The 144,179-nt window shown below is 29.9% G+C and overlaps 9 protein-coding genes across 9 annotated transcripts in view; 4 read left to right on the top strand and 5 right to left on the bottom strand.

Annotated features, from left to right (window-relative positions):
• LOC123293233 (beta-mannosidase-like) overlaps positions 1-7,512 on the bottom strand; it is an 8,208-nt gene extending 696 nt beyond the window's left edge. The window contains exons 1-12 of the mRNA XM_044873983.1: positions 7,292-7,512; positions 5,764-5,910; positions 5,550-5,698; positions 5,141-5,355; positions 4,552-4,822; positions 4,332-4,473; positions 3,885-4,185; positions 3,381-3,679; positions 2,803-3,071; positions 2,498-2,645; positions 1,438-1,643; positions 804-980 (exon numbers count right to left, since the gene is read on the bottom strand). Coding sequence (XP_044729918.1) covers positions 804-980; positions 1,438-1,643; positions 2,498-2,645; positions 2,803-3,071; positions 3,381-3,679; positions 3,885-4,185; positions 4,332-4,473; positions 4,552-4,822; positions 5,141-5,355; positions 5,550-5,698; positions 5,764-5,910; positions 7,292-7,457 — 2,490 coding nt within the window. The 5' untranslated portion in view covers positions 7,458-7,512. The remainder of the gene's footprint in view (positions 1-803; positions 981-1,437; positions 1,644-2,497; positions 2,646-2,802; positions 3,072-3,380; positions 3,680-3,884; positions 4,186-4,331; positions 4,474-4,551; positions 4,823-5,140; positions 5,356-5,549; positions 5,699-5,763; positions 5,911-7,291) is intronic.
• Positions 7,513-15,658: 8,146 nt separating this feature from the next.
• Positions 15,659-25,639, bottom strand: LOC123292900 (chaoptin-like). Its single transcript, XM_044873613.1, has 8 exons — positions 25,465-25,639; positions 23,717-23,861; positions 23,151-23,261; positions 20,094-20,587; positions 19,237-19,772; positions 18,091-18,789; positions 16,240-16,699; positions 15,659-16,002 (listed from the first exon to the last, which is right to left on the bottom strand). The coding sequence occupies exons 1-8, from the start codon at positions 25,595-25,597 to the stop codon at positions 15,659-15,661; spliced, it is 2,922 nt and encodes a 973-aa protein (XP_044729548.1). The 5' UTR covers positions 25,598-25,639.
• A 38,194-nt stretch (positions 25,640-63,833) lies between these two features.
• LOC123292898 lies at positions 63,834-66,043 on the top strand. The gene is made up of 2 exons (XM_044873612.1): positions 63,834-64,117; positions 64,343-66,043. The coding sequence occupies exon 2, from the start codon at positions 64,349-64,351 to the stop codon at positions 66,041-66,043; it is 1,695 nt and encodes a 564-aa protein (XP_044729547.1). The 5' UTR covers positions 63,834-64,117; positions 64,343-64,348.
• A 24-nt stretch (positions 66,044-66,067) lies between these two features.
• Positions 66,068-68,418, top strand: LOC123292897. Its single transcript, XM_044873611.1, has 2 exons — positions 66,068-68,239; positions 68,392-68,418. Exons 1-2 carry the CDS (start codon positions 66,068-66,070, stop codon positions 68,416-68,418), a joined length of 2,199 nt encoding a protein of 732 aa, XP_044729546.1.
• Positions 68,419-76,846: 8,428 nt separating this feature from the next.
• On the top strand, positions 76,847-85,385 carry LOC123293383. Its single transcript, XM_044874187.1, has 6 exons — positions 76,847-76,941; positions 80,530-80,666; positions 82,967-83,075; positions 83,462-83,548; positions 84,760-84,861; positions 85,079-85,385. Exons 1-6 carry the CDS (start codon positions 76,876-76,878, stop codon positions 85,379-85,381), a joined length of 804 nt encoding a protein of 267 aa, XP_044730122.1. The 5' UTR covers positions 76,847-76,875; the 3' UTR covers positions 85,382-85,385.
• A 2,435-nt stretch (positions 85,386-87,820) lies between these two features.
• Positions 87,821-89,481, bottom strand: LOC123292626 (density-regulated protein homolog). Its single transcript, XM_044873339.1, has 5 exons — positions 89,344-89,481; positions 89,137-89,262; positions 88,804-89,059; positions 88,395-88,534; positions 87,821-88,019 (listed from the first exon to the last, which is right to left on the bottom strand). Exons 2-5 carry the CDS (start codon positions 89,227-89,229, stop codon positions 87,975-87,977), a joined length of 534 nt encoding a protein of 177 aa, XP_044729274.1. The 5' UTR covers positions 89,230-89,262; positions 89,344-89,481; the 3' UTR covers positions 87,821-87,974.
• A 6,619-nt stretch (positions 89,482-96,100) lies between these two features.
• Positions 96,101-105,517, bottom strand: LOC123292163 (phosphofurin acidic cluster sorting protein 1). The gene is made up of 11 exons (XM_044872721.1): positions 105,174-105,517; positions 101,082-101,385; positions 100,323-100,482; positions 100,118-100,227; positions 99,678-100,052; positions 98,854-98,988; positions 98,572-98,789; positions 98,148-98,302; positions 97,863-98,086; positions 97,135-97,624; positions 96,101-96,754 (listed from the first exon to the last, which is right to left on the bottom strand). The coding sequence occupies exons 1-11, from the start codon at positions 105,305-105,307 to the stop codon at positions 96,615-96,617; spliced, it is 2,445 nt and encodes an 814-aa protein (XP_044728656.1). The 5' UTR covers positions 105,308-105,517; the 3' UTR covers positions 96,101-96,614.
• A 3,312-nt stretch (positions 105,518-108,829) lies between these two features.
• LOC123292247 (protein YIF1B) lies at positions 108,830-111,978 on the bottom strand. The gene is made up of 6 exons (XM_044872823.1): positions 111,831-111,978; positions 111,623-111,769; positions 111,413-111,570; positions 111,207-111,347; positions 110,743-110,866; positions 108,830-109,382 (listed from the first exon to the last, which is right to left on the bottom strand). Exons 1-6 carry the CDS (start codon positions 111,862-111,864, stop codon positions 108,922-108,924), a joined length of 1,065 nt encoding a protein of 354 aa, XP_044728758.1. The 5' UTR covers positions 111,865-111,978; the 3' UTR covers positions 108,830-108,921.
• Positions 111,979-125,781: 13,803 nt separating this feature from the next.
• On the top strand, positions 125,782-139,761 carry LOC123292896 (ankycorbin-like). The gene is made up of 10 exons (XM_044873610.1): positions 125,782-126,012; positions 129,854-130,112; positions 134,275-134,457; positions 134,698-134,970; positions 135,142-135,287; positions 135,357-135,572; positions 135,687-136,035; positions 136,408-138,484; positions 138,626-138,972; positions 139,469-139,761. Exons 1-10 carry the CDS (start codon positions 125,782-125,784, stop codon positions 139,759-139,761), a joined length of 4,374 nt encoding a protein of 1,457 aa, XP_044729545.1.
• Positions 139,762-144,179: the final 4,418 nt, after the last annotated feature.

Genomic DNA, 144,179 nt, shown 5'->3' with positions numbered 1-144,179 from the left:
TAAGAGATAACAAAAACGCAACTAAAAAACGTACGCATGGCAAACGACACAAGAGAAACAGGAACCAATGAGAGTAAATCAGTGAGATGTGAAAAAAAATTGAAATCTGATTTTTGGTATATATCAGAAAAGATAAAGATATGCCATAGACACCTCTTCAATCTCTTTAGATGTTTAATCTGTTAAAATGTCTTTGTTAAAAAAGGTTATTATTAATGTTAGACTTTTAAAATTCCTTGCAATTTTTCTTACTAAAAAATCTCTTTTCAACCCTCCTATTGGATCCGATTTTTGCTCAAACTGGCTGTGAACCTTTGCTGGGCAACATCCCCACTTTCACTCCTCCTTCCATATGCAGATTTGATACACCACTTGGGTATATTTGAAAATATTGGATTATTCATCCCCATTTTCTTGCCCCACCCCCGAAGGTTAAAAATAGATGAAAACAATCCTTGAAGTTGGTTGTATATCTTGTCAATTTTTGAGCTTAATCGATGCACAATTTTTTAAGTTTTTGAAGGACATCCCTTTCAACCCCTTACTATATAATATGCATTTATTAACATAAAAACCTTCCTCTTGAATCTCTCTATCTATTAGAAAAAATCGCATCAAAATCCGTTGCGTAGTTTTAAAGATCTAAGCATACATAGGGATTAGGGACAAACAGACGAAGCGACTTTGTTTTATACCACGTATTGAAGAGGAGGTAACACGACTAGATGTATTACAGCAATCCCAAATTAAAAAATTGAACAAATTAATCTTTGTACTTCAAATAACGAAGTAAAAAAACTAACCGTTGTATGTGGTACATTTGTAACTTTTTTAAGGTCACCAGTAAGAACAAAATTTTCCAGATTATGCTGCTGTGACTCAATGTTCAGCTTCAATATTATAATTGTATCGGATAAATCATTGTCTCCTAATAAAGTTTTTACTTCATTCTGATAATAAATTGATGAGTTTTGTGGAGTCTACAAAAAATTAAATTAAATTAATACCATTGCGTGATTTTTTTAGAGGAATCCCAGAAGTCAACGACAATACAAAAAAGATGTACTGTGTTTGAGATTTGAAGATAAAAATTTCTTTAATATTTTTCAATCCTAACTAAATAATATAAAATGTTAATTATAAGGATTATCAGGCAGTTTAAAAAACGATAAAGTCCTCAACACCATTTTTATGCTGTCCATGACTTTTGGGTGACCTTGTATATTATCTGGTTTCGCCTGAAAGCTTCTTAAAAAGATCTCACATAATGAATTTTGGATAACCTGAATAACCTTTTATTAATAAGTTCAAGAAACTTCAGTTCTTATGTGTTCCTAAATCAACCTTTGGTCTATAATATGTCAATAAAGTTGACTTTGTACTCGATTTTAATTAATGTGAGACCTTTTCGTGAGTATTTCAGCCAAAATTTCTTACAATAGAAACGTTTTTAGAAATTGTGTTGATATCTTTAAATAATTGATAATTATGGATAATAATGCTCATCGAAGCTTCAATTGTATTACGAACTTCAGACGTAATGAACACCGTTAATAAATCATCGATAACATTTCCTGATATCAAAATTGGTGCAAAAAAGTTTTTCGCATAATAATGTAACATTTTCCAACGACCAGCAAAATCTAAAATAAGAAGTAGTAGGATGAGTAATCATATTACAGGTTCTAGTTATCATGGCGTGAATAATGAAAAATTTACAAAACAATTATACCCTGCGTAAAAAAGCTAGATTAATATCGGAAAAACCACTATCGATATTAGATTGTTTTTTATGCCAAAAAGGTGTTTTTATTGACTATACATATAGATATCTAAAAAATGTACATGTATCAGACACTTTTCGGCATACACGAAGAGTGCTAGCGTGTAATGTCAGAGCCTGCAGGTTCGATTGCCGTTAAGATTTGCTTTATTTTCGAAATATTTTCTTTATGAATTAGTCTTTTTTTATTTTTTATTTCACGAAAAAAATTTTATTAAAAAAAAAAAATACTATTTGCGTTATGTATTTTGCATTTTTCGAAGTAATTTAAGTAATTTCGAAGTAAATTCAAATTTACTTCGAAAACAGTCGACATCACGGCTTCGCATGCAATTATTTTTTTTTTTTTTTTGCAAGTTGTAAGCAGTTTGAGTAAGACAATATATCAAGTAGCCTGCGTCGTTCTGTTAAAATGTACCTATAAAACATTAATAGCGGTTGCCATGGCGTGACGAAATACATTTTGATTGGTGTTTGTCGACACGTGGCTGAATGCCAAATTTTACTAATTTTATTTTCTAAAAATAATAATAATCCTTATTTTTTATTAAAAACAATTTTGTGTTTTCTTATCTATATATCATGATTAATCATTAGAAACCCCTATCCATACGATTTATTCTTAGTGGACAAAAGTCTGTGAGTCTATGGGTTGAGCATGAGATAATGGTATTGAAAATCTCTCTCAATACTCTTATTGTAATAATATCTTACCTATACCAGACCATGACGGAGCTTGCCAAACGTCATTTAATTGCCAATATAATGCTCCCATGGTCAATCCTGCACTGTCTTCGCGAATCGTATTTTGAAATTGTCGGAACTTTTCTGTTCCTACTTTCATGGATACAGCTTGTATAATCTAAAATATAATAACAAAAAACTATTGAAAATATCAAAATAAAACATTGGTGTTAAAATGCATTTTTTATCAATAATTTTTTTTTTAAATCTTAAAACTATGGCTAGATTTTACGTTAAATTGGAAATAAAAATATTTGAGAATCAATATAACTTACTTGACTTCTAAAAATGTAATTTTTAAAATCAATTTTTTCATCAGAAAATTGGGTGGATAATTGGAAATCCAAAGACCCATAGTTGTCTGGGTGATGTTGTCTTTTCTCCATAAAATCACTACCATATTGTAAATCAGTTGATGGATTATCAGTTGCTTCTTCTAAAGTTTGATAGTTTGGCAATGATTGTAGTCCATACTCGGAAATGAATCTTGGAATTGGAAACGAGGATGGTAACCAACCGTTATTCCAGAAAGGGTAATCATGAACTGAAAAATATTTATATTGTATACCGACGACAAAAGTCGTGTTTTTTTGTATTAAATTGTAATCTAAAATGACTGATTTAAGTTTAAGCATATTACTACTATCATTAACTTTTTGAAAACATGGCACTTATTTTTCCTTGTCTCCTCGGATAATTTCCCGGGGGCCAGTTTTATGAGAAGAAGCTTAGAACAGAATGATATTCTAATTTTAAGTTTGAGCCAAAATTTTCCTACTTCGATTGTGGTAAATAGATTATAACCTGATTAACGGGACCATTAAATAATAAATATCGTTTAATTAAAAATTACCATCGCCATATTTTGAACTGCCAGGATCCTCGGCTATATAGCCTTGTTCATCACTTAGTTTCCCATTTCCAGGACTTGAAAGTACAAAAGGTCTTGTTTTATCTATTTTTTCAATATTAGTTTTAATAACATCTGCATATAATTTGATATAATCATCTTTGAAAAGATCATAATGGTCTGCGGTCCCAAACTGATTATGTTTGAGATTTCCTTCATTTTCATTATTACCAGCCCAAAGTGCAATACTTGGATGATATTGAAGTCTGGTAACTTGTTGCACAATTTCTTCTTCCACATTGCTAAAAATAAATTGATTAACATAGGCGACTTACAAGTTTACAGAAGCAAGAGAAAAATTAACTCTGTGATTAGGAGGAATCCAGACAACGGAATATTTTATGTTTAAGTCGTCAGGAAGACATAGTATTATGGGTACCGTGTACTACTGTCATGTTTGGAAAAGGCCTGTGTCACTAAGGCATAGTCGGAGTTTATAAAATTTACCTTAAAAATGATTCGCTAGCAGGATACATTGAACTTGCGAACATAAAATCTTGCCAAATTAGAATTCCCAATTCATCAGCTACAGAATAGAAGAAATCTGACTCATATATTCCACCACCCCAAACTCTTAACATATTCATATTGGCAATATTTGCATCCGTTAACAATTTCCTTATTCTTTTTTCTCCAGCCTCTGAGGTTGTTGCTTCAGGTAATATATTCGATGGAATCCAATTTGATCCCTTCATAAACATTGGTAGATCGTTTATTTTAAAATAAAATGTTGCTCCTTCATGATTCTCTGTAAAGTGATTTAAAACGATGTTAAATTTTTAGAAATATTGTTTATAAAAACAACTTACCAATAGGATCTTCAACTAATTGTATTGTTCGAAATCCAACTTTTATGTTAAATTTTTAGAAATATTGTTTATAAATACAACTTACCAATAGCATCTTCAACTAATTGTATTGTTCGAAATCCAACTTTTATGGATTTGGAAACATGCTCAGAACTGTTAAAAGATACATTTAAATCATAGAGGATTTGTTGTCCATAGCCATTAGGCCACCACAAATCCACAAAATCCTAAATAGCAAAAGAAATAAAATTTCCATTACTTTTGTTTAAAATCTAGTATACTTACATTTTGCTTTATAAACTTACATCAGGTACAATTAAATTTTGTGTAATCGCAATTCTTCCACTATTTGGTATTTTATAATTTTCAATATTTGTTTCATTTACAATGAAACTAGTTTTATTTTTATAATGAGACAATTTGGATATTAATGAACCAGAAATCGTATTATTTGGGAAACTTTCCAGGTGTGCAATTAATTTTACGTCCCACCGTTTATTCTCGGATTGTCTAGTAATGTGAACTTCAATGTCTCCAATCATCACCACATCGTAAGTTTCAAGAACGGGCAATTTCCTTTAAGAGAAAATTTATTTTTTTTAACAAGAAAAAAAAGATGGAAATTGGATATTAGATAGATAAAGGATGGATGATTTCAAACGTAACCCTTCTGAGCAGAATCAGCTTAATAAGGAGAGAGAATTGGAGTGGATATGGAGACAGAAGCTACTTTCCATAGTCTCATTCGATCGTTTTTAAAACAAAAGTACCACATTCTTTAAGTAAAATTTTCGGGATTTGCTAAAGGATGCTTGAATATTCCTTATTTTGGAGACATTTGCTGTTTTGTTTGATTATTAAAATAAACATTGAAAATTAAAAAGAACGAGCTACCATATTCCAGAACTTGGAAACGAAGGACCCCAATCCCAGCTGAACGATGCTTGTTGTTTTCGAATATGATTCACATGACATTCACCATTATATTTATCTGGTAGGCATATAGGAAGTACAGGAATTCCATCGTGACGTTTTGTTTCTATTTCATATTCCTTAATTGATACTTCAATCGGTGAGTGAATATAAACTGAAATATTGTTATTTCCAATCTGAAACAATAAAATTTGAGCGAACCAATCAATATACCTTTCATTTTTAATAAACTGGGAACTAAAGAGTGTGTAAAAGTTAAATTTGTCATGCAATATTATGTTTCTATTGTTTTCAAGTTTAAAATTTAGTACTTCCTCTCAAGTAAGTTAAAATTTACTGAGTGCCTAGTTGATCAATATTGTTTTCTTACCCGTAGAAAATCTTTTACACTGTAACGATATCGACGAAACATATTTTCGGTATATCCAACTTCTTTGCCGTTTAAGGTAATCGTGGCAAATGTATCTATGCCATTGAACACTAAAAAGACTGCTTTTTTTTCAAGAATTTCCTTAGAAACTTAAAAATAACCAAAATGATTAAAAGATTCAAGAATGATTTAATTATTGTATTTATTGTATTACCAGAAAAATTTGTAAAATAATTCCAATTTTCCCTGGGTATCCATCGTAATTCAAGATCATTGAAATTCTTATATATATCACCAATAATACCAGCATCCATTAAATCAGAATATATTCCGCCGGGAACATTACAAAAAATATTGATAGCTTAAAAATAAAAGTTACAAATATATTGAATGGGGCAATATATGGGTTTTGGTATAAAAGCGTTATTTCGGCTATAATGAACACATCATCAGTATGAATTAGGTAATAAACCGTAATTAATCTTCAGAGATATATTTAGCGAAGGTTACATTTATGTAAATATCAAAAAGGCAATTTATAAAAATATTAGGCCTGTACAATAAGAAGGGTCCAGGGGTATGGGAAAAGAAAATCGTATTGTTAGGTAAAATATATGTACCTATATTAGACAGCGTACGGAGGGTAAAAACTAATCTCGAACTTCGAAATTTGCTTAAAAATTTAGGCATTGTTACTGAAATTTGAAAAAGTATTTTATACGAGAAACTGAAAAGATTTATTCCAACCCAAAAGAATCAAGACAAGTAAGAAGACGAAGGTAATTTTAAAGCCAAAGCCCAAGATAGAAAGACCTGAAAGACTATTACCTTACCTCAATTCTAATCATTCGGAAAGTACAGATTTTATTGTGAAAATTTTTTCTGCCATCAAGCTTTTTTATATCACCTCAAAAACGGCTAGAAATCAATATTTCAAGAATCGTTCCCCCTATGTAAAATACGCCTGCGTCTGAATTTTTCTTTAGTAATTATATACACGAATTTTACGAACTATTGAGTAGCAAAATGTTTTAACATCCTCCTAACAAGAGATGGGAAGAACTGGGACACTTTTCAATCAAGCAACATGAGTCTCAATTACACGAATCAGTCCGTATCTTATTCCTGATATTTTGAATATTGCCTAAAAAGCTCCCAAACTTGCTCTAGAAAACAATTATTTACAAGCAAGCTTAACAATAGACCTTTTCATTTTAAAATGTGATTACCTTTTGTTTCGAACAGGTTAAAAAAAAGCTAATGTGATAAAATGAATAACAAATATATTGAATCTTTGTCCAATTTATTATTGTCTGTTCAAAACAATAATGAATCCTAATTAAAATGAAAATGTCTATTGAAAACCCTATTTACATCAATGTCACGTTAATTGCCTATACTACGAAAATAGCTAATGACGACTTATACTATCTTGGCTTGATTAAGCAAAATATAGGTTTTTTACTTGAAATTAGAATTCAGTGAAAAATAATAGAAATTTATTTTTTCAAGAAGTTGAGATAATTCCGTCTTAGATTCTAGGTTTTATTTTACTTGAACATTTTTAATTATCTAACTTACTCTCCGATCAAACGAGATCTAATTCTATAAGTATACCAAAATGTGATCTTTTTTCGTTAAAAAAATAGGATTTCACCGAATTTATTTAACAGACAGGCAGGCGGAGTTAGAGACGAAAATGATCTTATAATAATTCCTTTTAAAGTTAAAAATAAACTTACAATGATTATCGTTTGTTACATTCCAAATTCCTTCTAATGATTGAACTAATGATTCCCGTTCCTGCTCATGATTATCGATTAATGAAACGGTTTTTATTTTACCCGCTTCACCAATAAATGGTTTATTTAACAACAGTAATAACAATAATGGAATAAACCAATACATCACAGTTAAATTAAATTTAATTCTTCGAAATTCAATAATTGAGATAAAAACACACACCCTTGGGTGTAATGTTCTAAATATGTTGAAAGTTCATATATTTATGTCTTTTTCTTTTTAAAAATCTTTATCAATTGATATTTATATTGATAAAATGTGTTAGAAATTTAAATACTACTTAACTTTGAGTGCTGCTCACGATATGTCCATTCACCGGCGTTTATTTCCAATAATTAGTCAAAATGATATTAATTTCACGTTGCAATATTATCGTTGTTAAATTATTTTAATCAAGTATCAAAGAAACAATTTACTGCAATTAAGCAAGCTGTCAACAATAGGGGATCGGACTAAATTTTTGTTATCACTTCAAATGAATAATTCTCCTCAGATCCTCTTTTCTTCAGATGGAAAAAAGTTTTTAAAAATCTTTACTAGTATGCAAGATATGAACGTTTAAAGCTCCTAATTAAACAAAGAGGAAGATGCTCACTTGTGACATCATACGTGGGTATCGCCATAGAGATTATATATAGAGCTTTGTTTTGCTTAAAGGAGATGATACCTTTGATTGCTTATAACTTCTTCGTTTTTAATCAATTTTAATTTCACTTTCAAATTTTGTCATGGCCGTATCAAGTCTAGTTTTATATTTTTATGGGTAATATGACCAATTCGACATCAGGATTTACCTACATCCTATATTACGATTTCATGTTGAGTACAATTAAATTAAATATCTATAGGGAAAATTTTTTCAAATTTGGCACAGTGGTTAATTAGGTTGTAACAAGTTTGTACTAAAAATCGACTATGCAGGGGGGGGGGGCTTAAATCCTTTTTTTGGCAGTTTTTTTTTTACAAATTATGAAAAAAATAATGAATCAAATAAAAAAAATTCAATTAAAAGTAAAATTGTATCTGAAGTAATCGTGCACTTCCTAACTCCAAAATTGACAGAAATTCTTTTATATAAATTTTCTCCAGTCAACTTTATTTTAAAAATAGTAGGTATAACTTAACGGTGCTATTTTTATACCATGCATATATGAAATATACATAGTATATTAAGTTTAGTCCCAAGTTTGTAACGCTTAAAAATAATGATGCTAGGAAAAAAATTTTGTCATAGCTGTTCATAAAATCACCTAATTAATCCATTTCCGGTTGTCCGTCCGTCTGTGGACACGATAACTCAAAAACGAAAAAAGATATCGAGCTGAAATTCTTACAGAGTACTCAGGACGTAAAAAGTGAGGTCAAATTCGTAAATGAGCATCATAGGTCAGTTGGGTCTTGGGTCCGTAGGACCCATCTTGTAAACCGTTAGAGATAGAACAAAAGTTTAAATATAAAAAATGTTGCTTATAAAAAAATAAAAAACTTTTGTTTGAAACATTTTTTTGTAAACATCACTGTTTACCCACGAGGGCGTTAATTAGGTGCAAATTTTATTGTATGTATTAATATAAGAATATCAGTTATGTGTGTGTCTATTTAAAAGTGAATATCTTTTGTTATTTACGTGACGTCAAAAAAACAAACGATTGCGCAATCAACACTGTCTGTACATTTTTGTATGTGTTATGTGATAAAGAAATCAACACTGACTATGCATGGTATTTCAACAATTAACTCAGTCAATTGTTTCTTTTCATCTAGTTAAGATTTAGGGAAATATATTCTAATCGAAAATATTTGTGAATATAAAAGTTTACTTTTCTAGGAAAAATATTTGTCTTTATATAAATTATTTATAACATTTACAACACTTTTTAGCTTGCCCTACAGTTATGTATAAATTTTTCAATTCACTTTTGGCATTTATTTAAATTTAAATTCTTGCCGATTCGACATTTTTTTAAATTTTTAATGTCAATGCTTAACACACCTTATTTATCTTGATCAATACTTTCTTTTATAAACAATAATTATAAAAGTGGAAAAAACAATATAATGCCAATGATAATGATAATCGATTGTTTTCAATTACACAACTTTTTTAACAATACCTACTTTTCTTAAACAATCAATTGTCAATTTTTTTTAATTGTTAAAATGCTAGCAAAAAACAATGCAGCAGAAACAGATAACAAATCAATTAATTAAAAGATAATTTTGATAAATTTTTACTTACCTTTCAAAATTCCTGATAAATAGATCGATTATATTAATTTGTAAACACTATTAAAATCCCATTACCTAATCTACTCTATTTTTTTTTTGGATCCACAAATAAGGTCATATAATGGTAAAAATTAGATCAGGTTGCCTTATTCTCGTTTCTTCGTGGTCGCCATGAGAGTTTAAAGTAAATGCAATTTTCGAGTTAACTGTATGAATAAAACATCGAAAAATTATTGATCTATTTTTTACAAACTAAGTTCTATGATGAATGAATTTTCAATCGGAAAACAAATTGCACAGAAATTGTGATTGGCAAAAGCTTTTTGTAAGGAAAAGTACCAATTATCTAGAAGAAGATACATATATGTAAGCCTTCGATTATAAGGCTTCATGAAACTTTGATGTAATTAGACTTTCAGCCATATCCAATAAGATAGAAGTTTTAGCTACTACTGATTCTAAAAAAAAATTTAAGTATTTTCCATAGGTTATTCATTACGGATATTTTGAGTTTTTTTTAGGCAAAAACTATTTCGTAAATTCGATGTTTAATAAGTGAATAAAATCGAATTGAATTGCCTAAGAAAGCCAATGAACCAGAAACACAGAATAATATTAATAACTCTTATGAAGGATTATACCACTTCTGTGTGGGAATTGAACTACTATCCCTTGGTCATCAGATATATATGTATAGTCATTTCTCCCTAAAACTCCGTAAGCCAAAACACGAATGAGAAATGAGCCTGCCTATCAAATTTTTACTTTATAAGCTATAAATAAATATGTAAAGAAGAATTTCGAATAATTTTTAAAATGATGTGAATTAAAAAATTAAAATTAAGTAGGTGTTCTACCTCGGCGTCATGTTGAGAATAAAACATAAACTATTAGATATTATCGCCTTTCTTCGACATTTTTGAATTAAAAATAAAAATTCAACTTGCTCTGTTTATTATTATTATATGAGGACTTTAATCAATCAGCTAGCAGTGCTTCATTCTGATCAGCAAAACGGGATTACTTTCGGGACACACTTCATAATATGTGTGGTTCTATTACGTCATCATTGAAATTAAATTTTGTTTTTCTTTCCAAATAAAGCGCTTTGCGCAAATTTTCTTCACAGGCTTATTCCTTCTTCCAAAGTTGAAATTATAATAACGAGGGGTAATGAAATAAATAATAATTTATAATTTATAATAAATATTTTTTGTAATAAAACGTTTTTATTTGTTTTACATATAAATAGGAGAGGATCTTCTAGACATAGAATTTTCATTCTAACAGTCGAATAAGATACAATAAAGTACTTACAGGTTTTTTTGAATAAAACATTAGGCTCAAATACTTCTTTTTTTTTTGTTCATTTTTAAAATGAATATAAAAATACAAAACTCATTAATATTTTATAAAATATTAATATATCTATATAATGTTTATGTTTTTTTTTTTTATTGATATATCATTACTTATATTTTTATTATTATTTTGAATAATTCTCAAAAAAAAAAAATTAAAACGATTCTGTGTCTTTAAGCACATTCGTAATGTGCTAGATGCCTCCCGGTAGTAACACAGTGAGTTCCCTAATACTTTTCGAAATCTCTAACATTGACCTGATGACACATTGTAAATATAAATATCGGGATCGATAGTTGCCTTGCTACTGGCATAAAGCACACCGAATTTGCTAGTAATCATCGATCAGTCATTAGAGCCAAAAATAGACAATATCTACGGCGCAATTTCATACTGGGATGTTATAGTAAAAAGTACTTTTCTTTATATCAGCTGTAGAAAATAAAATCCCTTTCTGGGAACGCGTTTTGCGAAAAAGGTGTTTTCATTGTTATTGAAAAGTTAACTCGGTTCATAACTGATTAAATAACTTGTTAAATTAAAAGCTTTTACTGGAAAATGATAGATTTGTTAACTTTTCTATTCGACTACTGTGAAATCAAGCTGGATTTCCAAAAGTTGTTCATAACAAAAATCATTGTGTCTGTTCAACTGGATGCGGGGACGGCTTAAATTTACAATTCGGTCCACTACAAAATTTCTTTGAGGGTTCCGCACAAAAAAATTCATAAAATCGCCTGTGTTTGTAATAGAACTCCTTCTAAACGGGTGGACCGATTTTGATGAAATTGTTTGTGTGTGTTCAAGTGGATGCGAGGATGGTTTAGATTCATAATTCCGACCACTACAAAATGTTTTTAATAGTTCCGTACCAAAAAATTAAAGTCCTTGAAATAAATGGTGGAAGCGCATATAAATAATATATTACATTACATTAGAATTGTGAGCTATTTGAATGGTATTTAGGTATTATTTATTATTATTCAGGTATTGTGAATACCTACCAACTCTCACATCTGCAAATCATTTACATCTCAGTATCTAATAGCGTCAAATAAATATTTCCAATGACTAATCGAATTTATCATTATTACATAATAGTTTTAATAATAAAAATTCTCACTTTCCTGTTTCTTTTGTTTTAGAGACTAATACAATTTTTTGTTTGTTTGTGCATTTTGCTAAACACTAAATTTTGTGTGATTTTGGATGCATTGATTTATTTTTATTTATTTTTTTTATTATTATTTTTAAATTACTATTATTCAGTTAAATAATTATTTTTTCTATAGTTTATGTTATGTATGTGACTATTAAACAACAAAGCTGAAGTTCGAAAAACGCATCTCGTACGATCACCCCTAATTGCTCAGCAAATTTACTATTTTCGGATTATCTTTCTTTAAAATTCAACAAAGCTTTTTTTGTCAAATTTAAATACGATCGCCGCGGTAGATGACATGGGGCTAAGTTTTAAAATGTATTATAAAAAGCATTTCTGACGTCATACTTTACATTAAAAAAAACTCATAAATGAACAAAAAGTTTTAGAAAACTTAAAATTAACAACAAAAAGTTTTTTTAAAAAGTGTGTTACTTCAAAACTGTTTAGGTTAAAATTTTCTTTGAACACTTCAAGGCGATCTTGCGTGGTGCATCTGTAGAACTCCAGCCAATAAACTACTAATTATATGAATTATTTTTCGCTACTTGTGTTAAAATTTTTCTAAATTGATTAATAAAATATATAATTCACATTTTTGGTTGATTTGGTGTGAAAAACTAATCTGTATAGTGATTTAGTCCTAGATGAACCAAAACCAACGTATATAAACACGAAATGATTTCAAAAAGTTTATTGCTGAATATATTAATTATCAATTTGAATTAAAAGAATTCATCTTAGGAATATTTTATCTACATAAAATTCAAGTAAAAAATATTTATTATAGGTAGGTAATACTAGTTAGAATCCATTCTTTTATTGTTTATTCTATAGTAATTTGACGGAAACATAAAATATTGTAAAGCTATTTCTTCAATACAATCATTTTCTCTACATAGAAACTTCTTAAAAATTTTATGGACTGTGTATGTGCAAGCGTGTTTCTTTCAAAAATTTCCTTTTTTTTAATGCTTAGGTAAGAATTTAGTTTCCCCAAAGTGGCTAAATTTCATTACAACCTACATTTGAAACATTTTTTTAAACATTTTTGGGTAAGTAATAATATTTAAGTGTCTAAAAATATCTACTAATATTTATTAAGCCACTACAAAAATATAAATAAAATCCGGTTCGAAGGACCAAATTATTTTTGTTTTTTACAGTATAATTGTTATTAGAAATTAAATTTAGGGAAAATAAATAGGCCATTTAAAATTTGATACCTTTGGATAAGCAACAATTTTCTTATAGAATTTATGGATTGATCTGAATGGTTTTTTGAATTCCGTTCTTGAAATATTAAAGCAAAGCCTGAATTTTTTTATAAATCTACCCGTCTATTCATTCGTTTGTCGGTTAGAGGCATGTAGTTTCTAAATCAAACGATGAAAAAACTACATAGGATGTGGTTCTTTCATCTATATTAAAGAAAATCGTATAAAAAATTGTATTACAATCAAATAATATTTTGATTACTTATAATAAAATTTTGTTAATATAACAATTATTTCGTATGTATGAGCATTTGACATTGGCAGGGATAACAATTCACGGAAGAACTTGGAGTCCAAAGCGGATAATGCAATCTCTTCAGACATAGATAATATATGTTTTTACCTACCAAAGACATATACTCGTACATTCAGTATAAAGCGAATTTCTTGAAGAAAAATTCGCTGAGCAAATGATATTACTAATATCATTTATATTTTATGATAAAATTCGAATATCTGGTTCGGTTTGATAAATTTCCTCTATATACTTCAAAGAAGTATTCATTTTTAAAATTTCCTACTTAAAAAGTCTACATTTTAAGTCCTACTATGTGTATTAAGTTGTAATTAGGTGATTATCGAGATTAAACTTTTTGGTAATTTGCTATTAATAAAATTTTATTTAGTGAGGCATAATCCTAACAAGAATTGACTCATGTGTTTTATTACCACATTTGTCTAATTGATCATTTATAAAAGTATAAAAAACGTGGAAATTATCTAATTAAAGCGGCCAATAGGCCAACGATGATTTTGTTTCTATTCATTGTTTTAATTATTTAATGACTAAAATTTAATAAACTAATCGAATTCGGTTAAATTATTATCTAAGATGAGTTTAAGTAAGTTCTTACGAGGTAATTGATCTCATTACTCTCTGCTCTGTAATAAAAAATTATTAAAGGGTTTTCCACTAGAGGTTTCATATTGATATTTAAAAAACGCAATTATTTTTTAAGAGAAATCAATGGTTGTTTATTTCATTGTAAAGAGGAAGGTATGCCATTAATAATGGAAAACGATATTAGCAAAATGGCCGCTACGCTTGTAGCACCGTATCCTTTTCATGAAATTTTCCATGACCAATTCAAATATTTCCAGCTATATGTCCTCGATAACTTTACGATTCTATCTTTAAGATCTTGAATCGATTGTGGAGCATTGGCCTAGTCCTTATCTTTCACGTAGCCCCAAAGAAAAAAGTCTAAAAGTGATAAAAGTGTTCAAAGTGTCACAAGATCTCGGTTGCCAATTGTGATCACCTCTTCGAAAAATAACACAGTCAGGAAACTTTTCTTGCAAAATTGCGATGGTTTTGTGTTGCTTGTGTGGCACATAGCGCCGTCTTGTTGGAAATAAACATCGTGCACATCAATATCCTAAAAATTCTGTAGTGATTTTTGTAGTGAATTTTAACAATTTTAGTGCGTTGTTGAAGCGTGAATCGGTCCATTTTCAGTAATGGCGTAGTTTTTACTTGTCAAATGTCGTAAGATGACAGCTTCAAAAGTGACAATGATCCGAATAACGGGCTATTCAAAATGAAACCTCTTACTGGAAAACCCGTTATCTTTTAAACCAGCTTTTTTTCAGCTAATAATATAATTTACCAAAGCTCATTACTTTCTTGATGTTTATTTGCACTACCTTTTTCAATCAAAGAAAATATAAGCGCGTCAATTCTCCAGCACCGAGCATCAGTATATCGGCTAATCTATCGTCTTCTAGCCATCACATTACCAATAAAAAACAAGCCATGAAAAGGGTCTGGTGCGACCCTTGAGGTCTACACGAATAACTTCCCAGTAAAGAGTTATAAAAAAATAAAATAAAAACCTACTCGAAACGACTCGACCGAATGTTAAGAAATCCTTTTCGAATCATATTGCTGTTAATACGCTTCGATCGACACGTCAATGATGTCGACATTATTTTTGTTCGCGCGGTATCGAACAAGAAAAATATTACTACGAATGTACGTACGTACGTACACACTCACATTCACACATACTTCTTTTCCAAATTGGTACTATTGTCTTTTCCAGACCATGAAAGATAAATATATGTTGAAAATTTCGATTTCGAAAATCGTACCCATTACAATAACTTCCTATACTGGGAAGTTAAAAATAAGCAGACATATGTTTTCTTTATTTGTTGTTTTAATATTTTTTTAGAAAAATAAAAATGATCAAAATAATTCTTGTTTATAGAATAAATCGTGAATAGGAACAAAAAAAAAATTGGAAGACTATTAGGCCGCTTTAGGAATTAACTTATATGTAAATATCGACCACACAATTGAGTGTAATTAAAATTACAAATGATGTAATTAATGTTTTAAGATAGTGAATGGAATGTGATGTAAGCTGTGTTGTTCTGCTTAAAGCACTCGCTTCACAGGACATGTGCTCTGGACGGAGATCAACTATTGGTGTTCTTGTACCAGTATCCAAATGTGTACAATATGCACGCCGAATTTGATCACGTGCATTTTGGGCATTATCTGGATTCATAGAATGAACTTGTAAACTTTCAACAAGCCATCGACGTAGCCAATGACCTAACCATATTAAACGACAATCACACGCCCAAGGATTATCACTTAGCAATATTCCACCTGAAAAAAAAGCGAACGTTATTTGGAAAAGATACAATAAGGCGTATATCAGTTTTTTTTTTGATAATCTGGTCACTTCAAGCTCTTTTGTACTTGTAGTCAGATACAAAATATTTAACAGTATGTTGTCATAAGCCGGCATAAGCCGTTTTCTGTCAGAACTACTTTTGCCTCCAAATCCCGAAATACTCCCTGGAAGAGTACAAGAAATGTTCAGTACATAATTATTTTTCTTACCTGATATTAATTTTGTTCCAAGATTTTCCCACGTAGTCATGTTCATATAAAATATATCTGGTGTTATTGATTGCATTTGATTATGCCTAAAATCAAGACGTAAATGTGGTACTCGATAAAAGCTTGAAATTATACCACTAGATAGCTCCTCAATTTGAGTGTGACGTATTTTTAATAGAAGTTCGGCATTATTTTCTAAATCATTAAATGCGCCTTCACTTATTGATTTCAATTCTGCACCCCAAATTTCCAAATTTTTTATACGTGTCGTTAATATCCCATGTAAATGTTCCTTTGTAAGGTGTGGCTCTGTGACTTCTAAAGACAATGTTTGCAAGGATGTGATGTTAGATAAAATTTTCTTCAATGATAATTTACTTGTAAGACGTATGGTTAATTCACTCAAATGCTTCAAATGAGTAAGTGCTTCAGGATCAAAATATGATAAATAATCTAAATTATCCAATTGTAAATTTTGTAAATCATTTAAACCATAAAAACACTTTGAAGTTATTTCCTGTTAACATAAAAACAACCATTAGATAAATTTCAGTTGTCAAGCATTTCATTAACTTTGTTCACGGACGTAGCGTCTTGCTCGCAAGTGGATCGAGAGAAATGAGAAAATTTTTATATAATATTAACTTTTACGGATCTCCATATTCACGGTAAGAAATTTTTGCCGATATCATGTAAGTAGAGGCGCGAACGCAATACTGTATGGTTTCGTTGATTTTAGTGATATCGACTGGTGGTATCCACAATACTTCTGGCGAATAGTACTATTAAACACTGTAAACTCACTGAAGCTACTAATGGCATACCAGAGCAATATTTATTAAAATGACAAAATAGTTTAAGAATAATAGAGTGGCGACCAGTATGACAACAAGCAAAGCGCTTACACCTATACTGAATAGGGTCGTAGTTCAATAATGCGTATTAATAAACGCGCCAAAAATCATAGCGGGAAAAGCAAGTAGTAATGCGATATCTGCAATGTAGTATGGGACTTAAGACCATACTGTTGAGTTGAACTTACTATTTACTAGGCGCCTAGTGTTTCACCGAGGCGAGGCGAGGTACAAAATTTATTTATCGTTACGAGAAAACCGTGGTGAGGCGAAGCGAATTGTCCTAAAAACCTCGTCTCGGCCGAAGCGACTACTCCCCCCTCCCCAAATTTCATTAAATAAGTTAGAAAAAATATTTATTTATTAAAATTATGAAAATACTAAATAAATTGTAAATGATATTAATATGAATAAATACCCAAGAGAAAATTTTTTCAAATCTCATCATCATATTAATAATTTTTTGTTATTTGCAGATATAGAAATTTGAATTGTTGTTTTTTTCATACAAAAGATAATATCATTTTAGTATTGAGATTTTATAATAAGAGATAGAGAAACAGAGACGCCTCTTATATAGTTCTTAAAACATCACGGGATTTCAACTTTTCATAATATTTTTAAGAAATTTATTTTCTAACAAGTTTTTCTTTTACCATATGATGTACATTCGTGCAAAATAAGTCAAAGTTAGTAAAAATTTTCCTCGGCCGAGGCGAGGCGAAGCAAGGGTAGTGAATATTGTACCTCGACCGAGAACGAAGCGAGGCGAGGTGATACCAAAACCTCGCCTCGCCTAGTATCCCGTGAAACACTAGTGGCGCCAAAGTTTTTATACCATATTATTATACCATAAATAATATTGTAATAAACGCCATGCATTTCTTTCCGTGTAGAAGTGCTAATTTGAAATAAATATGTGAATAAAAATCTTTGCTTTTGTATCAGGTTATGGGCCCAGGACACTTTTTCTAGAAGATATAAAACTGATTCTTACCTTGATAGGATTGTGTGACAATTCCAATTTTTTTAATTCGTGTAAATAGGTCCATGCATGTGAAGGTACAGTCTTTAACATATTATTTTTTAAATTTAATATTCGTAATTTTACTAAACTTTTAAATGCATACTTAGGTATATCGTCTATCAAATTTGCTGATATGTTTAAATATATTAAATTTGGTAAAGGTAATGCTGGTATAACACGCATACCAACATTAGCTAAATTTAAATGTTTTAATGATTGTGCATAATGGAATAATTCTTTATAATTGGCACGTAATGGATTTGAACTTAAATCCAATTTTTGCAAATGACTTAAACTAGTAAATACATTATCAGGTATTAAGTTCAATCGATTTTTACTTAAATCTAAATTTAATAAATTTGATATTGATAAAAACATTGTACTATCAATATGTTCAATATTATTATCAGATAATTGTAAATCACGTAGCGTGAATCCAATATCATAAATAGCATTAGGAACGGTTATAAATTCATTGGAATTTAATAACAATCGTTCTAATTTGGTATTACGAAACAAATCCTTTGGTAAAAATCGTAAATGGTTATGTTCTAAATTTAATATACGTAATTCTTTAAGATTAGAAAATTGTCCAATATGAAGTTGTTCAATACTATTGTTTGACAAGTCTAATATTTGTAGTGATTCTAATCCAAAAAATGTATGTTTCTTAATATTTTTTATATTATTTGATTTTAATGTTAAAATTTCTAATTTATTTAACAGTCCAAAAGCTTCGATATCTAAGGATTCAATAAGATTGTAACTTAAATACAGCGATCTTAAGGAATCTACCACTTTTTCAAGCATCGATTTTGGAGGTATTTGTAGATGATTATGATTAAAATCAATTGATTGTATATAAATTGTATCTTTCGATGGGAATATTTCAAATAATTCATTATTACTTAAATTTAATTGCATTGCATACACTTGACTTGAACAATTGATCATTGTATCAAAGGAAAATGAAAATAAGTGATTATTTTGAAAATCTAATTTTTGTAATTTTGGTAAATTTATAAAAGCCGCGTGATCAATATGTTTTAATAAATTATTAGATAAAACTAATTTCACTAAATTTGTCAAATTTTGGAATGCATGCGTTTTAATTACTTTTAAAATATTTCCATCTAATGCAATACTTTGTAAAGATTCTAATGATTGAAATGTGTGTGAATTAATCGCTTCGAGACGATTATTTGATAATCGTAAATCTGTTAATTGTGTATGAATATCTGATTTAAAAGTGTTTGTTTCTAAATTGATAAGTTTATTTGATTCAAATGTTAAATATTGTAGATTTTGCATTGAATCAAAAGCATACTTTGGTAATACTTCGATATTGTTGTTATCAATAGAAAGCCATAGAAGATTTACTAAAGGCTTTAGTATCTCGTAAGGATACAGTTCATCGGACAACGCAAATGATAACTCTAAAGTTTCTAAAGTCTTGCCAATACTTTTGAATAAGTTTGGATGTAAATAATTCAATGGATTAAAGCTCAAACTTAACTCACGTAAATCTTGAGTAAAATTAAATGTATTTTCATCTAAATATGTAATACGATTGCTCCGTAAAACTAATGTTTTTAAATTTTTAGACCAATCATTTAAATCACTTTCATTCATTTCAATAACCTGATTGTATCCTAGATTTAAATAAGATAGATTTGTACAATTTTGTAAAACTTTTCCGGGTATATGTGTTAATTGATTTCCACTTAAACTAAGAACTCTTAATGTATTTGAGAAAGATTCGAATAAATTTTCATGTAAATTTTCAATAAAATTGGAAGATAAATATAAATACTTCAGAACATTGAGCCTTTGGAATGCTAATATTGGTACCGTTCGAAGTTTATTATGTTCTAAGTCTAAGTATTCTAATGAATTTTCTATACCCGCAAAAGCTTTGGAATGTATTGTTTGTATATGATTGTAACTCAGTATTAACCGTCCACAATTCATACCAAAAAATGTTTCGTTGTGTATTTCGACAATGGAATTAAAATCTAATATAAAATCATGTATTTGGATTGTGTGATTAAACAAATGTTTTTCGAGATGGTGAATATTATTTTCGCCTAGATCAAATTTTTCCATTTGTTTAAATGGTTGAAATGTATGCATGGGTATCTGCCCAATTTGATTCATACGTAAATCTAACCATTGTAATCGGGGTAATGATTCTAGTAACTTTATTGGGAAGTCTTTTATTAAATTATTGCTTAATCCTAATGTTTGTAAAGTTTTTGGTAAAGAAAATTCATCGACGTTAATTAATTTATTGCCGTCTAAGTTTAGAGTTGTTAGGACGCGAAGATTTTTTATGGACATTGTGTTTGAATCTTGTTCATCGGTTTCAATTCTAGGTAATTTTGTGATATCATTTTCGCTAACTAACAGTGATGTTAATGTGTTTTGCATAAACGACCAATCGCCTTCCACCGAACGAATTTGATTTCTGAAAATTAAAAATTAATTTCAAAAATTTTGCATATATTAAGACCATTTTAGGTTGCACGAGCACCAAGACAATTTTAAATAAAAAGCTTGGGGGCTGCGATTATTTTAATAAATAAATGACTTAAAAGTAGGCATATTTAACATTGGTCTTATGCGAAAATGGTAGATGGATGATATTTTTTATAGATTTCTCCAAAGCTAGTAGGTGGAAATTAACAAAAAACTATATCTCTTTAAATTAAAGTTAAAACCTTAATAAATTATTGAAAAAAAAAATTATTGTGCCCAACTAATGAAGGATGTATGAGCATGATAGTGGGGACACAAGTTTTAAAAAAAATATATATATTTTTTCATTTTTGATGGTGAGTAAGAATAAAATTTTTCGATATCTGTAGTAATTTTCAAAATATTGAAAATTGAAAATTTTGGGTAATTATTTAGCATTCGATATTTGAGAACCAAGGCAGATATCCAAAAATTTTATTATTATTTTTGTCTACATTCATGAAGTTATAACAAAATTCATCATCAAACTTGAAAATAAGGTACAAATAATTTCAACCCTAAATCTAGAATTGCTTTGTTGATCGTACTGCCTTAAGATATATTCATTTTGCAGAATAAATTAATTGATGAGAATACTTTAAGCTCTTCGACACATTTTTTCAGGACCAAATACATTTTATCACACAAACAACCAAATTTATCAAAAATAGAATTGTTTTAGAATTTTAGATGATAGCCTTCTATTACTAACAACAAGCTTTCTTCGGGATGTGATTATAGAATGCACCTTTCGCACTTTTCACTATTTTCCTCGAATAAAGTAGGATGTGCAAAGGAGAAATAATACAATTTCATTGGATACCCTCTTTTTAAATTTTCCATTGGAGAAATTTTTATTTTATAGCCACCATATTACATTTGATATCATCTCATATAACCTATAGCCTGCGGAGTTTTTAATATGAATCGAACAATACATCATTTGTCAAAATACGATAAGGTGTTAGAAAATATGAAAGAATATGTGAAAATAAAAGAATGAATATATGAAATATGAAAGAATATTATAAAAAAATTAACAACTTTTATTTGAATCATTCTTTCGTAAACATCACTGTTTACACGTAAGGACGCAACTTAGGAAAAGACTTTGGTGTCCATTTTCTATAAAACTATAAAAAAAAAAAAGCAAAATAAAATTACAGAAGAATTAAAACACTGAAATTACAGAAGTATTTTCTAGAATTTTTTGATCATTCAATCAAATGAAAAAAAAAACCATCTTGTAAACCGTTAGAGATAGAACAAAAGTTTAAATGTAAAAGTTAATCCTTATAAAAAATAAACTTTGAAATTTTTTTTCTAAACATCCCTTTTTACCCGTGAGGGTGTCTCGCAAATACGTTCAAAAATTACGAAAATTTCAAAATTTTTGCAAGTTTTATTATTATTATTACTTATTTATTTATTTATTTAAAGTCGCTTTTTCAGGGCGCGGTCATTAACGACTACTATTTACAAAACATTAATTTGCTAAATTTTATCTAATAAATTCACACTTTTAAGAAGGGAGATGGCTCGAATACATTGTTCTTGATTATTCAATATTAATTTGATATTGTTTGACAGACATTCCACCATTATATGTGGAACGGTCAATATTGCTCCACAATTTTAGCATGCCTCTGGGTTTGTCTTCGTTTTCAGGTACGTGTGGGTGAGTTTTGTATGTCCAATTCTCATTCTGGTGATCAGAACCTGGTTTCGTCTGTTAAATTTAAGAATCGAATCGAACACACTTTCATGTACCTATCTCGTGCAGCTTGGTTTCGCCTAAGTTGTGTCACTGTTGGTCCCAAAGTGAATTCATTGGGACCTGCAAGTTCTGCAACTGATGAGTTTCTTAGCATCTCAAGTATTTTGCAAGGATTCTCTGTTTTTTTTTTCTAGATTGTTTCACAAAACCACTAGTTGAAATCAACCTGACAAAAATCAACACACTTTTTTTAATAGTTTTGGAGAAAATGGACGCCAAAGATTTTTCCTAAAGGTTTTTTATTACGAAGTGTTTGAAACTTAATAAACAACTGGGGAAAATTTCAAATATGTATTAATTTTTTTGCTTTTTTGTTATTTAGTATCATTGTACTAATATTATTGTTAAAAAAATAACTATCGTTCCGGTCGGATGAAAATTTAATATTGTGTAATTATATAACATATTTTCTAAAATGTTTAAAACAAACAAATATTTGTTGTGTATTCTCCATGAATACGGAAAGAAAACCAAAAGGAAGTTAACAAATATTGCTAATAAACGAAAAGAATATTAACGGATGTAAAAGAATAAAATACATTAAAAAAAAAAAAAAACGAAATAAAACAATTTCATTTAAGTATATTGGAAGATTAAAAACCGTATATTCCCAGGATACGCAAACGGTTTATTGATATTATTGATAAATATAAATTATTTACACTAAAATGTATGTCACGTCTATAAGGGTTGATTCTCACTATTATAGTACTGATCTCAATTCATTCAAACTTACCCGATTAAATTCAGCCATTGTAAATTTTGTAACTCATGTAATGCGTTAAATGGTATTGAATCGAAATTATTATATGCCAAATCCAGCGATGATAAACTTTGCACCATTGAACTGAAATTATTGAATTGAAAATATTTTTATAACGTTAAAATTATTTAAGTTCAGATTGTCTACTCAAATTTACTTATAAAAACTAAATTTTTTTAAGTTATATTTTCTATGGCCAGATTCGAATTCAACGGCCCCAGAAGCCCTCAGATTGTTTTAAAATACGTTTCGATCGATATTTTAAATACTTTAATTTATTATTTTTAATACGTTTCTGGAACTGTGGGGCATAAATTTCGAATTTTCGAAAAAAGGGAGAGGAAGTCTCAAACTAATTTAATGAGCTTTTTCTAAATGCAACTGCGAACCAAACGAGATGTTAAATATCAAAATCGGTTAATGGTAAAAAAACTTAGTTAGTCGGCCCTAATTTTCTATTCATTAATTACACTACTATGAACAATGCAAGCAATTAACTCTATTCATAATTTAAGAAAAAAATTAAAATATTTATTTACCTGAACGCCTTATCTTCAATACGCCGAATATTATTATTCATCAACCTAAGGGATTCAATTGTCGATGAAGACAATGATTCAGCGTGAATAGCACCTAATCCTGAATCGGCAACATCCATTTGTACAATACGCCCCTGTGGTAAAGCTGAAATAAATTCAAAAAAAAACATATAATAAAAAAGAGTGAATGTTCCGGAATTTATATTAAAATGTCAGAGATGGCTGAATTTCAATTTATAAATTTTTAATTCTCCAATCCATTTTTTTTATAATAATCGAGTTTAACCTCCGTTTCTCAAACCACGTCTATAACAGAGGCCACCCACATCATTATTTTTAATTTTTATTTATTTCTTAAACTACATTCGAATATACAATTAATTTTATGATGTGAGTGGAATCTGTTACTTCGTTCTTATCCAAGGGACGACAGTGTGATCAATTTACCGCCCCATTAACTTTTTTGTTCAAACTGCCCAAAAAATTGCTGCCTGGATTCGAGCCTGCAATCTTCCAGCCAGTAGTCAAAGCAAGTTAAGACGCCTTAACAAGTTCTCCTACTAGATCGATTTTTTGTGTTGGATGTTTATCAATTAACTGACGGTATTGAAAAATAGGTAATCCCTTTACCACAATTGGGATACAAAATAGCTACAATGTTGCCATCAAACGGGGATATGGAATTTTATAAAAGTGTACGAGAAAAAGAGGAGATCTATGAATCTGAATAATGACCGAGCGTGATAAATAATTCAATTTTCTAAAGTTTTAAATAATTATATTAAAAAATAATTTGAACTTCACTAACTGACATGTTGCGCACAAATTTTAATTAACATGAACTGTCAAAACAATTCATTATTTCTTGAACAATAATAATTTAATTAAGAAAGAAAAGTTACAAAAGAAGATTTTTAAAAAGCAATTACAACTAAAAAATGTTGCATTTAATTTCTTTCCTCTATTATATTTCTGATAAAATTAACGACCAATACGCGCAGTAGCGTATATTATATTATTAGTGTATTTTCTTGGTCTAATTTAATAACAGAAGAATAGAATATAAACGTCTACGAAAACCTCACGGAATGTTTTTAGTCGTAAACATTAAAATGAAAATATGTGTTTGTAGAATTTAACCAAAGCTTTTACCTCCATACAGAACATACATACATACAGATTTATTAAGGAGGTTTTGTGTTCAAATATTCACAATCGTTTTCACTGACTTTGAGATAAATTTTTACGTTTTCCCCAAAAATAAAAATATATCCTTGTAATAAATAATTATCCCCAATATTTATCCCGATACAATGTGCGTTCTCGTCACGCAAGGTGGAAATAAATTCAGAATATTTTGAAATAACACAGAAGATATTTTTGGCTTTATCCCGTGGCAATACTAAAAGTTCGTCACTCTACGATACGATTGCCAAATTAGGAGTTGAATGCATGTATTTCAGATTTCTTCGAAGGAAAATTATTTCATAAGGAGAGATCATTTTCAGTTACAAAATCGGATCTAACCATACGAAAACCCACAAGAAAAGGTATGTAATCTGATTCAATATTCGCGATTTGGTCAGCAGATTGAGCATTTGCTATTTCTTCAATGAAAATTTACTGTCCTATACTAATTAACGCGACTGACATAATTCATTTTTTAACATGCTACCAAAGTATCGGATACAAGATCAGCTTCTTCGAAACAAATCCGGGATTTATCTAATAAGGAAATAATAACTTACTTGGTAACTTAGTCAATGGCACTCCAAGACATGCAACACTTTGTAAATTATTTATATCCATTCCTTCAATTTCTTCACCATATTGTAGAGTAATGGCCTCATCATTAGGTAAACTCCATTGACAGGTACACATTGTATTGAAAGGACAATTTGCATTATCCCGATGGTATTGCTGTTGTTGATTTGAAAGGCTTACGCTTACTACTAAGAAAAGAATACCAATTAAAAAAGGAAAAACCATTGTTCACGTTTAAGCCTTTCTAGCAAGCCAAACTTTATTTATCGTTGAATATTTAACTGCGTTCTATGAACTTGGAAGTGTAATAGTTGTTAGCGGTTATTTGTGGATTTGGCAAAATAAATCTGTAACAAATAAAAATTATAAATTAATCAACGACTCTGCTTCAACAAAGATTTGCAAACTGCAAAAAGCTAGTCAAATGCATTGGTTTAAAAAAAATTAGTACCCCAAATTTATTTTAGGTAAATAATATTTTTTCGAACTTTCATGAAATATACCTTTTGGCCAGCATTTATAAACTTTGTAAAATACTTTTTGAACATTTTGAAACAGATGTTTCCTTGAACGTATATTTATTTCTGTCGAATAGCTTCTCCATTCCTGAACTACTCCAGTCTCTTTTTCGTTGCAAAGCTTTCTCAGAACGTGAAATAAAATCGTACGAGATTCACCTCGCTTCTTATTCTCTCATTGTCTACAAAAGTCTTTATAATCAATAAGAAGTTAGGTTCGTGAAAAATATTCGACCATAAACCGTGTAATTTGAAGGCATACTATCCGATCAAAAATTTTAGAATTGACGAAAAGAACATCTCGGGCATCTGAAAAACTTTAGCAGCGCGTTCTGGTTAGCTTATGCCTTTTCAACAAAGTCGATGTATTTGAATTATTTTATGATCACTTTTAGTAGAAACAATTCTGAACAAACTGCAATTGATGAAACGAGCTTTTGTTTGTATCGTTTACCTTTGTCAACCGATTCATACTAAAGCAGACACAATAATTGACAAAAATAAAATGAGACTGGAGAACATTCGTAGGAGATAAGATTTTTGAATATTGATTAAAAATCTAGTTACGGAAGTTTGGAAATCAAAAAATGTAAGAATATTTTCCAACTGCGCGTTTCGTATTGGATATACCGCCACCGGTAAGTACTGAGGATAACTCAGACAAGATCATAAGTGTTGTCCCAATGCGATTTCGAAATAAGACATGAAAAAAATAACGAGATGTGGCAGATGATACAAAAAGACATTTTCATTATGCTTAGTTTCGCGAAACTTTTTTTTAATCGAAATAAACTTATTTATATATACTTAAAACATACATAAAATAATACATAAGATAATACATACTTAAAACTTCGTGAGTGGATCCCTTTTAAAGAGTCTACCAAACTTTCCTCTACGAGTTTTTTCGAAAGTGCTTCTTTTACATCGCGTCTGAAAAATCGCGGCAGGGAATTTGTCGTACACTATGACTACTTGATAACATTAATAATTATTAAGCGATAAAATATTTTTCCCGAGAAAGTTTGGTAGACCCGTCAAAACTCATTAAAAAACCGTGCTGTCCCACGGTCTAATGTATATGTATAAGATATTACCAAAAATTTTGTAAATATCTATAAATTGCAAAAATAACTTTTGTGAATACAATTCAGCAACAATTTCTATGTGATACTGAAGAAAATTCAAACAATTAATAAGAATTTCATGAGTTGTAAAAATTATACAAGTATTTTACACAAGTATAACATATAAAATCAAGTACATACAATATACCAGGATATAAATTATACATGTTAGACGGAGTTTACTTATGTTACAGGATAATTTAACTATATATAAGCATTTATATAGTGGTTGGTTGTTGGTGCTTGGTGGTGTGGTTAAGGGTTTTAGGGCACATTTCATTCATACAAGTAAAATACACAAGAATGTTGTAATATACTTAACATATAACTATACACATCCTTCGTTTGAGAGTCTACAAAAACTTGTAAAATGATAATTGTATAGGACTATAACTGTAAACCTCTTTTTATATTTCCCAACAACTACCTACTGCTACTACATACTTCCCATTCGTGGTGTTTCTTTGTATGTTACACTTCTTCTTGTGTGTGCCTTTGAAATAGTCACACTTAACCTCAATTACAAAAAATATTGTGGGAGGTTTTTTTTTTCTTTTTTGACCGTAAGATAATTTTAGGTAGCCCCAGATCTATTTTTGTTTGTCAGGGTAGTTTGAAATTGTTTTAATAAAAAACCACAAATATAATTATGAATGGCATTTTTTATGGGGAAATTAAAACCCTTTATTAAATTAGCTCTTTATTAGCAATTAATTTTAATTTGTGTAACATAAAATTAAACATAGTAAACAAATACCTACCAGGAAATACAATTTCATTGTTCTTGATTGTCCAGTTTACTGACTTGTGTAATCTTGCTACAGCTATACACCGGGGGCATTCCTTGCAAAAGAATCTAGTAGCTCATTAAAGTTCGCCTCAAAGGTAGTTTTATATTAAAAGGGTAAGAAATAATTCTTGCACAGATGTTGTAACCGGTCAAACGTACTTGATTTTTCAATTATTTCAGTTACTACTAGTGACCGACCGAAGCTTCAGTTTCAGCTTCGGCCATCTTTGGCCAATAAAACCACGTTCCTTGAACCCCCCCCAGCTTCTGAAGTAGGGTCAAGTCAAGTTACCCTCTCTAGATCAACATCTAGAGATGATTTATATTACTTACCTTTCTATATTATAAAATCAATAAATTTTCAATATTAAAGTTTTTAAAATCATTTATATTATTAATTGTAGCTTGTAACCAATCTCGAACAAAATTTTCTGCAGCTTGTGTTGGCAATAGTTCTTGGCAAAAATCGACTTCAATCAAGTCTTTTGTTCATAAATCAATTAGGATTGTCTTCGAAAACTAAGTGTTTTAAAATTTTTGTTTCAAACATACTATTTTTATGTTTCCTGAGACAAATTTCCCAGTTTTGCCTCACCTCAGATCCGAGGCTTATTTAAGGTCATAGTGTCCCATTTTGTCTTTTCATCTTCGACTGGAGGCTGAAAAATACACTAATTTTGACCAGACTTAGTTTTCGCTTGGCTGACAACATTTTTAATTTTCTAAGTAATCTTATTTTTTCCAATTCTGCCTTTACTCAATGAATTATACAATATATTCATCGGAAAAAGGCACATAGAAGAGTTACTATTAAGTGACAAAAATAAGGACATAATTTTGCGAAGAAACATTGTAATCACCCGGATTTTTTTGCCAATTGAAAGAAGAAAAATGAATATCATGAGGGCCACTACAAAATATTGGCATAAAATCTGCCAAGTGATTTTAATATTTCGAAAAATGGATAAAATTCCTCTCTCTCCACCGCAGATGCGTGAAAATAATAAAGCAAATAAATGTGTTATTATCTTACGGTCTACAAGAACTATTACTATATTGTAATTAATGTTTTCTTTCAACTTTTTTTTATTCGTAATAACTTTTCGTCGACAAAGTATCGTCAGGTAAGTAACAACATGTAACAAATAGGCTTATAGTCGTATCTAATTATTTTTATGAAAAAATAAAGAAAAGAACCGACTACAAAAAACGACTGTGGGTGTAAAGAAATGATTTTAGCATTAAAAACCCTTCTCAACAACTTCTTCATAAGAAAATCTGAACAATTCTAAATGAATCGTCGTAATTCTTCATAAAGAAATTGTTAAATTCAATAATGTAGACTTTTAAAGACCAAAATCGTAAGCGTATTTGTTAAGTAGTCCTCCAAAACAATCAAGAGGATCAAAAGCATTTTTCAGGAAACAGTACTTGTAGTGTTTCATCTGCTTCTTAGTTGTACTGATTTATATAATGGAGCTAATTGCAACAGTTTGTTAAATATTAATTCTTTTTCTAACGGTGCAACATGGTTCACTAAATTCTTTTTAGTTATTTTAATGGTGTGCTAAGGAAAAAAACTTTCAACTTATTGTGTAATTCCAGAAAATGTACGCTGATCTTAAACTTCTAGTCATTGGTCTTTCAAATCTTTAGAATAAAATGAAATATTGCGCAGGTACATTGTTGAATAGCATCTTGAGAAAGCACGAAGTATGTTCAAATAATCCAATTTCTTAAAATGAAAAGATAGGTGTAGTACATAGTCTGCCTTATAGAAATATATAAATAAGTAAGAATTCAAGCCCACACTAAAAATTTAGCTCCGGGTTATTCGGTGGCAGCTTTGAGGATAATATAATGAAATTGAAGGCAAATTTAATCCAGTTTTTTTTTGTGTTTTTATAAACAGTAAAAATTTATTTATTTAAAAATTTTCAATTCGGTGTAAGCTAACTTGCTCACTTAGGTAAATGACACATACAAGCTTATCTTAAAACACCAACAGGATAAAAAAAACACGAATGAAGCCGCAGGCACAATCATATTATACAAATATTTTTCAATAGAAATAAATCATCTGTAAAATATATGAATATAAATGAAATTTTTTTTTTGTTATATATTTCTGTATATTTTTAACCCTCGACAAAAAAGAATTGTGTTATAAATTTGAATCGTTTGTCTGTCTATCCGTGTATCTGTCGGTAACATCGTAGCTCCCATCGTAACTCCCGAAATTGATGGACTGATTATAATTCGGTTTTTTATTTGAAGGCTGGTTTAAGAACTGTATACATAAAAGATACGATTTGATCTTGTATACGGTGGTAAAATACTATTAAGCTTTTAGATTTTTGTGGTTTATATTTGTGTTTTTAGGCTTACAAATCTAAAATGCAAAAAAAACTAACAAATATCAAATGTCAGACGAATGTATTTGCATAAAATACAGATCAAAAATTGAGGCTAAGGAAAAAAATTTTGATACAAAAGTTGCATTTTTGTCCCAAACAAAAAGAAGCTGCTTCTAAAAATTGGTAGCTGTATTTAAATAGTGTCCCTGTACAATAGAACTAGCAGATACCCAACCTTTTTGCTGGACAATTTCAACTTTTAAAACAAGGGCTACTATGTTATAGCCCTCACTCTTCTTGACCTCACTCACCCTCTCTTTTCATCACAATTTTATGGATTTTAATTTTTTGGAGCTGAATCATAATTTTTTGAAAATAAAATTTAGCCTATGATACTCGCTGACAATGAAACTTTCTACAGGTGATAATTTTTAAAATCGGTTTAAATTTTTTTTAAATGATGAATATCAACTTCGATGCAAATCCGTCCCAAAATTACTTTCTACCCCTATTTAATCCCGTTAGGCGAGAAGTTTCAATAAAATACGAAACTCATCGTCCATCAATTTTGTCAAAGGAGATTTATGAAAAATTTAAAGTAGATTGGAAGGAATCACATTGTCCCATACAAACTTTGCCCCCATTTTTCACTCCCTTTAGGATAGAATTTGGAAAATTTTTCTTACCGCATGCCTATGCCATACAAAGAACACACCCTCTAAGTTTCAGGTTTCTACGATCAGCGGTTTAGGCTGAGCGTTGATCCGTCAGTCAGTTAATCAATCAGTCATTCAGGACAAAGCATTTTATATGCATATATTATCGAGCAAGGTTCAAAGGGAATAACAATATTTTAAACTTTAAAGTGAGTTTTCATTAAAGGATATTGAAAAAAATACAGGCATACCAGGAGTCGAGCCCCGGCCTCTTGAATTCATGCCAAGTACCTTAACCAACTGGACCATACTTACTCCAAATACAAAATAAAATTTTTTCACCTCAATGAATTTTTATTTGTTTTGTTTATTGACATTAACTTATTTATTGATTACTTATGTTAGTTTACAAAATTTTGTACACAATTTTGAAACGTCAAAGTCTTTCGATGATAATTTAAGTTATTCTCCGAGTTTAACGTATGAACAATATAAAATTTAAACAAAAATACCTACTTATTCATATAAGTCAAAAATGTTATTCGCATTTTAAATCGAAATAGAACTTTTAGCCCATCCTGTATGAAAGAAATATTAATGATACATATTGACATCTTTAATCGTTTCCAATTTATTTTGACACGCTCATGCTAAATACTTTAAATTACCATATCAATGATAAATACCGTGAGCCCATATTGAAATGGAATTCCTATAACTCTTTTTGCCTGTTTTATTTTTGATGATTAAATTAAGTTTTGTATTTAAAAAAATTGAGATTTTATCGAGGCTCGAGTTTTATGATGTATCTAGGTATTTTCACGATTTTTTTGTCTACCGTGTATATGTAATTCCAGTTTTTTTCCCCCTAGTATGTGGACAATGGCTTTCTTTTACGATATACGGCAGACAAATAAAATTACAAAAACACAAAGCTTAATTACAAAAAACCAAATGGCAGATAAAAGAATTATAAAAGGAAGTTTTGTTGCCAATGAGAAGGTTTTTGGTCCTAAAAATGAAAAAAATTAAGTTGGTCGTGCATAGGGAAATTTTTGTATTTATTTTAGAATAAACATATTTTCGTCTACAAACAAGTTTTCGTCTATTTTTTAACATGATTACAGTAAAGACTCAAATTATGTATAAAGGTAAAAGTTCCTCAATTGCGTTCATAGTAAAAAATAAGTTATAATAACTGCCCATATTATCCATATGCTTGACTCAAGAAAACCATTAATTCATATTTTATTTTGAACGAATTTTAAGCTAAGATCATATTTTGGGCATTTTTGCCATATTTTACGCCATATTCCATAGCAATTAATTCGTATGATTTTTTATTTCTTGGTCTTTACTTACTTAATTCATATATTACAAATGAAAACAAGCAATTGACTGAGTTAATTGTTGAAATACCATGTACACACAGTGTGGATTACGCAATTGTTTGTTTTTTACGTCATGTAAGTTAAGATAGATAGTCACTCTTAGATAGCCATAGTCGTGTATATATAACACGATTGTGGTATCACTCACACATAACTGATATTTCCATATAAAACATACTATATAAACAGTGATGCTTACGAAAAAATGTTTCAAAAAGGTTGTTTCTTTCTTTTTAAGGAACATTTTTTACATTTAAACTTTTGCTCTATCTCTAACGGTTTACAAAATGAGTCCTATGTTGCCCAAGCCTCAATTGATCTATGTTTCTTATTTACAAAATGAACCTCACTTTACGCCCTGAGTACGCAATACAAATTTCAGCTTGATATCTCTTTTTGTTTTGGAGTTAGGATAGACGGACAACCGGAAATGGACTAACTGGGTGATTTTATGAACACCTATACCAAAATTTTGTTCGTAACATAAATATTTTCAAGCGTTACCAACTTGGGACTAAACTTAGTAGAGGTACCTTAATATATTTCATATACATGGTATAAAAATGGGTACTTGGAATTCCTAAGGGCCAAATTTATCTCTTTTGACACCTATCCTTTTGCTTTATTATGAACGCACGGTCTAATACAGAAGAGGTCAATTTAATAGCTTAGAATTCTAAATAACATACGTATTTATTTATGTATCTTGATAAAAGTGTCACCATAATGTATAATAATTGACTTTTTTATAAAAGCGTTCAACATTCATAAAGTATATGGTATTATCTTTCAATCTGTTATTTATACGTAGTGGGTAATAGGTATTACAACTTTACAGCAACGTCTTGTAATACAAACCCGACCCTCATATTATTAAGAGTAAATTACTATTCATGAACAGAATTGTAATTTAATCTATTACCTAATAATTATCACTTTAAACGTTAAATTGTTTTGTTTGATAATTTGAGTAGAACAATTCCGATATATATCGCATTTACATTTACTACTCTTGTAAGTACTAATTCCAATCTTATATATCCTAAATCAAATGAGGCGTTTTGATGGTATGAGGGTTGATCGTAATAGGCCCTCCATGAAAACATTAAAGATCAATTTTCAACCTTCGAAAAAAGGTGTTATAAGTTTGATCTAATTTTTGTCTACGAAAGTCAGTATTTCGTAGTGTAGCTCACAAATCGTTGACTTTTAAATGCTTTTAAAGTGGTTTTTTAATTTTAAGACTCTTTTTTTTTTTCTTCTTTTAGTTTCTTTACTTTAATTGAAAGAATCTTTTTATTACTGTATGATGAAAATTTCTTCAAACGTGTTTTATTTCAGAAAATTAGCGGTTATTTCTCGCTATTGGTGGGAGATTCGTTTATTTTGAAACAAAATCCAATGTACCAAGTGCTTCCACAGGAATTTTAAATTTGAATTGTTTCAGCAGAAGAAAATTTATGATCACATTTGATATTAATTTCTTAAATATTTTTAAGGTAGTATAATAGTATCGATTTTGGAGGGGTTAAGAAAAAAATCATTTTATTTTAGAAAAGCGTGGGGTGCTAGTTTTAAATTATTATATTTTATTGGTAGATATTGTTATTATAAAATAAAAAGCACCCCACGGTTTTTTACGATAAAATGATTTTTTCTTAATAACTCTACACTTTGTTCTTAAGAAATTATTTTCTACTTTTTAGTTCAGTTAATTACAAAAGCGCGTTTTTAGTTTTTTTAAATTATTAATTTATTTTCTACTTATTAGTTCAACTAGCAACTAATTGATATTATGGAATGTTATCTGCGCTTCCACCATCAACGATTTTGTAGTTAATCGTTAATCCTGAAGATCCTGATAATAGGTCAAACTTATTAAACTATTGTAGTGTCATCGGCCCTAGATAAGTATGCGAAGTTTCAACTCAACTCAACTCAACTCAAACGAATGAAAATCACTTTCAAAAATTTCGTTACGTAGGCACATTGATACATCGGACACAGACAAAGTTAATTAATTTGAATACGTGCTAAAAATTATGAGGATTCTTTACAGACATTTTAGGAGATACAGCAATCAAAAATCCAAAATGTCAATTTAGCTTTGGCATTTAATAAATCGGACATAAAAGCTGATTCGATAACGCTCAATAATTTTTGCATTCGTTGAGTGTAATAACCAAAACAACCACATAAAACCTAATTTATGGAAAGTCGATTATAGCTTACTCTAATGTTACAGAGAAATATTTGTCTTATCTTTAACATAAGTTTTCAAAGTTTCTAATCCTAAGAAAATAACCGTTTGTTATATGATAAACCTTTCGTTTTAAAATAGGTCGGTATAATAAAATTGGTATATAAAAAACAAAAATTTCAAAAACTAGAACCCCGTGGAAAACAAAATCAATCAATCAACTATTAGAGATAAAACAAGAGTTTAAATATAAAAAATGTTCCTTATCACAAGTAAATATCTTAAGTTTGAAACATTTTTTCACTGTTTTCCCGCGAAGGTGCAAATTAGGACAATACTTTGGTGTCCATATTCTTCAAAACTTTAAAAGATAAGGCGTTGAAATTTGCAGCTTCAAAAAGTGGTATTATTAAAGGTTTAGGAAATATCTATATAATTTCAACGACTAAAAAACATCTATTTTTTAAGCTTTTAAATATTGAAAATAAGTTTTAATTTAAAGGCTACGAAACTACTTCACGACAAGTAGTAGTAATCTTTTTTCGGAGCTTTGAAACTAAAAACTTGTACCACTTTGAATAAAATGTAAGATTTGTGTTTAAAAAAAAAAAAATTTAACGAATTCAGGGGGGATTTACTATATGACTCAGTCCATAAGATAAAAATAAGTTTAATTTTATTTAGTATTACTCCTAAAGAAACATAAAAATTATGTGTATATTTTCAATCAATAAAATATTAAAATGTATTGAGATTTTTCAAAATTCTTTTCTTTTTTTTTACATACTTAAATAATAAGGAAGAACAAAAATTTCTCCCTGGAGATTGTATATAGTTGAATAGTACTGTAATAACACTGTTTGTGTAAAATATTGTTGGACAAAGATAAAATATGTACGACGAACTTTCTACATCGATATTTCTATTTAATATGACTCTTGTGAGACAATAATATTTCCCATTAATATCTTACCACAAAATTTTATAATTTAGGGTTAGCACCGATATATAATTTTTCTGTGTTCAAGTTTTTTTAATATTAATATTTTTTGCTGCCCGGAATTGAAAATAGGAAATTCTTAGTGGTTTTTGTCCGATAATTTCACCTTAGCTCTTTTAATGTCTCTAAAAGCTTAATATTTATTACTTATATTTAAAAATGGTATTCTTGTATTTGTCTGATTTTCGTGATTTACAATTTATTTATAATGTTAATCGCACGGTCTGGGTGGCTATTGTTTTAGTAGGTATAGCTGTACAAGATTCTTACAAAGCTTGAGAAACTTTAAGATCGATATTTAATCTAGAAAATAAATTGGAACTTTGTTCCGAGTACTTCTTACATCAATTAATATTGTTGGATAATTCCTTCAAGAACAATTTCGATCAACTCCGAAACTTTGCATGCATAATTACTTCAAAATATGAAGATTTGATTTTTTTTAGATTTATTCACTATTTATAACAATGCACAACTAAAAGCCTTTGACAGATTGCATATGTAATTTCACACATTGCCTTGAATTTGAAACTATTATATTAAGTCGGGAAGTCGGGAATCTCATTTACATAGAACTTTGAAATTCATCAATTTTGATTTAGTTTTGTATTTAATTTATTCGATAAGATCCAAGTAGCAAAAAAATTGTTTCATCGTCAGTTTTTAAAGGGACACAATCTAAACGACAGTTATCGCAGACGTGCCTAGAATTTATGTTTCAATGAATCCCTACACTTTATATTATAAATAACGTCCAGACTATAGCCCTGACTTATTTTTCGAACTTAAGACCGATTTATGTAATTGTTGCCTTTCAATTACCATCAGGCTTAAAAATTTTTTGTTTAAGAAGTGAGTTATGGACCTACTAAAAGCCATTAAGTAAATTACCGCAACTAAAACCAAAAAAAATGAATTTTCCTACCCGTTCATTGAATTTTGCACATTTTTAGCATGAATTCACTTGTCGACAGATTTGAAAATAATCAACTGCAAAGTACGCAATTTTCCAAAGTAAAACTCACTGTTCTCCCAAAAATTTAGTTATTAATTTTCGTTCTCGAGATATTAATTTTGACATAAATTGGTCAAAATTAGGAACGTAGGCATAATTATGTCGTTTTTTAAAAAGTCAAAATTTCTTTAACTTTTAACTTTAGGATTTAAAATACTAATCCCTATTAAGCTAAATTTAATTTCTCGTTAAAATCTATTGAAAATTTTTTCCATGGGTTTAGCATAGAAACTGCAAATACCATGCAGGAAATACCTTAAAGGACTTGGTCAATATATACTCCCTACGCATCCTCACTCAGGTAATTAATTAATTATTTTTGTATATCTGAAGTATAAGTAATAAATCTATGTTTAATATTTTTGACTTTAAATATTAAATCATTAAAAAATTTCCGTTTCCAAATTGTAATAAATTAAGTACTTCCTAACTTTTTCATACTTTGTATATGATTTATGCGTTTATTTTTTTATTCGTTTTTATTATATAAATGTTTTGTGTAAAATATATATATAAATGTATAAATGTTTATAAATCTTGTATTTTAAATATAAAACAGAATACGAGAATACAAGTTTATTTGATACATAGGTATGAATGTTATTGGTCCGGAGCCAGGCGAAGTGGTTTAGAGTATTGAACCAGTCAAATATATCTTCATACCTAACGTTTTGCTCTAAATCTCGAACTCATAAATTCAGCTCGGGGAGAAATATTCAAAATTGAAATTATTCCGAGGAACGAAACATGGATACAGTGGTGGGCCAATCTGTTACTTTGGGTTGGGCCCAATTTTGTCCACCTACCTTCATGAATTCTATTATAATTGATAAACTTTGGGGGCATGTATCTCCACTCTAAACGAAGGTTTGTTAACGAATTGTTTTTCTTTTTGGTAAATAGTTCCATCTATCCATATTTCGCAATGCAGCTTCGTCAAAAAGCCTCCTTGGAAATATTACATTTTTAAGCATTTTCAAATCATTTTCTGTGCGTCTTCCGGATGATGGAGAAAATTGATATTGATGTGGTGTTAACAATTAACCCAACACATACATACAGTACTATCTTAAATACAAATGTAATCTAGACAATTCCAAAAAGAAATAAACCATATCTTTTTATATCGCATAAACAAAGATAGAAAACATATACAATATATGCAATAGAACATACGTGACAGTTCTAGAATTTGCTAAACGATACGATAACAATGGATTGTAACTATATAAACAGCAGTGTGCGATACCGTCAGCAGAGATTACAATACAGACTCTTCAAGTTAACTACAGATCGAGTAAAGTGAAGAACTCATCTATCAGAAATTAAAATAGAAGTGTTGTGAATTATATTATATTTGTATGTAGTAAAAACTTAACAATAAAAATTCGTATAATTATTTGAGTAAAGACAGTTCACACACAAATTTAATTACGTTAAGAACGTTACATTTCCACCTAACTACCAAAAACTGCGAATGGCCCTAGTTCTATTAATTTATGCTGCAGTAGTATACACATTCAAATTAAAATTGAAATCATAAAATGAGATTTAATATTAATATAAATATAAAGGGTGCGAGTTGAGAAGAATTCATCAAATTCAAACAGAATGTTGCCTATACACGCATAAAAAGTAATCTAAATAAAAAAACACAAATGGTGTAATCTGATTTTAATTTGTATTGAATAATATATACAAAATTTGAATAATTTGAATTGCATTTCACTCAATCAAAAATACATTACCAGCTCAATTTTTATTTTTAATTTTTTTAATTCTAGAGAAACCGCGAAAATTATGTTAATGCATCAGTGGTTGTTTGAATTAACTTTGATTTTCAAAAAGTTTTATCAAGTAAATTAGAAGCGAGTACGCGTGAAGAAATAATTAAATAGTTTAGCATGCTACATTTTAGAAAGCGCATTTTAATCGTTTCTCATTTCACTCTCTTCTATACAGGCTTGGCGTAATATTCTTCTTTTAGTTTTGAAAAAAAAAATTTTTCTTACTTCCGTGCAGCAAGTGTCAACTTTCTACCCACTGTGCATAACGAAGTGCACAGTGGGTAGAAAAAGTAAAGAATCTCTCATGGTTGTCCATTTGGCTTTGCCTCGGGTGACAATGAACATGAGAGCTAAGACAGTCTTTACTTTTTAGATTATAATTTCTTGCACTTTTAACTTTATTCCCACTCTAAGAATATTTTTGTCTGCTTTTTATTTTCTTGGTTCAAGAAAAATTTGTTACGTCTAGAAATCGTTTTTTCTGCATATGATCTCAATTTTTTTTAACGCTTAAAGTTACATTTGGTTCATATTCTAACTATTTCCAAAGCCAATAAAATTAATTTTCCGCCCTCAACAAAAAAGAGGATGGATGTCACGAAATTGATGCGATTATGCTTCCTATGAGCATTTTAAAGAGTATCAGCATTTCCCTAGTAGGTGTTGTGATATTGATAATGGCAGAACTTGTCTACACAAGTATTATAAAACGTATATGTTGTAAGAATCCGTTTCGAAACATTATAATTTGAAAGACTTATTGAATATGATTAAAATGATGATATTAAGCTATGAAAATTTATATTTCAGGTGGTGAAAATCTAAAAAATTGGAAAATTAATGACATTAATTGATTGGATACGAAAAATTACTGATTACTTAAATAGCAATTCGCATTCTTAGCCAAAACTAAATTTGTAAATAATTCACGTCTTCAAGAAAAATACATGGAAAAAGCATTCTGTAGTGATGGACTCTAGTGAAAAAATTGTACATATTTGTAAACATTTACAATTCTACATCGTAAATTTATTTTATAAGAAACCTTCTTAAAATAGTACATAGAACTATCTCGGGAGAGGAGACTCGAACGTGCGTTCTCTTGGAATATATGTCTACTGTTCTAACCACTATTCTACCATCCCTGGTTAATATTAATCACTTTTTAAGTAATTATATTATACACGGTACGAAATTCATAACGTTTATTACAATGTTGGTATGATATATGGCGTTAATTACAAAACACTATGGCGGTATTTACAATACTAAAGCAATACTTACAATACACTCTTGGGGTTATTTACAATACTATGGCGTTATTTACTACACAGTATTGTAAACTACGCTATAATGTATTGTAAATAACGCCAATGTTTTATATAATTTCTTTCCCAACTCTCGTCAGCTCTGTCACGCCAGCAACGCAAAGTATGAAATCACATTCAAAAAATACAAAAATTAGGTACTTTTTAGGTTCTAATTAGGTACCAAAGTCAGAGAATAAGTGCTCTGTCAGTTAATGCCATGCAATCAAAACAATAATGAAATAATGAATATTAAGGAAACACAAATAGGTGCTTTTTTAAGTGCTAAACGGTCAGGATCGTAAAATTGTGTAGTCCCTAAAACTAGAACGAATGCTTAATTAGGTATAAATTAAACATGGTAGTTGAGTGCTAATTAGATGTTTGTAAGAAATTACCGCATACCACTAGTCTGTGGTCTTTTTTAGATGAAAATCGGGAAATGAGTTATACTACACAGCACTAAGCAGTTGGTTAAAAAAATGGAATACAGGATTTTACGTTTTCTAAATTTGTGTAGCCATTTTTAATATATAGGTATAAAAAGGTGGAGCACATAATTCTAGACACGCTATATAGTAGACAAGGTATATGTTAGATACCTATAATCAATGGTTGAAAATACTCAAATTTGTACACGTATTTGCAAACATATCCCCTGAGGATGATGCAGGACATTGAATAATTTATTAACACAGTTGTATCACTTAAGTTCTATAACTATTCTAGACTGTATGATGTTGTGGATGATTTCGAGGTAATTCATTCAGTGTCACTAATCATTAGTTCAGATTTAACATCGTAGAAAATTTGAATAAGAAGTAAATCTTTAAGGACCTTTTTATAGTATGATCTGTTTGATACATCTGTTTCTTTCAAAGTAGATTTGTCCAACTCTATACTGAATACTTCTAGGAATTCTGTTTCAAAATATACAAAAATATTTTTGAGTCTTTTCGTGTGTAATTGATTTTTGTTGATACTTATTGAATCCAGTTAAGTGCATCCGTTGAACAACGTTCTGGCCATCATTTCTGAAGAATTGGTATAACAAAACGGCCATGGTGCTTCTTGGTATAACAAATCGGCCATGGAACTTATTTCAAATTTACATTGCAAGTCTGAAATGAAGCCTGGCTACGAGGTAAATCACAAACTTTCGACAAAACAGTGTGTTCGTCACCTTACACCCCTAAAATTGTAATTTTAAGATGTTGTATAACAGATATCTGTTTTGCAAGACATGCGCTCTGACCATCACACTGACCAGCTTAGGTTACTATATGGTAACATGACTTTATTAACCGATCAGCAGACAGAATTTCTGTGCTGGTCAACATACTGGATTGATTATAGAATACATTCCGGAGGTATCATATGTTTTTAATTTACCTTCATTCTTCTTACTTTCTTTCTGAATAGCGCTATTACTAGTCAAGGATTTCGTACATACAAATTTAGGACTTTGACATTAAGTCAAAAGGTGTACGCTGGCTTTATGCCTCGACGGTTATCCGATTAAGTTGTCATTGCATGAAAAATAACGAAGTAGCCGGCTAAAGAAGTTTTCCTTCACCAACTTCAGATGAATGTCGGCATGAATCCTTTCAAAAGCACCACCTATCACATAAAATTTGCTTTTTCCATCCCCACGTGAAGACAGAACTAAACATTCATTTTAAAATTGTGGTGAATTTTACTCTTTTTTAAGTCGATTAAAAATTAAATTAATAATATTTCGTATACGGAAGTTTTCCTTCCGTGGATTGAGTTGAATAAATCCTTCAATTTTGGACAGGCTTCTATTTTCAAATTATAGTCCTTATCATCATATAATTTTATAAAAACTCTTATTCCCCCTCCCCTTAATATATTTTATTTTGAAATGGGTTTCTTGCTACATAAAAATTCAAATTATTTTTCTCTTTAATTTTCTGGGAAACCAATTGGAGTGCCAATTAACGTGGAAAAGTATACCAAAATGATTTATTAAATTACCACTAAAATGTCCATAACTTGGTACACAAAAATTTGATGCTCCTCATAAACAAATACTTGTAAATATACTATCAAAAGTTTTGATAAATACTTTTAAAGCTTCATTGATTCAACTCGAAAATCCACTTTCCCAAGTGTAAACAAAATTATTATTTTAACATTTTCCAGTAGAAATAAAATAAAATTTTTTATAATCCCCAGGTGAATACAAACGGTTTTTAGAAAAGTCAATGAATATACCTGTATTCCTTAACACATACGCCTTTTTTTGAATATATAACATATAAATTGTGAGAGAATTTGTTGTACTTTTAATAAAATCAAATTGTTGATTTTTATTTTGTAAATAAATATCTTACCATAATGTCTGAAGACCTGATTTCCACAAAAATTTACGTTCGAATGTATACATGTTGATGGTAACCCATTAATACACATTCAACAATTTCGCAAAACTATGTAGACGTTATACACTATCGCACTAATTGTTTATTTGAAAAAAGAAAATTTGGAAAATCAACTCATAACGAATGGCTCTCGGCTATTCCCAATTAAATTTCCCAAAATGATTACACCATAAATCATTCACTAATTATTTTGAATAATTTAATACGGTTTCACTCTACGACTATACTATATGATTAATTAAACAGTTGATTAACGATAAAATATAATTTTCCATATAGCACATTGAAATGGCTAATGTAAATCCATTTTCCACAACAAGTCGTTGTCTACTGATTGTCGTCGTGTATTGACGATACGAAACAACTTCACCGCCATGCCGTCGATAGGCGCCAGTTATTAACGCTTGCGCTTGATTGCTACCTTCAATTGCTACGGTGTACACAGAGTTAGGTCATGACATTAAGGTCTGTCTCGTAGAATATGTATTTGTATAAAAATTCTATACATTTGATGTACATGACTATGTTGAGATAGATCAAAAAAAAATCAAGATCCATTTATTTTTAATTATAACTTTCCAATTTTTTTTTGTTAAATTAAAAAAAAAAATAAAAATCTGACCGAATATTATGAAATTCTTTTCGGATCATATTTTTGTTAATCCGTTTCGGTTGACACCTGATCGAAGTCGATATAATTTTTTGTTCGCGCGATATCGATGACGAAAAAAAGACCACGAACGTACGTATCAGGATTGTTCTAGCCTGGAAACAAAAATATATGTTGAAAATTTCGATTTCGAAAATCGGACAAATTAGAATAGCTTCCCGGGAAGTAAAATATAATAAATTGCACTAAATTATTTCTTCATTCAAAATTATCTCATAAGATGATATTTAGCCGCGAAAATGTGTCTCTTTCAAAGAGACAACAAGACTTCCAAAAAGTTGTTGTCTCAATGTATTTATTTTTATAAAATTACTATTTTTCAAGTGAAATTTCTGCTTTTTTTCTCATAAACAATCGCCATTTTTAACAACGCGAAGTTCTAAAAATTATGCGTTCCTAACCATAAATTCCGTTACCATGGAATTTTTTTAACTTATGAAGCTCCATTTGTTCGTAATTTTTTGCATTAAGATAATAGATGAAAATATTTTTAAATTTCAACATAATTAACTAATCGAAAATAGTCGAAAACTCGATTGCCAGATGTTCCTCTTACAATCGAACACAAAGTTAAGTTTCCACAAAAGTTTCTAATTTATTTCAATACAGTTTATGATATACTAATATTCTAGGAGACAGAATAGAATATAACGACCTCTTGTTCTACTAGTAAAATAAAATATGTTTAAATTTTAAGACATAGGAAAAGCATAATGTTTTGAAAACACAATGTAATGACCTTTCTAATTATTTTCTAACAATAATTCCGATCTGATAATCTAATTTAAATTTGTTATAATGCTTTAGTAAACATTGATATCAAGAACAACCAGCATAAGTATTATATTGTTAATATTTATTGTAGGCAGCATTTCTCAACCTTTGGATCACGACCCAATTTAAGAGAGTTAAAGAACCACGGTACAAGACTTATGGAAATTTGAAAAACTATCCTTGTCCTTCAAATCTCGGAGGAATAAAATATAGTTAGTCAACTTTTGCCTTTGATTTATCACACTGACGAATAACGATACATGTATCTATAAGCGATATATGTAGAATAATTTAACATGTAAAAGTTGTGGACTAAAAAGCGAAATATTTTCAACAACGAGCAAAGAATTTTTCATTGGCCCAGAGAACGGATTTCAAGGAAATCAATGACTACATTCAAGCTTCTTAGTCTCAAAATTGCCCTTAACATATTTTTGCTTTCATGATAGCTATAATCTCGATTCATACACAAAATAAACAACGAGTAACATACACTAGAAGGGTATTACGATTATATAATTCATACTGATAACGACGACATGAAGGCTGAAATGCGTATTTACATAACACAAAAATTGGTCCAGTAAATTGGGAAAAAACTAAAATTTCATTCGAAATACCCTATCGAGTTCTCAATTATTATCTTTGATAATATTTATATAAAATCTTGTTTTGGACGTAATTAGCGAAGCCGAATTCTCAATAGAATCGTACGGTATATTTTATAAGCGACTAAGCTTTAAATTATGAAAAAAAAAATTTTGATAAAGTTTTGTAAAATTTTTGTGTACTAAAAAGTAACAAATAAATAATCCTCTTGAGTAACATATATGTGACAATCCAAAAAAGCTTGGAGTGCTCGGAATCCTGAAAGTACATATCCAGTGTATCTTTCTTTCCAATGAAATTCAATTGGGGATCGGACTAAATATTTTTTATCACTTCAGATGAAGAATCCTCACTTTATGAATAGAAAAGTGAAGTTGGTTTTTTAAAATCTTTACTAGTATGCAAGATATGAACGTTTAAAATGCCTAATTAAACAGAGAGTAAGATACCCACCCCAAAAATTTATTTTGCCAAAAGTAGATGGACACTTTTGAATGTAATCTCTAATTTCTTATAACTTCTTCGCTTTTTAACCCCTTCAAATATTGTCATGGAATCAAGTCTAGTTTTACATTTTTATGGGTAATATGACCAATTCGGCGTCACGATTATCCTCTATTTCACATATGTCCTGCGATTGTCACATCGGAAAGCCATTCTATAAAAACATTGTAAAATAAAAATAAAACAGAAAAAACTATTTAAGAAAATTAATGTTCGAAATGAATAAATTAATGAATGGAATTAATTGAATATAATAATGAAAACACTTCGACAAATTTCGATTGAATAATAAAAGGTTAAATTTTAAGTATATAAGAATTGGGTCGCAATATCTATTTCAAAATAAATATTGGATCGCGTGTCAAAAAAGGTTTAGAATCGCGGCTCTATAGTAACTGAAGTTTGTTATGACGTACGAAATCAATGAAGGTAGCCCCCATTAACACCTTGAGAGGTGTAGGTTTAGGTATGGTATCAAAAGCATGTTGTATATGTATATACAAGGTGGAAAAACTAATTTTGTTACAAATAGGTGCTGTGTTGTATTACAAAACAGATTGTATACTGTACAGATCTCGGGCCAGGTACAGTATTTGACAATCGTTTTAGAACGGCTACAAATTCGAGAAGCTGTATTTAAAATCAGGCCTAACAAATTTTTCTTCTACAGAAATTTCCTAGTTTTGGATTTGTCTATCAAAGGACATGTATGTATTTTTTTTTGTCCCGCTTGAAGCTTATTTAATATCCATTGATAGGAGGATGTTCAAATAAGGAACCATTCATTTATTTCGTCAGACACATTTAAAGAATTTTTGATCCCCTCCACGTCCTTGTCATATGTGATCACATATGTAAAACCCGTTCCGTCCATTCAAAATAATTTTTAATAAAATGACGCGTGCGGTGGCACTTAATAAACGTTACACAGATAAGAACTGTAAGACAGCGAGCATGAATACGCCTTAAACCTACAAAAACCTCATAAATATAGTTCGAGCTAGGAGTATTTCTAAATTTTGACGCCACAAAACTTTGACAAAAAGAGTTTGTTGAGAGTAATGCGAGAATAATCGGATGACCATGTATTTTTATGAAAGCATTTTTACCAACGCTTCCACCATAATTAATATATATTCCTTTTTAGTTTATAATTAAAAATATTAAAAAAAACTTTTTAAAGCTTTAATTATTATTTCTATCACTCATACATGACTTAAAAATTTAAGTCAAGCTTTTATTATTAATAAAAGCTTGATATTTTAAGTTGAGTATCTCCAGCTTTAAAATTTTTTTTATTCAATTGCCTTTACCATTAATTTGTTCATCAATTTGACCAGTGTTGTCTTAAAAACAAAAATTTACCAGGCATCTCAAAAGAAAACCCTTGGCTATGAAAATTAGCTTACAGGAAAACTTTATTATATACTACTTCTAAATTGTTCTGAATTGGCTGTCAAATACTACACCAAGCTCTAGGCCTATTTTTACTACAGGAAACTCACAATCACACACTACTGTCCGCCTGTCACGTCCGTCTGTCAGGAGCTTGTTTATTTATCAATAAAACTCTTTAACTTATAGGCAACAAAAAAACATGCATGTTTGTGTTGTGTGAGCGTGTATTCAGGATGAATATGGTTAAATATTTTAAAGAGACCGGTAGTATAAGTTAAAAAGTAATTTGACAAACGTCTTGTAACAGGAAGGCACTCAAACTAAGTAAAAAAAATGTACATATTTAAAGATAATTATTTATTAAAAGAACTTATTATATAGAAATCAATTAAAAACGTCTAAAAGAAATTTAAAAAAAAAAATTTAATTATAAAAATTTACATTATTACCAAAAATGTTAATTGGCCAATTAAATTAAAATTTTCGAAGAATTAATTTCCAGCAGGCATCTTTTGGTCCTAAATGCGTGCAATCCGAATTTACGCAATTCCAGAAGGTGTTTGTAACTTTTGGGAGCCAAATAACTTTTGCTCGTTGAGAATACCTTCATTTTTTTTTTTTTTTTCTAATGCAAATTATTATTAATATAGAAAGTATAAAGTAATATAGAAATAAAGGGTGATCCAATAATAAGGTTCATTAATGCAAACTTTAATTTAAAAAAAATTTATAATATCTTTGTTATACTTTATTAATCGAATATTAAATATAATTCATTATTCTGGCTCTTCCGCTGCACTATTACTCACAAAAGTAATGTTCCAGGATGAAAGCACGCTATGATACACACGACTTAACCTACCTCCAATGCTTCCAGTTAACACGATTTTTCTACAATATTGCCAACTGTTCGCTCAGTAGACGATTAAAATTAGATTGACCATAATCTTCTCTTAAAAGTCTATACCTACACTGTTCTTATATAGTTGATATTTCGTTAGAATAACTGAACTATTTTTAAACGCTGAGCGTTAGTTAAACGATTCATTTTGAATCGATAATTTTCACAGCTTTCTAATTTACAAAGTTGCAAAATTATGAAAATAGAATTGGATCACCTTTTATAAACCACTGACCGGCGCCCAAAACACTTTTTGCTTATTGCAACTTTGTGAATGTGTTCTTTATGTTCTGTTGAACGACTTATTACAAAAGAAAATTTTTGGTTGCTCTTTCACAATGCTCCGAAAATGTTTGATTAAACCCACAGTAAAAAATTTAGTAATAATCCGTCTCTGTTATAATAAAAAAATAAATGGATCTCCATCAGTTTCAAGCTTGTGGATGCAGTAAAAAATACTATACGCTGTACAACAAGGCATAAAGAACACATGTAAGTAAAAACTTCCAACTTTGAAATCTTCACAAAATTTTTTCGTACGTGGATTTTTGATCTTATACATAACTAATAATACTTATTTTTGACGCTTCCAACTAATTATCAGATTCATTGGAAAAAGACATGCGAAAACCTATCGTAGGCTTATTAAATTTCCATGGGGCTATCAACTTTTAGAGTAATTAGTATATTGTGCTGCGGGTGCAAAAAGTATCAGTTGCACACAAGAACGGTGTTAGAATTTATTTAGCTAGTCTAAAACCCACTCTCCCTTTTACTACCCGCCTTAACCAATCCCTATATTTCATAAGTACTCTTAAAATGACGTGTCTGAAAGCTGTTGTTATCAAGGAGAAGCATTCGACTGTAACCGAATGCTGATTATGATCATTTTTTGACATAATATAGACGACGATAGGTTAAAAATACACAAAATTACCTAATTTTTACCGTATATCATCATCTACTCGATTTTCAAATAAAATCTTTTTTAGTAAAATATTCTAAATTAATTTTTTTTTGTTCACATTAACTTTATTTATTATTTTTTGCTAGTTTATTAAATTTTGCAATTGAAGCGAATTGAAAAAAAATACACAAATATCAGGAATCGATCCCGGGTCTCTTGGATTTATGTCAATCGCCATAAACCAACTGAGTCATGTTAAGCATATTGTACAATTTTTGAAACTGAACGAATTTTTATTTTATTTGTCCACGTTAACTTTTTTTAACACGCTCTTATTAGCTTTATACGTAGTATATGGGTATGTTAGAATGTTAGAATGTTAGTTAACAACGGAAACTTTGAACATGATTTTGACCAACTTCAAAACATCGGATTAACTCGAAATTAGGCCTATTTATCAAGGATCGATGATAATACAATAATTTAATAAGTTCATTTGGTTATCCTGATCAGGAAAAACGATTTCCATATCTGAAAATATATACATTTATTTGCGCTTCCACCATATTTTTACTGAATTTTTGATAAATAAATAATAGTCTAAAAAACACAAAATAAATATTAGTTTATTTTTTAGTTTTTTAACAAAAAACTCAAAAACACGCAATATTTGTACTAGCTGAATTAAGACGTAGAAAATAATTTCTTTAAATTCAAAAGAATCATTTTAACGTAAAAAAGCGTGACGTGCTTTAAAAGATGTTTTATATTGACTTAAAGTTACCAATATCTATTTATAAAATATTTACAATAATTGAAATTTAGCAACTCACGCTTTTTTATGATTAAATGATTCTTTTGAATTAAAAAAAATTATTTTCTACCTTTTAGTTCAGCTAGTTACAAATGTGTTTTTAAGTTTTTTTAAACTATTATTAGTTTTTTTTAAACTATTATAATATTTAATAGTTTACTGTTTTAAACTATTAACTATTATTTATTACTTATTATTTTTGAACTATTATTAGTGTTTTTCGACCATTATCAATGTATATGAAAAAATAGCTAAACTATAATGACGAATAATCTGTCAAGTTAATCTTAATTTAAGAGGTCATTTGCATATCATATTATAAAATTTTCATATTTTCTCAAAATAACTTAATTTCAACCTAATTTTTAATTTTATAATCCAAACCTAAACAATTTTTGTATGAAAACTCGTTCAACAAAATTAAGAATCATTATTGACATCAATGCATAACATGCCAGAAGTAGATAACAGAGATTTTATTATTATACTTTTAATTCAAGTTAGAAAAGTATTTCTTCTTCTTTCTCATATTATAAAAATGATGATATGAATGAAAATATAACATGCTTATAACTCATTAAATTACAATTTAGGAACAAACTTCGAACTTTGAATAAGCTGTAAGCTCATTTGATTGAATTATCTATAGAACGAACAGTTTTATATATCTATCTGAAAAAAGATTATTTAATCATTTAATTTCTATCTATTTTTCAACTCCCTATAATGTTTCTATATATAAGTATATAAGTAGTATAACGATAGAGGGGGTGCTAAATGGTTATGAGGATGTAAGCCGTGTGCTGAGATTGTGATATTAAAGATATCGTTAACATTTAATCGCATATACTCTGTATTAGCATCCGTTTTAATCAGTGGACAAAGGAGCATTTTCCCACTCCCCCTCCCCATGCGATCCAAAAAATGTTAATATATACTTGGTATAAAAGCGAATGTAGCGTACGATCAGTGCGCTACATTGATATACATATAATTTTTTTCTACGCATTAATTTTTTCAAACTTACCTATTACCTATTACCCCTAGAGAGATTTGGCTCATTGGGCCTTTTTTCTAAGTTATAAATAAAATTTTTGGTCTAAAATCATATTTGCGTCAAATATTCCTAATCCATCATCAAAAACGTATCTTCAATCAAATTCAAAAATGCACTATCCTAGTTTCTATATCACAAGGGCAAAATTTAGCGAATAGGGCAAAAGGGCAAAATTTAACACAAAAATAGGACCCATAGTTAATGGATTTCACAAAAAAAAATTTCTTAGACCGGATTTGATTCAGTAAGAATATAAAAAAAGTAGTTTTTTGAACTCTATGACGTCATCAAAATCCAAAATTTGATGACTCAAATTTTATCCAATTTTAATAATCCAAATATGAAATCCCACTCAATTTGGGTCCTATTTTTCAAACCTATGGTTCAAATTAAACATCTTTAATCAATTTCAAAAATGCACTATCATGGTTTCCATATTTCACACAAGAATTAATTTTAATTAATAACTTATACGAAAAATAAAGTATGATACAAAATTAGTTGGTTAAATAAAAATCCATCAGATCAGATCAAAATATAAAAAATATAATTTTGAAGCAGTATTTACACCCCCACCACCATAATCTAAGACAACAACGAGATGAACATGATTTCGGAAAACTTACGATATCTATAAAATTTTTCTGAAAATTTCAAGTTGATCCGATAAACAATCACGAAGATAAACGCATCAACAACAAAATTTTTGGAATGAGTGTAAATGTCTTTTAAAACTTTATTCGCGTTATTATCGAAAGAGCATTTTCAAAGTATTAATCGCCCCAGGTATTAATCGAAGGGTTAAGATTTCTGAAAATTATTTCGATATTTTAGACCTTTTTAAAGTTGGAAATTTTTTGAAGAATTTTGAATTTATTTATTTATTTATTTTTTTTTGGAAGCCGCCATTTTGTCAAAAATCGTACTATTGACTATTCCTCGATTAATAACTGTATTCATATATCGACTAAAGAAATTTTCTGAATTTTTTCATTTTGAATAATCTGAACCAGAGATATGGTGCTCGCCACCAGACATCTTTTTTTGGTGGACCTCGAGAAAGTCCCCCTACAAGAGCGGTACACCATACCAAATTTTTTAAATCGGACAACGGGATCTTAAAATTAAATACATGTCCCATTTGTATACGGTTTTTTATATTTATGTAAAATAAATGGTCCCAAAAAAACTCGCTTTTTTGTGCTCGCAACTGGATATAACTCCTTAAAACACTCTAAAAGAATAAGGCTTCTACATACTTATAGCCGGTTACAATTCATTCTATTATATATATAATTGAATTGTATGTACAGTTAAAATATAACAACTTGGAGCCAATTAGTAGCAATTTGTAACCATTTTAGAGATGGGATTAATAAAGAAACTTTTTCTATATAATAAATTTTATTCTCCTTCTTGTTGCTCAATCTACCTCCTATACTCCTACGCTCCTATGCTACATATGTTTCTACTTTCTAGTGTTTTGATTGTGGTTTGATAATTTATGACTAATAAATACGTATAGCTATCGATTGCTATACATCTTTGTTTCTAAATACATATGGTCCGAGGAAATTAGCAATTTGTTACTCGTGTATTTTCTTTAAGGGATAATATTCAGCTAGAATTTTCGAAGAATCATTGTTTTGTTTGTTTTTTTTCCATTTCCGAAATGTACATATATTTAAGTATATTCTCAGCAAATTTCAAGTATATCCGAGAAATATTCTCGAAGATGCGACTTAAAAATATGTCTTTATTGCATTCAATCGAGGGAAAACATTCTTACTATGGAAAAATGCTTTTAGCCAAAATTTTCAAGGGATCCAAATCACCGAGAACATTCACCGGTGTCCATGATTAACTTTAAGCGTATTTGCTATCGATTAAGGTAGTACCAGCATGAAATCACTTTTCGACAGATTTGGCCGAATTTTTTTTCTCGGGTTTATAATAGCTTTATTTATGAATTCCTAAAATTTCATAATTTTTGACCGTTTAGATCGCGAGATATTTAAAGACAAAGTTCGCGATTTTGAGGGTCATGTCCCATTTAAAGCATGTAAAATGTCCGGTCTCTCCAACTATTTTTTATGATATTATTATATATTGAAGAAAAAGTAGAAAAAAATGTTTATACAATAAAATTCTAAAAAAAAAATTTAGAAATTAATTTTCACTTTCGAGATATTAATTTTGACGTAAATTGATCGAAATTGGGACGTTGGCATAATTATTTCCCATTTTAAACGGTCAAAATTTCTGAAACTTTGGGAATTAATAGTAAGCATTATTAAATTCTTAAATTTAATTTTTCGTTAAATTCTGTCGAAAAAAAAATTGTACCATTGCTTTAACATAGAAACTGCAAATACCATGCTGGAAATACCTTAAATGCAATAATGACATATTTTTTGTCGTATTTCCTCCGAAAGATAACGTTAAAATTGTTAATTTTTTAATGAGGATCAACTTTATAATTTAAAGTGTTATTTTACCTCTTACCGTTTACAATCTCAATATGGCTATTAAAGCATTCCGAAAAACTAGGTCCAATCTGATGTCAGAACATGATGCCCCCCATCAAACTCAAACAAAATTTTTGTTTCGATTATTTCTTTATTGGCTAATTAAAAAACGACCTATTAGCCAGTGTAGATTAAAATGACTCATCCTGTATACTTCCGTAGGTTCTGCGAGAATACGGGTTCCGAAAACCTAGAACTTTACGTTGAACTACTCGTTTCAGGTTTCAGAATTTAGGTAACGAAAATTCTAATTTGCTTGGACTAATAGGTGGTACGACAACACTCCTCTAACATTCTAACTTAGAACATAGATTACAACAAGTGTAACTTTTGGAAAATTAATCTCATAATAAAATAAAATGAATGATTCTTTTTAGACTTCAACAAATTTATGACTAAAAACGCATTTAATTTTTGTTAAAATTAATGCTTTCTAGATCATCAAACTTAATGGAAGTTTCTTTTTTCATGTATATATTCTTTAAGCAATTTCTATTTCGCAATTTCTAATTCCATATTGTGCCAAATGAGTAATTTTGTACTGTCGACAAATTCATAAAATAAGCTATTATTAAAATTATAAATATGCTTAAAAGTTAGAAATAAGTTTCGCCAATTTGAATTATTGTGGATTAATTATTTTTAAACGTTTTTACTTTTAGTCCAGGAAAACTATTCGCCTATTTTTTTTTTTTTTTTTAAGTTCTTTATCTGATATTATAGGTATATTATTTATATAATGGTGAAAGTTTGGATGGTTGGATGGATAGATGCGGATTTGCCTGAAATCTATGTTAGAGATAGATTATAGTATGGAAAAGCACTTAGACTACTTTAATCCAAGTAAAATGCATGGTTTCCGTGGGATAAATTTGTTGTAATTTTTCATAGAGCAAAAGACCAACATGAATTTTTGCATAGGCAGTGGTAGTTTAGGGTTCAGAAAATGACATTGGCTAACTTTTATCCCGACATGTACGGTTTCTATAGGATAGCATACAGGAACCGTGTTTTTTAAAGGGTTTTGTAAAAGTTCGTGAAATACATTTTTAAATCGCATTTTGCTCAAGAGTGCTTGATTAATTTACACAGTAACGATAAAAACTCTCAAAATCACAGGTTATACAGCGGAGCGCAGCTAGTGGTTCTATAAATCGTATTTTCCGGGTAATGTTGTACTACTTACCTATTCTTCCTGGAATAGGCAAAGATATGGTAATGATTTCCTCGCTTGCTTCCTAATATACTGATGGATACGTAAAATTAATGTTAATAAAGGATAGTTTGAAAATCCGGCGGATGAAAATCATGTCAAAAATTTCGTAAAGCTGACATGACGACGGTGCAATTAAAAATTTGCCGTGCCTCTGTTCAATATTGTCCCACTACTGAAGGACGAAGTTCACACTAATTTTTGACTGGTTACAAATACATTCAAAAAGCGTACGCTAGCTATATACCTATTTACTATTTAATACATTTGGAAGTAAAACATCTTGTTGAATTACTTCTTTATACAATTTCTTTGTACATACACACAGAGTTAAGTTTCAATTCTTTTTATATTATATTCTAGGCTACCATCTCTATTTTAGTAATGCAATACACACATGTTGATGATACAATAGAGATACAGAATGGATATGTACAACGTCTTTCCATTTAAATCTCATTTAGATTATTAAATGAACATCAATAAAAAAGATCAAAAGTGGATACAGATAACGTATAGGTAGGTATAGCATTTAAAAAGGAAACAGTGGAGCTTTATCATAAAGCACGTACACACATAGCGATACAGAGCACTCGTTTGTATTTACAAAAGTTTTATCTGTTTACTTTTAGGGATTCCGTATCAGAATGAAACCAAAGAAATTCCTTAAAGAGAAAAGTTATGATGTGTCTATCCTTGCTACATGATGTAACAGTGGATTAACCTACATATCAGTGTAAGCAAAGGTGTTGACAACTAAAAATTCCACAAGGAAAGAACCGATTTCAACACGCTTTCATTAGCTTGGTATGTATCTATGTATCTTGTATCGGAATTTTTGATTTTCATCTATTTCAAAACGCCAGATTGAATTGTACACTTATCAAAGACCGATGAGAATACAATAGTGTCATAATTTTTTCTGATTATCTCGATAACGATCTTCAGGATTTACTAAAAAAATGATGGTGGAAACGTAGATATCATTCCAGAGTAAACAGTGTGTCGCATTTAAAATGAAGACATCCACATATTTTCATAATTTATAGGAATATCGATTTGAAATCTTGCAGTCATGCAGGGGGACGGGTCCAATTTTTTAAGAAACTTAAAACTTTAAACTCAAATAAGGCCGATTCTTAATATTTGGCCTTGCGTCAGAGGTGCTTAGAATTCTTTCAAAAATTTCTTCAAGCAATCTAACATATCGAAATAAATAAAATCTTATTCCTTCGATTAATACCTTGGGAAATTCGTTTTGGAGAAATATTGGTATACCGACGTTTACACTTACTTAACTTTTTTTACTTGCATTGAGTCGTCTATTTCTGGGTCATAAGATTGAAATTTTCATAGAATATACTTAAATATATGTATATACATTCCGGAAATGCAAAAAAGGTGGATTTTTTGAAAATTCTAACTAGGTATAGCCCCTTCAATAACTAATGTGCTATGGAATATAAAAACTGGACAAATTGATCATCTAAGAGTGTTATGTATTCAAATATTTCAATAAACTTGAAATAATCTTGTGTGTAGACCATAATAATGAAAAAATTAAAAATGAGAATTTTGTCATGAAAATCAGTATATGGGTATAAAAAAATATTCTAAGCAACTTTTTCTAAAACAATTTTTTTCTTGATATCTCTAGCCATCTCTGACGCTAGGGAAAATATCAAGAATCGGTCCTATTTGTCATTTTGTAGTAGGCTGAGTGTAAAGTTCAAGTATTTAAAAAAATGTGATCACCCGTATGACTGTGCAAAATAATATATGTATATGTCCCGATTGGGATCCAAGTACGTCTCTGCGATACATGCCCATTTAGGATCCCAATTTGGCAAAGATTCCATTTGGATTTCATCATTGGAACACAAGAGAAATTGCCCAATTAAGGCCGAGCAGGGCTTTGCGTGACAACCCTATGAGTCGGTCCCTGTGGGGCAACCTAATAAGGCCCCATCGGGACACAAGTGGTATAACTGACTCAAAAAGACTTATTTTCAGGGTTAAATTAAAACTGTAAATAAAAAAGTTGATTTCCAGAAGTGGGAGCTTCTTATTGGAAATTTCCTTCTCATCAACGAATTTTTTTTTAATTTTTTAAATATTAATATTTTATGAAATATTGGCGAAAATCGAAATAACTTTTTTTTCATCTTTAATTATTTTTAGCAGTTTTTCCCCTCACCAATTTGAACTTGACGTCTGAAGATTTTGACTCGGACAACCCAATAGTAAGTTCGATTAACATCTAAGTGTATAGTTTTTCTTATAAACAAACAATAATGCCAAGAATGTTAGAAAAAGCTAAATTGGGTCTCATAAAATTCAAATATAAAATGAATAGACGTTTATACTATTTTCTCTATTTACATAGAATTTTCTCTATTTACATAGAAGTTTTCCGGCATAGAATTTATGAAATTTAAATACTGATTCTATCCCTTGTTATTGATTTAATTGGTAAAAGGTAAAACTAAATGTTTTATTTATAAGTGTTTAATTACCATTTATTAATTATACCTACTCTTCACAGGTAGAAATCACTCGCTCATTGACTGTTATCATAAAATTCTAATTAGAGTGTGGACTTCTCTGCTATTTTATCTATTAACAGGAAATCTATATAAATTTTTCTTTGTCTGCTGAAAATTGATAAATAACACTTCAGATTCACAGTTTTTGATGTGGGTATTGTACATTATTTGGAATTATTGGTAAGAAACGAAAATTTTTCTAATCATAGCCATTTCTTAGGTGTAGTCCAATAAATCAAGGATTTCAAAATTTATCATCTATCCTAGAATTTATTGCTAACCAATTTTTCAGTAAGAATAATGTTTTCTTAGAGAATATTTATTATGGATCCGTTCTAGATACAGAATTAGGAATATTATGGTACCTTTTTGGTACAATGGTAAAATAGAAAAATTTATCATAAGCAAACAATAAAAAATAATAATGTCCCTAAATTGTATCTCTTTTACTCTGTTTTAAAAATTTCAAAACAAAAAATATAAGTAGGTAATAAGTTTTTAAAATTTTTTTTTCAATCCATAGGCATGACCTGGTCATCCGCCCATTTCAATTTTCACTTCCTAGATGACTTAAATTATATTGGAAAAAAGGCGGTCAAATTATATATCACGAGCAGATTTTCACTTTCACCCTCGCATCCTCCACCCCCGCATCAGAAGTTTTATCCGCCCTTTCCGAATAAGGTTCCCCCCACAACCCCTTTACATAATGGCAACTACATTGGAAGGACTACAGATCACGAGCAGAACTCAGCTCAATCTCTTGGACCATAAACTATATTGCAATAATTTATATTAATCAAAAAGTTGCTGAAATTTCACTCGACGTCATATCTATCAATGCTTCTTGTTATATATTTTAACATTACAAGAAAGGAAAAATTTTTCTCAATGAACTAATATGTGTTATCGAAAATGAGAAATTTATTTATAATGATTTGCTAGGTAATTTGCCGTTCTTAGCAAGATACATAACAAGAAATTTCGTAAAACATAGTGTCCCTTCTTTTTATGGTCGTTAAAAAAGTTGCATATTTTACTTCAAAGACTTTTAATCATAATTTTATTAAATTGGTTAGGATTCCTTCCATAATACGAGCAGTCTTACGTAATCCTGTAGCGTCTAGCTGTACTAAAAGAGATATGAGCGAAAAAGTGACCGTAGTGGGGGCAAGTGACGCGCCAAAACATTTATTTTGAATAACTTTTGACCTAGTAGATCTTTTGGAAAAATTCAATATGTCTGGTTTGTAATTGAAATATCTATGAATATTTTAATTTTAATACAAGACCGCTAACAAAACCGAAAATATCCAAAAAATGCATTTGTTTGTAAAAATTTGTTATAAATAATAGATGCTTTTGGACCTTCCGCATTCAAAATTTGGGAGAAATTGATCAAACTATTAAATAACAGCTTAGGCAGAAATCCGCCTTTTCACCTTTTATTTTAACTTTTGGATTCATTTTTTAATCCTTTTTGTTAAATAAAAGGATTTTTTAAATAATGAGACTAACAACTAAATGAGTTTTCGACAATTTTTTCAACAAAGTAAAATCGTTAAAACAAATCACTAAATTTCGATCGATTTCAAAACAATAGTTATTTACGATAAAGTTATTTAAATTTTTCGGGTTTTGGATATATAAAGAACAATCTTCGTTCAATTCTCATCTTCTTCATTAAATTGCCTTTTTCCTTAAAGAATTTTGAAGATCGTCGCCAAATTTTTGTTTTTTCGGGGACCGAACTCTAAATTCGCTTGAAACATAGCTAAGAACAATCTTCGTTAAATTACCTTTCAAAGGAAACCAAAAAAATTAAAATCGGTTCACCCATTTAGACGCTACGATGCCACAGGCAGACACACACACTTAGCGATCAAACTTATAACACCCCTTTTTTCAGTTCGGGGGTTAAAAATATGGCCATTTAATTATTATTTAAAATTTGTCATGGCTTATTGAGAAAAATAGAAAATTAAAAAAGTTACTATAGTAACTGAATTCATTACCGCCCTAGTGCGCTAGCCGCTAGTGTTATCACACTAGGGCGGTATTTTTCCCACGCATACTGAGTGAGAAATGTACTTCTTTCTCACGAGCGTAGATAAATAAATTTTTCTCCGTGCCTTGTTTCATATAATTTTGATATTTTGTATCGATTTTAATTATAATATACATACAGCTTCACAACGGCTGTTGCCTAGTTCTATGTATATCTATTTTACTTTATTTGTTCAGTTATGTTTTATTAGCATAGTAATAAGAAAGCAGCAGTAAACTGAAATAATACTAAACCTCGAAACCTCGAATCACACCTAACATTATATGCATATTGTTATTATACATATATTTTTTCTACATTGATTAATTAATAAATTCAATGAATAACAACATTTCTCATTTGTTTTTTATTCAATAAACTAAAGAAAATAAAAATATGATAGAAAACAAACAGTGCACAAACAGTTTACATAGGTAACTTGGAAAATTAATTCAAAATAAATATTTAATCCATATTTGTATCGTGTATATATATCGTTCTTTTTAGTTTGGTGCAACACAACGAGTGTAGATAGAAAAGAATAGTCTTATTACACTTAGATTTTTAGTGACAGAAATTTGAGAGGGCTAGGCTGGAAATTTGACAGGTAGTTATCATAACATTTTCTTTCACAAAAATTTTCAAAACTATTTTTTGAGGTCTTTTTATTGTGAACGATATTCAAATAAGAATATAATTGAATAAAAAATGAACAAGTGAAAACAACGAGTGTAGATAGAAAAGGATAGTGCTATTACACTTAAGTTTAGTGTCGGAAATTTGAGAGGTAGTTATAATAAAGTTTCTTCCACGAAAATTTTCCAAACTTTTTTTCGGTGTCTTTTATTTGTAAACGACAATTAAATAAGAATATAATTGAATTAAAAATGAACAAGTGTTGATTACACATTCGTTTGATTTTTTACGTAATGTAAGTAAAGAATGATAGCCATTCTTACACACAAATTAATAAGAGTACTTTTCCTCTCAGTTTCTCAGTGGATATGGTAATAAACAAACACATGAATCATATATGTAACGTATAAATTTAAAATATACACAATACTTGTATATAATACATACTATGTATATAATATTTTTCACCTAATTTGTGCCCTCACGGGTAAACAGTAATGTTTACGAAAAAATGTTTGAAGTAAAAGTTGTTTATTTTTTTATAAAGAACATTTTTTATATTTTAATTTTTGTTCTATCAGTAACGGTTTACAAAATAGATCCTACGGACCCAAAATCCAAGTGATCATGTTGTTCATTTGCGAACTCGACCTTTATTTTTACGTCCTAAGCATGATATAATAATTTTAGCTTGATATCTCTTTTTGTTTTTGAGTTATCGTGGTAACAGACAAGCAGACAGACAGGTAGGCAAACGGGCGGACAGACGAACAGACAATCGAAAGTGGATTTTATGAACACTTATACCAAAATTTTGTTAATTTCATCGATATTTTTAAGTGTGACAAACTTGAGACTAAACTTAGTATATCTTGATATATTTCATCCATACATGGCCGCTTAAATTTCCTGCCGTTTTGAAATGACTGACAAATACTTCGTGTAGCTCTGGACTTAAATATAAAGAGACCTTTTTCTACTAGCACTCAGTGTAGCGCCCCGACCTTAAAAGAACAAACATTATATCGTATACGTACATATTGCAAAGTTGTATTGTATTAGCTTGGCGCATCCTCAACGCGCGCGTCGCCCTCGTTACATTGCGGTACTTCTATAGCTGTCTTCTTCTTTCATAAATGTTTGTAACCAGTGTGGATAGAATGGAGAATGTAATGGATCGATGTGTATGGATAGAAAATGAATGGTTACCTTCGTGTACAAGATGCAAAAATATTCGAAATTATATGTTTGTTTTTTTAGTGTTCCGTACTCAAAAAACGGAACACTTAAATATACTTCGGTGTATGTCTCTCTGTCTCTGTTTATCATATGCGTTTGTCTCAGACACTGTTTCATGCAGATTATTAAAACTTGGGTAGTTACAGTTATCCAAACAAAAGCTCACAACAATTAAATATACAAAATCGTTAAAAATCTAATTCTCAACTAAAAGATTTAATTTCGAAGTTGATAAGGTAAGTGTAATTGGACGTATAGCTGCCTGTTTTAAACCATATCTCCGACTAGCAGCCCTTCCGAATTGTGTACTCTACTTTTTTTGTGAGGAACCTGGTCAAAAAATAATTTAGCCTAGATTATGCTGTTGGAAATATTGAAATAACCCATTCAACTACGATAAAAAACTATAGACGTAGACTATAGTGTAAACTATAGGTAGAGTGTATAAATATAAATCTAAGCTTTGAACATATGAAATGCACAAAGCAACCGGAAAATATAGATTTTAGAAAGAAAATAATTCATGTTTTTTAACCCCCGAACCAAAAAAAGGGGTGTTATAAGTGTGTGTGTATAAGGGGTGTTATAGGGGGTGTTAATAAATTTGTGAGAGTGTCTGAATGTCTGCCTATCTATGGCATCGTAGCGCCTAAACGGATGAAACGATTTTGAATTTTTGGTTTCGTTTGAAAGGGAATTAATTGTAGAGTGTTCTTAGCTATGTTTCAAGTGCGAGTTTAGGATTCCGTACCCGGAACAACTAAAAAATAGGCGATGATCCTTAAATTCGGCTAAGTTTCAAGAAGGCTTTAAGGAAAAAAGGTAATTTAATGGAGAGTGTTCTTAGACACGTTTCAAGTGAGAGTTAACGGTTCCATATCCGAAAAGTTTGTCGGAGGTTTTTTTAATTTTTGTTAATTTCACTTGTTGAATTTAGATTTTTCGTTTAGTGAATATTTTCAAAGCCGAGTAATTGTGAGAATGATTTTATTTTTTGATTTCGTTATAGTTAATTTTACTCTTTAGATTTAAATCCAAGTTGCATTTTAGAACATCACCACTCTACCTCTAATGTTAGATATGTTTCAAGTGCGAGTTAACGGTTCCATATCCGAAAAGTTTGTCGGAGGTTTTTTTAATTTTTGTTAATTTCACTTGTTGAATTTAGATTTTTCGTTTAGTGAATATTTTCAAAGCCGAGTAATTGTGAGAATGATTTTATTTTTTGATTTCGTTATAGTTAATTTTACTCTTTAGATTTAAATCCAAGTTGCATTTTAGAACATCACCACTCTACCTCTAATGTTAGATATGTTTCAAGTGCGAGTTAACGGTTCCATATCCGAAAAGTTTGTCGGAGGTTTTTTTAATTTTTGTTAATTTCACTTGTTGAATTTAGATTTTTCGTTTAGTGAATATTTTCAAGGCGAGTAATTGTGAGAATGATTTTATTTTTTGATTTCGTTATAGTTAATTTTACTCTTTAGATTTAAATCCAAGTTGCATTTTAGAACATCACCACTCTACCTCTAATGTTTGAATATGTTTTGTACAACTATTTCAAAAGAAGATCAAATTCTAGATTTCTAAAGTTTTATTTTTAACTTTGTGCTTTCGTATTTCATTGGAAAGAAGAAATGATGTTTTTCTCCATATCTAGGTACTAGTTACTTAAAATTATTGACATAAGTTGCACTGGTTTTGAATTGTAAGTATATAATTTTCTGAAAAAGATAACGCATAACCTTAAGGTAGTTCTTTCGTGAAATGAATTTTCTTAGAAATTCAATAAAATTGAAAATAAAATATAAGATTAATCAAAGAATTCTGTTTTTAGTTAATAATAAAAAAAAGAAATTTGTTCACCGTCAGTCGAATGAGTTTTTAGCAATCAAAATGTGCAAGCTCGATGTATAAGGAGTAAAAAAATAGACACTTTTCTATATATCTCGAAAACGGTTCTTACTTACAAATTTTTTCCAAAACAGCGTATTGAAACATTGTTTTATTTATTTTTTAACAAAATGAAAACGGTTCTTTCCCAATTTGTGATCACGTTTGTGTATAGGCTTTTTAATCATGTTAGAAGCGCAAATACAGAGCTTATTTTTCCGGACTGCCGGCAATAAGGTAGACTAAGATAGAAGATATTTAATATTCATTTTTTTACATTTGGTTAGGTTAGGTTGGAGTGGCTGTCCTGGGGTGGGACACACTTAGACCATAGGGTCCGTTGTGATACCGAAAAAGGATTGACCCATCCCCGGCCGCTACTCCATGAACCATTTGGAGCTGTTTAAGAACAGCAGGAGTGCTTTGACGTCGACAGACTTTAGGTCGGAGCTGTCGTCAAAGAGAGGTTGGCTCAAGTAAGTCCATCTTCTCATGGCAAGAGCTGGGCAGTGACAAAGAAGATGAGATATTGTCTCCTCCTCCTCACGACTGTGACAGCTGCTGCAGTAGTCGTGATACACTGTCAGGCCCAGGCGTTCAGCATGCCTACCGCCCAACCAGTGTCATGTAATAACCGCAACAACTTTGCTAATAGAGGCCCTTGGAATTAATTTAAAATATTCGGAGCGCCTACGATTGTACTCAGACCATATCTGTCTTGTAGTACCACAAGTACGTTCCTCCCTCCATCTAAGATTAGCCTTTTTTAAGATATCCTCTTTGATTAGCAATTTGCAGTTTGCAAATGGAACTCCCGGATATTTATTGATGCTTGTGTCCGGCAGCATTGTGCCATTTCTAGCAAGTTCTACCCATACCAGGTTTACATTCATTTGTTCCGCCAGCTCATTTAAGGACGTACGGCAGTCCTGTGCTACCTTTGAAGTTAGATAGACTGAGCTGAAGGATTTAAGGGCTGCTTGGCTGTCGGTGAAGATTGTAATGTCCCTGCACCTAAGGGTCTTATACATTCACATACCTCATAAATAGCCATCACTTCCGCTTGATACACTTTATCATATTGGTTATATAAATCATTTAGTCCGAAACAAAAGTGAATCGTAATTTTAAAATGAACAGCTCTATTAATTATTATTACATATATGATTAGATATAATATCATAGTAAATAAAGCCAGAATTTAAGAGCATGTTTTTATTGACTTGACTATAATGAGTTGAACTACCTTAAGCGTGAATTTTATTTAACGTTAACCTAACCCCCGTTTTACGACGATATTTCTGTATTAAAACACGAAATTTGGAGCATATGTTCCATACTTTCCATATAATTATATAGAATATTGCATTATCAAGTTAATAACTTTGTTCTTTTTGCAACGGTGTATGAAAATAGAAAAGGATAGTGCTGTTACAGTGCTATAACACTATTCTTTTCTACGTACACTCACTGTAAATAGATTATACAGTAAGAGTACAAAAAGAACATAGTAATAAAATGAATGTTGTTTGTTGATTTCAAGTTGACACATAGTAGTTATTCAAATAACAACTTTGAAGTTGATAATGAGAAAATTTTCAGATATATATTACATACAAATCAGTATATTACTATTTCTCGTTATTATATACGTACGATAGTTATTACATTGAAGAAATGCTATATACACCTGGGAAAAGGCATCCTATAATATGTATACCATAATCATACTTTGGGAAAAGTTATTTAGTATTTTATACCTTAAAGGTATTATCTATATATATAATAAAACTAAGTCGATAAAATGTGCGGGCCGATAAAACTTAAAAAGGAGTCCCGACACGATAAAGGGACTTATGTGGTGTGATAGCCCTTTATCCCTCCTCGAACAAGAAAGTTCCCGTTTTAATCTAAAGGGCATGTTTTTAAAGATATAAGGGACTTTCCGACCCTTCAACTTGGAAATGCATTGGCGCCATCTGTTATCGAATATTTGAACTTCGTTCAAGACATCCAATAGTCATAGTGTATAGTCTCCATAGTGGCGCCATCTGTTATCGAATATTTGAACTTCATTAGAATACTCTAGAAGGTGTGAGAGAGAAATTTCTCGAATATTCTAGAGCCTAGCTCTCTGAATATATAAGAGCCCGGTGTCGCTCACCAGAGTTAGTTTAATTTGAACAGCGAAACGAGCGATTTCAAAACGAAAAGAAGAGAAGTTATCTGTGAGCCTTTATTTAGAAGTATCACGTGTGAGTATTTTTAATAGTGTGTTTAATTAACTCTCGATTTTGAAACGAAATAGAAAAAAGTTATTTGTGGGTTTTTATCGTGAAATTTCAAATGTGAGTATTTTTAATAGTGTTTAATTAATTCTAATGGTTTTTTTTCTTTAAATTGTAATTTTCTTAACCTTCAAAAAGTCGCGCGGCGTCGAATTGATGCCTTCTATATACTTTTGGCCGTAAACAAAATATCGCTCGACCGCTTGAAGGTTAAATATATTTTTTTTTGTCTCAACGTACCCCAAGTTTCCGTTACAAAATGTTTATTTAATTTATATTTTATAGAATACAATGCCCAGACGTAAGAGAGGAGGAGATTTGGCCAGTTCTGCAGCGAAACGGCGAAAAAAAAAAGAATCTCGAAGAAATGAAACGGAAGAAGAGCACGAAGCACGTTTACAGAATCAACGGACCAGAATGAGTAACCTGAGAAGCACAAGAAGCGAAGAAAGAACAGCAAATAAAAGTACTGAAGAGTCGAGAATTTTAAAAGATAATCTAACAAAGGAAGCATTCCACTACGAACCGACGAAAAAATATTACAATCATAAATACGTTGTTATTGGAAAAATGAATAACGTTTGCCAGTTTTGCCATGCAAAAAAATTCAGTAAAGAAACACCAGGTCTCTGTTGCATGAATGGAAAAATTCGATTACCACCAATTGAAGCACCTCCGCAGGAATTTCTGCATTACATGCTCGGGGAAACACTAGAATCAAAACACTTTCTCCAAAATATAAGATCATATAACTCCTGCTTTCAAATGACTTCTTTCGGTGCTACTTCGACTAACACTAATAGAAATGAATTTGAATATGTATTTTCAATTCAAGGGCAAATTTATCACAAAATAGGATCGTTACTGCCAATGTCTAACGAAGACCATAAATTTCTACAAGTATATTTCATCGGAAATGAAGAACAAGAAATTGATCAACGATGCACAAATTTTAATGGACTGAGACGCGAAATAATCCAAGATGTACAGAGGATCTTACACAAGTATAATCAACTGATTTATATATTCAAAACAACATTAGACCGCATGATTTCTGATGACTATAAAATTGTAATTCGAGCCGATAAAAGACCACGTGGAGAACACGAACGCAGATTTAATGCACCTCAGGTAGATGAAGTCGCCATTGTAGTTGTGGATAATGAAAATACAAGCCGTGACATAATTGTACATCGAAGAAGAAAAGGACTACAACGCATTGCAGAGACACACCGTTCATATGATGCTCTTCAATATCCGTTAATATTTCTGCACGGAGAGGACGGATACCATTTCAATATAAAACAAATTCATCCTGAAACAGGCATAGAAACAAACAAAAAAGTCACTTCTAAGGAGTTCTATGCTTACCGCTTAATGATCAGAGACAATGAAACATATAATCACATACTCAACACTCGCCGTTTATTCCAACAATTTCTGGTAGATATGTACGCAAAAATAGAAGCAGAACGGATGCTTTACATAAGATTGAATCAGAAAAAACTACGCACAGAAGAATACATCCACCTTCGAGACGCGATCATGAATGACGGCAATATTGACGATATTGGAACAATGGTAATCTTACCCTCATCATACATAGGAAGTCCAAGACATATGCACGAATATACACAAGATGCCATGACCTACGTAAGAAAATATGGACGACCTGATCTCTTTATAACATTTACATGCAATTCATCATGGCCAGAGATCAAAGAACAACTAAAATACGGACAAACCTCCATAGATCGACACGATATAATAGCCCGAGTTTTTCGACAAAAACAAATACGATTTATTGAAGTCATCACAAAATATCACATCTTTGGAACTGTTATTTCATGGATGTATACAATTGAGTGGCAAAAACGAGGATTACCTCACTCACACAATCTCATATGGCTACACGATAAAATTTATCCCACGGATATCGACAAAATCATCCGAGCTGAATTTCCTGATCCACAAAAAGATCCGTAGCTTTACAACATAGTAGTGAAAAACATGATTCACGGACCATGTGGATCATTAAATTTCAATGCGCCATGCATGAGTGATGGAAAATGTACGAAAAAATATCCAAAACCGTACTTGGACGATACCAAAACTGAAGATGACGGCTATCCCAAATATAGAAGACGATCACCGAAAAACGGTGGCTTCACAGCAAAAATACGAATACAAGGCAGAGACGAACTGGAAATAGATAATCAATGGGTAGTACCGTATAATCCACTACTTTCCAAAATGTTCCAAGCACATATAAACGTTGAATACTGCAATTCAGTAAAATCTATTAAATATATATGTAAGTACGTAAACAAAGGTAGTGATATGGCAGTATTTCAAATAGTCCAAAATAGCGAACAAAATAACAGAAATGATGAGATCCTCATGTACCAAATGGGAAGATACATCAACAGTAACGAAGCAGCGTGGAGGATTTTTAGTTTTCCCATACATGAACGCGAACCAGCTGTGCAACATCTAGCAGTACATTTGGAGAATGGACAGAGAGTTTACTTCACAAAAGACTCGGCTAGAAAAATTGCAAGCGAACCACCTCAGAACACAACATTAACAGCTTTCTTCCAACTGTGTCAAACAGATCCATTCGCCAGAAAGTTATTGTATGTCGACGTCCCTATTTATTATACGTGGGACAAAACAAGGAAAATTTTTCAACGTCGGAAACAAGGAATGCCAGAGGAGGGTCATCCAGAAATCATAAAAACTAACGCAATAGGTCGAGTATTCACTGTACATCCAAACAATGCCGAATGTTTTTATCTCCGGATGTTGTTACACGAAATACGGGGACCAACAAGTTTTACAGATCTCAGGACCGTTAATGGCTACCTATGCCAGACTTACAGAGAAGCATGTCAACGCTTAGGATTATTGGAAAACGACAACCACTGGGAATTAACACTACAAGAAGCCACACTCACAGCTTCAGCTGAACAAATTCGAGAGTTATTCGCTATAATATTAACAACATGTAACCCATCAAACCCAAAACAGCTATGGGACTCTTTCAAAAGGAGTATGAGTGATGATATATTGTACCAAGTCCAACAAGCTAATCCTGAACTGACTATAGAATTCAATGACGAGATCTTCAATGAAACACTCATTCGCTTAGAAGATAAATGTTTAGCAATAAATAATCAGGCCTTAGTAGAACTTGGAATGCCAGCACCACAAAGAAATGCTTTTAGTGTGCTAAACTACGAAATTATGAAGGAAAAAAGTTACAACATCAATGAACTACTTGAATACATTGCTCACAACAAACCACTTCTCAATGACAATCAAAAAAAAGTTTACGACGTTATAATGAGCCGGATAAATAACAATATTGGTGGAATTATTTACTTGGACGCACCAGGAGGCACTGGTAAAACGTTTCTCATAAATCTAATACTGGCGGAAATACGTGCTAAAAAACTCATCGCACTGGCACTAGCATCATCTGGCATTGCAGCCACACTTATGGAAGGAGGACGAACTGCCCATTCTGCCTTACAACTACCATTGAATATAGCCGAACAACAATTCCCGGTATGTAAAATTTCAGGAAAATCTGGACGTGGTCAAATTTTAAAACAAGCTAAAATTATCATCTGGGATGAATGCACCATGGCCCATAAAAAATTTATAGAAGGCATGGACAGAACATTACAAGAATTGCGAAAAAACTCTGAAATAATGGGAGGAGCTCTACTCATACTCTCAGGAGATTTTCGACAAACACTTCCAGTTATTCCCAAGTCAACATCAGCAGACGAGATCAATGCATGCTTGAAAAAATCACATCTCTGGCCACAAGTACAAATACTGCAATTAACAAAAAACATGAGAGTTGAATTATCAAGAGATGAAACAACAGCACAATTTGCTAAAATACTTTTACAAATCGGCGAAGGTACATATCCTACTGACCAAACGACCGGCCTCATTGAACTTAATAGTGATTTCTGTAATATAGCCACTACTGAAGACGAACTAATCGACAAAATTTATCCAAATATTATTCAGAATTATACTAATGCAGAGTGGTTATTTCAAAGAGCAATTTTGGCCACTAAAAATAATATTGTTGACGATATCAATTTTAATATTCTAAAGAAAATACCTGGTGAAGAGAAAATATATAAATCGATCGACACGATGGTATCCATTGAAGAAAGTGTCAACTTCCCCACTGAATTTCTAAACTCTTTACAAGTACCAGGAATGCCATTACACTGCCTTCGTCTGAAAATTGGAACTCCAATCATACTACTCAGAAATCTCAACTCCCCAAAATTATGTAATGGAACTAGAATGATCGTAAAACAGCTATCGAATAATATCATTGAAGCTGAACTTATTTCTGGAAAGACCAAAGGACAGACAGTATTTATACCTAGAATACCTCTGATCTCTTCGGAATTGCCATTTCAATTTAAAAGACTGCAGTTTCCAATAAAATTAGCCTTTAGTTTTACAATTAACAAAGCGCAAGGACAAACTTTAAAATATTGTGGCATTAACCTCAAAGAATCCTGCTTCTCTCACGGTCAGCTATATGTAGCTTGCTCAAGAGTAGGAAATCCAAAAAATTTATGTATATATACTCCGGACAATAAAATGAAAAATGTTGTTTATAAACAAGTATTGTAAATAATGAGAAAACGTTTTCAATAAACTTTTTTTTTACTTTTTACGTCATAGTTTAATTTTTTATTTCGACTCTACCACGTCATCTCATATCAACTCCCGGGCGAAGCCGGGTTTTTAAGCTAGTATATATATATAATTATGAGGTATTATGAATACCTGTTTCCCAAATATTTTGATGTATGGAGCTTTCAATAGAGTAATGTGTAGTAATCTGGATCAATTGAACCTTGAAACATCCTTAGTTTCTTTAAAGATATTGGTATCTTTAAGACAGAAACTACATGAAAGTAAGCCGTGGATAGAGTCTGATGCGACCCGCCACACAAATAACTTAAAAAATAAAAATTTATAAAAAATTTAAAAAAATAAAAATTCGACCAACTAGAAACGACTCGACCGAATTTTATGAAATTCTTTTCGGATCATATTGCCGTTAATACGCTTTAATAAGCACCTCAATGAAGTCGATACCATTTTTTGTTCTCGCGATATCGATTAGAATAAAATTGAAGAAAAAGCTCGCCCGACTCGAAACGGCTCGATCATATTGTTAGGAAATCATATTGTCTTTAATACGCATCGATCGACACCTCAACTACGGACGTACGTGCACACACACACACATGCTTCTTATCCAAATTAGTGCTAATGCCTTGTCCTAACCATAAAACGTCAAGATATGTTGAAAATTTCGATTTCGAAAATCGGACCCATTATAATAACTTCCTAAAATTTACTAAGGTAATTTCACAAAAAGAAAACTACGGATAGAATGTTGGTCCATGTACATTTGTTTTCAGTTAATATAGAAAAATTAAATTTGTTAGTACACAAAAATTTAAATAAAAAGTACGACCCTAGGCCAGAAATTAAGATCTCCTGGCGTGTGTGATACAAAGCACGCCAGAGTATCCAACAGTATTGTCAAACAAAAAAATATCATGTTTGCTTTAATAACAAGATTTTAAAATCAAAAGCTCGCTTGCCGTATGTTGTGACTAATTTATTTAACAAGAAAAAGTATTTTAACAAATCTATAAATCCGTAAATGTATTTAATGCAGTATACAGAAGAGTTAATCGTTAACAAGATAATTCATATTTAAAATAAATAACTAAAGAATTTAACTCATATCATTTTAAAAAATAAACCAGAAACAAACATTTTAAATACGAAATTTTCCTGTCAATTTTTTGTAGTCCTGACTTGAAAGGTAAAATAAGATATGAAAATTGTGTAAAATTTAAATAATAAAATGAATAATAAAAATGTAATTATAAAAGTATGAAACAATATAAATATTCAACTAAACATAAATTTTTCTTTATCTGCTTTCTTGAAGGTTTGTGAAATTAGGATCAGATTATATTAGCAAAGAGGGGGGCAGTGTAAAGGAAGTCTCAACATAGGTTCCACAAGTGAAAAATTTGAATTTATTCAAAAAATCGATTTTAAAATTTTACAAATTGTTGCTACGCTACAAAAATAACAAGCCACAAAAGTCGTTCTTTCTGAAGTTAAATTTGGTCAGAAAGACCGTACTTTCAGCTAGGAGATGAAGAAAAAATATTTTTAAGGGACAAGCATTTAATGTTTTAAAAAGTAGACAATAATTTTTTCTTTTTCTATAAGTCCATTTTCTATTTAAAATATCAAAGATATAATAAACGTATATCTATCAAATATGGTGGAAGCGATTTGAAAATCAGGTCTGGTTTACCATAATAATGCATTTACCACAAAAATGCAAATTTTAATCCCAAGTCTACCCTCTCACCTATAATCTTATCGAATAATTGATCATAATTGCCGATGTTAATGTTCTAATATAACTTAATTGGAAAATTGAAGTTAATAAATTATTTATTATAAAAAGAGTCTCAGTAAGTACATAAATCTAAAAAGCAAAATTAGTTAAAAATCTTACTTCAAACGAATCCATACATATTTCCAATTTTGATTATTTTCTGGAAATTAATCAAATGTAGATAAGTATTACATTAATTACAATATTGAATTCCTACACTAAACTAACTGTTCATCACTCTGTAAATCAAGCACGGATTTGCATAGATTAGTTCATAAGCTGTACTATTAATTATATTTATAGTAGATTAATGTGACAGTGTTCAAAAATTGATTAGAATTCGGAAATTGGCAATTTATGACAAAATTATTATTAATATGTATAGCAGTTTTCTAGTATCTTTTGTTTCTAGTCTATAACATCGGTTTTCCACTAAACGGAAAAGCAAAAATAAATCTCAAACTCAAATAATAACTATTAACTTTTCGCAAACTTTTTGAACCTGACGACAGTGGAAAAACCCACATTTTATTATTATTATTATTATCCAACTGTCCTAAAACACGCCAGGCTTCAAAAAGTTTACGAAATGCCAAGTTATTATTTGAGTTTGAGTTTGGTTTTTGTCTGTCCGTTTAGTGGAAAACCGACATAAGGGTAAAATGTTGTATCTCGGAGACAATTTACCTCAGATAACCATTCCCTTTCTTGAAAGGCACTGCTATCTGTCAGCCTTCAACAAATTGGAGACAAAGTTTACTTAAGAAAGAGGAAGCAATCGAGACCATTGATGTCGATGTGCTTTTATTTGCAAGTAAAATAGAAATATCTTTATTTACAATTTATATATAAATTTGTGTTTTAAATCATATTCTACCTAAATCACTGCTTATTGGTGGGTATTTTAGTAAGGGGACGTCCATTAATTACGTGAAGCATTTTTAAGGATTTTTTTACCACCAGTCCCCCTTTGATGAAATGTTGTACGATTTTTGTTATAGTATTTTGCCATATTTGATTCAAGATACGTTTTTTACTTTCATTCAACTTTAAGTTAACTTAATTTTTATGCAGCTTTACAACATTTTCTGCTAAAAAAAATTACGTGATATTTGCCAAAACACCCACTCTCCCCGAAGTGAGATTTAGTAAGATTAGGCTCGACCCCCTCCCCTTAAATACGTCACGTAATTAATGGACGCCCCCTAAGTTACAATTCAGTTTTAAACATAAACGTTAAATATTTAGGAGATAAAGTTGAAAAAAAGGTAACCTTATGAATCTTGGATCAAAACAATATCCTTTATCAGTGATCAATGAGCGTATAGATGATGATGTTCCCTTGGGTAAACTGCAAAGATTAAGGAAAGGTGGTCTATAATGACTCCCCCTAAGAAAAAAGTAATTTATAGCCAAATTATTCGAGGTGTAACGTTGTAATGTATTTGGTTTCTTTATTCAAGTGTTGCAAGGAGTGTTAAAAGAAAATAGAAGCCAAGAGTAAACCAAGCCAACGAAAACTAGCACAAAAAAAGAAATTATACGTTGAAATTTGTCCTACCATAGATCATAAGCAGAAAATTAGTATTTTTGCTACGAAACACAAAATAGCTTATACATCGCCATAAGACATTGTTGTACGATTAATTTGGGACGATCACGTGGGAGCCATCAATCGATAGGTATACTAGATAGCGTTAATGGTTCACTTGAAATAACGAGGGATCATTTTACACTGAGGGATCATTATAAACCACTTTCCACTACATGTTTAAGAGGACGACATCAGTTACAACCGCCGGGGTTGGTCCAAGATACATTAGGATGTGATGCATGGTACATTATGGTTTTGTACTATGTATTAATAAAAAAAATGTAATTTTTTTGCTAGCTGTTTAATTTTAAATTCTCAAAGAATTCTCAATTATTACAATATTAGTGTATAGTAATAATCCTGATACAAAGAGAGATTATTTCCATTGTTACAGTTAAAAAAAGACTATAAAAAATTAGAAATGTAAATTATGACAACACTCTCCCATATACAAAAAATTTTGTCATTGTAAATAACTACTATGTCTCAACAACTGGAAGTTATCAAAAATTTAACTTGTTGGCAAAAAAAAAATGTTTTTTTGTATCTGATATCAAAGTGATTAATGGTTATTCATTATTACGTGATACATTCCGTTATAAAATTTTGTAACACCTCTACTAAATTCAATTAATTATTATGTATTATAATGTTTTTTTGTGTGTAATAAACAACTTTTCCTCCCTCACTAAAAGTAAATAATAATAATATTTATAATAATACGCATCCTCTAATATTCATTATTATTATTATTATGAATTCAAATTGTAAAAGTGTGAATCTGAATACATTAATGTATTATAATCGAATCTAATCGACTTTGAGCATACAAAAATCGGTGAGAGCTGTTTATTTTTTGAGATAACTAAGGATATATTAATTTCCAGGGTATCTATTCCTTTTCTCCGGCACCACATATTTATTTATATCATGTATATGAAATATAGCAAGGTCTACTAAGTTTAGTCCCAAGTTTGTAAAGCTTAAAAATATTGATTCTATGAACAAAATTTCGATATAGGTGTTGATAAAATCACCTAATTAGTCCATTTCCGATTGTCTGTCTGTCGTCTGTCGTCTGTCGTCTGTCGTCTTTCATCTGTTGTCTGCCCGTCTGTCATCACGATTACTCAAAAACGAAAAGAGATATCAAGCTGAAATTTTTATAGCGTGCTGAGGACCTAAGAAGTGAAGTCTAGTTCGTAAATGAACACAGGTTAATTGGGTCTTGGGTCCGTAGGACCTATTTTGTTAACCGTTAGAGATATAACAATAGTTTAAATGTAAAAAATGTTCCTTTGAAACATTTTTTCGTAAACATCACTGTTTACCCGTGAGAGCGCAAATTATGCGCAAATTGTATAGTATCTATTATATGGGTATATCAGTAATATACATCCCCGGCAACCACTATTTTTATTTATAATAGTACCCTAATTTTGCATCTTTGTACTATTTACCTCCAAAGAAGTTATGTGACTATGCATATGCATATGCAATGCATAACTAGTTTTAGATGTAAATAGTACAAAAATGGAAAAATTTATGTACTATAATTATGTGCTTCTGGAAACACTGCCTACTTGACACCAAACAATTTATTTACTATTCTGTAAAAATAGCTTTAAAACGAACATCAATTTATAAACAAGCAATCAAAATCAGATTATATGTATAATACAGATTTACAAAAGGAAGTTAATAAAATTGTATGTATGTATTTATTTAACATAAGAAACTTTTTTCGTAACGGGGGTCCCACGCCCTTAATCTTTTTTTGCCCGTGTAGTTTCTTTTAAAAGAAACCATTGACGTGTAGTTTATGTTAAAAGAAAGCATAATATGTAAAAACAAACGACAAAGTGGTCCAATTCATTTTTCTAACCCTTTTGAAAGTTGCAGTAGTTTTGAATAAATATTTTTTTCGTTTCTTTAACATTTTACCAAATCAACACAAATTAAATCCGTAGATATTTTCGCATGGGTATGCTTTCTTATGCAATAAATATTTATTTACTCTAAAATATTAAATTTCTCAATAATTTTGTATAACTGAATCTTATTATAGTCCTAAAATTATCCATATTCTTATCTTCTCCACAAGTAGACAATGTTTTCCATTAACAATAATGGTTTTTCGTCGTAAACTTAACAATAAATTTTTTTCCCAATTCTTGTCAATTCCATCCGCAATCACTTTTTATTCATTTATTACACGAGTGTAGTAATAAAACATTTATATATGAATTGGTATGTGTTATCTCAATTCGACACAACATCTAAAATATAGAAAAATAATGTTATCATGAATCTTTGCGGTATTGGATTGTATTGATAAGTGAAATACAGGAAATTTAAAAAAAAACTTTCGACACAAAACAAAAAATCCTTAAATACATTTTATTTTATTATTTTTCAATTTAGATTAAAAGCAGATAAATTTTTATGGTGAGCTCATAGGCTCAGGAGGTAATATTTGAAATATATAGAAATGCATATTAAATTTACGAAATTTACGTATTATTATTATTAAATTTGCGAAAAAATGTTTCAAAGAAAAGTTATTAATTTTTTTATAAAAAAGATTTTTTACATTTTAACTTTTTTTTCCTTCTTTAAGGGTCCTACGAACTCAAGACCCAATTGAACTACGTTGCTCATTTACCATTGCTCGTTGGCCATTTTGTTAAAATCTATATCAAAATTTTGTTCATAGCTTCAGTATTTTTAAGCTTTACAAACTTAAAATTTGAAAATGTGTGGGAATAGATGAAAAGATCTGAATCAAAATTAAAATCGATTGATAAACATAAAAGAAATAATCAATTAAGTAATTTTCTATCGTATTCTTGCAAAACAACTTTTAATATGTAGTTTCTATGGCAATTGCAGGTTATTACATCACCAAATGTTATTTTCTCTTCTCTCTGTAGTTATTGGTGTTATCCAAAAAATAATTTCACACAATTTTAAAGAAATAAAAAAAAAATTTAGGACAAAGGCCCATTTTTCCAATACTTGAATAGGGAGAAACACTTGGCTGTAAGGGTTGTAAGAACATGTATAAGATATAAAATAGGTTCAAAATTATTATTAGGATTCACGAAATTTTTTCTGATGATCAAGAACTAATGAATGTATTTGATCTCTCAAATGAACAATTCGTAGACATTGAAGACAATCTCTTCTTCAAAATTGTTCGTAGTACAATCAACCTAGATTTTTAAATCGCATTTTTGGGGGAAAGTCCGACTTTTTGGTTACAGTTAGGGTTGTTGAAGATAAGTTTAAATTTGAAAAGGCAGGATGCTACCCCTTTGAGGAAGGCCGCCATCTTTTTTTAAAGTTGTTTTTTTTGCAATAACTGCTATACTTTTGATTTTAGAAAAAAAAGTGTCGAGGGAATTTATGAATAAAATTCTCTACAAAATCTCCTGTACAATTTTTCCATAAGTCACATATTAAAAAATCTACTGGAAAGTTAGTGCAAAATTTGAAAAAAATAATTTTGAAATTTACGATGTTCACATTGCAATATTTCCATAACAGAACTCTGAAATTGTATTATTAATGTTTGAGAGGCGCAAAAGCTGCTTTTGAATAACTCTGTATGAGCTTTGTTCGGCAGTGCACAACTCTGGCGACCTCTGCGCGAGAACAACGAGTCATAGTAAACAATTGTTTAGACAAACATTAATGCTTGTTGTGCTGTCTATAACTTTCATCGAGATTTTTTTTTCCATTCCTTTTGTCAAAAATGCTCAAAGTCGAAAAAGGACAGTTTTTTGTCTCAAATTTTGCACTATTTAGTAGATTGTTTAATATGTGGCTTACGCAAAAAACGAATGGAACTCTACATGATGCTCTATAAAAACGCTTTCGGCACTTTTTTCGGTAAAATCAATAGATTAGTAGCAGATATTGTAAAAAAACAAATTCACCCCTTCAAATCAAGATAGCAGCCTTCAAGAGATAGCATCCCGCCTTTTCAGATTTAAACCTACCTTTGATCATCCCATTAGCTCAGTTGGTTAAGGTGTAACCAATTCTGTCCGCGGTATGCTTAAGGTTTGATTCCCGCCGTTGCAACAAAATTAACTTAATTAATAGTTGTGATGGGCTGGTGTAGTGCATGGTATATCCATGAAGGAGGTGCAATCAGCCTCTGAAATTGAGGAGCTAATAAATGAAATCATCAGCGGAAATGTGGTAAAATACATATATGGTTTCACATTGAGCTCTACATCCAATATAACCTAAATAACCTTAATCATCCTAACCGTAACCAAAAATTCGGATTTCCCCCACCCCCAAAAATACGATTTACTATATAGCATTTCGGCTAGGATTACTGTAATATGGTTCTCACACAATTTTCACATATCATAACCCAGTATTTTCCCCATCTAAAATATATTACATTTCATCATACTTATTCATAATAAATTTATAATATGAGATAAATAACTAAAAGTTTAGTTACCTGGTATAATGCTTTTATGTACAGATTTAATATTCATTACACTTACATGTGGACGGATATGTGATATGTGTAGTAAAATGTAAATATTATACATAATAATATTATTATATATGTATGTAACATGTAACATGTAAAATATTAGTATAACAAGTTTATTATTAGTTTTGGAATACATTTTTGTTTGGAATTTGTTTTTTAATTTTGTTAATTTTGTGAAATATTATCATTTATGAGCCTACGCATATATACGACGGAGCTATATGGATTATTATAAAATGAGTGGAATTAGAAAAGCTACATATGTAGGCTTAGTAGTTTTTGTTTTAGTGAGTGTATTACTATTCATTAATTTATACAAGCTTCACTCCCCCATTAGGCTTAGGGGCGAATGTTCACCGTGATAAGTGAGATCCCTTCTTTTCCAGTGCTGTAACGTATCTAGATACAAGTATCTAGATACAGTATCTAGATACATTTTTTGTATCTTGTATCTATATCTACACACTATTATTTTTATTTTTTAAGTATCTAGATATATTTTAAATGTATCTTGTAGGTATCTATAAATGAACTTCACATACAGTTTCAATTTTTATAATTATAATTAAAATAATTTGTGTTTCACTTTCAAATTAATAATGAATATCAATTTGACGATCATTAACGATTTCACCAAATATCTCATAGAACGAGATAATTCAAATGAAGTAGACATACTTCGGTTCTTGCAGGATAAATCGACTTCAATTTAATGTTTACACGTTTTTCCAATAATACAATCAATTTTTCTAAAATACAAGACAATCTTACCTTCTTGCTCCAGTGGAGCAACTACTTAGCACTGCAGGGAAAATATTAACCCCGCGAAGAAATTCCATATCAGAGGAAATCTATGAAATTTTGCTATTTTTAAAGCATGATAGTTGGTTAGCCTCATGTAAACCAAACACTTTTACATCACTTGATAACTTTTGTCCCAAATATGGGATATTCATTTATCATTTTTAATGGCGAGAAATCACAAACTATGATATTTTATGTGCCATGTACGAGCAATTTTGAAAAACTATTGAATTAACTTTATTTTTAAACTTCAAATTATCGGGTTATTATAATATTCAACTGAAAATTTTTTCCATCTGTAAATTGTACTCAACGGTTGTAAAATATTTTATCCCACGTATGGTACAAAAGTTATCATGAGGTTAAAATAAATACCTGTGTTACGATGTATTACGAAAATTCCCAGGTACGTTTCCTGTCTCAATAATCATCATTGAATGTAGCAATTACATTCTGAATCTTTGAATGAATTTTAATTATTTTTATTTATAAAGTGAAATAATTTAGAAAGAATGTGTGTAAATGAATTTAAAAAATGTAAAGAATAAAAATAATTATTTAACTGAAAACAGTTTTTAATTTTACAAATTTAAAAAGTATCTTTAAATGTATCTGAATATTCAGTATCTAGATACATTTTTTTTAAATGTATCTGTATCTATATCTAGATACATTTTCAAAGTATCTATGACAGCACTGCTCTTTTCGCACATACGGTTTTGATCGCATGGCAAAAAATTTTTCACATTACGTATGTAACGTGTTCGTAAACTGTTAGAGGGTTAAAATTTTTCTCATGATAATTAAATATCATGAGAAAATATCAATCATAAATTCTCCGAAACTTTTTTTCGAAAAACAAAAATCCACAAGAATAAACCTCTACAGTGATGGACGCTTATTTTAAATCACCGCTGTTTTATTATTTAATTTGATGAAACTGCTGGGAAATCACAAATTTTATAATTACTAACATATGAATTCTAATCGCTTACTTTTCTCTGCGCACCCACAATTAAATCACCTATCAACTAAAAAATGATGATGATCTTGAAACGGCTGACCCAATTTTCATTCCAGTATGCTTATCTTATATACGATTCAGTTATTTTATTAGACATTTGAACAATTTTGGGGGGAAAAGTTTTTTTTGGAATTATTTTACATATATAAAGGTGTTTTCCACCTTAAAGCTTAATAATCAGGTTTCAACGAAACTTTACCTTCACTTTCCCAAACTTTACTTTAAGGCCTTCAAGGTCGTCTGATTAAAAAAATAAATGTAGTGGAAATAAAAAGATCATTCAAATTTTACACATAAGTTAGAAAGGAATGGAGAAATAGGATTAAACTTGAGGCACGAAAATCTTTCGTTTTTTTTAAATTTCTCAAAATTGCCACTATTTTATTTTGAAGTGCAGCCCATTCATTAAGTTCGTATTTTCATTTTCTACATTTTTATAGGTACATATTTTCCTTATCGAATGAGTTTGGTAACAATGATATATCTCACTTGCTAATTTAGATAAGGAAATATTGGTAATTTTTAAATTTAGTATTTCTCAGCGATTTTATAATAAAAAAAGTAAAAACAAACAATTGAGTGAGTATATTGTTGAAATATCCTGCATAGACAGTGTTTAAAAAAATGCTTGCATTATTTATTACAAATTAAAAGAGTTTAAAAAACTAACACAATTATAGCACCGTTTATTTGCTTTCAAAAATTTTCGAACGTTTTTTCTAGAATTTTTTTTGTTTTCCGAGAATGTTTCACAAGACCACTTAGTTGAAGTTGCCTGCAATTTTCAACTCCCTATCTTTATAGTTTCGAAGAACATGGGCATCAAAGTTTTGTCCTAATTTGCACCCTCACGGGTAAACAGTAATGTTTACGAAAAAATATTTCACACATAAGTTGTTTTTTTTTTTATAAGGAACATTTGTTATATTTAAACTTTTGTTCTATCTGTAACGGTTTACTAAATGGATTCTACGGACCCAAGACCCAATTAATCTACAATGCTCATTTACGAACGCAAACTTACTTTTTACATTCTGAGCACGCTATAAAAATTTACAGTTCCCTTTTTTCGTTGTTGAGTTATCGTGGTGACGGACGGACAGACAACCGGAAATGGACTAATTTGGTGATTTTATGAACACCGAAACTTATACCAAACCTATACCAATAATCTGTTCGTATCATAAATATTTCTAAGTGTTTCAAACTGAGGACTAGAATCAGAATATTCATATATCATGTATATGTATATAGGTACAGTAGGGTATTATAATTAAAATAATGAATAAAAAAAGTTTGCTGTTTTACGCCGAGAGTTCACAAACAGTGATATAGACCTGAGTTTATTTAATTTAATGTATTGCATATTTATCCTCTTTTGTCCAAATACTCTGTGTGAATGAACTGACAATTAATAGCATTTTATCATACTAAAACGCCATAATTAGCAACTTTATTTCCTGCAGTTGTATTGCTTAATATACAAACAATTCACATATCCATGATCAAAAACTTTCACTAATTAATCAATTAAGCTCTTATACTATACAGGCTTATCCAAGTTATAAAAGCAAGATTTCATCAAAGGGTGCTGGAATAATAACTATTTTTCAATACACTTACAGCCTGGAAACTGTTCTTTTTTAAATACAGGGGGTTGAAATATTAGAAAAAAAATTATATTATTGTGAATATTGCTAGAACGGGGACCATGTTTAGCGTGCTAAAATTTTTTTTGCTTCAAATAAGGTGATGGCCTATCCATTATTTGTACCACTGGTTTTCGTTATCACCATAACTATAAGCCTTAAATCGAGAAGGATCGTTAACTCCTACTGTTCAAAATTTTCAATTTTTCTAAGCTGGATGCGCAAAAATATCTTTTTTCCCAAATTTTCAACAGTCTGAATCCAGACACGGACAGTTTCCCGGCTATAAAATTAGTATATACATCGAAAAATTTCTATTATTTATCGACAATTTGATGAAGTGCATTAACTGCTGTAATAACTTGGGCCACCCAACAGATTTGCTGTTTCTTTTTCAGGTGAATATTTCCTCATATATAAATGATGAAAAACATTATGCAAAAGCTACATTAAATGATGCCATTGTACAAAATATATTAGCAAATAAAATCAATCAGTTGCAACAAAAGCAAATAAAATTTTGCAGAAGTAACATGTAAGTAAATTATTATTGTAATTATTTTTTTATTATTGTAAAATTTTTCACAAAAACGAAAGGTGGTTAAAGTTCAAATTTAATTCCTAATGACATATAATTTAAGTTCACAAAAATTTATCTACAAAAACAAAGTATTTCTATTTAGTATTTTTTTTATTTCTTATTTGAATAATTTGATCTTTAATGTCCGTCCATTCATGTTTCTGCTTCTTAATATTACCAATTTAGTGATAAGATTAACTTTGCATTTCACATCAGAGAACTTTTGATTATATCATCCAAAGACAATTTTTTAAGAAATGTTACCACGATGATAACACATGTAGAGGAGCATTTAAATTAATTTCTCTCAAAAAAATTGAAAACCATGCATACAGTAACTGGGAAGAAGTTGTCTTTGACATGTTTCTGAACATTTTCTTTTTTATTCGGCTTTTAATCGAAGTTGTGTAATTTAGTTTCTAAAAGATATAAGGGTCTGAATTTTTGTCTTTGAATTGTTGTATAATGCCTAATTTCAAATCAATCTATCTATCGAATAAGTGATGGGGTGATTTTCCAAGAAATTATCTACTAAACTATAAAAGATATAAAAGTGGATCTGTTGATTCTAATCTCATGCCAACCCTATATACTAAACCTAAGAGGGTAAAAGAAATCTTTCCAAAAAAATGTATATTTAAAAAACGAATAAAAAAATCACCTGCAGGCAGCTAAGGGAAGGTGGTCTAAAATTATCCCCCTAAAAAAATGTAATTTATAGCCAAACTATTCGACATATCTACAACGTCGAATATTTTCGAGTTCTTAATTCAAATATTACAATATTGGTATGTAAATTTCTTTTGATCTGTTCAAATTTTTAGAACTATTCAATATTTCTCAAAAGGGATCGTTTTGACCGACCTTGTAGGGATAGTGGGTAAAATGATCCCATTGCATTTTTTATCAAACAGGTCACATAAATTATTAACTGTTCTCTTATATTACATCAACGATTAGTATGAAAACAAAAATTAAATAGTAAATTCATCTAAATCAACACATTCAAGACGTGCCACATGATGGGGGGGGTCACTTTATCTATTATAATTTTACACAAATAGGGATCATTTTAGCCTATATAAAGGGGATCATTTTACCCGTATCGACATATTTGAATTTCGTCATAAAAACTGACCTTAAAATTTATTATACGTCTATGAAAATGTGTTATAATATTATTAAAAGTCAACAAAAGCCAAGAGTAAAAACAGCCAGCTGGCAAAAACTAATTCAAAAAAAGAAATTTTACGTTGAAATTTGTCTTATCATAAATCATAAGCACTAAAATTGATATTTTTGCTACGAAACACAAATTAGCTTATACATCTCTCCAAGTCTTTGTTGAACGATTAATTTGATCACGCGGAAACCATCTATCGATAAATATACTAGAAGCTTTAATGGTTTACTTAAAACAACGAGGGATCATATTACCCTGAGGGATCATTATAGATCACTTTTCCCTACAACTTTTATTTCAACAATAGCTATACAAGTGTTGCTATCATGGTAACACTTCTTTCTTTTTTTCTTAGTTGCTTTTTAAGTTATGTACCATCATTATTAAAAGCTTGACCCTTTAGAACAAAATACAAGATACTATCTGCAATTAATAGATTTTATATGCCCTATCAGTTGTCGCAAAGGACTAGAAAATATCCAGTACAATTAAAAATATGGATTTAATATTCCATCGTCTGTAATTTTACAAATTAAACGCTTTTATGGTGTAATTTAGTTATCTAGGCTATAGGAGTGAATAAACCATTGCATGAAAGGAAGAGCTTCAAGGGCAAAGTTTGCGTGGCGATTCAATTCAAACGGATAACAATTATTGTCACAAATCTCAAAAGACTAAAAAAACAACCACAATTAAAAAATATATGAATTTAATATTTAATTTTATTTATTATTTTTCAATTAAATACATTTACATACTTATGACTTAATTTAGTTATCTATGCTAGTGAGCGAATGAGCTATTGCACGCGAGGAAATGCTTAAGGACAAAGTTTGCGTGCATGGCGATAATTCAATTAAAAAGGAAACAATTATTGTCATAATTTTTTAGTACCTAATGCAAACATCATGGATAGAATGGCCAAAACACCTCCCAATTTGTATGTCCAAAGAATCTTCTTCCCTGCATTATTTTCATATGCACCGGTGTTACAACTTGGCTGATCCTAGTTCTGAATTCTAGTTTCGCATTTTCACTGCTATGATATTTAAATTTAATTGTATGGTTTCAGCGCAACATTAACAGCATTATTATCGTATGCTTGCACTCAGGCTCAAACTAACACAACGTCTAGAGCAGCATGTATATCCTGCTTTACAGCTGCAACAGCAAATGTGTTGGTAAGCAAACCGGACTTTAATCTTTCCTATAAAAAAATTGCAACAGAAATTTTATAATCGAGAACACTCTTAAAATTAGAATTGAAAGTGGATAAACTTTTTTTTTAAATATCTCAAAAAAATATTAAAATTTGGGGCGAGTTCGAAAAACTGATTTTAATAAAACTGCCAAAACATTTTTCGTAAAATTATATTTGCTTTAATTTTTTTAATAACAATATTTGAAGTAGATCAGTTTCAAAAAATCAGGTTTTGTATTTTGTTTTTCCACATTTTTTTTAGGATTTCAGAATAAAGTTTATATTGCAATGGTATTCAAATTCATCAATGACTTAGATTGCTGATTCGTATAAAGTTATTAATGAAAGTTTTTTTTTATTTTTTAGTCACCCACATTGCTCTCAAGTTTACTACCATGTGCCACGTTGTATTTTAATACTGGAAATTACGCAGCTTGCGTCACCACGTTGCAGGTAAAAGTCCTTTGAGTCTCAACATTATCTACTTTATTATTAAAATACGAGTTGCTCTAGTAGTCGCGAAAGTGAAATTATTGAGGGGGCACTTAAATATCGGGAAATATTATATACAGTGTGTTCATTTCAAAATTATCCACACAATAACTCTTGAGCTGTTGATATTATTGTTTTGAGTAAAAAAACGTCGATTTAGATATCGAGGGGGCAGTTAAAAATGGTACCTAGAGAATTTTAGGTTTCAGCGCTTCATCCCTATCCACCCCAATATAGAAATTTGAAATGACACCCCCTACCTTCTGATACCTCATTTGAAAGTAGTAATATGACTGTTGTCACAAATAGTTCACGTATACACTGTACATACAGGGTGGATCATTTTAATCTATTATGGCTAATCATTCGTTTTATAGTTAACCATAATCAAAACCTTAACAAAAGTAGCAGCGTTTAATGAGGTTAACTGTGTTCTGGCATCAGATTGGACCTAGTACTCCGGGTTGCTTTAATATAGTAAATTTAAATCCTAAAAGATAAGAGCTAGAATAACACTTTAAATTAGAATTTCGAAAGTTAATCCCCATAAAAAACTAACAACATTAACGTTTTTCATTTACCTATACAGAAAAATGCTTTAGACAAAACTTGTCAAAAACAATAGAGTAAATGCAAGGACATTCACCTATGTCCATGACTTTGACCTTAAATTCTTGCTCCAAGGTCATTTGACCTTGATCTTCAAATGATCTTGAAAGTTTTTTTAATGATCTTGATAACTTTGTCTAAAAAATTTTCTAGAGCTAGCGTATTTTCTTTCGATTAAATGCAATAATGACATATTTTTAAATTTCATTTCCGCTGAAAGCTTACGATTTTCGAAAAAATAATTTAAATAAAAAATGTTTGTTTTTTTTATGAGGATCAACTTTCTAACTTAAAGTGTTATTCTAACTCTTACCTTTTAGGATCTAAAGTGACTGTTATAGTTACCCGAAGAACTATAGGTCCAATCTGATGTGAGAACAACATGTTGCCCATCAAACTCTACAACTTTTGTCTAAGTTATTTTTTGATCTGTTAACTACAAAGGGAGTTATTAGCCATAATGGATTAAAATGGTCCAGCTTGTATATGAGCATATTTTTATGAACTTAACTATAATGGCCATACTACATACCGTTAAAAGCTAAAATATCTTTTTGTTTCAGTCAGCAGTTACCACAAATGTTCAAGTTAATTCCACCACAGGTTGCCCGACTGGATATTGTACATTTGTTCAATGTTTACGGAAAGTTCAAGCTAATGCATTGGTGAGCAGAAAAAACTTTGATTATATTCAAATTGAGTTCCAATTTATTGAAATGGGTAATCGTACTTATTTACATGATTTTAACGATTTTTACGTGAGGATTATTATTTAAGCGATTTTTCTTCTTGTCCAATATTTAATTATGCCTAGGTTTAGCACTGCAAACTTTTTTTAGAATAACTAATAACAATGGAAATTAACCAATTGCATTTTTTCAGGTAGATATGTGTTATATGAATTCAATCACAGGAAATAATCTTAACGAAGCAGCTGGACGAACGAATCATTACTTATTAACGACATCATGCATATTAGCAATGACACGTTGTAATCCAACCAATCCCATATCGGGTGCAGCCCAAAATATTAATACCACACCAGTTTATAATTCACTACAAGTTTCGAGAAATGGTGATTTACGTATTATAACTGTTCCCCGTTCTTGTTGCGGAACGGCATCAGGATATTGTTTAGCAGACACAACTCTAACGCAATCAGGCTGGGGAACAATTATATGTTGATGTATTTTAAGACGTTATTTTTTTTTATAAAAAAATTATAAAATAAAATTTTTTATGTTAAAGAGACGTTTTTTTATTTTTGCAAATCAAGTTTATTCAAATAATAATCCGTTAACCTGCAAGTTGATGTAATACAAAATTTGGAAGATTTATGGCTGGTTTTTAAATTTTTTTAGTGTGTAATACATAAAATGTCAAACGAAGAACTCATTCTGGCACTAAGTTTCCGAGATTATTAATTAGTAATAAATACAGTAGAATCTCGATAAGTTAAAGTCCAAGGGAAACACAAAATATTTTAAGTTATAGAGGTTTTAAGTTATCAAGTGTCTATGTTAGGTAAAGGTTAATATAGAGGTATGTACATGTTTCTATGTACCCTACTTAATATAGAGGTATGTACATGTTTCTATGTAGTTACTGAGGGCCTATACAGAGATTATTTATTTAAGTTATAGAGGTTGCGTCTTTTAAGTTATAGAGGTTTTGGGCTCTGATGGGAAGGGAACATAGTATTTTTTGAAGTAACAGAGGTTTTTATGTTACCGAGGTTTAAGTTATCGAGATTCTACTGTATTATATTTAACGCACGCAATTGAACGAAATTAGCCATAAACTAGGCTTTTGGATTTAAAAGTTGCGAATATTCAGTATAATTTATTATTAGACAAATTTTTTAAAACCTATTCTGCGACTAAAAAACTGCATGGGATTTTTTTACATTTTCTTATAGATTTTGACCTCCCAAAAACATCAAAACTATTCAAAACATTCTATCACATTAGGTTTTCATAGATACTAGTAACAACATAAACTAGTCTTAAAGTAATATTATATAGTATTTTATAGTAATATTATATAAAACTAGTTTTAAAGTAGTATTATTGCACAATAAAAATAAATTAGCTTCGCTTCCAATGGGTTATTCTGTGCATATGAAAGAAAACTAACTATAACAATTTGGCCATTACCCTGGAAAGAATCAAATATCAGGATCATCAATGGATGGTTTGTGGGGACTTCAAAATACTCACGATACTTTTGGGTTAGCAGGCAGGCTATACTAAATACCCATGCTTCTTATGCTTATGGGATAGTAGAGCCAGAAAAATGGACTAAAAGTGATTGGCTACCCCGAGAAACTTTAAAACCTGGGGAGAAAAATTTTATCAATACTACTTTGGTGCCGCCAGAAAAAGTTTTGTTGCCACCTCTCCATATCAAATTGGGGTTGATGAAACAATTTGTAAAATCACTGCAAAAGTATGGAGGCTGTTTTAAATATCTATGTACAAAATTTCCGAAGCTGTCAGAAGCAAAGTTGAAAGAGGAAGTTTTCACTGGCCCCGACATAAGAAGGCTTTTAACTGAGATCCTCTTTGTGGAAAGTATGATTGAGAAGGAAAAAGAAGCTGCAAGATAAGCCTGGAGGTCCATTTTTTACACTTTCACATAGAATATTTTCCTGAAAACCTGGGAGCTTACAGTGAAGAACATGGCTAGCGGTTTCACGAGGATGTCCGCGATATCGAGAGACGGTACCAAGGAAGATGGGATGTCACAATGCTTGCAGGCTACTGTATAATTTTAAATAAACGAATGCTTTTACCAATTTTTTGGGTTTGAATTTGCAAAAAAACCTTACGTGATAGAAAAAAATGGCCATCACTTCTGAAATCTGCGCATTGTAAAACATATAATTTAGTAAAAATATCTCATGCAGCTGACAAAAAATTTTTTTTTGCAGATCTGTGTTATCGATTTAACTATATTGTTGGATTTTTGGGACCCAAATTACCGAATGTTATGAATTTAATCTAATTTTTTTAGGTATTATATCTATGATGTGCTCCTTTCAAAAAATTACAATTTTTTTTAACTCAAAAAATACAAAAATATATTTAAAAATCATTTGTCGGTTGAAGGAGTATTTTTTATAATATCGCTCCGATATAAATCCTATATGAGCACCTGAAAATCCTGATTACGAATTATTTTAAGTCGTCTTAAACCTAGGTATATATTCCAAAAAAAGAGAACAAATTTTGTTTTTCTGAATATCTTATCGATATTACGTATCGATAAAATCTAATATCTAAAATCATAAAAAAAATTGTTGTTAATTTGACTGTCGGAGAATTTCCTATGATTTTTTATACGATTTTAATTCCCTGATTTCCATTCCAATCTCAATCAATCATATCGAAAAATTTAATTTATGTATTTTGCAGATTGATGGAATAATCTTTAATATATTTAAAGTAGCGATTTCATGTGTTTAGTAGATATGCTCGAAATATTTTAAATAATTTATTTCCATTTATTTATTAATAGCGTGTGGGAAAAGGTTAAAGGATTAGAAACAGGATAGATTAATTCAAAGACAAATTATGCTTGTAAAACATTAAATTATATTACATACAAATTCTTATACCGCATTTTAAAAAAACACTCTGTATATAATCACAATTCCTAAACACATTAAGGTATTCTAGGCAGAAATTGTATTTATTGAAAACATCATCGGTCTAATTAATGCACAATAATAGTTCGTTTATGTTAAAAAGAATAAATTAAACCCTAATGAGGGTTATTATCTTTTTTGATCTCCTAAATCTTCAATAAAATCTTCATCGATCTGTAACAAAAAAAAACAACTATTTTAATATTATAGATTAGGTTAGGTTATATTGGCTGTCCACGAAGGACACACTCAGGCTATAGATCTCATTATGATACCATATGTGTGTTTTATCACTTTTCCGCTGATAATTTCATTTATCAGCTCCTCAATTTCAGAGGCTGAGTGCACCTCCTTTATGCATATACCATACACTACACCAGCCCATCACAACTATTGATTCAATTAATTTTGTTGCGACGGCAGGTATCGAACCCGCTACCAATTTTTGAGCAAATTTAACCTGATTTAATATAATATATTCAAATAGCCAAAAAAATATTATCAAAATTTACAAGATGAATAATAAACATTTTGGAAAAGAATACCTACCTCAGGCCATTTTTCGGGAATAATATCAAAAAGATCATCCTTTACATCTCCTTGAATCACAATTTCATCGTCACCAGTAACTGATGATCCACAAGCAAATTTTGTACCAAAAAATTTAGCTGCTACTTTCAAATCGATATCTAAAACATAAAGAGAAAATATTTTTGAATCCTTATGAAAATTTTAGCGTGAGTACAGATTTTCAAGAATATATTTGTATTTTTCAATAAAAAAAAAAGAAGCTATATTGATATCAAACAATTTTAACAAAAACACCCAAAAACGTAAATGTATAACACCAAGTAGTTTTTAATATTTACAACGATTACACATTATTAAAGTTTACACAACTGAAAAGAGCGACAGATGATTCTAAATTTTTTTTTGTCGGAAGCTAAAAGATACGTACCAAACGAACTTAATCCGGTGACAACAGTCACAGACTTCTTCTTTCCACGTGGAGCACGCGAAACACAGACTTGTTTTGGACCCTCTTCTTTCTTCTTGGTTTTTAAAATACCTTTACCACCTCGTTTTTGTCGTTTCTTTTCTTCTTCGCCAGTATCACCCGCTTCTTCATCAACTCGGACTTTTTCGAATTCAGAAGGTAAATTTCTTTCTAACCATTGTTTACATTTTTCATATTCAGGGTAATATTCACAATACTGAAATCAATCAATTATTTTATTATCCATGAGAAATTTTATCATTTTCCCGGCATGGTCAATGTCTCCATACTCACTTCTATTGGTAAAGTACAGTTTCCACAATATAGAACTTTAATTGGATAAGACACTCCATCTTGAGGTCCTAATGACCATTCCACAGAAGTCATTCTATTACCAAGACTCAAACTTTATTCTTTATTCTAAAAAATATAAAAAATAATTAATTTTAGGTTAGGTTTTTGAATTATGTTCAAAAAAGGTATGACTTAAACAATACCTACATGAATGAATTTAAATAACCTTAAGTCTTATTTTATGAACAAAAATTTTTATTAGATGATATATAATTGAGAAAATATGATATGACAATTTCCAAAATTTTAAAAACCGTAAACTGTCAGATGGAATCAGTGTCAGCAACCTCGAAAATTGAATTATTATCCTATATACAGCGTTGCCAACTCTACCAACTTTAAGGTAGATCTACCAACTAGCCAATACTATTACAATATCTTTGAGCCAACGTAATTTGGCCCCCCCCACAAAATTTGTTTCGTGTTAATTAATTATAAATCTTTTTAAAATTTTAATCCATTGGGTGCGTTTGGCAGAAAAAAGCGCTTGAGAGCGCTTACTAGCGCTTCTTTATATATTTACTTAGTCTATATATCATCGCCAATGTTTAAATAATAAGCGCGAGCTTATTGATATCGTTACGTAAATTTATATTTGAAAATTTATGTCTGTGTTTTGATTTTTAAAATTAATATTCTTCTGAGATAATTACAAATTCCACAAAGAGTCTCTACACGTCTAAAATAACAGATTTTTTATAACAGATCAAAAACATTTGAGCATTACTTATTATTCATAAAATAAATGATAAATATTGTCATACCCATATATAAATATATAAATACATATATGTAATATATAAAATATATATAAATATGCAAATCATACAGAATGGAATTTTTGTTTTAAAAATATAATATCAAAGAAAGAAAACCAAAAATAACTTGTAACATCATAATAATTAATAATTAACCTCTTGTGCCTTACCTTTTTATTTCATAGAATATTAATTAGACATAGAGAACGGGAGGGATCCGCTAGCCTGTAAGTGGATGCGATATGATAAACGAGAGAGAAGACTGTCAGTGAGTTCCCTTGTGTCCTTGTCATAATCATATGTACATACATATATACTTATTATATATATTAGTAAGTATAAGTTTTTGTATTAGACAAGGACACAGGAGAACTACTGGCAGTCTTCCCCCTCGCTTCGCATATCGCATCCACTTGCTGGCTAGCGTTCGCTATCTTCATATCTCTATGGTTTAGTTAGTAGTACAGTAGAATCTCGATAACTTAAACCTCGGTAACATAAAAACCTCTGTTACTTCAAAAAATACTATGTTCCCTTCCCATCAGAGCCCAAAACCTCTATAACTTAAAAGACGCAACCTTTATAACTTAAATAAATAATCTCTGTATAGGCCCTCAGTAACTACATAGAAACATGTACATACCTCTATATTAACTAGGGTACATAGAAACATGTACATACCTCTATATTAACCTTTACCTAACATAGACACTTGATAACTTAAAACCTCTATAACTTAAAATATTTTGTGTTTCCCTTGGACTTTAACTTATCGAGATTCTACTGTATTTATAAGAAAGTACATATATATTGTGTTTTGTAAAGGAGTGTTCCAAAATTAACGCAAGAAGTTCGAATCAGACGTTAATTTTGGGACACCCTTTATTATTATTATTATATAAAAGTGATAGAATTTTACTTATTTTGTATAAAAACTTTAAGGAGGTTCGACCCGTTCGACCGAATCTTATGTAAAAAATAATTTTCAACTTTGAGAAATTCAGTGTAGATACATATAAATAAATATATAATTCATATAATCCCTAAATTTGAACACGATTCACCGTTTAGTTACCTAGATATAAATTTTCAAAAATGGAGTTTTTTTCTCCTTATACACAGGTTCTTATGGCAGAAAGAAAATTTATATCTAAGTAACTAAACTGTGAATTGTTTTCAAATTTTAGGATTATATGAATTACGTATTTATTTTTATGTACATACACTGAATTTCGAAGTTCCAAGTTGAAAATTATTTTTTTTACATAAGATTCGATCGAACCTCCTTAATAAGAAAAGAAGAATCTCTGTTAATTTGTTTTATGAAAATGTACAATTTGTAAAAAACTTTTTTTTTTTTTGTAATACATAAATAAAATTCGTTCTATATATTTTAAATTTTGTTTTATTTTTTAAATTTTCTTCCCTATTTTTTCTTTCAGAACAAAATTACGAATTAATTTTTTAGTAAAGGTAAGTATTAAGTTAATTATACCGTTATAAATAAACAGGGTGCTGTGTGGGTATAGCACTTGCCTGAGGTACCAAGGTACGCCTGTTCGTATCCTGGTGTGGTTGATATTTTTACTTTTAAATTAAATGAATTTTTTCTGATGTTAAAAAATTTCCACTCTTTTTATAGTTTAAATTATCTATATAACCCGCCCTTTTACCATAAATAACGTCAGTTATACATGTGTCATAAATCATTATTCTGTCAGGGGGTGGGAATTTAAATAATCATAAATATATTTCACTCTTTAAAATCATGTTCTCCTGTTACAAAATATTAAAAATATCTACAAGAATTGCTTGGTTATGCAAAAGAAATGAAACTTTTTAATAGGAGAACATGTCTATAGTTTATCTCACTCACATTCTCCTATTACAAAATATTAAAATTTGTATTTTTAAAAAATCGCTGTTAAGACTAAAATTTGAAATTTTGAAACAGGGGAACATGTTATTTATTTTATCCCACTTTTTTTTATAACATATTCGCCTATTACAAAATATTAAAAAAATACTTATTTTGCTTGCTTTTTTGTTGTACGTACATGTTATTCTTGTTAAATAAAATTTTATAAGATTTTGTGATAGGAGAACATGTCTTTTCACAAAAAAAAAAATTATTTTAGTCCCGTTTTCCTACTTATGTCATAAACCACTGTTCTGTCAGGGGATGGGAATTAACATAACATAAAATACACCACGCTCTCTTACTTATTTGTCGCTTTTGGATCTCATAACAATTATCTAAAAAAATGACATTTTACTAGATAAACTGCTGATAAATATTGAAGACAAAACTGATTTAGAAAAAAACTTAATCTTATTTACTTAATCTCTGGTTATTTGAGGTTCTTCTATGTATCATAGCATTGTTGAAAACGAAAATTAATAAAATCAATAAGAAATTAAAATTTTATTTAAATATAAATTACAAATATAAATACTGAAGTCAAAAATTATCTTAAGATGTTTACTTTTTTCCATTTTCAAAACAAATGAGGGCAACGAAAACCATCTCAAAAATCACGACTAGCTTAATATTGCGTAATTGCATACAAAAATATTTAAAAATAAGTACATACTTGGTTTACAAATTTTTGAAATGTTTACTTCATATTACCGGGTTGTAAGACGTTAAAAAAAAAAAACCTTGTCCTGAAGTGAAGCCGTCATATTTTATTCAGTGGATATAAAGATATAAACCACATACATAAAAATTAATTTTATTCTAGGTGAAGCCGCCTATGTCTAATTAAACTGTTTTTTTGGGTAAATTTTCTATCACAAACATCACATGAAAAAGGTTTTTCTCCTGTATGAGTTCGTTTATGTATCAGCAAATTGTTTTTAATGGTAAATTCTTTATCACAAAGATCACAAGAAAAGGGCGTTTCTCCTGTATGAGTTCGTTTATGTACAACTAAATTATTTCTCTGAGTAAATTTTTTATCACAAATATCACAAGAAAAAGGTTTTTCACCTGTATGAATTCGCTTATGTACATCTAATTCGCACCGAAGAGAAAATTTTTTATCACAAATATCACACGGAAAAGGTTTTTCGCCAGTATGAATCCGCTTATGAATATCTAAACGATATTTTATGATAAATTTTTTAGGACAAACATCACATGAATAAGGTCTTTCGCCCGTATGAGTTCGTTTATGTTTAATAAAATTTTCTTTTTGTGTGAATGATTTATCACAATCATCACATGTAAAAGGTTTTTCTTCTGAATGAATTAGTTTATGTTTAATTAAAACACTTTGGTCGGCAAATGTTTTAAAACAGACTTGACATACATAAGGTCTTTCTCCAGTATGAAATCGGTGGTGTCGAATTAAATTACTTTTATGGGTAAACTTTTTATCACAAAGATCACACGCGAAAGGTTTTTCTCCTACATGAATTTGTTTATGTTCAAATATAGCATTTCGACCTTTGAATGTTTTATTACAAAAATAAATTTTGTTATCATTATTTTGTTTATAAGATTCTTCTGAATCTGATCTTTCATCAATGTTTTCTTCTTTAACGTTTATTTGTTCTATTTCAGTTTTAATGTTTACTTCAACTATTTGATGTTTCTCTGATGTATTTTCTTCTGAAATTTCTTCTTTTATTTTCGGTTCTATTTGTAATTCTCCTTGTATTTCAACTTTAATACTTTCAGTTGAATAAATTGACATTTTTATTTTATTATTTTCTCGTTCGCACTATAGACTTATAATTAATCAAATCCACAGACCTATATTAAATATAGACTAGACTTCTAAAACATGGAAAATACAAAGTTGTGTTCAAGTTGTTCATCCCCTTTCAAATTTCTGCAATATCGTAATTTGAGAGAAATGCATCCTTGCTATGCCTCTGCAATCTACGACTACGCTTTCAGTTTGTTGTTGCTTAGGAATAAAGTACTGAAATGAAAATAACTAACTTCTCTCGTTGTAAAGTTCAATACTGAAATAAAAATGGGCTATAAATCTACTGGAAAATTCTAAACTGTAAAAGATTGGGAGTTGAAAATTACTCTCGAAAGTTTTCGAAAAATGCCACCATAATTGTGAAAGTTTTTAAAACTTTTCTAATTTAAAAAAAATAATGTAAGCACTGACATCCAACACTATCTATACAGCAATTAACTCAGTCAATTGTGATCACTTATTTTTAAATGAATTACAGATAAAACGGATAACTGTTGTATTTGTTTTTATTTAATTTGATAATATATTACAAATTTTAAAATAAATATAGCAATATTTTCTTGATATAATATTTATTCGTTGGTATACAAACTCTTCTAAAAAACGTTTACAGTACTTCTCTAGGAAATGAGTAAATATATAATAGATAAATAACAGTAAGGATTAATAACAATGCCTAACATATATTATAAAGTTTTCGCCACTTAGGTAAATTATTGTGTTCTTATGCGTTTTTTTTTTTTTTTTAAATATATATATTTTTTATTTATTTATATAATCAAAAAGGATGAATACTTTTTCTTTTTTATTTATTTTTTTAATCTAATTTAGCTTAAATACATTACATATCACAATTATATTGAATTATTAAAAATCATAGGCATATGATGCGAGTCATTTTAATATAAATATCAGCGATTATCTGTAAATTTAACCATAAAAGTGTTTTAAAAACTTTTAATTATATCAAACTTAAATTTTATAACTATTTTAGTACATAAATATCGAGTTACGGTTTTTTTTTTTAAGTTTCTTTATTATAGTGATTATTTTAAGCAGTAGTCATTGACAATATGACCAGGGGGAGTAGAGAAGAGAAATAGTTTGTCCAATAAGACCTACAGACTTGGAAGTGTCTATCAAAGCGAACGGGTCTCAGCTAGTATTAAATATTTTTATTGTAATATAACACATTTCAAACATTTGATAAAAAATTGATGTGAGCGGTTGAATATGGAAGCATACTATTAGCATGGGCACTGAATTCATTGACAAGGTGTTTCTTCAAATAACTATATTAAAAGTAGACGTAAATTTTTACTTGATCTAGGTAACCAGTTTAGGTTTTCAAAATGAGATAAACGATTAAAAATTAAACAATTTGCAAGTTCTATTTTGTAGAATTACTTAAATAGTGACGTGTGTGTCAATAGTTTAAAGACATTCCTTATTATGCAAAAAAAGAAATTCGGTGTTGTATCGTATAAATTTGACTTACAGAAATCTGAATATGAGTTTATAGAAATAGTACAGAGATGAAACGACGCTCATATGATTCCACATTTTACCGCTTAAATCTTAAATTAATTATGATTGATGAACTTTGGCAAAAAGCTTATTCTTATTAAATCACTCTTTGCATTTCATATTTAAAATAATAAAATAACATCCATAATACTATTAGTTTCAATTCCAGTAAAATATTTTTTTAAGATATAATTTATTATTGCTAATCAATTAAAGCTTTGGCTAAATATTACAATAATTTTATTTAAAATTCAATTGAGTGTCGATCATTCAAATTTCAATTGGGAAAAACAAATTACCAGTTCATCGCGCTAGAGGTGGATATGGAGCCACAAAACACATGGAATTCAAGATTTTCATATTTTGCTAACAAGTTTACAATATTATAAAAGGTTTGTTGTTTTATTTAGAAAAATTTAAATACGAAATTTCTTTTAACATAGAATAAGGGTATTGTAAGTTCAGTTTAAAGTTAATTTTGTTTGGTATCTTGAAAGGATTTAATTATTCTCAATAAGTCATTTCTTCCTCCGTTAATACGATGACTGATACGCGAAATCAGATAGCTAGATGAAATTTTAATAGCGTGTTCATTTTAATTTCGTAAACTCATTCAATCTCAATATATACGGGATTTTTAAGCAATTGACTATATTAGTTCTACCTTATGTTTAAGTACGATTTATAATGTTGATAAAGTATGATTTCCCGTAAATTTAATGTCCACATTTTAGTACAATATTTTATTATCATTTATTATTGCCAACCAATACAGGAAGAAGATCTTCAGATTCAATTAGTTCGAATAATTGACACTCTACTATAATAAAATTTTAAAATAAAACTATTTAATTTCAAGATAATCGCTTCGATCATATTAAATTTACACATCCTATAAATAAAATGTGTATAAAAAACTGTTATAAATATTTGATTACTCATCAAAATTATTATTTATTCCTATTAATAAAAGTCTCAGAATCAGAAGCTGCACAACTAGTTACATCCAACGTTCATTTTATGCTAAGAATTTTCCATTTCGGTCACACTAAACTAAGTGAGGCCAATATTGTCACATGTTGAAACAACTTTGAAAAAACCAGTTCCATTGTTTGTCTCAAATACTTTTCAAACATCTCTTCTTCTAAAATATATTTAAAAAGCAAAATGGAATATTTTGGCAAAAAATTAAATATGGATACAGTAGTTTGTGTATCTGACTTTTATTAATCGGTGTGTATATTGAGTATTATAATTATAAATAATTTTTCTTTATTATTGTTTATGTAAATTAATATATAAACGTCAATTTTTTTTTTCATCAAACTCAAAATAGATTACATTATTTAACGTCTGATTACTTGGATTTAGATTATGTATTTATAATATTATTACCAGATGATATATATTTGATTCACGTCATATCGTTAGATGGCAATGATGACCATGGCACCGATCCAACCAAAGCTGCACTGAAATGTTTGACATGCGTTTGCCAAGTTGAACTTAATTGAAAGAATTTAACTCCTGTCCATTCGGATCCATCAATGTATACTGAAAATTATGATTAACAAATCAAAAAAATCGTTCTTCGTAAGGGCTTTTGGACGATATCTCTAAAATTATGCATCCAATCACCAAATGTCACAATCCAATCACAAAATTTATGTATTTTTTGGGTCAAAATTATCGTATATAATAATTTTATCGAAATTGAATAACAAAAATTGTATCGATCTTTCCGCAATTTTCTTAAGGGTTGTTTTTATTTTGGATTTCCTCTTGGAAAAAATCGAACGCAACTCAAAACTCGGTATATAGAGTGACTTTAGCCCAAAAAATACGAAAAACGGATCGATTTAGCGATTGAATCAATATTTCATTTTATTAGTCAGTCAGTGATCAGGGTAAATAAAAATTAATATACAACATACCTTTTAATGGGGCATTATGAGATGGTTTTGCTGAGCAAATCAAACGAGATATTCCTTCGATTGTTTGATTTTTTGCCTCATTTTCTTTATCCTTTTCTTTTTTCTTTCCCAATCGCATAATCTTTTGTTTTTTCTCTTTGGATGCAAAATTAACAGTTAAACTTAAATTTGTCGATCCAGGTGTTCTGCATACAAAAATACTTCGAAATGAACCTTTTAATGAATTTTTACCGTCAGGTCTATTTTTATTCGAGTCTGTATTCTTTATAACCTGCCAATAATCTAATTGTAATTCTAACGGTTCCCAAACTAAATCACGGACTTGTACATTAGGACTAGATGGTGGAGTTAATGGTGGTCCTGGAGGACTTGATGATAAAAGACCAGATGTTCCTCCTCCTTGATTTGAACCAGTAACTGTGGTTCCAAAATTATCATCCAATTCTACAGACATTGATTGCGAACTATCTGTTAAGCCTATACGAACTTCCTGCAAAATAATAAAACCCAAATATGCAAGTGTGTTTATAATAAGTCACAGGCACATATTAAATAAAAACTTTCTCTATTAAATAATCTCTATGATCTGTATATGTATTATTTTTACCCTTTAAAAATTTTCATTATTACCAAACTTGGTTGAAAATAACCATGGTGCGTTATTTTTAGCTCAGAGACAGTTTATATTTAATGTAAGTCTATATAAAATGCAAATATAATATTCTTACAGCTGCGAATGGTATAAATATTTGGCTACTCTCATCATGGCAAGTAAGCATCGCTTCAGCTAAAGGTAAACAAGTTACGGGTGGCGATGAACTAACAATATATCGTTGTATTCGAGTTAATAAATCTTCTGAACTTCGTTCTCCGGATCCACCACCTTCGACGGGAAATAAAGCCGCATACCCTGAATCTAACATTGATAATTGTCTCGAAATACTGTTATTGCCTGCAACCAATTTATTAACCGATTTAAAATTTGATCATAGTAAATAATATATGCAGCTTACCAATTGGCACTATATAGAAGCGTAAATAATTTTGCCATTCGGGTGATCTACTAGATAAAAGTTCCACATAATTTCGTAAACATGCAGATGTGAGTATATCACTTCCAATAACAATAACTCGAATGACAGAAGGAGTTTTTGCAGAGGTATTACAACTTAAATAAAAAAGGAGAATTTTTACTTGAACATAGGTATATTGTATAGATTAAAGATTGAAAGTCCGTGACATCAAAGGTTTGACAACGAACAAACGTAGCAAGCATGAACTGAACGAGTTAAATGAGGTTTTTTAAAAACTTATTTTTAGCAAATATTTATAAACATCTTTGCCATGTTAACTTAAATTTCAATTCTTTAAATTCGTCATCCACATTTGATATAAACGGACTTCCTTTCAGAAAAGTTAATTAACCAGCATACTTACAATTTATGAATTTTATTTAATAATGTTTGTATGGTTGAGCGACATTCTGAAGGAGATATGGGTTGAATTAAGCGTATATTATTAAAATATGGTGTTTGTTCAAATCTTTGAATTAAGCTTATAGGGACATTTGAATCAACTAAAGCTATATATTCCGGTAAAGTGTTATCATCTAATGGCAACACTCTTGACAACGATGTTAAAAACGATTTTCTTGGCTAAAAAAATTACAAAAATTAAAAATTTCGAACTTATGAAATTAATATTCAAATGTAAGTATACCGCAGAATTATCAGGTGCATTAGCAGTTGTATCAGTTGACTTATCTAAGGTGTTAGTTATTGAATGTTTCTTTTTTGTTGCTGAACTATGACCGCCACGGAATAATCGCGACTTCCGGTCTCTTTCCATGTTATCCTAATTTTAAGATGATACACCATATTAAATTTTTTTTATTAATATAAAAAAATAGCTATAATACTAAATCTAAACTGGTTTTCCAAAGAAACAAATGTATTTCTTTGGTACGCTCTATAGACTAAAAGGTCGTATAAGCGATACAAAAGTTCAAAAAATTAACGAAAACCACATCAACCTTTCCTAAATAGTTAGTGATGCTCATTGCATTTTTTTTCGACACTGATGGTTTAATCTTTTATAAATGCGACCCCCCCGAAAGAAATATTTAGACGTACACACGTTTTTGCGTGAGGCAGCAAATGTGACCGAATTTAAGGAAAAAACGTAACAAATTTCATCGAATAACCATAAAACCGACTCCTTATATTTTATCATGAAATAGACCCATAAATTCATTTAAGAAGCTGATGGCTATACTAAAAAGCGTCTATTTAAATATTTTGAAGACTAAGAAAAACGCTAGCTTACATACTTATGATACCCACTTTGAAGGCGATAAAAAATATTTATGATTGAATAAAAATTATGTATTATAATAAGATTTTCGGTTTAAACTTCAAAATACGCGAAACAAAAAGATTTTGCTTCGATTATTGCGGCATAATTCTTTTCTAAACAATTATATTCAGCTTGAATTTTAACAAAAAGTTATCACACTAAAATTAATTTTGTTGAAGCATCCATACCTTTTCTTTTTCTCTCGGTGGAGAACCAGTCTGAGGATCAGATTGAGCTTCATGATCAGTCCAACATAAATCTGGATTACCGTCGCTTCCAGATTGATTTTTATCATCTGCTTGGGTATTATCTTGATTAGTGACTTGAGAATCTAAAAGACTTCTACTACTGCTAAAGAATGGGCGTAAACTTGGTTTGGGTGTACTCGATATTGACATAGTGTCTTCTTGATCGCCACCAGAATCTTCATCACAACTTAAAGAATCTAATTCGTTAAATAAAGCTTGAATATCACTAGTTGCTCCAAGAGCTGCTCTACTTCCTTCTGTATCGGCTTGCCGAAATCGTCGTAAAAGCGATACAAATCGCTGTTTAAAGTTATGCTGAAAATTGAACTCTAAAGTTATAAAGCGAACTCTTTTTTTATCATGGAATTTAATAAACTTACGCGAGTATGAGGTAATTTATTCCTAATAGGCTCACTGTCGGACATATCTTGACCCTCGTCTTCTCCACTTGTAAATTCTCCTTCTTCTTCTTCATCACTGAAACCTCGATCTAAAAAAATATGATTTTTAATGAAAAGTCTGAATTCAATCAATATACAAATGCTTGCTAGTTAAACTTGGGCGCAACCAGTGCAGGAAATTTACCTGTCAAAATAGAAGTAGTAGATTTTTGATCTTGATCAACCGGTGTAGATGATAGCTGAATTACTGAAATTTTAGCAACTGTTTGTAACCCTGCACTCTTTTCTTTGCTTCCAGTATCAGCTACCAACTCCAATTCTAAATCCATTTGCTTTTGTAGAACCTATCAATTATTGGCGAAAAAAATTATTCATTAGGGTGGGTACAAAAATCAATTTTTAATATTCCCTGAAGATTCCCGATTTTCCAGTATAATTTATCGTGATTTTATTTGTATCCTTTTTTTGAGTCTTATTGGATAAAATTAAAAAATTGCAAAAATTCCAAACAAAATATTGTCTGGAATTTTTTAAACTAGACAATTATTTGTTTTTAAATTGCTTGAATCGATAACAAAACTCGCTCTTATAAGATTTTGGACGATATCTAAGAAATTATATATCCAATGTCATATCAAATAAAACATTTTTTAGCCAAAATTACTTTATATACTGAGTTTTATCGAAATGGGGGGAAAATAATTATAGCTTTTTTTGTAATTATCTTAAGAGATATAAAAAAATCGAAAAAATCAGAAACTATTTTTTATTTTGGAACTTGATAAAATTTAATATATAGAGTAATTTTGATTAACAAAATACGAAAGTTGGATTCCTTTGACGGTTCGGTGAGCATTTTTTATAATACCACCCAAAATGCTATGCGAAGAAATCACAGCGCGGAAAATCAGGAGAATTTAAATTATTAGTTCGTTCAAATTACCTGATCCATACGAATAAATCCTTCGGCAAGCGTTTTAAAACCAAGCATCGTTCGATTTTTGTATCGTTTCCGTCTTTGTAGTAGAACCTGCAAACGATTTCCATCTCGTTTTAAAAAGTGCGGATACTGTAAACTAAATGTTAATTCTAAACCAGTATCTAATAGACCATTAGCCGGTAACATGATTTCATTGGATCGTAACGTTCGTTTACTAGACTGCATTTTCACAGCAATGGAGATCGATGCTAAATCTGTGCCCAACGGCTTTAGAATAATGATTCTGGTTAATGTTAATGCGCATAATCTAAAATTGAAAAACATAACGGTTTGTACAAATTATTGTACAATTACTAATTATTTACTACTATTTACTAATAAACATACAAAATATATAAGGTTGTACACTTTTGTAAACGTTAAATTGAAAATGTTCATGTTAATAAAAATACATTACATTATTTTTTTACAAGCTAAAATAAATCGTCTAAGATGAAATATAATTCCAAGTTGGTATAAATTTTTCACTCAAATTTGTAGATTTGTTAATATTTTTCGGGTAAATAAAATACATCTGCCTTCAGCCGCGTTTATATTGCGTACCTCTGTGTCACAAAAAATGCATGTGTTATAAACCTGCCTTTACAAATATGGGATGATGGGATTCATAACACCCCCTCCTCCAACGTTGATATTCGATACAGTGCATAAGTCTTAATTTCCGCGGAAAATATGACTAATATTCTAATAAGTATTCTATACAGCGTGCATCAGATACAAAATAAAATTATAAAACGAAAAATCCTCTTCCATTTTTTTATTCGAAGCACGGGTAATTAGCTATTAATTAAAATAGGCGTATTACAGCGGCAAGAGTTTGAGACGCGAGAGCTTCAACGTTGGGCTGGCGTATTCGTATGCATATGTTTGAATGTGTAGAGAGGGAGGGTGGGTGTAAGAGCATCGGATCAAGAAATGGAAGAGCACTTTTCGCCTTAGAATTTTATTTTTTATCCGATGCAACAAGGCCGTCAGTTATTCGTGGACACTCTGTAAGTCTGTATACAAGAAAACATTGTTCCTGTCAAAGTTGAGCAATTATTTTAAAATCTATATTTCAATCCTTATATAAAAATTATAAAAACGAAAGTAATTTTTTTTTGTTTTTTTTTTGTTACGCTATCACACAAGAACTACTGAATGGGTTTGATTGAAACTACAATAATATAACTCATTCGTCAGTAACACATAGAGTATAATTTATAAAGACAGCAGTTATCCGCCGGCTTCGCTAGTTAATTTTGAATAACACATAGGCTTTAATTAATAAAGATACTATCAGTTAAAAGAAATAGTTTTGATTGATAATAAAAAGTATTTTGAGTGTTATGGAAGGGAGATAAGTGAGAGCAAGGGCGGTGAAGGCTATAACACGGTGGTCTTTACTTTAAAATGGAAATCATGCTTGTATAAACATATTTTCTCTGTTACCTTTCTTAAAACTATAATTTGCATAATTTTTTAAAACAACAAAATTAAAATAATGATAATAATGTTTTCCATTTGTAGTATTAGTTTAAATAATAAATCAATTACAAATCTTATTTGTATGTGTGACTATGTGTTGACATACCAAACAAATACATAATATGTACCTAATACCTAATGAATGATGATAACAAATAAGTATGGTATGGTGTAATACGGTTAAGTAGTCACGACCTAATTATATACTCAATATAGTATCTATAAGTATCATAATTATTTATATTATACAATTTCAAGTTACCCTAATTTTTAGAACTATACAGGAAAAGCTCATTTATGTTCATATTCGCTTTTACCCATGATTTCGATCTCTATAGTAAGAGAGCTACAGTTCAATTTTTGAATTTATTTTGTAGTTTGTATGCTCTTGTTTTAAGAGTATACATAATAGCAAAGAGGGATATACGCCAAATGAATCCCCAGCATCTAGTCTTAAAAAGTTTTTTTGTGCCCTTCTTGATAACAAAAGAGGATAATCCTGCTGTCGAAGTGGCCATATTACCCATAAAAATGTAAAACTAGATATGATACCATGGCAAAATTTAAAATTGAAATAACGAAGAAGTTATAAGCAATCAAAGATTGTATTCAAAGGTTGTCCTTATCCTTTTAGCAAAACAAAGTTTCATATGTAATCTCTATGGCGATACCCACGTATGACGTCGCTAGTGGGTATGTTGCTCTTTGTTTAATTAGGAATTTTAAAAGTCCAGTTCTTGCATACTAGTCAAGATTTTCAAAAACCAACTTCACTTCCAGTGAAAATTTTTCACCTGAAGAGATAAAAATTTAATCCGATCCCTTAAAAATTCGTCAACTGGAAGCGGAAGAATTGCCTTATTTATACTTAGTCCAGTCATAAAGGACCTCTTTGTATACATTTAGACTTACTTGGATGAAATAACTTTATAGCCCCCGTCACACAGTAGTGGCAGCCATTACTGGCTTGTCATTATTGGCTCCTATCAAACATTTTGATTTTAATGAACGCCAGTGGGCAAGGTTTCACGGGATCTATTGGCACATATCATAAATGTACCGAATATCGTTTTTGATATATAAAATACCTAGAACAATGGCAATAAGGACCTCAGATCCATGGACACGGTTGTGACGTCAACCAAACAGAGGTCTCATTTCCTTGAACATGAACTCAGATTGATTTGCTTGAACTAACGCTTGTGTTTTCCACATCAATAAAGTAATGCATTTTAAAATAAGATGTTATTCAATTGACAACGTCAAAAAGTGGCGTATTCTTAAAGATCTGAAGGAATGAAAATCTAGGACTCGATACTTTAGTCTAGAATAACAAGTGAAATTTACAAAATTTAAAAAAAAAAAAAAAACTCGGTAAATGCGTTTTTTTCCTTGTAGCTCTTTCCAAACTGAACCTATTTTCTTAAAACATAGCTAAGAACACTGTCGATTAAATTTCCTTTCAAACAAAAACAAAAATAAAAATAGGTTCATCCGTTTAGAAGTTACGATACGTAGATGCCACAGACCGACAGACAGACATATCAGACACACACACACACACACACACACACACACTTAGCGATCAAACTTATAACACCTCTTTTTTGCGTCGTGGATTAAAAAATTCTTCATTAGACCTTTTCATCGATTTTTTTTTTTGCTTCGGACAGTTATCGAAAAAGGTATTCAAATAAAGAAAATTTAATATATTTTGGCTTTAGCCACCGGCTATTTTTGGCAAAGATAGAAGATACGTAATATGTCTTTATTTGATTGACATCTATCCGAAACAATAAAAAGCCCTATATAGACACCGTTTTTCAGAAAAATTGAAAAAAAAAAAATCCAATATAATTACTTTGGATTAATACTAACACAAAGGGTTGTAACAGATCGAAACTAGGTTGAGAAGTTTACCAGACAGAGCATTTGGGAGATGAGTAGGCAGTTCAAGCTACAAACATCAGGACGTTGTACTTCCTCAATTCCGCCGAGTATTAATTTTATCATTCTTCGAGATGTTTTGTAACATTGCATTAACTATCTCTACATTATCAACATCCATAATTTGCTCTTACACCTATATCGTTGAACCAATTTAACTTTTTTCTATGCTACACACTTGTGTACAAATTTCTCACAAGTGAAATAAATATTCCTGTTTTTAATATTATATGTGAGAAATTTCGAGCGGCATGATCTTGTTATGTATTAAATGTGAAGAAAAGATACAAAAACCATTTAAAAAAAATAAACATGGAACAAAACTTTTAATTTTCCTACCAGCAAACAACCGTTTTTGGTTCATTTTTTGTAATAAATGTAAAATTTTCATTTCATATTGAAAATCATCAATATTATTTTTTCAGTTATCAATAATTTTAGAAAATAAGGACGACAAACAAAATTTCTTCTTATTATTTTATAGTCGAATATAGGCAAATAAAGGCAGGGGCACTAGTTTAACACTTAATTTTTCGGTTCCCTAACTTATTTGTCATCACATAATATTTTCTATTATGACCTAAGTATGAATGAATATTGTAAAAAAATAGTAATATATACCTTGGAATACAATTTGAAGGAGTACGATCAACTTCCCATGTTGCAAACAACTTCATCGGCACCGGTTTAACAGCCCCGGGTGCATTGCAGGGCAAAGCACTAGCACCAGACCCAACCCTACTCATTTTTGACATTTATTTTAATCACAACTGTCACTTTTAAACAATGAATTCACTGTAAATGTACAATAACATTTTTATTATTGTATATTTTGTTGAATATAATTTTGATATAATACTGTAGAATTTGATTATTGAGTATTTCTTATATCGAGTACTTTATTTTACGAATTACATTTTTATAATTCAAATAACGATTTAACGAACTTGCACAAGTTCATGAGATTAACGCCATCTTGTAAACCTAATTATATAATATATAAATTGCAACTGATAAATGTTATGAATTAAAATGCACATTATTTAACCAATTACATTAATATTTATGTTTAAATTAATCAAATATTGTTCTAAAAAGGTTTGTATTTTAAATTATGTAAATTGTTTAATTATTACTCATTACAAAACAATTTAAACAAGAGTGAAGATAGCTGAGATAATTGATAGGAAGGAAATATGTCACCCTAAACATAAATTATTAATGTCAACAATATTATATGTCAAAGTTTTGCTATGCAGTATGCAGGTGACATGATTCATTTATTCTAGTCACTCGCAAATCGCAATACTAATCTAATACTAAATAAATTTTAGAAATAAGTTATGGTAAAAATATGTATCAGGCACGTATTTCTGAATTTCGCGCCCCGTGTGAATATGACAAATATCCGGTGCCGGCACTATATTATACAACTTACTGAAGTAGGGCCACGAAAATATAAATTTAGAGCTGTTTGGGGCTATTCTAACGATATATCGTTAATGTTATGCTATCATTTGAAAACTGATATTTAAAAAAAATATGTTTTTATGCGTAAATCAGTGGAATCTTAAAATCCAAGAGAGGCTCATCTTGCCCCTCTCTGGGCGCGATACTAAAAACGGTTTTCTAATCACCCGATTAGGACCGATCGATTTGCACATTTGTACCTTATACGCCACCCTCAGCAAAATTCGTCCCTTATAATTGTAACCAATATTTATCGCTTCCGTAGATCTAAAAAGAGATATTTGATCCTTTTCGCGAATTGTGGGTTTTTATAACTACTCTAACCACTGTATTACTGAACCAATATAATTAATATTTATGTATAAATTAAACAAATTTTGTGGAAAAATAGTTTGAGTTTAAATATGTAAATTGTTTAAATATTATTCATAACAAAACAATTCAGATTCAAGGTAGTTGGGATAATTGATAGGAGGAAATATGTCACTATTATAAGGCAGGGCGTACGCTGAATCGCGTGCGACATTAGACAGCATCATTTTTTTTAACATGATTAAATTAAAAGGTTCATGCTATAGAATCTGTACATTTTATGTAATTTCCGTCGTAACGCTTGTCATGTATTCAAGTTATTCCAATCGTATGGCATCACGCGTTACACACACGATATACGTATTTTGATTTGCGTCTTGGCTGCAATAAAATTGGTTTAAAATTTGTTTCGTACAGAAGTCATTCAAGTAAAGGCATATCACCTTTACATTTTCTTCCTAGATAGATTTTCTTTGAATAGTTTTTTGACAATTACTGTACTAAGATACAATAGCCAGCACTGTAATGATGGTTGAACATCTATGCATGGTATTAACAAACAAAAAAATCATAGAACGTTTAATCTATTTTGTATTATTCACAACTCTAGTCAATTAATAAAAATTTCCTTTTTATACCATGATATGAAATATACTAAGGTATATTAAGTTTAGTCCCAAGTTTGAAACGCTTAAAAATATTGATGCTATGAGCAAAATTTTGGTATAGGTGTTTATAAAATCACCTAATTAGTCCATTTTCGGTTGTCTGTCTGTCATCACGATAACTCAAAAAGGAAAAAAGATATCAAGTTGAAATTTTTATAGCGTGCTGAGAACGTAAAAAGTGAGGCCGAGTTCGTAAATGAGCAACATAGGTCAATTGGGTTTTGGGTCCGTAGGACCCATTTTGTAAACCGATAGAAATAGAACAAAAAATTGAATGTAAAAAATGTTCCTTATAAAAAAATAAACAACTTTTGTTTGAAACATTTTTTCGTAAACATCACTGTTTGACCGTGAGAGCGCATATTATGCGCAAAATTGTAGTATTATGTGGGTATGTCAGTTATATGTGCGTGACATGTATGTATGTGTAATGTGACAGAGTAATCAACACTGTCTATACATGGTACTTCAACAGTTAACTCAGTCAATTTGTTTGTTTTCATTTAACTATATGTTCTAAGATAATGTTTACCATTACATCCTTTTCAACCGCCATTACAGTGCGCTATCTATGGTATCTTGGAGTCGCGAATAATATGTCAAATCTTTTGTCGTACGACATGATTTATTTTGGTCACTTGTAATACTTGCTAATTCATATTCAATTTTAGTAAAAACAACTGAAATAAGCACGTGTACACTTCATGCGCTAAAGTAAACTAAGTTAACATTTAAAAGTGTTTAGTAAGCTACGTTCTTTTAATAACTTAGATATTCTGTGTCTATAATTTAGCCAACTCGTCACTGTTTTCTTATGATTACGCCCTAATAAATCGAATATTAATTTCGATACATCATATAACAAATCTTTATCATGTTTATTGAAAGATCAATGTTATAACGCCATATTACTTGACTTGGTGTTTCAGCGTTTAAGCTGTATATACGTTTTTTAAATAAATTAAAAATTTGGATCTAAAAAAAAAAAAAAATTATACCCAATAACCAAATGAATGTAGGGCTGAGCTACCTAGCGAATTTCTCGCTAGCTAGAACTGGAAACGTAAAACTACAAATAATTTTCTAAATACAGTAGAACCTCGATAAGTTAAAGTCCAAGGGAAACACAAAATATTTTAAGTTATACAGGTTTTAAGTTATCAAGGGTCTATGTTAGGTAAAGGTTAATATAGAGGTATGTACATGTTTCTATGTACCCTAGTTAATATAGAGGTATGTAAATGTTTCTATGTAGTTACTGAGGGCCTATACAGAGATTATTTATTTAAGTTATAGAGGTTGCGTATTTTAAGTTATAGAGGTTTTGGGCTCTGATGGGAAGGAAACATAGTACTTTTTGAAGTAACAGAGGTTTTTATGTTACCGAGGTTTAAGTTATCGAGGTTCTACTGTATCTGGATACAATTTTTATTTATAATCTACTCAAACTTAAGTTTCAGCTCAGCCCATAAACTGAGCATTTAGATAGATTGGTATGTTGTATTCTAATTGTTTGTATTTTCCGGCATGAAAAGGGAACACTTCAAAATGTTGAAAATATATACACTATGTCTAAAAAGCATAGTAACCTTTAAATAGCGTGAAAAATAAAAATCGGAATCCAAATTTAGAAATAAACTTACACATGTAAATAATTGAGTTTATTTATCAAAAACAATCAACAGGACAAATATACGTTTGTAATGCAAAAGTAAATGATTCAAGTACGCTGGGAAATTAAATAAATTTTTGCTAAACATAAAATCTTTTTTGAAAATTATGTTATTTTTATAATATATACCTATCATTAATTTCAATTTTAATACACATTTTTTTCATATTTAAAGTTGCAAAATTTTTTTTATATAAAAAATAAAATTAATAAAAATTATCTAAACAAAAGATTTCACTTGAAGATGCTATGACGATGGTGGAGGTGTTGCCTTGACAAGATGTAAAGATAACCACCAACTGAGCAATGGCTGTGTTAAAGCTACAAATAATAGAAAATAAAGACGTCGTTTGGAACCTACAGCTGTTACATCTGTCCCATAATGTGTTGTCTGACGTGGATCATTCTGATGTTCGGATAGTACTTGTGCTTTAAGGGCACGTACTAAAAAGAATGCTAACGCTAAACTACAGTATAATAGAACTATGTAGTAACCAGTATTAGCAAATATTAAACTAATTAGAACACTCAATATAATTCCAACATATTTGTAGCCACTGTACGCAAGTATATCTAATGTTCGAAGTGATGTTTTTATGTTTGTTATATACAGTGTTGCCATATATACAGCCATTTCTACAAGTGTCCAAGCTAAGGCTGATGATGCGTAAATACCAATTTGTTCTGGTGTAAATCTGTCTTGCATACCTAAAATATATTACAAATATAAATAATATTCCTAGGTTTTTTATCTGTTGTTAAACTTGTGCTAGCTAACAAAAAAAAAACCGTGAAGATAGGTTTAAGAATCGTATGAAACATAAAAATCTAAGAAAATTCTAACCATTCAATCGCTGCCAATTTCCAAGACTTTTGGCATTATTAAATGTTTTAGGAATAAAAAAAAAACTCAATCGATCCTTAAATTTAGATCGATTCAGTTTTCGGTTAGCAAAAGTGAATAATTTAACTTTGATGTTAAATGATATTACTTTTTGGCTATTAATAACCTAAATTTAATATTGATATTCAAATTGAAAACAAAATTTTTTATTTTTTGTGGTTTATTTGGTAAGATAAAAAAATTCAAAAAAAAATTGTTTAGGTAGTTTTGATATCCGAGATTAATTATGAAAAGGCACGAAAATCCATTTCATTTTACTATTAGACAAATATTTTCTAAGAAATCGACTGAAATCGATTCGAGAAATCGACCTTTTTCTGAAATTTTGGACGATATCTCAGAATGTATACATTTAATCACCAAATAGACACGATTTTTGAATTTTTGGTTTTTATTTTTCCAAATTTTATTGAAATTGGAAATCAAAAATAAAGTAAGTTTTGTTTTAGAATTTAATAATGCTCGGTAAAATATTAAATTTAAGACAAAAACAGCAAAAATCAGGTTCATTTGACGATTTGTCGAGTATTTTCTATAATATCGCCAGAATCCTTATGATATTTTCCGAAGTCCTGTTGTTTTGAAGATTACTTTAAATAGATTTTCATCAGTGTTTCGCAAACTATACATCTGACCATCAAATGAATCGATTTTTTGTTGTTTTTGGAGTTCTTTATACAGTGCAACCTTAATATAACAAACCTCAATATAACGAATTCCTCGATTTAACAAATTTTTCGCAATCCCCTTGAATTGTCCATAAGAGTCAATATAAAATATACCTCTACATTACGAATATTTTTTGCGAACAGCCTCTTTATAACGAATTTTCAACTACATAAAAAATTTAAATACCTCTAAATAACGAAATTCGTCAATTCAAAACCTTTATATAACGTATAAAGTCCCACCAATATATGACAGTTATTGGTGGGCAGTATACTCCATAGTATGTAATTCATGTCGCGAGAGGTTCCGACACTTTTTTCCTCTTTATAACGAATTTTAGACCAACTTAACCTCAATATAACAAACCTCAGTTTAACGAATTACTTGATATAACGAATATTTACTGGTTCCCTTCAGATTCGTTATATCGAGGTTGCACTGTACTATATATTTAAAAAATAGAGCGATACATAATTTTTATCAATTTATGCATACCTAGAACTAATCCAGCTACCACCACATATGTTACATAAGCCATTACTGGTATGTATAAATCTGGAGCATTGATTTCATACCGTGGCTGGACTGGATTATCTTGTTCATATTTAATTGACCAATCCTGTAATAAAATTTTGGGGATAAAATGTTTTAATCCTTTTAAATATTTCTTACATAATATAATTTGAATTATTATTGCCAAAATAATCTCATAGACTTGATATAAAATATAGACCAACAATGTAGGACTACTTCGTTTTATATTTAGGTTTAACTTTATCCCATTCCACAAGCGTTTATTTCAATTGGAACCATTATAGGCCGCAATGCTCTGTCGGGTGCTATCCAAAAAGTACTATCCATCTACATTTAATTAGAGTCTAAGATCAAACTTATGCTTAGACAGGCGAAGGAACTAAATGGCTCGGTTCGTTTAAAATATATGTAAATAAAAAACTTACAGTGTGAGAAAATGGAAAAAATAATAATCCTAATTTTGAAACAACATATTTAGTATCTACGGCAAAATAGTATTTTAATTTTGATACTGGAACATATTTTTCTATTTCTTTTTCCACAACTTTTCTTCCAGTACTTGCTAGCTAAAAATTTAATATTTCCAACATTTTTTATTCAATTCAAGTTCATGGTATGATTCGAATACTACCTGTTGACCGTATTGAAGTGCCATATCTTGAACGACTGGCTGTGACAATACATTAAACGGTTGATGACCAGGAGGTGCATGATTTTGTGGTTGATTACCCAAAAACGGTTGTTGCGGATACTGGTCGACAGGGCCTTGAGGAAATGGTCCCCTGTAATCTAAATTTAACAGTCACTACATATATGTTACATAACCTTTAAAATATCAAACCTGTTGTTAGAGGTGCTGAGTTTGGATTTGGTGCTGCAATGGGAAAGCTCTCATATGGATTGTAAGGTGCAGTTGTTGGTGCAGCCGATGGTATTGGATTTCCCATTACATTCACATCAACTACCCGTTTAGGTTTACGACTTGCGCCTGTCATAATGATTGATTTTATTAACAATTCAACAAAAATATATTGTTTTATGGTACTTACTATGCCTCATACTTGAATTGGAATTATAATTCATTTTGATATGCGATAAAAAACGTAAATTTTTACTAAATATTTAATAAAACCATTCTATTTACACGTCACTGGCTGGTTACATGAGTTATAGACATCTGCATTATCGATATATTTTGTTATGTTTTTAATGCTTGTGTCACTGTCATAAAAATATTTTCGTTAAGGTTCGTTCTCCCTTAAAATTATGTGATAATAATTCAAGGTTTGTTCAACATACAGCATTTGATTATGTTGAAAACTGACGTTGAGGCCTTGTTATTTGTAATTAAGCGGGAATTTGTTGCATAAAATAGTTAATGCGTTTAGTTTTATTAAGTTTTGCTTGAAGCTAATTATGAAATTTAATAGAAAACTCCATTAAATTAATGACAAAATGAAAAACAAATAAATATTAACAAAGTGTATCTTTTTGTCTCTTTTTATTATTATAGCAGCAAATGTTAGAATCCAGTTCATTTTTGTACTATCGTCGGTTTCTAATTCATCAGATTAGATTTAATTTGTTTCAATCTCTGACTTGTGTTGAATTTTTCCAGTGCTATGAATATTAGAAAATTTTCTTTTAAGTCATGTTAGACAGAACCGGACTTACGTAAAAATTGAAGTTCATCAGTTGAAAATAGTTCAGGAACTGAACTATTTTCAAGATTTATTTTTAATATTCAACATAACATATTCTATATTTAAGACAGTTATGCAGAATAATTAAAAATTATAATTAAATACATGTTTTGCAGAATTTTGAATTTAATTTTCTAAGCAAAAGTAACACTCCTAAAAATTAATTAAATATATTCTTATGACAGGCGCATTCATTGTACGAGTAATGAAAATTTTGTTATTACTTCCATTTTTGTATGTATGGCATTTAATTTTATCAAATATAAATTATTTACTGGAGTAAAACATTTTCTATACTCCCGATAACTTTCTTTACTACCGGATCTAACTGTCTTGAAACGAATTTTTTAACGAAAAATTTTCCATTAAAATCGAACCCTTTGATCCCGTTAATGTTATCGGATCGGTTTAATAATTCGTCCTAATTTAGACCCTCACTGAAAAACAAAGATATTTACAAAAAATGTTTAAAAAAAAAGTTGTTTATTTTTTATTTTATAAGGAACAATTTTTATATTTAAACTTTTGCGTTACAAATTCGAGACTAAACTTAACATATACTCTGTTATAATTCTAAGGTTTGATGCTTTAAATCTTGGGTTTTTATACCATGTATATATGAAATTGACATATTATACCATGTATATATGAAATATACATAGTATATTAAGTTTAGATCCAAGTTTGTAACGCTTAAAAATATTGATGGTACGAAAAAAATTTTGGTATAGGTGTTCATAGAATCATCTAATTAGACCATTTCCGGTTGTCCGTCCGCCCGTCTGTGAACACGAACACTCAAAAACGAAAAAAGATATCTAGTTGAAATTTTTGCAGCGCACTTAGGACGTAAAAAGTGAGGTCGAGTTTGTAAATGAGCAACATAGGTCAATTGGGTCTTGGGTCCATAGGACCCATCTTGTAAACCGTTAGAGATAGAACCGTTAGAGAAAGTTTAAATATAAAAAATGTTTTTTATTAAAAAATAAACAACTTTTGTTAGAAACATTTTTTGTAAACATCACTGTTTACTCACGAAAGCACACATTAGATGCAAATTTTACAAAATTCGTATGTATTAATATGGGATTATCAGTTATGTATGTGTGACATGTATATGTGTAATGTGATAGAGTAATTAACACTGTCTATATATGCTATTTCAACAATTAACTCAGTCAATTGTTTGTTTTCACTTGTTAATGTTGATTTTATACACGCTATTTCTACATAGACATAATATAATAATAGATGTTATATGATGTTTCCTATAAAAAATTATCGGAAAACATTGAAAGAAAACTTTGTAACCATGGTAACAAAAACAAACGTTCTAAGTTAAAGTTGTAGTTTACAGTTACACCTACCATGTGCGATAGCCTCTAAAATAGTACTATTCCATCTTTTGAAATGAGTTAGTGTTTTGTATAATATTGTTTATATTATAAGTTGCTCTTCGATTGTGCTTTTTAAAGAAATTTATATTTTATTGATTTCAAAGTAAGTTAATAAACATTTTCTTATGGTATAATATCAAGTTATTTAAAAAATATTTAAATTATTAAAATAAATTTTCCAAAAATAATTTTTAATTTGGATTGTTGTTAAACAAATTTAAGTGTTAGCGCCAATTAATTGTTAATGAGGACTGTTTTTTAAATTTGTTTTAGTTAGAAACTACCGGTTATAAGCAAAATTACTAGAGGAAAAATAGTATTTTATTTATAAATTCTAAGAAATTGCTATCGCCATGAGAAATACCTACATCATTTTCTAAAAATTAATTTAAATAGTATAAGTAAAAATTAAAAAAAAAAAAAACTTGCTTAAATATATTTTTAAACAACGATTTTACATTCATTAAATCGTTATGGTAAAAAAATGTTCCGAACTAAAGTTGTTAATATTTCTACAATGAACAATAGTTTTGCTCTATAATGCTCTTGAAATAAGGATAATTTATAAAGAGTCGAGATGGAGTTTATGAGAAATAAATTAATCCTATATCAATATATTTACTAATAATATTTGTGTCAATTAAAATACTTTTTTGAGATGAGTTTATGATATATTTGAAAATAAAAAAGGATTTTCTCATTTTTCTATCTACCATGTTTCAAAATAAAAACTTATCGGTAGTTATTTGACCTTTATTGTCTTGACTAATAACATAATAACATATCAATCACCTTTCAACTTGTAAAACCAAGGTGACAAAAGGTTTCTATAGAAACTTGCATGAATCAAGTGAGTAACGATTTCATTAAAAATTCAACAAAAACTTGAGTGTTGTTGTATTACCTTCTTGGTTGTATTATTGTTATCTGAAGTCTGTTGAAAAATCAACTGTACATCACTCATACATTGTTCACATATTGAATATAAATTGAATAAGTGATTATTCGTGAACATATTCTTCGTTAATTTCTGAAATCATCAAAGTCAAAATACTATCTCGATCAGTACAGAATTTGGCAGTGCGGTCCCCCTGATTAAAAACAGGCTATTATTTTCTTTTTATTTATAGGCAATTTTATTACAGATATGATATACAAATTATATACTGAACAAAATTAAATCTTAATATTAGTTCACTAGTCTGTTTTTTCTTAAGCGATATATATTTTTAGATCGTGAGTCTATTTTTCATCATTTATAGCCAGCACGATAAGTTTTAAAATGAGGAATAAATCATGGAAATTGATAAAGTAATAAGGAAGATCTCTCGGTGTGACAGAAAAACAGACTAGAGAAATAAAATATAAGATTTCTGATTTTTAACTTAAAATTACTAAAATTATAAAAAAATTATTGATATTAATATTAAAATCGCCACTTAGTAGATGAAGAAGTATTATCAAAGATAATAAAAGAGAACTCTAGGAATTTTCGAATTAAATTTCGATTTTTTCCCAATTTCCTAGATCAATTTTTGTATTATGTAAATACATATTTCGACTACGATGTATTCATCGTCAGCATGAATTGCAGGCTAATCATAATTTCTTGTTGCTAATTTGGTGATGGTTTGTACCCCCATCACACGTTGCTAATTTGATGCAGACTATCGCAAAATTAGCAACGAGTAACATACACTCTTTATATAAAAGTATTAATTAATTTGAGGAATAATGAAAATTTAATGCACCTAAAGAGTAAACTTTATTTAATGTAGTGTAACTACTTTGAAATTATATTAATGTTCGTCTCATCACCACTGAAAAATTAAAAAATAAAGTTTAACAACAAAAAACGTTCGTTTTTCAATAATTTAAACTCAAAATTTAATCTAAACTTAAACTCAAAATTAAATCTAAATATTGAAAGTAAATACATGTTGTTTAAATAATTAGCTCTGTTAGTTTTAATTTTACAGTCAGCTTTGACGCATAATGTATTTTCTGAAATCAGAAAGAAATTCAACTTTTTTAACATGCTTTTCACACAATGTCGGATTATCTCGAAATTTGGCATACTTATCAAGGACCGATAACAATACAATAATTTAAGTTTATTCGATTTCCTGATCATAATTTTCAGGATTAACGATTTTCATATCTGAAAATATAGACATTTACTTGCGCTCCCACCATATTTATACTGAATTTTTGAAATAAATAATAGTCTAAAAAACTAACAAATACAAAATAAATAATAATTTAAAAAACCAAAAACCACGCGTTTGTAACTATCTGAATAGAAAATAATTTCTGTAAATTCAAAAAAATCATTTTATCGTAAAAAAGCGTGGGGAGCTTTTTAATATATTTTATTATTTTATAATAACTTTTCTCTTAGCAATATCTGCCGAGAAAATATTTACAGTAATTGAAATTTAACACCCAACGCATTTTTACGATAAAATGGTTTTTTTGAATTTACTGAAATTATTTTGTACCTTTTAGGTCAGCTAGTTACAAAAGCGTGTTTATTTGTTTTTTTAACTATTTTATTTTTAGATATATAGGACAGTTAAATTTATAAAAGAATATTATCATAAAAAGATAGATAAAGTTTAAATAATGGTGGTTTTTCAATACACTTATTGCCGAGGAAATCGTCTTTTTCTATGTCCAACCGCTACTAACAAAAATTGAAATTTTAGCATGGGCTATGAACTAAGAATTTTTCTAAACAGTCATTTTGGCAACATTCATAAAAATATCATTCTTCCCAAAATTTGGCTACTTGTATGTAGAAAAGGATGTTTTTCCGACTATAAGAGTATTTGTCATTATTTTTAAGTTACCATAGAAGAGTCCCACTATCATCGATTAGATCGTCCTGTATATTTTAATTTAATGTCGAGTTAAACATGTTTAATCGTTTTTAGATACATATACTTTCATTAAAAATACATAAATTACAATGTCATGGGTACAAATTTACGATGAAGTATGTCTAGTATGTAGCTATACATTTCGAACGATCGACATTAGTTAGTTATTATGGAATTACTTCAGGACCCTTTCTTGTCAATTTTATCCCAAGTGATTTAAAAAGGAATAATCTTTAACAGTAATAAGCAACATGTGGAAAATTATCATCAATAAATTACTATCAAACATATCGAAACATCAATAAATTACTGTCAAACATAATATCGAATCCAATTATCGATAAATTAAAATGAATGCAAATCAGTTTTTGTAAATGCAGTTAATTAGATATCATTTTAATTATGTAAAAGAAAATGAATAAATTCACGCATATTGGTTTGATATTTAAATAAATAGTTTTGTGCAAGACATCAAATCACGCATAATGGAAAATACTTTTTAACCGACTTCAAACAAAAAGGAGGAGGTTATCAATTCGACTGATTTTTTGTGTGTGTGTGTGTTATTCAGAACTTTTGGCCGGGTGAACCGATTTTGATGATTCTTTATCTATTTGCAAGCTGGTGCTTCCCGAAATGGACGAATAACTCAGTATCACGCCAACCGATTTCGATGATTCTTTTTTTAGTGACAAATTAGTTAGTGTACTTCAGATTCACTAAAAATCACGAAATAAAAAAACTTAAAAAAAACAAATTAATACCCACAAAAAATAAAAAATAACGATAATATAATGTAGTTAATGTAGTTCTGTAAGAGTTGTTTCCTTGGTTGACATCGACTCCAAAAATAACAATAATTTTAACTACAATATATTATTCTAATTTTTTTACTTTTTAGTGTATATTAATTTGTTTTGGAAAAGTTTTTCTTTTGAAGTCGGTTTTCTTTTTGTTAAAAGTTTTTTTATATAAAATTTATAGACATGCTAAATTTTGCTGATCGAACTTTTCGACTGTGAGGTTCTCGGGAAAATATATTTTCTTAATTCTTGTCTTTGTATAATTAAAAAAAATAGCGAGTTCTTGTATGAAATGGAAAGTTTGGAACCGAAAGTACTATTTAAAAATGATAAATTAATAAACTCATTTTTCTTGATTTTTTGACGAGACTTCTCATAGCAATTTTAGTTAAAGATTGGGGTTAGCGTTGCCATCACTCCAGATTTGATCGAGATACTCCCGAAATCGTGTCTCTCGAGTCTCTCACGACTCCCTATATCAACATAAATTCTCCAAAGTTTAGTAAAAACAAGTAAATACAAACAATTGATTGAGTTAATTGTTGAAATACCATGTATAGATAGTGTTGATTACTCTATCACATTACACATATACCTATACATGTCACACATACATAACTGATAATCCCATATTAATACATACTTTAAAATTTGCATCTAATGTGTGCCCTCGTGAATAAACAGTGATGTTTACAAAAAAATGCTTCAAACAAAAGTTGTTTATTTTTTAATAAGGGACATTTTTTATATTTAAACTTTGCTCAATATGTTGCTCATTTACGAACTCGTCTTCACTTTTTACGTCCTGAGTGCGCTGTAAAAATTTTGGCTTGATATCTTTTTTCGTTTTTGAGTTATCGTGTTCACAGAAGTACGGACAACCGAAAATGGACTAATTATAATTAGCTAGAATTATAGACTGATTATAATTAGTTAGAATTTATAAATTCTTCTATGAACACCTATACCAAAATTTTTTTCGTAGTATCAATATTTTTAAGCATTCCAAACTTGGGTTCATATATACATTTTATAAAAGGCATTTTTTGATTATTTGTTTCGTATGCAGGCAAATTCGACAACTCTGAGCAGCTTTTTTTTTTTAAAATTACTTGAAATATATTTACAAATATATTTTTAATCATAGAAACACTGAAAATCAAAAATATCGAACAGTATTATAATTTGGTGGTATATTTAGATCAATTTCTCTATCTTCCGACTTTCTGGTTTATCTCCCGACTGGAACTTTGAGGTGGCAACCTTAATGCCTTTCATTATCATATAGAAGGGTTTCCAATAAAAATACAAAAGTAAAAAGTCCATAATGATTTTTACTATTTACAAAATCAAGTCCCAGGGAAATCATGAACGAAATAATGATTTGTTATTTGCCATCGTCGAAATTTATGCTCGATTTAACAGATGCCAATAAATTCTAGAAAATAAAGCGGCAACTTCATTGAAAAGACTTAATATATTCAATTAGAAATGCAATTTTACTAATTGATTAATGAACGGTAAATAAATGTAAATCCAAAAAGATAATTTTAAGATTCATTTTCGTTAATAATTCAAAAAATTGAAAGTAACTGTGAACGATTTTCGAGGTATTACTTTAAAAATCATATTAAAAGGTGTCTTATAAACCTACAATGCTTGAAGTTTTTGCTAACATTCTTGAGTGTATGTGTAAATTTTATAACCCAATAACCTACATTGTATTTAGCCGTTAAATATATCTGACCTACATGACCGGAAATTGCGTGCCACCTGTAGTCGCGACCTGATTCTTTTGCTGTTAATGAATACTTTTATATATATAAATATCCCTATCCTAGGACTATTATATACCCAATATATATGTATAATATATACAATGTACCGGGTGTTTTAGACCATTCGTAAACCCCCTGTAAATTTTGAATATGAGGTGTAAATTTTGAATATTTGGAATGGTCATTAAATGAGGAATTTTTCACTGCTTGTTTCAACCGATAATGGCTTATTTAGTCAGATTCGCCCACGTTTCTGGCAAGGGGTAGACGGAAACTTTAAATTGGAAAGTTGATTCTTATAAAATTATAAAGGTTGTACGAGCAGCAATCCAATTTGAAATTTAGGGTTGGAAATATTGGACCTTATTTTAAACTTAGATGATGAATATTGTTATGACTTCTTGAATGTAGACGAAAAATAAGCATACAATTTTTCGATATCTGCCTTGGTTCTGGAAATATCGATAGTTAAATAATTAAAAAAATTTTATTCCTGCTTCCCGTCATATATTGTCAAGTTATAACATAATTCACCATCAAAATTGAAAATATATATATTTTAATTAAAATAGTCGGGCACAACGGTTTTTTTCGAATAATTTATTAAGGTTTTAACTTTTATTTAAATAGTTTTTTTAAACTTCCACCGACTAGTTTCGGAGAAATCTATGAAAACATTCATCTAACGCTTTATAACAATATGTCCACTACCATTTTGATTTAAAATTGCATTAGTAGAAATAAAATGTTAAAACTTCCATACAATTTAGTGTTTATCAATTTATGCCAAATATATTCTTTTATCGAAAAAATGTCTCCGGAAAAAAATTTTAGTAATTGTATATAAGGAACAACTTTCTAATTCAAAGTGTTCTTCTATCTCTTCCTAGTAACGAGAACGAATCGGAAAAGCCACTTCCAGTTACAATAGGAGCTTCGAAATACGTTCAATCGATTCAAAATAATCGATTTACTAAATAGAGATTTTAAGTTTCACATTTCAACAGAAAATTTTGATTTTAAAGGGGGTATACGGATAGTTCAAGACACCCGGTATAAAAATAAAATTTTATGAGAGGTATGTGTCGTTGAGAATTATTACCATAATGAACTGTTTAACTGAACAATAAAAAGAATAGTTCAATTTTTATAAATAAACTTCTAATTATAAGTTAATTTTTATACTTTTGAAAAAGAAACGCCTATTGAAATAGAAATAAAAGAGTTCAATTTCAATTTCAATTTATAAATAATGGACATAAAAATAATAAATCGCGGGAAAAGTACAAACTGCACATCCCGAATGGAATATGATGCGTGGTCACCGCTTGGCCAAAATTACATTCTCTGACTTTTCTATGTTTTCCAGGTGAATAATTCAAAAATTACTGACCAAATTAGTACTCTTAGTACTAAATATGACTCAAGGTACGATCGTATGCGCCATTTTTTAAAATAATTCGAATAGAAAAACAAGTGAAAACAAACAATTGACTGAGTTTCTTGTTGAAATACCATGTATAGACCTTGTTGATTACACTGTCACATTACACATGCATACATGTCACACATAACTGATATTCCCATATAATTTTCTCCCACAGGTAAACAGTAATGTTTAAAAAAAAATGTTTCAAACAAAAGTTGTTCATTTTTTTATGACGAACATTTAAACTTTTGTTCTATCTCTAACGGTTTACAAGATGTGTCCTACGGACCCAAGACCCAATTGACCTATGTTGCCCATTTACGAACTCGACTTCACTTTTTATGTCCGGAGCACGATGTAAATTTTAACTTGATATCATTTTTCGTTTTTGAGTTATCGACAGACAAACGGACAGACGGACAAACAACCGAAAATGGACTAATTAGGTGATTTTATAAACACCTATTCCAAAATTTTGTTCTTAGCATCAATATTTTTAAGCGTTACAAACTTGGGACTAAACTTAATATACTATGATATATTTCACATAGTATAATAAAATTATATAAATTTTTAGAAGTTTGTTCTCTGAATATTTTTTCCAGATTTTCCATAAAAATTTTTAATATTATAAAAAATTATATCAACTTTTAGAAGTTTCCTACGAAAGTGATAAAATTCCGTGACTTTTTTCTTTTTTTACACAATACCCTGACATTTCCATGACTATTCTAGTATAATTGGAATTCCATGGCATTAAAAAGTTTTCCAGATTTTCCAATCATGTGACCATTATGAATATGTTTCAGTTGTATAAAACACAGAATAGAGAGTTAAAAATGTTTTTACAAAACTTTGATTTCCTCCTTAAACCAACAATAAATAATATTATATCTACAAAACGTTAGACTCGGTAAAAAGCGACAACGAATACCGACTATCTGAAGGGAAGCATTTTTATTTTAGAAAAAATGGAAAACATATATTCATTAGAAAGACGAAGATATCCACTTTCCTAAAAAATCTACGATCAAACTGGATTTCTAGCAAAATTAACCATTGTTACTGCGGCTCTGAGAATAGTAAATTAGTCGAAAATACAGAAAAAATAATGAAATTTTACGAAGGTAAAAAAAGTTTCTATCAGGTAAATGAAGGTGAAATTTACTTTCATTATAACTTAATCAAACTAAAAAAATACATTTTTATTTAACTTTCAAAAATGTAGATAGAAATAACTGATTAATAAATTATATTAAATTACTAGCTGTCACCCGAGACTTCATACTAGAGTTTTTCTTTTTGAACATCAAGTCTAAAAGTCGTCAAAACTATGTCGAACAAAATATTAACTCTGAATAATGTTAGAATACTCAAGAAGCTCAAAATAGAGCGAGAATGTTAGTAAAATGCATCAAAAACTGATAAGCCGTTTTTAACACACATACAAACAGATAGACATTAAATTTCATTCATACTGAAAAAAAAAATTTTTTTTATTATTATTTTTGGTTATCTGTCTGCATCTAATATTTCTATCTACAAGGATCGACTCACGTCATTTAACAACACGTAATTTAACTAAAATAAATAGTTTTTGCTATTATTTCTTGCTCCGAAAATTCTCTTGAGTCCTCTTTGAAACTGATAATAGATTGATAGACAGATATAGTTAAATTTCGTAATTCAAAAATGAATTAACGGTTTATGAGTGGGAATAACCAGTTGATCTCTGGAAGAGTATAGAAAGACAGTAGATATATTATTACAATGCCAGTTGTGAATTTTATATCATAATCCTTTTTTTTTTAGTTTCCATGTCCTTGAATTTTATTACCTATTCAACTAAAAAATATATTCGCAGACATTACTGTCATAAAATAACATTTCTTAGAAAATTGTTTTTATATTTTAACTAGCTAATAAACGAAAGTATTAGTGTTTTTTTAATACAATGAGTCATACTTGAAGGCTAAAACGACACGCTAAAACATTATTTAAATATAAACACTTATACAATTTGAGTGCTTGAATGGGAGTTGTGAGGTAATTATTCCAACGAAAATAAACTGTGTATTAATTCAGGATAATCAAACATCATTAATTCGGATAAGGTGGTATGAAGATTCCAGTGATTTTCTTTATTCAGTTATTAACAGTTTTCTTTTATTGCTAAGAATAAAATACACTCTGAGCTCTGATTAGTGAATTTTCGAAGGAAATGGAGCTATTGCTTTTGGACTGATATCAGTACCAGATACCATATGGTCTTCAAATAGTCATAGATTCTATTTAATAGATATTCTTTCTCTGTCTCTTTCATGTTACTATTATGAATTATTAAAGTAATTATACACAATACAAGGTGAATAAATGTTGGAAGCGCAATTAAATTATATAGCATATCGAAGGTTATTATACAATATACATTTATTTGCGCTTCCACCATATTTTATGAAAAAAATTTAGAATTTTTGATGAATGTTTCTACAATCTTTCAGGAAACGTTTAAGATCCTTAAATTTTGTACCCTTCTCCTTAATTGGTGGTAAAAAGCAAAGGTTTACAGTGGAAGTTTGAGCTTGAAAATCAAAGCATGATTTCCAAAAGTTTTTAGTTATTCTTACCTTACAAAACACCTGTACTAGTGGTCTATCAAACCAAAGTGGTACTAAGCAAGAGATATATGTTTATGTGCACTCATATTTACACCCTCTCTTGCACAGCGCCCCTTTGGTTTGATAGAAATATACAGTCATTTGATAGAAATACCAGCCATTTTCTCGTCGAATTTTGAGAACCAATGTCGATTTCCTTGAAAATTGGGATTTAGGTAGTATTTATAACATTCTTCAAAATCTACCCAGCGCCAAAGCATGCTTTTACCATAGGGGTGAAAGCAATTCCTTCTAAGGGATGAAAACATGTTTAATCAAAATAACTGATTTCGGAAATCGATCAATTGTCAAATTCTAAGCAACTTTTGTTCTATGAAGTTCTTTTTGTAAAGTGGATACTTTTTGAGTTATTAACGATTGAAACGGTGTATTTTGTAAATTGAAAAATACACCACACCATGTTCCTCATTCATGAGGAACAGTTGGAAATTAAATAATTAGGCTATTTTATGAATACCTGTACCAAAATTTTTTTCGTAGAATTCATATTTCTAAACGTTACAAGCTTGGGAGTAAAACTTAGATACCTTGATATACATTTCATATATACAGTGTATAATTAAGTACCTCTGTATTACATAATGAATAATAAGTAAAAATAATTAAGTTTCTTTAGTGACAGTTTTATTCTAATATTTCTATTTATTCATTAATGAATTAAACGATTCAGTGAAAGTTCCTAGTACCAAGTTCCTATAAATTCAAAGTTTATTGCGACAATAAATTGAATACCCTACTAACATACACAATTTTATGAGATTTATTGACTCTACTTATATTATAAAATTGCGACCATAATTTTATTTACATACTTACTACAATACAATTTAGTACTAATTTTCAACGGTTTATTTAAATTTCAATTTTTGCCCCAATTTCCCAGATCAATTTTTGTATTATATAAATACGTATTTGGACTACCAAGTAGTCATCGTCAGTATGAATTAGGTAATCGTAATTACTCTTATTGTGTATGTTGCTTGTTGCTAATTTGGTGGCGGACTGCACGTAATAATACAAGAATTGATCTAGGAAATTGCGGCACAAATCAAAATCTATTTCGAAATATCTTAAAGTTCTCATTTATTATTTTTGATAATATTTATAACGGTTTATTATTTGTTATGTTATCAGATAGGAACTATGTAAAAAACTATCTTTGTGTGTGTGTTATTCCATTGATGAACATGGACCTCTTGTAGATCATCGTAAACCTCTGGGGGTCCATATGAACCACTTTGAGAATCACTATTCTAAATAAATAAAATCGTATGCCTGTCTACATTTTTATCCCCCGAACTAAAAAAAGGGGTGTTATGTTTGACCGCTATGTGTGTCTGCCTATCTGTCTGTGGCATTGTGGCGCCTAAACGGATGAAACGTTTTTGATTTTTGAATTTCGTTTGAAAGGTAATTTAATGAAGAGTGTTCTTAGCAATGTTTCAAGTGCGAGCTTGGGGTTCCGTACCCGAAAAAACTAAAAAAATTGGCGTTGATCTTTAAAATCGGTTCAGTTTGGAAAAGACTTGAAAGAAAACGGTAATTTAATGAAGAGTGTGCTTAGATATGTTTTAAGTGCAAGGTTAGGGTTCCGTACCGGAAAAATTTTGCGGGGGTTTTTAAAAGTGAGTAAATTTCTCTTGCATAGGTAATATATACGTAGATAAGGTTTTTAATTTCTTTGTAATAGTTTAGTGTTGTTCATTTTAAGTTATAAAAATTACCAAGGCACTCAAATTTGAAAAGAATAAAAATGCGTAAGTTTGTCACAAACATTGTCTACGCATTAGTTTAGTCACTTTATGTCTATTGAGGAGATATTTTACCTAATAAGCCAGTAATCATTCTATACTTTGTTCAACGACAATAAGACAGCAGGGTAGACGATAAAGTACAGAGGAAATATACTTTTTGCGCCATTAATCTTGAAAATGTAGTGAGATAACACTAACATTTAAAAAAAATTCCATGGCTGCTAGTAATTGTTAGAGATTTCCAAGTAATTAAAACTCTTTATATTTGAATTTTTTCTCTATTTGTTTCAGTTTGTGGTGTCTAATTTCAAACGCCTTGAACATAATACAACAAGTTTTATATTCAAATGAAACCTGAGATATCACAACAACATGCCAATGAACGAGGAAAGTGTTAAAATTACCATCTAGAATTTCGAGTTAACTAACGATTTAAACTTAACACCATAATACATGTGAATAACAGCACTATGTAGGGCATTCTATTCGTTTTATATTGATTCAATACTACTAAACTGCAATGGTATTTTATTATTGTTGTATACAATTACTAATGATTCTAAAAATACGAATATTATGGGCAATACCACTGAACAAAAAATTATTACTACAACAAGAACAAGTACAACCGTTACAACAAGTACAAATGCACAACAACAACAAAAACAACACTATGGTGGAGGTGGTGTTGGTGGCAGGAATGAAGGTGTTATTGTTAGAGATGGAGAATCACCTGGATGTACAGCACTTATGTATGCATGTCAACAAGGTGATGTTGTACAAGTAGAAAAATTGTTGAAGATTAATGTAAGTATTATTAAATTAATAAAGTTATTTAATCAAATGATATAATCTTCTTTATATAACTGCATGGCGAATAGAGCCTGAGAAAGTACGAAAACTTTAGAAACGGTGTGTCTTTTTTGAAATATTTTAATTTACTTAATCATGATTCTTTTGCTCTTGTCATTTAGAAATTGATAGTTTTGAATAAGTGATCAATAATCAAGGCAGCTCTTTATATTTATTTGAAGCTTCAGGCGATAGAAGTAGAGGATGGTGTCCTATAAACATCCCCCTAAGAAAAAATATAATTTACAGCCAAACTATTCGAGATATGTATAACGTTGAGATATTTTTGGTTTCTTTAAGTGTTGCAATACTGGCATGCCAATTTCTTTTGAATGTTCAAATTTTTAGAACACTTCAATATATTTCTCAAGAAGCATTCTCATTGCATCAACGATTAGTACGAAAACGAAAATCACTAGTAAAATCATCTAAATCAACTCATTAAAGACCCACCCCATGATGGGAGATCATTTTACCTATTATTATTTTACACACAAAATAGGGATAATTAATAATAATGACATATTTGAATATCGTCATAAAAACTGGCATTAAAATTTATTATAAGCCTATCAAAATGCTTTATAAAATTTTATCAAATCTCAATTACCTAAGGATGTTCCAATATTTGGCTTGAAACAGAAATGCTAAAGTTTCGAAATATTAAATAGATAAGGCTACACAAAACAGCCAAGAATCAAGATGGCTTGTATTTGCGTACTGCATATTCTAGGAGTGTAATAGTACATTAGGTAGAAGTCTAATTTTGAAATTTAGTAGGCCCGTTGAAATTTCCGTAATAATGTTTAAATGGGTTCAGTTATTAAAAACAATTAAATAAGAACACTGAAAAATTAAAAAAAAAATTTTTTTATTTAAAATTGTTTGTTTATTATTTGTTAACACCCAGTATTTTTCTTTACGATTCAAAGAAAAAAATTTTAATTTGATTGAATTTATGAAAATGGGTCAGAATTGAGTTGTAAGATTTGTTTACACAAAAAAGACGATTGTGAATGTTTAAATAAAAGCTTATAGAAGAAAATGCACTGTCACTAAATAAATTAGTTTAGGCTTTTAATTATTATTCAAACTAGTTATGAAACCTAAATACACATACACAACATATATACATACATACATACATACACATGTGGCAATAAATTACTATGTTTCAACTAAAATAATTCAATTTACATAATTATGCTGTAGAATAATAAATATAATAAAAATTACAATTTCAAATTCATGATTAAAAGGTCATTCAAAAAAATTTATTGAGCAGCTTTCCATTCATGTTAGTATAATGTACGTTCTAACATATCACTGACGTTGTTAAAATTTTCTTCCAATAAAAAAAAGAGCGACTTATAATGGTCATAACGCCTCAATGGTGAAACTTCAGGTTACACAACTAAGTACCGAGTCCCTGTAAAAACATATTCCTTTATGATAAAAACATTTTATTAAAGCTACCTCGGAAAAAACTTCTACTCCAAATTTTCAGCCGTTTTTCAGTTTTTCACCTATTACACAGGTAGCACAATTTTTTTTGCTTGAAAAACTCAGTTTCACACTCTCCTAAAGGATCCAAATAACATACCAAAAAACTTTACCTAACCTTCTGGTTGCCATTTGTACTAGTTATCAAAAAAATGGAAAATTTTTCGACGCATTTTCGAGATCTATTTTTTTTTTCGTTTTTGTTCAAAAATTTTTGTAAGGCTCGTTAGTTCAAGCTACTTAAATATTTTTATCTCTCTATCTTTTATACTTTTGGACAAAAAGGACACGATAGTTTTGCCCCACTTTTGTAAGCAATGATGTTTACAACAAATCATTTCAAACAAAAGTTGTTTATATTTTCATAAAGAACATTTTTTACATGTAAACTTTTGTTCTATCTCTAACAGTTTAACATAAGCAAGACTCAATATTTTAACATTTCTGAAAACCATGTAAATTTTTCAAGCATCATATCTCCAAACCTAATTGGCAAACGGATCTGCGGGTTGGCTTCAATTGTTTCAAATTTAATATACTTTCCAAATGATAGAAGCATCTAATGTCAAAAGCTCATGTTTTTGAATTAAACTGCAAAAACTGAAAAAACTAATGTCAAAGTAACTAATGTCAAAAGCTCATAGTTTTGGAATTGAATTGCAAAAACTGAAATAAATTTTGCAGTTTTTCAGGGATGAGGCAGGTATTACAACTTTTTTTGCTTGCAAACCGCAGTTTTACACTCCTCCTAAAGGATCCAAATAATATACCAAAAAGCAGACTCACATCGCGTTTTGCGATTTTAGTTTTTTTTTTTTGGCGTATAATGGGTTTGCCTATACATTAGAGCGCCGTTTTCTACGCTACTGATATAAAATATATTTAGAGTAAAGCTTTCATGCACGGATTATTTACTGAACATAAATTTTAATCACTTATAAGTTTCACGCAATTAAGTACTCACAGTCTACTAATTCTGTGTACATAAACGTATATGAATCAAGGTTTTTCACAAATGTCTTAGATCAATATTAAAATATAATATTCTAACAGGTAATGTTTGCATTAAAAAATTAATAAAGCTAAAAAAAATAGGTTAAAATTATTTCCATAACGTTTTCTTGATTTCTTGCGATTCTATATACAATAATTTGTTTGAGTAAATCATTTAGTTCAAATCCTTCACCTCATTGGGTACTTTCAGACACGAGAGAGAAAAGATTGAAATTTAAAATAAAAAGCAAGGATATTGATATCTATGATTTCTGAAAATCTATGTCCATTTTTTGAATCAGAAATTGTTAGTAAATAAGAAATCGGTTTTTTTTATTAACCAAATATGATTTATAAAGAAATCACTAATTCGAAAAATAGTGCCTAAATTCACACTAACTTCCTATTTAGTTTATCAAGTGATAGAGAAAATTAAATTTTTGTTGAATTTTGTTGACGTCATCAAGTACAAAACGGTTTTCTATTTAAATTAACTCGTCCGTCCAAATGTTTGGTAAAATACTCAAAATTAAAGCCTTAAATTGAAAAATTTAATCCGACTTCAATAAAATGATTTACTTGGTTTCTTAAGGATGTACGAGCGCCAGGGCAATTTTGGATAAAAGGCTTAATTTTTTTTATATGAAATTGGTCTAAGACTAAATCAATTCTGAATATTTTAGGGGGGGTTGCTCGATCAATTAAATTAATAATGACTTCAAAAGAACGCATATTAAACATTGGTTTTATGGCAAAACGGTAGATGGATGATAAGTTTTTATAGATTTCCCCAAAACTAAGTCGGTCGAAAATAATTATTATTAAAATTTAAGTTAAAACCTTAATGAATTATTGAAAACAAACAAAAACACGTTGTGCCCGGCTAATTAAGGATATATAAGCACGGTAGCGGGGACACAAATTAAAAAAATATATATTTATAAAATTTTCATGGGGAATTATGTATTAAGTTGGCAATATAAGACGAAAATAAAAATAAAATTTCTCGATATCTGAAGTAATTTTAAAAATATCGAAAATTGAAAATTTTGTTTAATTATTAAGCTTTCGATATTTCGAAAACCTAGGCAGATATCGAAAATTTTATTTTTATATTTCGTCTACACGTCTACTCATGAAGTTACAACACAATTCACCATGAAAGTTGAAAATAAGGTACAAATTATTTCAACCACAAGTCTAAGCTTGCCTTGGCGCTCGTACTAATTTTTCCTGGATTTCTAAACATAATGGATTTTATATAAAATAAAATAGTTTTATTATAGTTGTTTTGTTTTAGCCAGCACTTGCCCGTGATAAGGATCGTACTTTAAAGACTGCGCTACATTATTGTACTGAAGCACGAACTGCTCAATGTGCGGACTTAGTTTATCGTGCTGCACCTGACCTAATTAATGCCGCCGATGAAGATGGCTTAACACCATTACATCTAGCAGTAATTGCTGGAAATATTCCTTTAACGAATTTTTTATTAGCGAATAATGCAGATGTTAAAGTTGTCGATAATGAAAAGCATACAGTTGTACATTGGGCGACAGGTGAGTACTTGCTTATTTATTTTCAAATTTTTCCCATTTTCTAGTGATTCCCTCTTTTTGATATTAATCTTACACACAATCCGGTACTGGGCTGGGAAATGATAAGAAAGACTGAGGAAACAGAGTAGAGAACCATTCAGATTAAATCAACTTACGTCCAAAAAATCTTCACAATCAGTTGGACCGTTTGGATTCTACGATGGCACAAGACACACATACAGACAGGCAGAAGCTTTAACCTTATGAAACCCATATTTGTTTGCCAATTCTAATGGGATAATGTGGAGACTGGAGAGGAAGATTTAGAGTTTTGCACTCATCAGTTTTAGAATCCATTCCATCATGATATAAAGTCCGAAAACATATATTAAAGCATAGAATAGTATATCTCTATCTCTATCTCTATATATTATAAATGCGAAAGTAAGCATGTTAGTTTGTTTGATTGTTATGCTTTCACGCTAAAACTAGCTAATGGTTTTTAATGAACCTGTACAGCAATATAGCTCATACTTCAGAATAACACATGAGAAATAATTTATAAAGATATATTAATTAAAAAAAAGTTAAAAATAAATTTAATTTGACATTACCATAAATTACAGATTTCTGTAAAAATAGTCAATATAAAATATTTCACGGCCATCTTTTCTGATATACTCAATGAATAATTACGACTATTATACATTTAAAAAAATAGAAAAACATACATATATTTTACCTGTGTAAAACAATCCTTACGATTATTTCGAGTGTTATAGAAAGGGGATAAGCGAGAGCAATCTTTATCAATCTTTACTTTTAAACCCAGAAAAGCGGGTGGGTTTCACTCTAGTATATATATACAGTGCAACCTCGATATAACGAATCTGAAGGGAACCAGTAAATATTCGTTATATCAAGTAATTCGTTGAACTGAGGTTCGTTATGTTGAGGTTAGATTGGTCTAAAATTCGTTATAAAGAGGTAAAAGAATAGTTTTATTCACCTCAATATGTATTACGTACTTATACTAATAAATGATAACACATTTTTATCAAATTACTACATATGTATATGTATTTGCTATGTATTTATACTATTTCTTGATAGTTGAAAATTCGTTATATAGAGGTTGTACGCAAAGAATATTCGTAATGTAGAGGTATATTTTATATTGACTCTTATGGACAATTCAAGGGGATTACGAAAAATTCGTTAAATCGAGGAAATCGTTATATTGAGGTTCGTTATATTAAGGTTGCACTGTATATATATATATGTATGTATATATATTTTTTTTAAATGTATCGTTAATTTCTGCTTTGGTTTAGAAATGTAAAATTCGAATATCCAGTATCATGAAAATTAATTCAAATAATTATTAGCTGCAGTAAAATTTTTTTTATGCTATTGTTTGTTAAATGTACCTATTCATTTGCATTTCAATATAAATAATAGAATTTCTTTCTAACATTTAAATTATAGATTACTTTATTTGTCTATTATATATATTTTAGACAACACATGTTCTAATGTGTCTTATACAATGTATCTTAAAAGTTTCGAAACTTTCAAATTAAAATAATATGAGTTATTTCGTTACATTTATTTATCAAATATATATTAGTATCGAAAAAAGTGCCATCATGTCAAAAGAGTCAGAAATATAAAAAGTTGCGAGGAAAATAGTTTTTAAAGTTCAGAAAATTGGTTAAACGATACAAAATTAAAACTTGTTCAAAAATTGACTTAATGTTCACAGGGCAAAGTTTCTGGACAATTTTTAGCTCATTTCCTGCACAGTGGTATTCTTTATCTGATTTTTGTAAGAGAGTACATTTACAGTTTCCAACTTTTTCGTCTTATTAAATAACAAAATGTGTGTGCTAAATAAAAAGTTTCCCTGTTTCGCCAGAATAAGCGAATGAAAAAATTCGAGTGAGGAAGGATGAAAGTCATTTACATTATAAGATAGAATTATGAGGGTCTATACCCTCACATATTACGAAAAAAAATTTTGACATTAGAATGAATCATAAATAAGTAAAATTTACCAAATTTGAAAAACCTCCGACAAATTTTTTAGGTTTGGAACCCTAAACTCCCACTTGAAACATATCTTAGAACACACTCCATTAAATTACCCTTTTGCTTAAAGCCTTCTCTAAACTGAACCGATTTTGAAGATCCTATTTTTTAGTTGTTTCGTGTTCGTAGCTCTAAACTCGCACTTGAAACATAGCTATGAACATTCTCTATTAAATTACCTTTCAAACGAAACAAAAAAATCAAAATCTTTTCAACAGTTTTCTGTGTATAATTGAAATAGGTATAGAAAGACGGTTATGGGAAACGGATAGCTTTTTTGATGTTTTTCTACCCTCTTAATAGAATTAAATATTTATTATGTCAAAACGAATTGATATTCAAAAATGCAGCTTCCGTTTTGATGGTAATTTAAAGCTTTATTTTATTTGACTAATAGGATATTCTTAGGTAGGTAAGTTCAATAAGAAAAAGCAGAGTTAATTTTGGACGTTAAAAATTTTTCCATTGAAGGCCTTTTTTAACACACGGTATTCACTAATAGTGTTAGGATACCTTTACTGCAACATAAAAATACATATTACTTCTGATCGATAACTTTTATGAATAACCTTGCCATTTGAACTACATATTGACCACTTCTTAATATGACCAATGTCATTGAATGTGTGAGAGGGGCTCATTCCTAGAAAAAAAACCTACGTAAGCATGTGAATTAGACGAAGGAAGTTATTTTAATTTCCATACATGAATATTTTAAATTTATTTTTCACAAAAAAATTCGTTTTCCTTTTTAGACAACTAACTTGTTTTACCATTTACCTCGTACTTAAATTGCTATAATTACAACATGAGCCTCACCCTACCTTGACCGCAACAAACCTCCATACTCTTGTAATTGTGAACATGCTGCCTTCATTATTTCATTTTTTGTTACAGAATATTGTTTCAATTTTTAGTTGAATTTTAATGTTTAGTCGAAATACATTTGCGTGTCGATTGATTTAAGGTTGATATATAAAACTGTAAACCCTGTGAAGCCGATTAAAAAATGTCTCATGTGAAGAAACAAATAATGTACCTTTCTTACACATTTCGCTTTTTTTGTATAGTTGTTGATGATGCACTCCATTTTTCCTCGTTTTTACTCATGAAGCACTTTTATTTTTCTTAGTTATTCGGAATATTCAGATTAATTATTTATTGGATTAGTTGATATAAGTTTTAGTTAAGTCTAGAACTCGAAAATAATTCAATCTTATCATTTTATTCTAAAGCCGCTAATATTTTTCCAGAAAATCTTTCACTCCAAAGTTTTTTACCATAATTTACCGAAAGACAATTTTTACCATAATTGTTTGTTTTTTGAGAACCGTATAGAATCTGCAAAAACGTTCAAATAAAAATTTTACTTTTAGAGGTTTTGCATTTTATTTTTTTCTAAAAAAATTATTAGTAGTCATAGAAAATAACAATCTAATTTTTCGCTAAAACTCTTCAAAGTCATTAAGGACCTTTCATTAATTACGCAAAGGTCCCAGGTTTTTTTTTTTAAATCTCTTCATGCCCTTGTATTGGGGATAGGGGGTAAAACTCATTCATAGGTAATATTTTGTAAGACGAAATTTAATAATAGAAATCTTGTTCAATTTCGGATAATGATTGGCTTTCTTCAAAAATTGCCAAAATGGCCCTTTATTAATTTTTAATAAATTCCCGAATCAAAAAAAAGGGTTATAAGTTGGATCGCTATGTATATCTGTCTGTCTGTGGCATCGTAGTGTCTAAACGGATGAACCCATTTGGATTTTTTTGTTTTGTTTGAAAGATAATTTAATGGAGAGTGTTCTTAGCTATGTTTCATGTGTGAGTTTAAGGTTCCAAAACCGGAACAACGAAAAAATATGATCCTCAATTTTGGTTAAGTTTGGAGAAAGCTCTAAGGAGAAAGGTTATTTAATGGAAAGTGTTTTTAGATACTTTTCAAGTGCGACTATAAGGTTCCGTACGCAAAAAATTTATCGGGGATTTTTATTTAGGCTTCCCAGACGAAATATTAACGATAATTGATTTATTATTAGACACCCTGATAAATTAAATCAATAAATAAACCTAACCAAATATTATGTTACAGTGTGCGGCGAAACTGCAGCATTGCGAGCCGTACTCTTGGCTGGTGCACCGGTTTCAACCCCAGATGTACATGGCGGGTTTCCTGTGCATTATGCTGCACAAATGTGTGGTGCCAAAGATACACTTAGTAGTTCAAACTCGACACTATCGAAAGACAACGCCACTTCTGAAAAACGAGTCCAAAGTGCAGTAAGTTAATATAAATACTTAACTAATAAAATCCTAAATTTAGAAAGTCTGTTTAATTTTCTGTCCTTAATTCAGTAGTTTATTTTGAGCCGTAGAATAGAGTTGGAGAAGCCCTTAGGCTTTTTATTAAAATCCTGTGAACTGCAGAACAATCTATTTGCTTATAAACTAATAATCTTTTTTGGAATTTGTCGCTTTTGAAATTTTTAAAGCTTATTTATTATGTAGGAAAGAGATACAAGTAAACTTGGTTTAGAAATATTGGACACCTTGTTAACTTTTCCTGGTATTCGTGTGAATGCAGAAGATGTTGATGGACGGCAACCGTTATTATGGGCAGCAAGTGCTGGTTCAGCTGCAGCTGTATTAGCATTAGTTGCAGCAGGAAGTGCAACGGAAGCTGCCGATAAAGATGGTTTGACAGCCTTACATTGTGCAGCTTCACGAGGGCATGCTGATTGTTTGGAAGCGTTACTAACCATGTGTGGTGTTTCGCCTGATATTATTGGTATTTTAATTTATACAACTGCTTTTTGTGGAATTTTTTTTGGATTAATCGGAAAGTTTTACAAGGCAATCTTTCGACATTTTTTGCTTTAGATATTTCTTATCCGTTTTCGAATTAAATGTAATTCTGGATTGTTGCTAATTAATTTGAAAAAGAACATTTACATTTTAGATACTAATGGCTGCACTGCTTTACATTATGCAGTAACACTAGGTCATGCAGATTGTACAGCTCTTTTATTAGCCCATGGTGCAAAAGTGAATCGGCAAGATCGTAGAGGACGAACACCTGCACATTGTGGTTGTGCAAAAGGACAAGTGAGTTATAGCATCTATGCTAATTATTTTACTTATAGTTAAAAATTGAAATTTTATTTGCTTACACAGGTTGAAACTGTTCGAATGTTAGGTGCCCATAATGCAGATTTATGGATTCGAAGTGCACGTGGTGATTTACCTTTACATGAAGCATCTAGTGCCGGTCGTAAACAACTAGTTCGATGGTTGTTGACTCAAAGACCTTCGCAAGTGAATGCAAAAAATAATGATGGAAGAACTCCATTACATTTTGCTGCATTGAATGACAATACAGATGTTTGTAAAGTAAGCGATTATTTTATATAAATTACCGAAAGTAGACTTTTCAGCGAATTTATCTTGCTTCTAAAGGTGTACGTTTCTAACTGGCCAGTCTAAATTGGGCATTTTTTTTTACAGATTTTACTAGATCACGGGGCCAATGTTAATGCAGTGATGCGAACATCAAAAAATATTTTAATGACGCCATTAGATTGTGCCTTAAAGAATGGATTCCGCTCGACAGCAAAATATTTACAATTAAATGGTGGCTTACCATTTCAACGGTTACGATTACCAACATCAAGTGAAGGAGGAGGTGTAAATGTACAATTACAAAATGATATTACTATCCAAACGCGTATGAAGCAAGTGGAGTTAAACTCAAACAGTGAAGATGATCTGTTTGATGAAGCGCATTTATATAGAAAAGCACAAAAACGCCGAGTTTATAAACATCGTAGAAAAATACAAATGTCTGATGGAGGAGGTATGTAATTAATATTTACTGAAATTGTTCAAAATATTTTCGTATGGATTCGATTTTAATGAGATCGCATGTTTGGAAGAGACTGTATGCATTTTTCCTTATTTCGAAAAAGAGAAATTGGGACTAGTAAGCAATTTATTTAGGTGGGAGGTATTGGAGTTTTAGTGCGACTATTAAAGGCAAGGCAATCTTTTATTTGCCAAGTTCATTGATGTGTTATTTTGGATCTAAATCGCAAAGAAGTATTCTGATTTGTAATATTAAACACCAGGGGTAGGGAAAATATCGTGAAATTTATGATACTAAACTCAATTTGTACATTTATAAGTTAGAATGGATTATTGTTTCTTAAGACAACTATTTATTTTTCAGATGAATCGCGATTCAATCAGGATCTGCCAAAAAGCCAAAAAAAGTCAAATTTATTAAAAAATGACGTTGATATTTCATCCTCGTCAAGCGGCAGTTTATCTTCAACAACAAGTACAAAAATTCAGCCCGTACGACGTGTAAAAACAAAAACGAAAGAAATTCAAACAGATGAACGATTTTTAATAATTCCAATTGAAAATTCAAAATCATTTTTACAACAAGAACAACTTAAAAATAGCCAAAATATATCAGATATTAAAAATCAAAAATTAGGTACTCAAAAAAACGGTAATATTGATAATAAATCCCCATTAGATAATCTGCCTTCTTTAACTGATTCAAATGTATCTGATACAAATTCTTTTGACCATGTAAAAGTAGCCGAAGTACAAGTGCATGCTAACCAAGATGATGGAGAGTTGATTCAAACTGAAATTAATGTGAATGAAAAAGTCGCAGACACTATAAAAGAAGCGACTGAAGAAAAAGAAGAATCGAAAGAATTACTAGAACCCAATGAAGCCTTATTAGAAAGTGAATCGAAAGGAAATTTAGTGGATACTGAGCTCGCAATGGAAAATGAAGAAAAGCTAAATGATTCTGAGCTAGAAAATGCAGCGCTTGAATTAGGTAATGATGCTGTAGAAAAAACAGAAGAGGGTACGGAAGACAAATTGAATTCTTTTGAGAAAGATCTCGAGGGAGACATTAATGAAAAAAATGAAAGCAATGAAGTTCAAGAAAAAGAGATTATACCAGAAGAAACGAAAACGGAAGAAGTTGCAGATTCATCAAATAAACTAGATCAATTCGAAGATAATTTCACTAGTGAAACTATTAAAAATAATGAGGAAGAAATTAATGAATCTGAAACTGCACCACCTATTGCCACGGAACAGGCAGAAGAGTCAGAGATGAAAGAAAGTCTTATGAAAGAAGTAGAAGCAGATGAAAGTGCACCGGTTGAAGAGGCCAAAGAATCATCGAATGATAGCCCACAATTAGAGGGTACAGGAATTGGAGAAAATGAAGCTAGAGAGAAAATTGAAAATGGAGAAACTGTTCAGGAAAATGAAAGTAATGAGCAAAACTTAACTGAAAATGATGCAACTGAAAATAAAGAGATTCCCGCTGAAATTGAAAAGGAAACAATCTCTTCAAATCTAGATGTTGAAAATTCTACACATGAAGATAATCAGAAAATGGAGGAAAGTCAAACAGAAAATGCAAAGGAGGTAATAGATGACGGATCAGTTTTAGAAGGAATTAAAGATGCAGATAAAGATGAAGTTGGAGCTACGCCATTAGAAGAAGAAAATGCAGAAAATTTGAAAGATGAAGTTAAAGAAGAAAATGAAGTTTTGAAAATCATCGATACTGAAGAAAAAACTACCACTGAAGATAAAGATAACGACATAGACAAAAATTTTAAATCATTCCAAGTACTTCCTGATAGCACGCCAAAAAAACATTCACTCCATGATAAATCAAAAATAGATAGTAATTTAATAGCCAATGGAACCGAAACAATTTTGGATCGAAATAATAAAAAAACAAAATCCAAATCCCAAAAAGAATATAACAAATCTAATAAAAGAAAAGAATCTGAGATATCATCAAAGCAATCGAAACAAAAAGTGAAAAAGGAATCGGCCGTAATTGCAGAAAAATTAGAAACAACCAAATTATCGCCTAAAAATGATGACGTTTCAATAGATGGCAATGAAGATTTTGAACAATATAGCTCATTTGTCTCTGATGAAAGTATCAAAGACAATGATGCTGAATCTCAGAAACAAAAAAAACTGCATATGAAACATCAAATTTTGGAATCAACATACAGTGATGAGTCTGATTTAGATCATGAATCGTATAAGAGAAATGAAGCAAGGAAACGTCGAAGTAAAATACGAAGCAAAAGTGCTGGCAAAGAAAGTTATCATAGTGATGGACAATTGCTGGATAGTGGATTTGAGCCAAGTCCTAGAAATAGTCGTATACCACGGAGAAAATGCAGTTCAAAACCGGAAATAAATATGACCACTGTTACTCAAACTGTCCAAGGAAATATTCGCAGGTAGTATCATTAAGAAATTTAATCAATTTAAAAATATTAGATACTTGAAATCATTTTGGATAAGCCCGTGAGGTCAAATTAAACTTCTCTTCCAAATCTGCAAAATCTTTTAATAACCTAAAAAAATTAATTATTTTTCAGGTACCATTTAGAACGGAAAATTTTTCAACATTTATTGGAATTAAAACGTTTACAAATACGATCTGGACAATCGAATGAAGCAGTTTTAGTGAAACGTGCCATTGATGAATATCATCGATCGATCTTATCAACAGTTGGAGCGGGTCGATATAAACAAAAGGATTATACTTTTAAAAGTTTCGAAAAGTTTTTGTATGATAGTTTGCGTAAATTACAAAAGGGGAATTTTCCACCACATCTTGCGAAATTACCAGAAACTTCACCGCCCCCATTATTGTGTACTCATAGTACTATGAACTGTGATCATGCTACCCATGCTTACACGGGGATTCCATGCGCTGCATACAGTAAGTAATTTTCACAAATAGAAAAAATAAATACAGAGGAACCTCGATAACTCGAACCTCGTCCTAATCTTCAGTAAGCCGAAAAAAGACCATTATCTTCCGCTGAACTCTTAAGTACGCGGTATCTTATTTGGACGTTGTATCATGAATAAATTTATCTGCGAGGTGTTGATAGTTCATATTTATACTCTGTAACTCGAATTTCAAAGAGGCGGACTCTGTAAGTCGTAGTTAGTAAAAAATAATGAACGTAGTTAATCCTCTGTATCTCAAAAAAGGAATGTCGCCAAATTTTACTTCTTTTAAAAATTGGTGTAATTCACAATTAATATTTCGTTACTGGTAAAACGCAATAGAAAATTTTCTGCTTGAAATTTTTTCTACGTCAATGTATTGTCGTTTGCTTTCATTTTGGGACATACTGATTGATGGACCCATTCTGTGCATTGTACAATTTGGAACCGCAGACTCATTAATTGTGTATTTTGCTTTGCAGTTACCAAGTTAAACCATCACACCATACCAAAAGTTGGTTTTGGAGTCCGGCCCGGTGGCTTTTTACCAAAACTAAGCAGTCATCAAGACCACGTACATAGTGATCGTCTTTTATCACAAGGTTCAGTAACTTTGGAATTAACACATGGTGGTGATAAACAATTTGTAACACTTCCTGCCGATCGTTTAGATCAAAATAAAAAATATTTTGTTACGTTTACTGTTAAAGGATTAAATACGAGTGAGAATAACGATGGAACAACGCCATCTCATAGGCATGCAAAAAGTTGTTAATTTTTTTAAAATATATACTAATTTTTCTGTAATATAATCTTGTGTAAATAACGTAAATAAAATCTATATAGCGAAGATATAAGACAACTTCGAATTTCCTTCTCCCTGAATGTTTATCGACTTACTTCCAACATTTTATATCCTTAAGGTTTGTTTATTCTATTCCAATGTCAATAGTAGTATGGAAGGAGTGTGAAGTTAGGCAAATAAGTTTAAGGCTAGCCATTTTTTGTCAATTTCTCAATTTGTGCCACACTTACATACTATTTTAGGAGGCAGCGTGTGACTTAATTAATGAATTTTTATCCTACACCGCCGCGGCCGTCTGATAAATAGTCTTTTTAGCTGAGTGTTAGTTTTTAGTTCAATGTTAGGAGGAAATTGAAAAAAAAGGGACCTTGGTCGTTTATTTTTCATACAGAAAAAGCTATCGACAAAAAAATTTAATTACTGAAGGTGGAAATTAAAAAAAAAAACGGAAAATAAAAGTGAAATTTAATTTTACAGGGTCCATTAAGGGATGTAATGGTGTGTATTTCGTACACTGTTGTATAATGCTGCACGCTGTTGTAAATATAATGGAAGCGTGTGGTAAAGAACAATAACTTGGGACACCCTTAACTCGAAGTTATTTTAGACCTTGAAAAGTGTCTTCTGTGCAATTTTTTTTCATGCCTTAAAAACATTTTATACCCATTTCCTTTCAATTTTTACTCTAAGAAACTTGATACCCGTACTTTTACAAATTCCGTACCAAAAAAAATTTTTTGTCTAACATTTTTGGCTAATCACTCTGTATACGACTTTGCGAAGTCAACAAATCGCATTATCCATATACTATGGGTAATCTATTTTTATCATTTTCAAAAACATATATACATTCATTCATTGTCAACTTATATATTGAACTATAATCCCTTTTCGTTTGTTCAATTGATGTTTATAGGAAACATATAATCCGCTTCTATCGCTTTCTTGTTCTCTTTCCTACAGCTTAAAAGAAATACTTGAATATTTACAAGTAAATACAATAGATGTGGTTTGAATAAATATAAATCTTAATATATATATTTCTTGTGTGCGTGTGTATGTAATTGAACTCCTCCTAGACGGCTGGACCGATTTTGATGAAATTTTTTGTGTGTGTTCGTGGAGATTCGAGAATGGTTTAGATTTACAATTTGGTCCAGTACAACTGTTTTTGAGGGCTCCGTACCAAAAAAATGAAATTTCATTAAATGGTGGGAGCGCATATAAATCATATCACATTATGTATACTATGTGTACTATGTATTTTTAATAGTATTCAGGTATTGTCAATAGGCATTTATTAGAGCCATATGCGAGCGCAGCGAGCTCTACTATCAAAGGTCAGGCCAAAGGTCGAAGGTCAGGCCACTCCAATAAATAGGAGTTAAATTGGGGTTTAGCGGGATGGGTTTAGCGGACAGGCTAAACGTAGTATAGGTATTCATGAATTGGAGTTACGTTTTTACGGGACAACGTCCGTCGGGGCCGCTAGTATACATATATAAGTTAAATATCAACGATCGCATCGGATAGATGTTATTATTTGTCTAATAGCTTTAACCATCGTTAGAAATATAAGAGGAATCTCTACTCATGTTTTCAATCATTAGTATATAGGGAGAATTTAAGCTTTTGTTTGTGATCAAGATCACAGAAAGGACCAGTGTTTCCGGAAGCTAGTGTACCCAATATTTAAAATTTTTTCAATTTGCTTATAAATATGGTTTGGATATTACCTAAGCATACTATTAACAAAAAAAACATACAGTTGACTGAATTAATTGCTGAAATACTCTGTACAGAAAGTGTTGAATGTTAGTGCTTGCATTAGTTTTTATAAATTAGAAGAGTTCAAAAAACCAACACAATTATGTATTTAGTTTTCGAAAATTTTCGAAAGACCACTAGTTGAAGCATTCTTCCAATTTTCTCATTTCCCTATCTTTCATAGTTTTGTAGAAAATGTACACCAAAGTTTTATTTTAATTTGCGCCCTTACGGGTAAATAGTGATGTTTACGAATTAAAATTTTTCACACGGAAGTTATTTATGTCTTTACTAAGGAACATATTTATATTTAAACTTTTGTTCTATAAATATCTAACGTTTTACAAGATTGGTTCTACCACTTGAAGACCCAGTAAACCTATGTTACTCATTTACGAACTCAAATTCACTTTTTACGTCCTGAGCACGCTATTAAAATTTAAGCTTGATATCCCTTTTCGTTTTTGAGTTATCTTTTCGACGGACGGACGAACAACCGGAAATGTATTAATTAGGAACAAAATACCATAATTTTGTTCGTAACATCAATCTAAGCGTTACAAGTTGGGAGCTAAAATTAATATACCTTGATATATCTACAGTGTGTCGCACTTAAGATGAAGACAACTTCATATTTTCGTTATTTATAAGGATATCGATTTGAAAATTGGCACAGTCATAGAGGGTGATGAGTCACTATTTTAAGATACTTAACCGAAATCAGAACTTCAAACTCAGCTTACTACAAATTGACAAATATGGCAGATTCTTAATATTTTAGCGCAAGAGGCGGTTAGAAATATCAGAAAGATAACTGAGATAATTTAAAGTAAGTACAATACAATTTTTATGTTACGTCATAATAAATATCCTAATCAAACCGAACGTAATGTACTCACATATGGGTTGACTACTAAATCAGAAGTACATACGTTTTTTTACAATTATTTTATAAAGTAAAAACTTAAAGTAGCTTAATACCTTAAATTTTCAAAATTTTCAGAAAAATCTCTTGTAAAAAAAATGTAAGTGCTACATTTATACTGTACCAAGATACGAGGGGAATATAGTTCCTACCAAGTGCCCATGACACGTTTTTTTGACACGGAAAAAGCATAAACAAAACAGAGAAACACGTAACACACAAAACTAATTTTTGAAGAATTGTTGAATATTAACCAACAATATAAAAAAAAAAAAAAAAAAACATTAAACATTGATTTTATGAGACATGAACAAAAATAAATCAATCAAATTAATAAATAAATAATATTTATGCGTGTATATACTCAACGCACAACGCACGTCCTAATTACAAACTATTTAAATTAATTAATTATACCTCGTAAGTATATATTGTAAACATTGTGCAATAGGTAAATAAAATGACGCATTTTTGACGCATGTCTTTAAGTTACTGGTTACTGCCTATATGCCTATAATATTTTCAAAAAAGTATTTATTTGATTAACGTCATTCTCTTTTATAATTTATGAAATTCAAGTGAATGACCTAAAAAACACCACACATAATCTATATTTAGCATACTCTCCCATTCTCATTGTTAAAACTCTATAACATATACAAATCTATAAAATACGGGGATGCAAATTCTGTCTGGTAGCCTGTAAACATCGTGAGAATATTCCTCTACGTTGAATATTTCTCCCAAGTGGGAGTTTAAAAAGCTGTCACTATGTGGTGGTGCTACAAATTGTCTGCTTGTTTAATAATTATTTAGATGTGATTTTTAACAGTCATTCTGCAAAGTTTGAGTCTAGCAAGTGGTCCCAATACGAAGTTATGCCGAAAAAACGAAAAATGTCGATTATCCGTTTTTTCGACATAACTCCGGATTGGGACCACTTGCAGAGATCAATCTGTTTAAAATGACTGTACAGAATCACATCAAATGAATTTTCAAACAAGCAGACCCTTTCCAGAACCATCACTTAGTGACAGTTTCGATTATTTCCGTACAGTTCCGGATTCGGACCACTTGCTGTGCTCAAACTTTACAGGATGACTGTTCACTTCTAATGAATTATCATACAAACAGACAGTTTCCAGAACCATCAATTAGTGACAGCTTTTCAAACCCCCACCTCGAGGGGAATATTCCACTTAGAAATTCGTGGAACCTTACAGGGCGACTTGGGGCATAATATCATATTTAAGGTTCAGCAGACAGTAACCATGACCATCAGTAAATCATATGGACAGCTCTCCAACTATAAGATCTAGAAAATGATACAGAATACATACTTTTATTTACCCTCGCATACAACATCAGATATTTATCCTCACATATTCAGTTAAATATAAGCCTGAATCCTCGGGGTCTGCAGAGTCAGTAATTATATAAAAAAAGTTTTATCTGTTACTTGCCAAAATCATCAAAGTAATCATCAAATTAAAAAAATTCCCCTTGTTTCTTGGGTTTTACAAAGTCCGAGCCCAGGCACAGGCACATATCCTGCTAACCCCTATCTCTTTTATCAAAAAACTGTCTGGGTATAGACTGATAAGATATGGTCTGAGTACAATCGTAGGCGTTCCGAAGATCTTATATCGCCTCCAAGAGCCTTATTATCGCCCCCAAGAGCCTTATTATTAGCAAA

The sequence above is a fragment of the Chrysoperla carnea genome, chromosome 2 (genome assembly GCF_905475395.1).
Source record: "Chrysoperla carnea chromosome 2, inChrCarn1.1, whole genome shotgun sequence".
In the NCBI taxonomy this organism is placed as follows: Eukaryota; Metazoa; Arthropoda; class Insecta; order Neuroptera; family Chrysopidae; genus Chrysoperla; species Chrysoperla carnea.
This window is presented reverse-complemented; position numbering and strand designations above follow the sequence as displayed.

Excerpts from the sequence above, each read along its gene's own strand:
- LOC123293383 (XM_044874187.1), top strand. The coding sequence starts at position 76,876 with ATGGATTATTATAAAATGAGTGGAATTAGAAAAGCTACATATGTAGGC. Across the intron at positions 76,942-80,529 it reads GCTTAGTAGTTTTTGTTTTA|GTGAATATTTCCTCATATAT; the intron begins GTGAGTGTATTA and ends TTTCTTTTTCAG. Across the intron at positions 80,667-82,966 it reads AAATTTTGCAGAAGTAACAT|CGCAACATTAACAGCATTAT; the intron begins GTAAGTAAATTA and ends GTATGGTTTCAG.
- LOC123292898 (XM_044873612.1), top strand. The coding sequence starts at position 64,349 with ATGCCCAGACGTAAGAGAGGAGGAGATTTGGCCAGTTCTGCAGCGAAA.
- LOC123292897 (XM_044873611.1), top strand. The coding sequence starts at position 66,068 with ATGATTCACGGACCATGTGGATCATTAAATTTCAATGCGCCATGCATG. Across the intron at positions 68,240-68,391 it reads ATAAATCGATCGACACGATG|AATGATCGTAAAACAGCTAT; the intron begins GTATCCATTGAA and ends TAATGGAACTAG.
- LOC123292247 (XM_044872823.1), bottom strand. The coding sequence starts at position 111,864 with ATGAATTATAATTCCAATTCAAGTATGAGGCATA. Across the intron at positions 111,571-111,622 it reads CTCAGCACCTCTAACAACAG|ATTACAGGGGACCATTTCCT; the intron begins GTTTGATATTTT and ends TGTTAAATTTAG. Across the intron at positions 109,383-110,742 it reads GGTAGCTGGATTAGTTCTAG|GTATGCAAGACAGATTTACA; the intron begins GTATGCATAAAT and ends AATATATTTTAG.
- LOC123292896 (XM_044873610.1), top strand. The coding sequence starts at position 125,782 with ATGGGCAATACCACTGAACAAAAAATTATTACTACAACAAGAACAAGT. Across the intron at positions 126,013-129,853 it reads AAAAATTGTTGAAGATTAAT|CCAGCACTTGCCCGTGATAA; the intron begins GTAAGTATTATT and ends GTTTTGTTTTAG. Across the intron at positions 134,458-134,697 it reads TTCTGAAAAACGAGTCCAAA|ATACAAGTAAACTTGGTTTA; the intron begins GTGCAGTAAGTT and ends TGTAGGAAAGAG.
- LOC123292626 (XM_044873339.1), bottom strand. The coding sequence starts at position 89,229 with ATGACTTCTGTGGAATGGTCATTAGGACCTCAAGATGGAGTGTCTTAT. Across the intron at positions 88,535-88,803 it reads CACCGGATTAAGTTCGTTTG|ATATCGATTTGAAAGTAGCA; the intron begins GTACGTATCTTT and ends TTTATGTTTTAG. Across the intron at positions 88,020-88,394 it reads TTCCCGAAAAATGGCCTGAG|ATCGATGAAGATTTTATTGA; the intron begins GTAGGTATTCTT and ends TTTTTGTTACAG.
- LOC123292900 (XM_044873613.1), bottom strand. The coding sequence starts at position 25,597 with ATGTGTACCTGTCAATGGAGTTTACCTAATGATGAGGCCATTACTCTA. Across the intron at positions 23,862-25,464 it reads GCCATTGACTAAGTTACCAA|CTTTACCACAGGGGCGTATT; the intron begins GTAAGTTATTAT and ends AATTTATTTCAG. Across the intron at positions 18,790-19,236 it reads TAGATGGAAATATTTTAAAA|AAACATACATTTTTTGGATT; the intron begins GTAATTAAAACG and ends AAAAATATTAAG.
- LOC123292163 (XM_044872721.1), bottom strand. The coding sequence starts at position 105,307 with ATGTCAAAAATGAGTAGGGTTGGGTCTGGTGCTAGTGCTTTGCCCTGC. Across the intron at positions 98,790-98,853 it reads ATGCACCTGATAATTCTGCG|CCAAGAAAATCGTTTTTAAC; the intron begins GTATACTTACAT and ends TAATTTTTTTAG. Across the intron at positions 96,755-97,134 it reads TCATAATGCCCCATTAAAAG|TATACATTGATGGATCCGAA; the intron begins GTATGTTGTATA and ends CATAATTTTCAG.